Source organism: Pristiophorus japonicus, chromosome 10 (assembly GCF_044704955.1).
Source record: "Pristiophorus japonicus isolate sPriJap1 chromosome 10, sPriJap1.hap1, whole genome shotgun sequence".
NCBI classification, from domain to species: Eukaryota; Metazoa; Chordata; class Chondrichthyes; family Pristiophoridae; genus Pristiophorus; species Pristiophorus japonicus.
In genome coordinates, this window is record NC_091986.1 from 6,508,285 (window position 1) to 6,652,463 (window position 144,179).

Consider the following 144,179-nt stretch of genomic DNA (forward strand, 5'->3'; position numbering starts at 1 on the left):
TTTTCCCCGAACTAATCTTTGTTTGTTTGTAAGTACTTGACCTTATTTTTAATACTAAACTTTGAATAAGTGAAAGCACACCACTATGATACAGGAGACTCTTTGTGGGGGTATTGTAGGGACCCCACAGACACCAGAAGCCTTGCTTCAGCAGTCCCCAGGTGCACTCAGCTATCACTTTGTTGCTCCCATGGCATTGATTACACCTGTATTGCTCAGGCATGGTGTGGTTGCAAGAGGTTAAGCCTTGTCCCCTCGCAGCTCTTCTGCCACTTTCCTAGAAGCGTTAAATATTGGAGAGATGGTTGATTGTCACAGGATAAAAGTAGCAAGACTGATACCTGGGTACGTTGTACAAACCTGCATGATCCTTTCTATGCTCGGAGACTAGCTGGACATTAATGGAGCAGTGACTCTTCCTGTTCACAACTGATGCTAGGCTTGTGCTCTCATACCCCGAGGGCAACATGTGCGCAGTCAATGATGCCCTGTACACGAAGGGAGCCGGCCACTGCTGCAAAGCCTTGCGCTCACTCTCGTTAACTGTTGAGGTCATCATCATAGTTGGTCCCTCGAAATCGAGGAAGACTTGCTTCCACTCTAAAAGTGAGTTCTCAGGTGACTGAACAGTCCAATACTGGAATTACAGTCTCTGTCACAGGTAGGAGAGACAGTGGTTGGAGGAAAGGGTGGGTGGGGAGTCTGGTTTGCCGCACGCTCCTTCCGCTGCCTGCGCTTTTTCCTGCATGCTCTCGGCAATGTGACTCGAGGTGCTCAGCGCCCTCCCGGATGCTCTTCCTCAACTTAGGGTGGTCTTTGGCCAGGGATTCCCAGGTGTCGGTGGGGATGTTGCACTTTATCAGGGAGGCTTTGAGGGTGTCCTTGAAACGTTTCCTCTGCCCACCTGGGGCTCGCTTGCCGTGTAGGCATTCCAATGGCTCACAGGTCCACTGTTGGTGAGTATCCCTTATTATATTGCTTCAGTGGCCCCTGAGAGACCAATCCCTCTAAGTTTTACTGGCTGGCTGGTCTTCCGTGGTTTTTCCATAAAAATGGCATCGGGGTTCTAATTGCATCATAGAGCCCTGATCTACATGTAATCATGAGGTCCCACTTCCCTCAGCCAGGTGCCTCGGGCAACTAAAAAACAGTGCAAATGGGGACGGAATTATAATTCCTCAACAGCGATCGTAACTGCCCGGGCACCTTGTTTCCCTCAGACGGGCTGTGTTAAAATCCCCTCTTTGTATCTCTCCCCGTACTTCTCTCTATGGCTCTAGAGAGCACCAAACGCAGCAACAAACTGCCTGAAAACAGACCACATCTTCATCATCGTCATCATCATCATGATCATCATCATCATCATCAAAGGCAGTCTCTTGGAATCGAGGAAGACTTGCTTCCACTTTAAAAGTGAGTTCTCAGGTGACTGTACAGTCCAATATGGGAATTACAGTCTCTGTCACAGGTGGGACAGACAGTGGTTGAAGGAAAGGGTGGGTGGGGAGTCTGGTTTGTCGCACGCTCCTTCCGCTGCCTGTGCTTGTTTACTGCATGCTCGCGGCGACGAGACTCGAGGTGCTCAGCACCCTCCCGGATGCACCACCTATTAGCAGAGTGTGGCTGGCCCTTTGCAATGGGCAGAGAAAGGTTTTTCTGGAGGGATCAGGAATGCAGCGCTGCCAGTGATGTTGAATGACCTTAAGACAGGCCAAGCAGCTGGAACAAATATTGAGGCAGAAAGTGGCCTGTGAACGAGCTGAAGAGCACAAAAATATATATAACAGTGACACATGGCCCATTTCTGGTCCAGGAAAAAACAGGAACGGAATTTAGAAGGTTCCTGAGGGGGCATGTTAAGGCAAACCTGCAAATGAAAAAAACATCACATTCCAAATTAGGTGAGTAATGGTGAGATAAATCCTGGTTACAGGCTCAGAACAAACTGAAAGAAAAAACTAAACCAGCAAATGCAAAAAAAAACACTGATAACAGGAGAAAGCTTCCCGTTACCAAGATGATATTGAAACTGGCACAAACAGTTCCAATTTGGTTCAAAGGCCACCCACTGATTAGATATACAAGTGAAGCTGCTGCATATTATTACGTTGTCTGACAAAGCAGTACACTTAAAAATCCCGATCACAGCACCATCTACAAGTGTGGTTGGTACTGCAGCCAAATACCTTACAATGGAGTTTTCCACAGACGGAGCTTGACATAGAAACATCCACTGTATTTCAAACTGAAATGTTTGGGTATAATAGTTACATCGGGCACTGTTTATATCTATTATTGAAGCTCCTTTGAGTGGCATGCAAGCACTGGTTGCAATGTTGTGGCAGTATTGTTCTTTGGCAATTAGGGAGTGAAGCGAATAAATGGCACAAGTACAGAAGCAAAATACTGCGGATGTTGGAATCTGGAGTAAAAACAGAAAATGCTGGAAATCTCAGCGGGTCAGGCAGCATCTGTGGAGAGAGGAAGCAGAGTTAACATTTCGGATCCGTTTGTCAGAACTGGAGAGTTTTCAAAAAGAACAGATTCTTAACCAGCACTGAAAGGGGGAGGGGAAGAGAGAACAAAAGGGAAGGTCTGTGATAGGGTGGAAGACAGGAGAGATTAGAGAGACAGAAGGAATGATGGGCCGAATTCAAATGGTAATAGCAGGAGTTGGGAAAACAATAGTCGAGATAGGGTGTGAATGGTGGGATAATGACCAGTTGCCATTGGAGACAAAGAAAGAAACAGCTCTGAGGGGGGCGGGGGGGAGGGAAAGGGAGCCAAAGATGGGCAGAGGTTACGCTTTGACATTTTTGAACGATGTTGAGTCCAGAAGGCTGTAACGTGCCGAAACGAAAGCTGAGATGCTGTTCCTCCAGCTTGAGTTGAGCTTCGTTGGAACAGTGTAGGGACGAAGGATGGAGAGGTCAGAGTGGGAGTGGAGCGAGGAATTAGTGACAGGCGACCGGAACCTCAGGGTCATACTTGCGGAGGTGTTCCGCAAAGCGGTCACCCAATCTGTGTTTGGACTCCCAAGACCTAGACCAAGACCTAGCTCTGTCAAGCCCCGTGTGGTGGCTGGTATGCAACAGACACCCCACGTTAAAAATATCCACGCACAGGCATCTTCCAACCTGCAACAAGTAGTTCGGGACCTGAAATATTAGGTCCTTTATTGAAATACCAAAGATGATGATGGTCTCCCCAATGTAAAGGAGACCACATCGTGAGCAGTGAATACAATATACTAAATTCCGTGGTTTTTCCATAAAAATGGCATCGGGGTCCTAGTTGCTTCATCGAGTCCTCATCTACATGTATTCATGAGGCCCCGCCTCTCTCAGCCAGGTCCCTCGGGCAACTAAAAAACGGTGCAAATGGGGACGGAACTATAATTCCTCAACAGCGATCGTAACTGCGCGCGCACCTTGTTTCCATCAGGCAGGCTGTGTTAAAATCCCCTCTTTGTATCTCTCCCCGTACTTCTCTCTCTGGCCCGAGAGAGCATCAAACGCAGCAACAAACTGCATGAAAACAGACCACATCATCATCATCATCATCATCAAAGGCAGTCTCTTGGATTCGAGGAAGACTTGCTTCTACTCTAAAAGTGAGTTCTCAGGTAACTGAACAGTCCAATACAGGAATTACAGTCTCTGTCACAGGTGGGACAGACAGTGGTTGAGGGAAAAGGTGGGTGGGGAGTCTGGTTTGCCGCACGCTCCTTCCGCTGCCTGCGCTTGTTTTCTGCATGCTCGCGGCGACGAGACTCGAGGTGCTCAGCACCCTCCCGGATGCACCACCTATTAGCAGAGTGTGGCTGGCCCTTTGCAATGGGCAGAGAAAGGTTTTTCTGGAGGGATCAGGAATGCAGCGCTGCCAGTGATGTTGAATGGCCTAAAGACAGGCCAAGCAGCTGGAACAAATATTGAGGCAGAAAGTGGCCTGCGAACGAGCTGAAGAGCACAAAAATATATATAACAGTGACACATGGCCCATTTCTGGTCCAGGAAAAAACAGGAACGGAATTTAGAAGGTTCCTGAGGGGGCATGTTAAGGCAAACCTGCAAATGAAAAAAACATCACACTCCAAATTAGGTGAGTAATGGTGAGATAAATCCTGGTTACAGGCTCAGAGACAGGCTGAAGAGCAGGGAGAACATGTCAAACCAATCAATTGATTTTAAAAAACTGAAAGAAAAAACTAAACCAGCAAATACAAAAAAACCCACAGATAACAGGAGAAAGCTTCCCGTTACCAAGATGATATTGAAACTGGCACAAACAGTTCCGATTTGGTTCAAAGGCCACCCACTGATTAGATATACAAGTGAAGGCTGCCGCATATTATTACTTTGTCTTACAAAGTAGTACACTTAATTAATTGAAAATCCCGATCACAGCACCATCTACAAGTGTGGTTGGTACTGCAGCCAAATACCTTACAATGGAGTTTTCCACAGATGGAGCTTGACATAGAAACATCCACTTATTTCAAACTGAAATATTTGGGTATAATAGTTACATCGGGCACTGTTTACATCTATTATTGAAGCTCCTTTGAGTGGCTTGCAAGCACCGGTTGCAATGTTGTGGCAGTATTGTTCTTTGGCAATTAGGGAGTGAAGCGAATAAATGGCACAAGTGCAAAAGCAAAATACTGCGGATATTGGAATCTGGAGTAAAAACAGAAAATGCTGGAAATCTCAGCGGGTCAGGCAGCAAATGTGGAGAGAGGAAGCAGAGTTAACATTTTGGGTCCGTTTGTCAGAACTGGAAAGTTTTCGAAAAGAACAGATTCTTAACCAGCACTGAAAGGGGGAGGGGAAGAGAGAACAAAAGGGAAGGTCTGTGATAGGGTGGAAGACAGGAGAGATTAGAGAGACAGAAGGAATGATGGGCCGAATTCAAATGGTAATAGCAGGAGTTAGGAAAACAATAGTCGAGATAGGGTGTGAATGGTGGGATAATGACCAGTTACCATTGGAGACAAGGAAAGAAACAGCTCTGAGGGGGGCGGGGGGAGGGAAAGGGAGCCAAAGATGGGCAGAGGTTACGCTCTGACATTTTTGAACTTGATGTTGAGTCCAGAAGGCTGTAACGTGTCTAATCGAAAGATGAGATGCTGTTCCTCGAGCTTGCGTTGAGCTTCGTTGGAACAGTATAGGAGACCGAGGACGGAGAGGTCAGAGTGGGAATGGAGCGAGGAATTAGTGACAGGCGACCGGAACCTCAGGGTCATATTTGCGGACTGAACGGAGGTGTTCTGCAAAGCGGTCACCCAATCTGTGTTTGGTCTCCCAAGACCGAGACCAAGACCGAGCTCTGTCAAGCCCCGTGTGGTGGCTGGTATGCAACAGACACCCCACGTTAAAAATATCCACGCACAGGCATCTTCCAACCTGCAACAAGTAGTTCGGGACCTGGAATATTAGGTCCTTTATTGAAACACGAAAGATGATGATGGTCTCCCCAATGTAGAGGAGACCACATCGTGAGCAGTGAATACAATATACTAAATTCCGTGGTTTTTCCATAAAAATGGCATCGGGGTCCTAATTGCTTCATCGAGTCCTGATCTACATGTATTCATGAGGCCCCGCCTCTCTCAGCCAGGTGCCTCGGCTGACTAAAAAAACGGTGCAAATGGGGATGGAACTATAATTCCTCAACAGCGATCGTAACCGCGTGCGCACCTTGTTTCCCTCAGGCGGGCTGTGTTAAAATCCCCTCTTTGTATCTCTCCCCGTACTGCTCTCTCTGGCTCTAGAGAGCACCAAACGCAGCAACAAATTGCCTGAAAACAGACCACATCTTCATCATCGTCATCATCATCATGATCATCATCAAAGGCAGTCTCTTGGATTCGAGGAAGACTTGCTTCTACTCTAAAAGTGAGTTCTCAGGTGACTGAACAGCCCACTACGGGAATTACAGTCTCTGTCACAGGTGGGACAGACAGTGGTTGAAGGAAAGGGTGGGTGGGGAGTCTGGTTTGCCGCACGCTCCTTCCACTGCCTGCGCTTGGTTTCTGCATGCTCTCGACGATGAGAATCGAGGTGCTCAGCGCCCTCCCAGATGCACCACCTATTAGCAGAGTGTGGCTGGCCCTTTACAATGGGCAGAGAAAGGTTTTTCTGGAGGGATCAGGAATGCAGCGCTGCCAGTGATGTTGAATGGCCTAAAGACAGGCCAAGCAGCTGGAACAAATATTGAGGCAGAAAGTGGCCTGCGAACGAGCTGAAGTGCCCAAAAATATATATAACAGTGACACATGGCCCATTTCTGGTCCAGGAAAAAACAGGAACGGAATTTAGAAGGTTCCTGAGGGGGCATGTTAAGGCAAACCTGCAAATGAAAAAAACATCACATTCCAAATTAGGTGAGTAATGGTGAGATAAATCCTGGTTACAGGCTCAGAGACAGGCTGAAGAGCAGGGAGAACATGTCAAACCAATCAATTGATTTTAAAAAACTGAAAGAAAAAACTAAACCAGCAAATGCAAAAAACCCCACAGATAACAGGAGAAAGCTTCCCGTTACCAAGATGATATTGAAACTGGCACAAACAGTTCCGATTTGGTTCAAAGGCCACCCACTGATTAGATATACAAGTGAAGGCTGCCGCATATTATTACTTTGTCTTACAAAGTAGTACACTTAATTAATTGAAAATCCCGATCACAGCACCATCTACAAGTGTGGTTGGTACTGCAGCCAAATACCTTACAATGGAGTTTTCCACAGATGGAGCTTGATATAGAAACATCCACTTATTTCAAACTGAAATGTTTGGGTATAATAGTTACATCGGGCACTGTTTACATCTATTATTGAAGCTCCTTTGAGTGGCTTGCAAGCACTGGTTGCAATGTTGTGGCAGTATTGTTCTTTGGCAATTAGGGAGTGAAGCGAATAAATGGCACAAGTGACAGTTTCCTGTCAATAAGAGCGATATAGAATCATAGGGTTAGACTTTCCACTCAGATCGCTATCGCCCAACAAATGGGCCATGTTCCTGCTTTCGTGACTTTTTATTTTTCAGGATCGCTGGAAGATCGCCCATTTTTTTGATCGCTATTTTCGGCTTTTTATTTTGGGCGATAGTCTTAGCGATGTGAAATGGGCCTTAGCGACGTGGAATAGGCCTTAGCGACGTGGAATAGGCCTTAGCGACGTGGAATAGGCCTTACACATTTGGAATGGGCCTTAGCGACGTGGAATGAGCCTTAGCGACGTGGAATAGGCCTTAGCGACGTGGAATGGGCCTTAGCGATGTGGAATGGGCCTTAGCGACATGAAATGGGCCTTAGCGATGTGGAAGGCTGGCATCACTAGCAACGGCCTTTCTGCGCATGCAGGGTTTTTTTTTTGCAAATAAATTTTTCCGCCATTCGGGTGGTCAGGGGTCATCTGCACAAAAGGCAAAAGGAGGGAGAGAGAGATCGAGAAAGCTGTTGAATTTTGGTGTGAGGAGTTTGTCTGATAACTTTAAGATGTCCCTGCAAGAATCCGAAGAGAATAGGCAGGATGTGGAAGGGAGAAAGAGGGCAAAATGCTTCTCCGATGAGGCCAATGAGGCCCTCGTTAATGAGGGGCCAACTAACCTGGGATGGGCTTGGGAAACCTCCGCCCCGGCCATATCGCAAAATTTGGGGCACAGAAATTTACAGCACGGAAGGAGGCCATTTCGGCCCATCATGTCCGCGCCGGCCAACCAAGAGCTATCCAGCCTAATCCCACTTTCCAGCTCTCGGTCCGTAGCCCTGTAGGTTACGGCACTTCAAGTGCACATCCAAATACTTTTATATGTGGTGAGGGTTTCTGCCTCTACCGCCCTTTCAGGCAGTGAGTTCCAGACCCCCACCCTCTGGGTGAAGAAATTTCTCCTCAAATCCCCTCTAAACCTTCCCCAATTACTTTAAATTTATACCCACTGGTTGTTGACCCCTCTGCTAAGGGAAACAGGTCCTTCCTGTCATACGTGGAGGAACATATGAAAGGTAGAATAGTAATGTCAGATTTTTTGTGTTAATGCAGGACAAGAAAATGTAGGTGGTATACATTATAACCAGCCAATATATTCATATAGGCAGAAATAATACCCTGGGAGTTCCAGGGTCCCCAATGGAGAGGTATATGTGCAACAGAGCAAGTCTTGTGCCGGTTGCGTGTGCAGGAGGCTGGCCATGGCATAAATCTGGGGGACCTCTCATTTCAATAGAGCTAGAGGGACAACGGTGTATTTCAGGGGAGCTTGGAAAATTATAGAAAGGATAAAAGCAAGGGCATAACTTCTTTATTTAAAGCTCTCCAAGCAGTTCAATAGCAATACACTGCGGATGCTGGAAATCTGAAACAAAAACAGACAATGCCAGGAACACTCAGCGGGTCAGGCTGCATCTGTTGAGAGAGAAAGAGAGTTAACGTTTCAGCTGGATGACCCTTCGTCTGGAACTCCTGTCTTAAAAAGCTTAAATGGCTCTTGGAAGAATGACGAAAATAGTTGGTGCTTAAGAGGGGAATAGATTATCTAACTGCATTTAAGCTGATGTGGAATCACTGCTAGCCCAAAGTAGAGAAAAAAGGGGAGAAATAGTTGGCATAGCAGGGAAGAACTATCACCTGCAGCAGCATTGGTTATATAAATGGACGTAGCTGGAGTTGTGAATTGGGATCTCGATAAAACCAAGGAACCCTTGCAGTGTCAGAAGTTTAATGACCTCACCGGGTCAGCAAAGGTAAGAGTGTTTTCAGATGAATAAAAGGGTAGATAAGCAAAGAAATTGGTATTCCCCAGAACAATTGTTAAGCATTGTCTTTAGGGTATCACAAGGTACCATGTTCCTTGTGCCAGAAGCAAAGTTACTTGGCAACGCTCATGTCCAGTGTTTCGCATCCAGTTATTCATGTTAGTAAACCAAAGTCTCACAATATGTCTCCCTTATACATAGAAACATAGAAACATAGAAAATAAGTGCAAGAGTAGGCCATTCGGACCTTCGAGCCTGCACCGCCATTCAATGAGGTCATGGCTGAACACGCAACTTCAGTACTCCATTCCTGCTTTCTCGCTATACCCCTTGAACCCCTAGTAGTAAGGACTACATCTAACTCCTTTTTGAATATATTTAGTGAATTGGCCTCAACTACTTTCTGTGGTAGAGAATTCCACAGGTTCACCACTCTCTGGGTGAAGAAGTTTCTCCTCATCTTCGTCTTAAATGGCTTACTCCTTATCCTTAGACTGTGACCCCTGGTTCTGGACTTCCCCAACATTGGGAACATTCTTCCTGCATCTAATCTGTCTAAACCCGTCAGAATTTTAAACGTTTCTATGAGATCCCCTCTCATTCTTCTGAACTCCAGTGAATACAAGCCCAGTTGATCCAGTCTTTCTTGATATGTCAGTCCCGCCATCCCGGGAATCAGTCTGGTGAACCTTCGCTGCACTCCCTCAATAGCAAGAATGTCCTTCCTCAAGTTAGGAGACCAAAACTGTACACAATACTCCAGGTGTTGCCTCACCAAGGCCCTGTACAACTGTAGTAACACCTCCCTGCCCCTGTACTCAAATCCCCTCGCTATGAAGGCCAACATGCCATTTGCTTTCTTAACCGCCTGCTGTACCTGCATGCCAACCTTCAATGACTGATGTACCATGACACCCAGGTCTCGTTGCATCTCCCCTTTTCCTAATCTGTCACCATTCAGATAATAGTCTGTCTCTCTGTTTTTACCACCAAAGTGGATAACCTCACATTTATCCACATTATACTTCATCTGCCATGCATTTGCCCACTCACCTAACCTATCCAAGTCACTCTGCAGCCTCATAGCATCCTCCTCGCAGCTCACACTGCCACCCAACTTAGTGTCATCCGCAAATTTGCAGATATTACATTTAATCCCCTCGTCTAAATCATTTATGTACAGTGTAAACAGCTGGGGCCCCAGCACAGAACCTTGCGGTACCCCACTAGTCACTGCCTGCCATTCTGAAAAGTACCCATTTACTCCTACTCTTTGCTTCCTGTCTACCAACCAGTTCTCAATCCACTTCAGCACACTACCCCCAATCCCATGTGCTTTAACTTTGCACATTAATCTCTTGTGTGGGATCTTGTCGAAAGCCTTCTGAAAGTCCAAATACACCACATCAACTGGTTCTCCCTTGTCCACTCTACTGGAAACATCCTCAAAAAATTCCAGAAGATTTGTCACGCGGTCTTTCCCTTTCACAAATCCATGCAGACTTGGACCTATCATGTCACCTCTTTCCAAATGCGCTGCTATGATGTCCTTGATAATTGATTCCATCATTTTGCCCACTACCGATGCCAGGCTGACCGGTCTATAATTCCCTGTTTTCTCTCTCCATCCTTTTTTAAAAAATGGGGTTACATTGTGATGTGTGACAAAGTGCGCGGTGTTTGATGTGTGACAATGTGCGCAGTGGGATGTGTGACAATGTGCGCAGTGTGATGTATGACAATGTGTCTGATGTGATGTGTGACAGTGTACGCATCGTGCGATGTGTGACAATGTGCGCGATGTGATGTGCGACAACGTGCGCGGTGTATGATGTGTAACAATGTGCACAATGTGATGTGTGACAGTGTACGCATCGTGTGATGTGTGACATTGCGAGCACCGTGTGATGTGTGACAATGTGCACGGTGTGCAATGTATGACAATGTGCGCGGTGTGTGATGTGTGAGAATGTACACGCGTGTGATGTGTTACAATATACACATGTGTGATATGTTACAATATACACAGATTTGTGAAGTGCTACAATATACATGTATGTGATGTGTTGCAATATACACACATGTGTGGTGTTACAATATACACGCTGTCTAATGTGTCTATACCTACCATTACTATCATCCATTACATGAATCCTGACTAACTGTAACTGACAATCACTTCAGCCCCCGGACATTGCTACAGGAGTTCCTCAGGACAGTGTCCTAGGCCCAACCATCTTCAGCTGCTTCATCAGTGACCTTCCCTCCATCATAAGGTCAAAGTGGGGATGTTCGCTGATGATTGCAGTGTTCAGTTTCTGCACCTCCTGACCCCCCCTCCTGGATGAGTGTAGCTCCAACAACACTCAAGAAGCTCAACACCATCCAGAACAAAGCAGCCCGCTTAATTGGCACCCCATTCACCATATTAAACATTCACTCCCTCCCCTCCACCGGCGCACCGTGGCTGCAGTGTGTACCATCTACAAGATGCACTGCAGCAACTCGCCAAGGCTTCTTCGGCAACACTTCCCAAACCCGTGACCTCTACCACCTAGAAGGACAAGGGCAGCAGGCGCATGGGAACACCATCACCTCCACATTCCCCTCCAAGTCACACACCATCCTGACTTGGAAATATATCGCCATTCCTTCATCATCGCTGGGTCACAATCCTGGAACTCCCTCCCTAACAGCACTGTGGGAGCTCCTTCACCATACAGACTGCAGCAGTTTAAGAAGGTGTCTCACCACGACCTTCTCAAGGGCAATTGAGGACAGCCCCAGGACATCACTGCAGGAGTTCCTTGGGGCAGTGTTCTCGGCTGAATAATCTTCAGCTGCTTCATCAATGACCTTCCCTCAATCATAAGGTCAGAAGACGATCGCTGATGATTGCACAGTGTTCAGTTCCATTCGCAACTCCACAGATAATGAAGCAGTCCGTGCCCGTGATCAACAAGACCTGGACAATATTTCGTCTTGTGCTGATAAGTGGCAAGTAACATTCGTGCCACACAAGTGCCAGGCAAGATTATCTCCAACAAGCGAGAGTCTAACCACCTCCCCTTGATATTCAATGACATTACTATTGTCAAATTTCCCACCATCAACATCCTGGGGTTCACCATTGACCAGAAACTTAACTGGACCAGCCACATAAATACTGTGGCAATGAGAGCAAATCAGAGGCTGAGTATTCTGCAGCAAGTGTCTCACCTTCTGACTCCCCAAAGCCTTTCCACCATCTACAAGGCACAAGTCAGGAGTGTGATGGAATACTCTCCACTTGCCTGGATAAGTGCAGCACCAGCAACACTCAAGAAGCTCGACACCATCCTGGACAAAACAGCCCGGTTGATGGGCATCCCATCCATCACCTTCAACATTCACTCCCTCCACCAGCGGCGCACTGTGGCTGCAGTGTGTACCATCTACAAGATGCACTGCAGCAACTCACCAAGGCTTCTTCAGCATCACCTCCCAAACCCGCGATCTCTACCATCTAGAAGGACAAGGGCAGCAGGCGCATGGGAACACTACCACCTCCACGTTCCCCTCCCAATCACACACCGTCCTGACTTGGAAATATATCTCTGTTCCTTCATCATCGTTGGGTCAAAATTATGGAACTCCCTCCCTAACAGCACTGTGGGAGTTCCTTCACCACACGAATTGCAGCAGTTCAAGAAGGCGGTTCACCACCGCCTTCTCAAGGGCAGTTAGGGATGGGCAATAAATGCCGGCCTTGCTGGCAATGAGTAAAACATTTGATTTTAAACTGCAGGATTTGGAATCAGCAGAGGTTAATGAGAGAGTTAGAACATGATGACATAATCCACCGCACTTAAAAATGTGAGCCACTTTCTGCCAGGGCACATTTATAAAGGCAGTTGTTTATTCGCGACTGGATGTGGCAGGACTGCAGAGCTTTGATCTGATCCGTTGGTTGTGGGATCGCTTAGCCCTGTCTATAGCATGCTGCTCCCGCTGTTTAACATGCATGTAGTCCTGTGTTGCAGCTTCCCCAGGTTGGCACCTCATTTTTGGGTACGCCTGGTGCTGCTCCTGGCATGGTCTACACTCCTCATTGAACCAGGGTTGGTCCCCTGGCTTGATGGTAATGGTAGAGTGAGGGATATGCCGGGCCATGAAGTTACAGATTGTGGTAGAATACAATTCTGCTGCTGCTGATGGCCCACAGTGCCTCATGGAGGCCCAGTTTTGAGCCGCTAGATCTGTTCTGAATCTATCCCATTTAGCACGGTGGTAGTGTCACACAACACGATGGAGGGTGTCCTCAGTGTGAAGATGGGATTTCGTCTCCACAATAACTGTGCGGTGGTCACTGCTACCAATGCTATCATGGACAGAGGCATCTGTGACAGGTAGATGGGTGAGGATGAGGTCAAGTAGATTCTTCCCTCGTGTTGGTTCTCTCACCACCTGCCGCTGGCCCAGTCTGGCATCTATGTCCTTCAGGACTCGGCCAGCTCAGTCAGTAGTGGTGCTACCGAGTCACTCTTGGTGATGGACATTGAAGTCCCCCACCCAGAGTACATTCTGTGCCCTTGCTACCCTCAGTGCTTCTTCCAAGTGGTGTTCAACATGGAGGATACTAATTCATCAGCTGAGGGAGGGCAGTAGGTGGTAATCAGCAGGAGGTTTCCATGGCCATACTTGACCTGAAGCCATGAGACTTCATGGGGTCCGGAGTCAATGTTGAGGACTCCCAGGGCCACTCCCTCCCGACTGTATACCATTGAGCCCCCACCCCTGGTGGGTCTGTCCTGCCGGTGGGACAGGACATACCCAGGGATAGTGATGAAGGCGTCTGGGACTTTGGCTGAAAGTTATGATTCTGTGAGTATGACTATGTCGGGCTGTTGCTTGACTAGTCTGTGGGACAGCTCTCCCAATTTTGGCACAAGTCCCCAGATATTGGTGAGGAGGACTTTGCCTGGTCGACTGGGCTGGGTGTGCCGTTGTGGTGTCTGTAGCCGGTACCAAGGTCGATGCCGGGTGGTCCATTTTTTGTAGCAGTTTGTTACAACTGAGTGTCTCGCTGGGCTATTTCAGAGGGCAGTTAAGAGCCAACAACATTGCTGTGGGTCTGGAGTCACATTTCGGCCAGACCGGGTCAGGACGGCAGATTTCCTTCCCTTCGGGACACTGGCGAACCAGATGGGTTTTTCTGACAATCCGATAGTTTCATGGTCACCATTAATGACACTAGCTTTTCATTCCAGATTGATTTAATTAACTGAATTTAAATTTCCCTGCTGCTGTGATGGGATTTAAACTCTCTGATAATCAGTCCGAGCCTCTGGATTACTAGCCCAGTAACATAACCGCTACGCTACCGTTCCCAGTTGGAGGAATCAAGGAATATGTGGATCGGGCAGGGAAGTGGAGTTGATGTGGAAGATCAGCCATGATCTCATTGAACTGCGGAGCAGGCTCGAGGGGCTGAATGGCCGACTCCTGCTCCTAATTCTTATGTCGTTACATTGTTAACACCAATTTTCAGCATTGAAATAAAGTCTGACCCTCAATTCAGCAATGATTGAATAAAATGGAGGTCTGATGTTTTTGAAAATGTTCGTAGAATCGAATTAAAGTAAAACAGAAGATGAGGTGTTACTAGTGTAGAATAAATCCTGTGATTAAATGCAAGGTTATGTTGATGTTAAGTTAGCAACATGAAGTTTAAAATGATGCTGGTAACTCATTGGATCAATACTTGTTATTGAAAGTTAACCTTTAACTTTTATCATGATGGCAATATACAAATAATTTATTGAGCTGTTTTCTATACCCTTCAGTGCACTTGCCACCTTGCTGCATTATATAATTATAGTTCTTAAACCTTGCAGAATGAAAACGTACTTTAAAACTGCTCGCTTCTCAGCTATTCTGTTGGAATCAACCATTCTCGATTTGCTCTGAATATAAGTCAAATTCAAGCAGGAAAAACTCCAGCTTCACCCCTTCCTCCGCCTCCCTTCACTCTCCGACAGTGACTGTAACACACCTCACTCTCTCTCCCTTTCCCCACACTCACAGTCACCACGATTGCAAGTCTAACTTCTCCACATCTTACACACTGCAAACAACGATTCTACCATGACAGGCACGTTCTCTAAACAAATCATAAGAATGTATTTGCTTCGTGGGTTCTTTGCTCGAGAATTCATAGCAACACATTGCTATTAAGAATTGGTTGATTTATTAGCAAAGGTTTAACAATCACACTACACATTACGAGTTCATCCACCAGGCTCACAACCACCTGCCTCATCGTGAATCCCCTGAACCCAACTGGTTGGGGTTTTATTGAGTCTTGTGAACATCACGTGACTGACTAAGCCACTCCCAACTCAACAGCTCTACAACTATTTTGGCAGAACCTATAAATCAAGTGCCCTCTTGTTAAAGGGGCACTAAAACCAGCAAATTAAACAAATTAAACTTTAAACTTAAAACAAACAAATTAAAATTTGGTTGCCGGGGCTAATGATGCACTCCAGTCTCTCCGGTACCCACCTATCACGGAAGGCCTGGCCTGGCTGATGACCACTTTGGCCATGCCCAGGAGCAGTCCTACGAGGAGGCCTTCCGACCTGCCCGCTCCCCTCCGCACAGGGTGCCCAAACATCAGGAGTGTGGGACTGAAGTGCAACCAGAATTTGAGGAGCTGCCCCTTCAAATAATGGAACAGGGGCTGCAACCCCGCACATTCAACAAAAACATGGACCACGGCCTCCTCCAGAACGTAGAAATTGCAGGCGGCCTGGGAGTCCATGAACCGACTTAAAATTTGACTGCATGAGACTGTTCCATGTAAAACCCTCCAGGCCAAGTCAACAGCTCTACAACTATTTTAGTTGAAACCATCAATCAAGTGCCCCCTTATTAAAGGGAGCACTAAAACCTGACAAATAAACAAATTAACTTTTGACCAACAATTTAAAGGAAACTTAAAATTTGGTTGCCGGGGGTGATGATGCACTCCAGTCCCTCCGGCGCCCACCTCATGCGGAAGGCCGCGAGCGTACCCATGGACACCGCGTGCTCCATCTCCAGGGACACCCTGGCTCGGATGTAAGCGCGGAAGAGAGGCAGGCAGTCGGGCTGAACGACCCCCTCGACCGCCCGCTGCCTGGACCGGCTGATGGCCCCCTTTCACCAGCTCTACAACTCTTTTTGTTGGAATCAAAATTAACCAGTTAAATCAAGTGCCCCCCAATCTGGGGGACACTCCAAACAATTTTCCAGGCCCTTTTTTTTTGTTTTGTTTTTTGAGTTTTTTTTTTGTGGGTTTTTTTGTGTTTCCTTTTTGGGCTCTAAAACATGAATATCTACAAGTACTCCCTATAAAAGGGAAGGGGGACACTAAACCCGGCAATTAACACAAATTAAACATTAAAACATATAAAATCAAATTAAAATTTGGTTGCCGGGCGTGACGATGCACTCCAGTCCCTCCGGTACCCACCTCTCGCGGAAGGCCGCGAGCGTACCGGTGGACACCGCGTGCTCCATCTCCAGGGACACCCTGGCCCGGATGTACGCGCGGAAGAGAGGCAGGCAGTCGGGCTGAATGACCCCCTCAACCGCCCGCTGCCTGGACCGGCTGATGGCCCCCTTTCACCAGCTCTACAAACCTGAGAGCATACTCACAGGTGCATATGTTACAGATGCCACAGCACACTTTCTCGCAGGAGAAGGCTGTGCATAGCTTGAGACAGGAGGCTTCCACCAGACAAGCTCGAGCCCTTCAGCTCAACCTCTCCCCCCCCTCGAAGGAAGCCTGCTGGCCCTCATGGGCAGAGCGAGTGCCAAGGCTGTGACAACTGACCATGCTGGAGGAGACGTGCCGGATTTCTTCACACCTTTTCCCTTCGTACCACTATCGCACCCCACACACTTCGCATGACAAACTGCAACTGCATTCACCGGCCACTTTTACCTCTGGTCTCCCTTCCGAATAAAAGCTAACCCTTTAGTTTCAAGAACTGAAAATGTGGAGACACCTCTGCCACTTCAGGAAGAGGAGGCCAGCCAGCATTCCCGAATGTGCAACCTCGCTTGTTCTGACCCTAGACAGCTCCAGCTCACAGACACACACCAGGGGCGCTTTAATGGCTAGCTAGAGAAGGGGTCTCCATGTGGCGAATCACCAGCCACAGGTGTGCAGGAGCTAGGGCAGGGAATAGGATGCCACAGGGGCCAGCTCACCGGAGGGCGAGATCACATACTAACCCTGCTGCAGACGATTCAGATGCTGACTTCAAGAGACCAGGCTACTGAAGAAGGCTGATGGACAGAAACCAGGAAATGCTAGGTGGACTGGGTAGCCTGCCAGCGAGCTTGTACACAATGGCACAGAGCATGGAGGACCCCATCTCAAACTGGTATCAAGGCTTTGTGCAGAGCATGGAGACTAATCTGTCCAAGATGTACCGAGTCATCACTCCATGAACATGACAGTGGTGCCCACCATGATCTAGCCTCTGTTAACATTGAATATCGCTGCCATTGAAGTTCAGATGGCTCCAATCTGTTTACATACAGAGCCTCAGGACTGATGAGGCGCAGACCCAGAACGGAGGCCATGGCTCCATCGGAGAATTACCAGGGCCATCGGCAGCACTTTCGGAGGCACTTTGGCGGGTGGGGGCGTTGATGAAAATTGGCCCCCATAGTAATTACCAGTTTGTATGATTTGGGCACGTGCCCCGGGTATCTACAATGGAGGCCAATCCAATATGGCGGGCGGCAAACTGCGTGTGTGACGGTGCGTGTGGGCCTCTCGCTATATTGGTGCTTAATCGCCCGTTTTACACCTGTAAAACAAAGCAGTGCCAATGAATTTCTAGGCTTTCACACTTTGATAACTGTTTCTCAACATCAGGAAAAGCCGACCCATCCAAAATAAGCTGACAACTGCAAACCAACCCTGAATATAAGCTTATGATTTGTGAAATGATGTCATTATTCAGGAAGAGCAGAGGCATGGGGTTGTAGCTTTTAGTACTCTCACTATTACTGCACTTATATTGGAGGAAACAAACAGAAGTACATGAAATCCCAAAGAGACATCCAAGTGTTAAAAGCACAAGATTTATTTCTGAGGGTTCTGTGGGAAACTCGTCCCCCCGCCCCCTCTGACAGGATTGGACAGGTTAGATGCAGGAAGAATGTTCCCGATGCTGGGGAAGTCCAGAACCAGGGGTCACAGTCTAAGGATAAGGGGTAAGCCATTTAGGACTGAGATGAGGAGAAACTTCTTCACTCAGAGAGTGGTGAACCTGTGGAATTCCCTGCCGCTGTGAGTTGTTGATGCTAGTTCATTGGATATATTCAAGAGGGAGTTAGATATGGCCCTTACGGCTAAAGGGATCAAGGGGTATGGAGAGAAAGCAGGAAAGGGGTACTGAGGTGAATGATCAGCCATGATCTTACTGAATGATGGTGCAGGCTCGAAGTGCCGAATGGCCTACTCCTGCACCTATTTTCTATGTTTCTATGTTTCTCACCCCATCCTCAACTTTTTAATTGCCATTTTATTGGTTCATTTTCCAACATTATGCGTTCTACAGTGAACACGGGCATTATACTTTTAAACTAAAAATGAAAGAATATTTAGTCAATTTAATTGAAAACTACTCTATAATTACTATTTGGGAATTCATTACTTTTAAAACTTATAGCTACCAGTAGTAACAAATAATCTGTTATTGAAAGAAAAATGTTTCAGTTAATGTTCTTTTTAAAGTAATGCCGATTTGCAAATAGAGATAGTTACTGAACGTAGTCAGCACTGTACAGCTAATTTTGAATTGTACTCAAACTTTCTAAATGCTGGGCCCATTGCCTGCACCAACTGATGCCACACCATGCCCGCGATTTCCATACTGGGTCGGGAGTGAGGAGGGCAACTTTGGGTACCAGTTGGAACCTTGCTCCTGGTTGCAGCCCACTCTGTCCAAGTGATTTTACATGGATGGGGCTTGTTAAACCCGCCCTGTGAGGTTCCCGGCCAATTAAAATGAAGCGGGTCTGATGACATCATTTGATGAAACGTCATCAGTTGGTTTCCTTAAAGGCACCATGCCCACATTCATTTTGACAGTTGTGCTGTCAGTGGTCTACAGCATTGAGCTGCTGCAAACACGGACACTCACGGTACAGAGGGGCACGGCTGCACCCAGGCTCTCCCATCACTCCCTCCAGATGCTTATGGAGGGAGTCACAGCACGCAGAGAGGTTCTCTTCCCTTCCCATGGGCGGAAGAGACCTCCCCAGGAGACCAACGCAGCCTGGTTGCACATTGCACAGGAGGGCACAAGCAGGGATGTGGTCAGGGGGACCAGGCTGCAGTGGCACAAACCTTTCAATTATCTCAGTAGATCATGAAACATTACTGCAAAGCCACACTCAACCTCACCCTGCTGTGTCACTCATCACATACCCATCACTCTGCCTTCCCTACCCTACTCCTGCACATCCTTACTCACACCAACTTACCTTGCACCTCCACCCATCCCTCTCTCTCTATCTACATTATCACTTCCCCATCTCACTAGCCATCCCTCACACTCACCCTCATCCTTGTCCAATCACACCAACTAACAACACACAAGGGTAGGCACTTGGGTGTTATTGCCAATGTTCATGTAAAGTTTCTGTTAATGTGTCGTCACACATTGAAATATTTATGTTCAACACTTTGTGTTCTTGGACAGATTTGTGTGCACCTTTGGAAGTGGCTCAATGAGTTGCAGTGAATGGTGAGACATAACGGTACCACCACAATAGTGATGAGTGTGAAAGGAATGGATTGGACATTGTAGGGATGCTTTATGGAGCTGGTGTGGGGTGGTGCCAACCTGGTGCATCATGTGGCAGTCAGGGTGTACAGTGTCAAGTGAAGTAAATCTGGCCATGGTGAGGTCATCCCTGGCCTCCCGGGCAGCAATGTGGTCGGGTGCTGATGCCCTGTGTCCTGTGCAGCATCAGGTGATTGCGGAGAAGGTTGGTGTTGTTGGTGGTGCTGCTGGTGTGCCTAGTGCTGCTGGTGTTGGGGCTGATCGTGGGATTCTAAGGAGCAATATTTCAAGGGCACCGATGCTGATGGAATAGATGGCAGCTGAAATTGAAATGACAGAAGTAATCCGTCAATGGTGAGAAAGGTTTCTCCAAGGAGGTGAAACTGGATAGTGAGTTTACTTCAAACACTTCAAACCTCCATACAGCTGAAAAGTATATTCCAAATACTGAAGCCTCCAGCTTCTAAGATTGGAAACTGAACAGCTCTGAAATGGTAGCTTTTATGCCACTTTTGCAGTTGTGAACTATTTAAACCAAACCATAGATGTTGAGAACCGGATACACTTACCTGATGTGATTCCTGAGAGACGGGGCCCTGGTAAAATGCTACTTAAATACCTTTAAGTAGCTTCTTAACTATCGCAATTGCCTGACCCGCCGCTGAATGTCGGGTCTGCAAACCGCAGGCAGAGCCGGCCCTTGGGAAATTGACAAGGAGGAGGGTACAGAGCTGACCTCTGCCCCGCTGTTAGTCATGGCCATGTTGATAGCCGGCACTTGTGGAGCCGGTAAGATTCCGGCCTTTAAGTGGGTCTCGAAAAACATTGAATTTGTCGAATAAATTAGTGTTCTCTGATTAATTTTAATCACTCCCTCCCCCTCCCCCCATCAACCATCAGCTCACCAAGGAACTCTTTTAACTCTAACCCTTCGAATTCATGTTAACTTTCAATTCAAGCTGGGGCCTCAGAATTGCAGGTGTTAGCACTGGCGATCAGGCTTGTTTCGGCAAACAAATGGCAGCCACTTGACGTCTGCCTGCTGCCGGTGGCTCCCCCTGTGCCCAACCTTTTCCACTGGGTGACATTGTGCTGCCAATGTCCGTGCTCACTAGGGAGATGTAGATTATGCAGATCGCGACGTCAGTGAGTGTGCAGCACTCACCTGACACCCGACCTGCCAGTTTGGTGGTTTGTTGCTCAACTTACCGGCAATGTGTGAATTATGACCAGCTGACCAAACATTGACGAGCAGGAAGGAGCGGGATTTAGGGGGATCATCAGCAACAACTTCCAGCGGACATCTTTGTTTAATTTCACTGGCTCTGTGTAACTTTCTGCAGCTTTCTAAAACTTATTTCAACTTCCTCAGATCACAGGGAGTGTTGGTGCAGGTGGAGAAGGCCCTCATTCTTATTTAAACGCTGCTGCTCACAGCACTTGTTCACAGTCACGGGGAGCTCTCCTGGCAGTCCCCCTCGCGCTCGAGTATTGTCGGGAGAGCGAGCGGAGGCAGTGAAGGAGAGGAGAAGATGGGCACAGAGGGAGGAGGAGGGGAGGCGAGGAGGTCTCTCAGCAGGAGGCCTTGCACATCTTGGGTCTTCGGTCAGCTTTTATCTTATATGCACTTAAGCAAGGAGCAGTGTATTAGGAGGCTCTGCTTCGCCAAGGAGGTGGCCACAGAACCCTGCCTCCTCCTGCACCCAGACCTGCAGCCTGTGAGCTGGGCGACCACAGCTCTCCCAGTGCCAGTCAAGGTCACCGTGGCTCTTAATTTCTTCGCCAGTGGATCCTTCCAGTCTGCAGCAGGAGACACGGCTAACATCTCAACGTTCGCCATTAATCACTGCATCCATGAGCTCACTGAGGCACTCTACACCAAGGGGAAGGTATTACATCGTCTTCTCTCTGAGCAGAGAGAAGCTGAAGGAGCATGAATGTAACGTTGCCAGGATAGTAGGCTTCCCAATGGTACAGAACTGCATCGGCTGCACCTGTGTGGCTATGCGGGCGTTGCATAACAATCCTGAGATCTTCCATAACTGCAAAGGCTAGCACTCCCTTCGTGTATAGTTGTTGTGCGACACCCCCAGCTCATTCTGATGGTCAATGCCCGCTATCCAGGCCGCAGCCATGATGCCTTCATCCTGCGCCAGTCCGCTGTGCCAGCACTCTTCCAGCCACCACATCAAATCCGACATTGGCTGCTCGGAGACAAGGGCTGTCCACTCTGCACCGGGCTCATGACTCCCCTCCACAACCCCACCACTCCTGCCCAGCACTCAGACGTAAATGGCATTTGCTGTAACCTTCACTCACCTTGACCTGCCACGTGTGGTCACTGAACTTCTTGCAGCACTGGATCAATGTCCGTGGTACGACACTGTTCGCCATGACGTACCCAGCTGTCTCTTGCTACAGCCTTTTCAAATTGTGCGCTGATGCCGTGCTGATAGACTACGACAGCTCACTTTCTCCCCACTGCCACGACCAATGCCTCCAGAGCCGCCTCGGTGAACCTTCCGGCTTGTTCTCTTCACTGCTCCAATCCCAACTCCAACTTCAATGACAATGAGGTGCTGTTGCACCAAAGCACAGCCCCTTTCAGTGATGGAGATAGAGTAGGCCAAACAATACTGGCACTTTGACCACTCCCGATATCGGCCCACCTGTTGAGCGGTCAGCTAATTAGCAGCGGGCTGAGTGCTGAGATCATGTAAATGAGCAGGGAGCATGAATTTTGCATACTGGCTGCACCTCTTTGAACGGGCGTAGACAAATAACGCTGGGTCATGATACCGCCCGTTTTCGGGCCATATCCAATTTCTAGGCCTGGGTATTCTGCAGCAATTGCCTCACCTCCTGATTCCCACCAGGCTCAAGTCACTTGTCTGGATGGGTGCAGCTGTAGCAACACTCATGAATCTCGACAATATCCAGGACAAAGTATCGGCACCCCATCCACCGGCTTAAACACCCACTCCCTCCACCACCGGCGCATCATGGCTCTACTATCTACAGGATGCACTTCTACCACTCTCCAAGGGTTCTTTGGCAGCACCTCCTAAACCCGCGACCTCCATCATCTAGAAGGACAAAGACAGAAGGAGCATGAGAACACCATCACCTCCAAGTTCCCCTCTAAGTTGTTATGTATTTAACCCCTTGTAACCTTGTAACCTGCATCACACCTGTCCACCAGAGGGCCTACCTGTTGGAGTCCCAAGTGATCCCAGCATCCCCTGGGAGTACGGTATATAAACAGTCCTCCCACGAGGTACCTGCACTCTGGAGCTACAATAAAGGAGCTAAGGCCACACTTGCTCATTACACACAGTACTCGGTCTGACCATTTATTATGAGTGTAACAATTGACGACGAGGTAATGAACTGTGACAAAATGCAGAGAACAGTCGGCATCCTGGAGAAGTTCTTGGTGAGAGATGATTGGGAGGCCTTTGTGGAGAGGCTCAACCAATACTTCGTAGCCAACAAGCTGGAAGGGGATGAGAACGCAACTAAATGAAGGGTGATCCTCCTAACTATCTGTGGGGCCAATACCTATGGCCTCATGAAGAATCTCCTGGCCCTGGCTAAACCTACAGAGAAATCCCACAAAGAGCTGTGTACTCTGGTCCGAGGCAGTTAACACCTCATCAATGCCGCTTTAAGCACTATGTGTGCAATGGTTGCAGAACAATGGGACACCTCCAACGAATGTGCAGGTGAGCTGTAAGCCCTGCAAACCACCACGTTGTAGAGGAAGATTGTCCACAGAGGATCAAACGGAATTGGAAACTCACACGGAAGAAGCAGAAGTGTACGGGTTACACACACTCATGACGAAATGCCCACCAATAATGTTGAATGTTGAATTGAACGGTATTCCAGTGTTAATGGAGCTAGACACGGGGGCAAGCCAATCCATAATGAGTAAAACGGCCTTCGACAAGTTGTGGGGGAAGAAAGCACACAGGCCCAAGCTCAGCCCCATTCACATGAAGCTAAGGACTTACACAAAGGAAATAATCCCGGTAATTGGCAGTGCTGAAGTCAAAGTCTCCTATGATGGAGCAGTACATGAACTCCCACTGTGGATTGTGCCACGGGATGGCCCCACGTTATTTGGCAGAAGCTGGCTGGGGAAAATCTGCTGGAACTGGGACGACATCCGAGCGCTTTCGTCCATCGACGACACCGGATGTACCCAGGTTCTAAGCAAGTTCCCATCGTTATTCGAGCCAGGCATTGGAAGTTTCTCGGGGGTGAAAGTGCAGAACCATTTGGTTCCTGGTACGCGACTCATCTATCACAAGGCTCGGACGGTACCGTACATGATGCGTGAAAAAGTGGAAATTGAGCTGGACAGGTTGCAATGTGAAGGCATCATTGCGCTGGTGGAATTCAACAACTGGGCCAGTCCGATTGTTCCGGTACTTAAGGAGGACGGTACGGTTAGAATTTGCGGTGAATATAAAGTAACAATTAACCGTTTTTCGCTGCAGGACCAGTACCCGTTACCGAAGGCAGACGACCTATTCACGACCCTGGCTGGAGGGAAGACGTTCACCAAGCTGGATCTGACCTCGGCCTACATGACGCAGGAGCTGGAGGAGTCTTCGAAAGGCCTCACCTGCATCAACATGCACAAAGGTCTGTTTATCTATAACCGGGGCCCGTTTGGAATTCGGTCGGCTGCGGCAATCTTCCAGCGAAACATGAAAAGACTGCTAAAGTTGGTTCCTTGTACAGTGGTCTTCCAGGACGACATATTGGTTACAGGTCAGGACACCGTGGAGCACTTGCAGAACCTGGAGGAGGTTCTTATTCGGTTGGATCACGTGGGGCTCAGGTTGAAACGCTCGAAGTGTGTTTTCCTGGCACAGGACGTCGAATTCTTCGGAAGGAGAATCGCAGCAAACGGCATCAGACCCACCGACGCCAAGACGGAGGTCATCAAGAATGCACCATGACCACGGAACATGATGGAGCTGCCGTCATTTCTGGGACTCTTAAACTACTTCGGTAATTTCCTACCTGGGTTAAGCACCCTGCTAGAACCCCGACATGCGTTACTGTGCAAGGGAGACGACTGGGTATGGGGGAATTCACAAGAGGCTGCCTTTCAGAAAGCCAGAAATTTACTGTGTTCTAACAAATTGCTTGTCCTGTATAACCCATGTAAATGATTACTGTTGTCATACGGAGTCGGGTGTGTGTTGCAACAGGCTAATGAATCGGGAATATTGCAACCTGTTGCGTATGCATCCAGGAGTTTGTCCAAGGCTGAAAGGGCCTACAGCATGGTTGAAAAAGAGGCTTTGGCATGGGTTTACAGGGTAAAGAAAATGCACCAATATTTGTTTATCCTCAATTTCGAGCTTGAAACAGACTACAAGCCGCTCATATTGTTCATATGCCTCTGACCGCATCCAACGATGGGCGCTGACGCTGTCGGCATACAACTATATAATTCGCCACAGACCGGGCACAGAGAATTGCGCAGATGCTCTCAGTCGGCTACCATTGCCCACCACAGGGGTGGAAATGGCACAGCCAGCAGACTTGCTAATGGTCATGGAGGCATTTGAGAATGAGAAATCCCCCGTTACGGCCCACCAGATCAGGACTTGGACCAGCCAGGATCCTTTACTGACCTTGGTAAAAAACTGTGTTTTCCATGGGAGCTGGTCCAGTGTCCCAGTGGAGATACAGGAAGCGATTAAGCCGTTCCACAGACGCAAAGATGAGCTGTCCCTGCAGGCAGACTGTCTCTTGTGGGGCAATCGTGTGGTATTGCCCAAGAAAGGCAAAGACACATTTATTGGTGAACTACACAGCAACCAACCAGGCATCGTGATGATGAAAGCCATAGCCAGATCCCACGTGTAGTGGCCAGGCATCGACTCAGATTTAGAGTCTTGTGTAGCCAATGCAACGATTGCTCTCAGTTGAGCAATGCACCCAGAGAGGCAGCGCTAAGTTTATGGTCCTGGCCATCCAAACCTTGGTCGAGAATCCATGTGGACTATGCAGGCCCATTCCTAGGCAAAATGTTTTTGGTTGTCGTGGACGCTTACTCAAAGTGGATTGAATGTGCAATAATGTCCAGAAGCATGTCCACAGCCACCATTGAAAGTATAAGAGCTATGTTTGCCACGCACGGCCTGCCCGATGTCCTAGTCAGCAACAATGGGCCATGCTTTACAAGTGCCGAATTCAAAGAGTTCATGACCCGCAACGGGATTAAACACGTCACATCTGCACTGTTCAAGCCTGCATCCAATGGCCAGGCAGAACGGGCAGTACAGACCATCAAGCAAAGCCTGAAACGTGTGTCGGAAGGCTCCCTGCAGACCCGGTTGTCCCGAGTACTGCTCAGCTACAGCACCAGACTCCACTCACTCACAGGGATTCCCCCAGCCGAGCTGCTCATGAAAAGGGCGCATTAAAATAAGGCTCTCTCTGATCCATCCTGATCTCCATGATCACGTGGAGGACAAGCAGCAACAACAAAGCATGTACCATGACCGCGCAAACTTGTCACGCGATATTGAGATCAGTGATCCTGTGTTTGTGCTCAGTCATGGACATGGTCCCAAATAGCTCGCTGGCACGGTCACAGCCAAAGAGGGGAGTAGGGTGTTTCAGGTCAAACTGACCAATGGACAAACGCACAGAAAACACTTGGACCAAATTAACCTGCGGTTCACCAACAGCTACGAACAACCTGAAGAGGACACCATCAATTTTGACATTCCAACGCACACACCAGTGGCAACTGACATCACAGTTGACCACGAAGCCGAAGTCATTATCCCCAGCAACCCGGCAAGGCCGGCTGCCCAACAGCCCAGTGAAGAACTGACCAACCCACCCACACCAGCATTTCTATCACGAGGATCGACAAGGGAGCGCAAAGCCCCAGATCGTCTCACCTTGTAAATAAGTGTACTGTTGACTTCACGGGGGAGTGATGTTACGTATTTAACCCCTTGTAACCTTGTAACCTGCATCACACCTGTCCACCTGAGGGCCGACCTGTTGGAGTCCCAAGGGATCCCAGCATCCCTTGGGAGTAGGGTATATAAACAGGCCACCCACGAGGTACCCGCACTCTAGAACCGTAATAAAGGAGCTAAGGTCACACTTGCTCATGACACATAGCACTCAGTCTCACCATTTATTATGAGTGTAACACTAATCACAAACTATCCTGAACTGGACATATCCATTCCTTTTTTGTTGCTGGGATAATATCTCGGAACTGCTTCCCTAATAAGATTATGGGAGCATCTTCACCACACGGACTGCAGCGGTTCAAGAAGAAGGCCCATCCCACCTTTTCAAGGGTAACTAGGGATGGACAATAAATGCTGACTTTGCCAGCGTTGCCCAGAGTCTGAGATTTTTTTTTTAACTCCCTATCTCCCTTGAATTCATGCTGCCACTGCCCTAGCCCCCGCCAAGTACAAGCTGACACTCTGCTCATCTGCCATTTTCTCAGCATTGCTCTGCAATTCTCACCTCCCCAGTACTTCCCCTTGGCTTCCCTCTATGTCAGGCATCAGCCACTCCTCCCCAGACTGCAACTCTGCTCGTGGGATTCCCTTCTTCCCCCTGCACCAGCAGTGATGTTCTCGAACTTCACTCTCTCCCCCAGCAATTAAGCTTCCTTTTCTATCCCCTCTCCCACAAGTAGCACCCTTGGACATTCTTCGTTCGCTGGTAAAGGAGAAATCCCGGTCGTCTGCTTCCCGCGGGCGATGGGGTAAACATTTTTTAAAAGATAGGCACCTACCCATTCCTGCTGTGCCCACGTGAGTTCCCGGTCCTGAACCCTCCACTGACTGCACATCGCAGCGCGTGCACGTCGGCACATGTGCAGGGCTGGAGCTGCAGTCACATGGCTCTGGGCAGCCAATTCAAGAAAAGTATGTTCTCATTCATAAAAATGGGAATTCTGGTAAGTTGGAATTCCCATTATTATGATTGAGAAACACCGCAAGCATCCAAAATACTAATAAAAAATTGAAAAATAAACCACATATTTTTATTAATTTAAATTAAAGTTATTTATGTATTATTTAAAAAAATATTTTTCCGATTTTTAAAAAAGTTTGATTAATTATGGTTTAAAATAAACTTACTGTAATGGGGAGGGCTTTTAAACAATAAAATGTGTTTTTTAAATTTTATTTTATTATGTCTTTGTGCATTTTAAAACTATTAAACCTGTAAAAGTCGGCTATGCTGGGCAAGATATGGGTAAATCCCACAATCTTGCCCTGGCAAATGTTCTCGCTCCCGAGATAAGGAGGATCTGTCAGGCTCAAGCTCCAGCTGACAGATTGGAAAAGCCGGTTTTCAGCTTATGCTCATTGTGCACTGAAAACCAGCTTTAGCGATGCCTTCCCGGGTCCATACACACTCCGCACATTCTCCGTACACTCTCCGTACACTCTCCGTACACTCTCCGCACACTCTCCATACACACACCGTACACACTCCGTACACACTCCGTACACACTCCGTACACACTCCGCGCACACACCGTACACACTCCATACATTCTCCGTACACACTCCGTACACTCTCCGTACACTCTCCGTACACACTTCGTACACTCTCCGTACACACTCCGCACACACTCCGCACACACTCCGTACACACTCCGTACACACTCCATACATTCTCCGCACACACACCGTACACACTCCATACATTCTCCGTATACACTCCGTACACACTCCGTACACTCTCCGTACACACTCCGTACACTCTCCATATGGACCCGGGGAGGCCGGGATTTGTGGGCCGTTATTCTTTAATTCTCTTCTCAGTGCTACTTTGCGAGTCTTACCAACTTTAGTTGCAGTTTTAATTATGAATGCTATTGCACAGAATAGCGGGTTCTCCTGAAGGTTCTTGTGACGGTTCCTAACCCAGTGTTCATTGGCGTTAGAGATTGCAGCTTCAATGCAAGGTAGGACTCCCAGAGTAGCACTGTAGAAGTAGAGAAGTAGAGTGATGTTTTTTTCTGCAACATGGACTCAACGGCAATGCCCAAAAAACAAACCCGACTGTATTATCTAGTAAAAAATAAAATTAGCTTGTATCTTCCAGTGCTTGAATAACGGTGACAGCAAGACAGGTTAACCACTGAAACTGTGAAGAAGTTATTTTGAATCTGTCAACCTATGAGAAAAATACTTTTAGCTATCGAGTTATCTCAGTAATTTTTACTCAGGTGCTGCTGTATAATTTTGGAAAGTATTAGAATGTCAGCATTCTCGATCAGGCCAACATCCCCAGCATTGAAGCACTGACCACATTTGATCAGCTCCATTGGGCGGGCCACGTTGTCCGCATGCCCGACACAAGACTCCCAAAGCTCGGAACTCCTACACGGCAAGCGAGCCCCAGGTGGGCAGAGGAAATATTTCAAGGACACCCTCAAAGACTCCTTGATAAAGTGCAACATGGATGAATTAACTGCGCAGGCAGCTATTAACGAATATGATATAATTGGGATTACGGAGATATGGCTCCGGGGTGACCAAGGCTGGGAACTCAACATCCAGGGGTATTCAACATTCAGGAAGGATAGACAGAAAGGAAAAGGAGGTGGAGTAGTGTTGCTGGTTAAAGAGGAAATTAACGCAATAGTAAGAAAGGACATTAGCTTGGATGATGTGGAATCTGTATGAGTTGTGCACAGACCACCAAACAGCAGTAGTGAGGTTGGGGACAGCATCAAACAAGAAATTAGGGATGCATGCAATAAAGGTACAGCAGTTATCATGGGCGACTTTAATCTACATATAGATTGGGCTCACCAAGCTGGTAGCAATGCGGTGGAGGACGATTTCCTGGAGTGTGTTAGAAATGGCTTTCTAGACCATTATGTAGAGGAACCAACTAGAGAGCTGGCCATCCTAGACTGGGTGTTGTGTAATGAGAGAGGACTAATTAGCAATCTTGTTGTGCGAGGCCCCCTGGGGAAGAGTGACTATAATATGGTAGAATTTTTTATTAAGATGGAGAGTGACAGTGTTAATTCAGAGACGAGGGTCCTGAACTTAAGGAAAGGTAACTTCGTGATTTGGCTAGGATAGATAGGCAAATGATACTTAAAGGGTTGACAATGGATAGGCAGACATTTATAGATTACATGGATGAACTTCAACAATTGTACATCCCTGTCTGGAGTAAAAATAAAACAGGGAAGGTGGCTCAACCGTGGCTAACAAGGGAAATGAGGGATAATGTTAAATCCAAGGAAGAGGCATATAAATTGGCCAGAAAAAGCAGCAAACCTGAGGACTGAGAGAAATTTAGAATTCAACAGCGGAGGACAAAGGGTTTAATTAGGAGAGGGAAAATAGAGTATGAGAGGAAGCTGGCAGAGAACATAAAAACTGACTGCAAAAGCTTCTATAGATATGTGAAGAAAAAAAGATTGGTGAAGACCAACGTAGGTCCTTTGCAGTCAGAATAAGGTGAATTTATAATGGGGAACAAAGAAATGGCAGACCAATTGAATAAATACTTTGGATCTGTCTTCACTAAGGAAGACACAAATAACCTTCCGGAAATACTAGGGGTTCAAGTGTCTAGCGAAAAGGAGGAACAGAAGGAAATTGTGTTGGGGAAATTGATGGGATTGAGGTCTGATAAATCCCGAGGGCCTCATAGTTTACATCCCAAAGTACTTAAGGAAGTGGCCCTAGAAATAGTGAATGCATTGGTGATCATTTTCCAACATTCTATTGACTCTGGATCAGTTCCTATGGACTGCAGGGTAGCTAATGTAACCCCACTTCTTAAAAGAGGGAGAGAGAAAACAGGGAATTATAGACTGGTTAGCCTGACATTGTTGGTGGGGAAAATGTTGGAATCAATTATTAAGGATGTAATAGCAGCGCATTTGGAAAGCAGTAACAGGATCGGTCCAAGTCAGCATGGATTTATGAAAGGGAAATCATGCTTGACAAACCATCTAAAGTTTTTTGAGGATGTAACTAGTAGAGTGGACAAGGGAGAACCAAAGGATGTGGTGCATCTGGACTTTCAAAAGGCTTTTGACAAGATACCACACAAGAGATTGGTGTGCAAAATTAAAGCACATGGTATAGGGGGTAATGTATTGATGTGGATAGAAAACTGGTTGGCAGACAGGAAGCAGAGAGTCGGAATAAACGGGTCCTTTTCAGAATGGCAGGCAGTGACTAGTGGAGTGTCGCAGGGTTCAGTGCTGGGACCCCAGCTATTTACAATATACATCAATGAATATACATCAAGGAATTGAATGTAATATCTCCAAGTTTGCAGATGACACTAAGCTGGGTGGCGGTGTGAGCTGTGAGGAGCATGCTTAGCGGCTGCAGGGTGACTTGGACAGGTTAGGTGAGTGGGCAAATGCATGGCAGATGCAGTATAATGTGAATAAATGTGAGGTTATCCACTTTGGTGGCAAAACCAGGAAGATAGAATATTATCTGAATGGTGACAGATTAGGAAAAGGGGAGGTGCAACGAGGCCTGGGTGTCATGGTACATCAATCATTGAAGGTTGGCATGCAGGTACAGCAGGTGGTGAAGAAGGCAAATGGCATGTTGGCCTTCATAGCTGGAGGATTTGAGTATAGGAGCAGGGAGGCCTTACTGCAGTTGTACAGAGCCTTGGTGAGGCCACACCTTGAATATTGTGTTCAGTTTTGGTCTCCTAATCTGAGGAAGGATGTTCTTGCTATTGAGGAAGTACAGCGAAGGTTCACCAGACTGATTCCCGGGATGACAGGACTGACATATGAGGAGAGACTGGATCAACTGGGCTTGTATCCACTGGAGTTTAGAAGAATGAGAGGGGATCTCATAGAAACATATAAAATTCTGACAGGATTAGACAGGTTAGAAGCAGGAAGAATGTTCCCGTTGCTAGGGAGTTCCAGAACCAGGGGTCACAGTCTAAGAATAAGGGGTAAGCTATTTAGAACCGAGATGAGGAGAAACTTCTTCACTCAGAGAGTGGTTAACCTGTGGAATTCCCTACCGCAAAGAGTTGTGGAGGCCAGTTCGTTAGATATATTCAAAAGGGAGGTAGATATGGCCCTTACGGCCAAAGGGATCAAGGGGTATGAAGAGAAAGCAGGAAAGGGGTACTGAGGGAATGATCAGCCATGATCTTATTGAATGGCGATGCAGGCTCGAAGGTCCGAATGGCCTACTCCTGCACCTATTTTCTATGTTTCTATGTTTCTATCCTCACCGACACCTGCGGGTCCCTGGCCAAAGACCGCCCTAAGTGGAGGAAGAGAATCCGGGAGGGCGCTGAGCACCTCGAGTCTCACCGTCGAGGGCATGCAGAAAACAAGCGCAGGCAGCGGAAGGAGCGTGCGGCAAACCAGACTCCCCACCCACCCTTTCCTTCAACCACTGTCTGTCCCACCAGTGACAGAGACTGTAATTCCCGTATTGGACTGTTCAGTCACCTGAGAACTCACTTTTAGAGTGGAAGCAAGTCTTCCTCGATTCCGAGCGACTGCCTATGATGATGATGAATTACACACTCTCGCATTGCATGGATGTGAAGTTATTGTAATACCTTTGTAGCACATGCAAGATTAATTTGCTTTAGGTGAAAGTTGTTATTCTACATTAAAATCTGAATCCCCAGCAGGAATGCTAGTGGAGAAAACTATTTGCAAAATTGCCCCTTATTGAAGAGATTTCAAAAATGTTTTTATGCAGTCTTAATCGAATCCCCTGTGGAGAGAAATAAACTGCAGAAAGTAACTGTGAATTTGGCACTGTTTCGATAATCACATTCCAAGACAATTGGGCTCAATTTTCCCCAAAGCTGTTTGGCCCAAGTATAACCAAAAAAAATCTTCCCAGTTTCCCTGTTCCATTTCTTCATTCTGGCGCCGCCGAGCCTGTCCTTTAGTTTTAGGGGTGGAGCCTTGATCTGCGCCAAAAAGATCGGGTTGCCACAGTAACCAGGGACACACTGCGAGCTAAGGCTGGAAAGTGACACATACAGCCAGCTCACAGCAACCTGCACAAGCACATTACACATTGCAGCAACTTACCTCCATTAAATTACTAAAGTCCCCCCCCACCCACCCACCCTGATGCCGGTGTGGTACCCGCACCTATCCCTGGCCGAATGGACTCCCGGTCCCGGTCCCCGCACCTATGCCAGGCCGAATGGCCTCCTCCCTCCTAGTCCCCACACCTATCAACACTCGAAAGGATTCCCTCACCCCTCCACTCTACCCCCGTACCCACCACCCCCCCTTCTCTCCCCCTCTCTCTTACCTCTCCTGCTTCTGCTGTCCGGGCTTCTGCTGCACTTACCTGCGCCGATTTCCTTACCTGCGCCGATTTCCTTCCCTGTGCCGATTTCCTTACCTGCGCCGATTTCCTTACCTGCGCCGATTTCCTTACCTGCGCCGATTTCCTTACCTGCGCCGATTTCCTTACCTGCGCCGATTTCCTTACCTGCGCCGATTTCCTTACCTGCCCCGATTTCCTTACCTGCCCCGATTTCCTTAACTCACTAGAAGGTTTTTTACAGAGGCCACATACACCGGCCTAAGCAGAACTGAAGTAACTCTCAGCTGGCCAAACTTGCCTAAATGGCCAGAATTGGCGCGGGTGGCAGGTTACACCCCCTTTGACTGAAAGAAAAACTAACCTAAAATATCGTAACTAACTGAGTTTCGCTGGTGCAAATTGATCGGGGAAACTTGTTTTTTTTAAACTTAGGCCAAAAAAAGCGGCCTACCCCCAAAAAATGCCGCAAATCACTGGGGAAAGTTGAGCCCTATGACAGCAGAGCATGCTACAAAATAAAAATGCCATACCGGCAATGTCCTTCAAAGGTTGAAGTTCCAAGTATGTACACGGCTTTGGGTAAAGTTTGGCTTTCTGTATGATCCATCCCTAGTTAACCTTGAAGTACTTGGGGCTGGCAGTGAGTGCATCATTGGAATTGCTTCATCACTCTGCCGTGGTTCTCTGTGTCAACAACAAACACAAGAAACAGAAAAGATTTCAGGTCGCTTTGAACCTGTATTACGGGCTGCATTTTCAGCTTTGCGGTTTTCGCGGTGAGAACGGAGGCGGGGCGGGAGATTTACCGCCCGATTAATGCTTGCGTTTTGTGGAGCAACTATCATCATTTGGGCTTCGCAGCACAAAGGGAGGAATTGTACAACAAAACAGGATCTTCGCCAACCTCAGTGTGGGCTGGGAGAGCTCCGAGGGAGGCCTTGGGAGGAGGAAAACAAATATTCACGAAATCTTTCAAAAAACATTGCCCACACCCTTACCACACAAATCGTTGCAAAAATATAACAAAATAAAAACTTTAACGTACCTTTTATGCCGTTTATCCACCTCACCACCCCGGCAGGACTGGACCGCTGTGTTTTCCCTGACGCTCATCACAAGGGCGTGTTTCAGGGCGTACGGGTCGGGTGATTGCTGAAACTTCTGCCGGTGTTGCAATGCGAGCCGTTGCACACCGGGCACAGCTCTCCCGGCGGTGCTTCTAAGTGCCGCCACAAAACCCGGCCCGAGGATCGCGCCCGGACGTAAAACAGCTGACCGCCCCATTTTTCATAAGAACATAAGAAATAGGAGCAGGATTAGGCCATGTGGCCCCTATACAGTATAAATGCACACAAGATCCATAATAGAGAGAAGGTCACTCTGTGACCAGTAACCTTTATTAGCCAGCACTGAAGTGATGAAGGTGGGTGGAGCTTCCCCTTTTATACCTGAAAGTCCAGGTTAGGAGTGTCTCCCACAAGTTCACCACCTAGTGGTCAGTGTTCTCACGGTGTACAACTTAGGTCAGTTTATACATGGATTACAATGACAGTTGAATACATGACATCACCTCCCCTGCAAAGTCTTGTTGGGATCACAGGTTAAGTCCCTCTGGTGGTTTACGTTCCCTTGTACAGTGCCTGAGTTGGAGCTCCGGTTGTTGGGCGCTGGCCTGAGTGTCTCCTGTTTGCGGTGCCTCAGGCCTGTCTGGACTGCCCACAGTGACTGGGCTCTCCTCCACTTGGTTCCGGTGTTTGGTCACCTGTGGTGGAGTGAACTCTACATCGTGTTCTTCCTCTGCTTCTTCTATGGAGTTGCTAAACCTCCTTTTAGATTGATCCACATGTTTGCGGCAGATTTGTCAATTGGTAAGTTTAACTACCAAAACCCTATTCTCCTCTTTGGCAATCACAGTGCCTGCAAGCATTTGGGCCCTGCAGCGTAGTTGAGGACAAAGACAGGATCATTGACATCAATATATCGCGCCCTCGCATTCCCGTCATGGTAGTCACATTGTGGCCGGCGCCTGCTCTCAACAATTTCTTTCATGGTGGGGTGTATAAGGGATAGAAACATAGAAACATAGAAAATAGGTGCAGGAGTAGGCCATTCAGCCCTTCGAGCCTGCACCGCCATTCAATAAGATCATGGCTGATCATTCCTTCAGTACCCCTTTCCTGCTTTCTCTCCATAGCCCTTGATCCCCTTAACCGTAAGAGCCATATCTAACTCTTGAATATATTCAGTGAACTGGCATCAACAACTCTCTGCGGCAGGGAATTCCACAGGTTAACAACTCTTTGAGTGAAGAAGTTTCTCCTCATCTCAGTCCTAAATGGCCTACCTCTTATCCTAAGACTATGTCCCCTGGTTCTGGACTTCCCCAATATTGGGAACATTCTTCCCGCATCTAACATGTCCAGTCCCGTCAGAATCTTATATGTTTCCATGAGATCCCCTCTCATCCTTCTAAACTCCAGTGAATAAAGGCCCAGTTGATCCAGTCTCTCCTCATATGACAGCCCAGCCATCCCTGGAATCAGTCTGGTGAACCTTCGCTGCACTCCCTCAACAGCAAGAACGTCCTTCCTCAGACTAGGAGACCAAAACTGAACACAATATTCCAGGTAAAGCCTCACTAAGGCCCTGTACAACTGCATTAAGACCTCCCTGCTTCTATATTCAAATCCCCTAGCTATGAAGGCCAACATACAATTTGCCTTCTTCACCGCTTGCTGTACCTGCGTGCCCACTTTCAGTGACTGATGAACCATGACATCCAGGTCTCGTTGCACCTCCCCTTTTCCTAGTCTGCCGCCATTCAGATAATATTCTGCCTTCGTGTTTTTGCCCCAAAAATGCATAACCTCATATTTATCCACATTATACTGCATCTGCCATGCATTTGCCCACTCACCTAACCTGTCCAAGTCACCCTGCAGCCTCTTAGCATCCTCCTCACAGCTCACACCGCCACCCAGTTTAGTGTCATCTGCAAACTTGGAGATATTACACTCTATTCCTTCATCCAAAGCGTTAATGTATATTGTAAAGATCTGAGGTCCTAGCACTGAGCCCTGCGGCACTCCACTCGTAACTGGCTGCCATTCTGAAAAGGACCGGTTTATCCCGACTCTCTGCTTCTTGTCTGCCAACCAGTTCCCTATCCATGTCAGTATATTACCCCCAATACCATGTGCTTTGATTTTGCATATCAATCTTTTGTGCGGGACCTTGTCAAAAACCTTTTGAAAGTCCAAGACACCATATCCAGTGGTTCTCCCTTGTCCACTCTGCTAGTTACATCCTCAAAAAATTCCAGAAGATTCATCAAGCATGATTTCCCTTTCATAAATCTATGCTGACTTGGTCCGATCCTGTCAATGCTTTCAAAATGCGCTGCTATTTCATCCTTAATGATTGATTCCAACATTTTCCCCACAACTGATGTAAAGCTAACCGGTCTATAATTACCTGCTTTCTCTCTCCCTCCTTTTTTAAAAAGTGGTGTGGCATTAGCTACCCTCCAGTCCATAGGAGCTGATCCAGAGTCGATAGACTGTTGGAAAATGATCACCAATGCATCCACTATTTCTAGGGCCACTTCCTTGAGTACTCTGGGATGCAGACTATCAGGACCCAGGGATTTATCGGCCTTCAATCCCATCAATTTCCCTAACACAATTTCCCGCCTAATAAGGATATCCTTCAGTTCCTCCTTCTTACTAGACTCACTGTCCCCTAGTACCTTCAGAAGGTTATTTGTATCTTCCTTCGTGAAGACAGAACTGAAGTATTGGTACAATTGGTCTGCCATTTCTTTGTTCCTCATTATAATTTCACCTGAATCCAACTGCAAGGGACCTACATTTGTCTTTACTAATCTTTTTCTCTTCACATATTTATAAAAGTTTTTGCAGTCAGTTTTTATATTCCCTGCAAGCTTCCTCTCGTACTCTATTTTCCCCCTCTTAATTAAACCCTTAGTCCTCCTCTGTTGAATTCTAAATTTCTCCCAGTCTTCAATTTTTTTGCTTTTTCTAGCCAATTTATATGCCTCTTGCTTGGCTTTAACACTATCCTTAATTTCCCTTGTTAGCCATGGTTGAGCCACTTTCCTAGTTTTATTTTTACTCCAGACAGGGATGTACATTTGCTGAAGTTCATCCATGTGATCTTTAAATGTTTGCCATTGCTTATCCACCGTCAACCCTTTGAGTATCCTTTGCCAGTCTATTCTAGCCAATTCACGCCTCATACTGTCAAAGTTACCTTTCCTTAAGTTCAGGACCCTAGTTTCCGAATTAACTTTGTCACTCTCCATCTTAATCAGGAATTCTACCATATTATGGTCACTTTTCCCCAAGGGTCCTCGCACAACAAGATTGCTAATTTGTCCCTTCTCATTACACATTACCCAGTCTAGGATTGCCAGCTCCCTGGTTGGTTCCTCAACATATTGGTCTAGAAAACCATCCCTAATACTCCTCCTCCACCGCATTGCTACCCGTTAGGTTAGCCCAATCAACGTGTAGATTAAAGTCGCCCATGGTTACTGCTGTACCTTTATTGCACACCTCCCTTATTTCTTGTTTGATGCTGTCCCCAAACTCACCACTACTATTTGGTGGTCTATTCACAACTCCCACTAACGTTTTCTGCCCTTTGGAATTCCGCAGCTCCACCCATACCGATTCCACATCATCCAGCATAATGTCCTTCCTTACAATTGCATTGATTTCATCTTTAACCAGCAACGCCACCCCGCCTCCTTTTCCTTTCTGTCTATCCTTCCTAAATGCTGAATGGCCCTTGATGTTGAGTTCCCAGCCTTGGTCCCCCTGGAGCCATGTTTCCGTGATGCCAATCACATCGTATGTGTTAACTGCTATCTGCGCAGTTAATTCATCCCCCTTATTCCGAATACTCCTCGCACTGAGGCACAGAGCCTTCAGGCTTGTTTTTTGAACACACTTTACCCCTTTAGAATTTTGCTGTAATGTGGCCCTTTTTGTTTTTTGCCTTGAGTTTCTCTGCCCTCCACTTTTACTATTCTCCTTTCTATATTTTACTTCTGACTCCATTTTATTTCCCTCTGTCTCCCTGCATAGGTTCCCATCCCCCTGCCATATTAGTTTAACTCCTCCCCAACAGCACTAGCAAACACTCCCCCTAGGACATTGGTTCCGGTCCTGCCCAGGTGCAGACAGTCCGGTTTATACTGGTCGCTACTCCCCCAGAACCGGTTCCAATGTCCCAGGAATTTGAATCCCTCCCTTCTGCACCACTCCTCAAGCCACGTATTCAGCTGATCTATCCTGCGATTCCTACTCTGACTAGCATGTGGCACTGGTAGCAATCCTGAGATTACTACTTTTGAACTCCCTAAATTTGCCTTGTAGGACCTCATCCCATTTTTTACCTATGTCATTGGTACCTATATGCACCACAACAACTGGCTGTTCACCCTCCCTTTTCAGAATGTCCTGCACCCACTCCGATACATCCTTGACCCTTGCACCAGGCAGGCAACATACCATCCTGGAGTCTTGGTTGCGACCGCAGAAACGCCTATCTATTCCCCTTACAATTGAATCCCCTATCACTATTGCTCTCCCACTCTTTTTCCTGCCCTGCTGTGCAGCAGAGCCATCCACGGTGCCATGAACTTGGCTGCTGCTGCTCTCCCCTGATGAGTCATCCCCCTCAACAGTACCCAAAGCGGTGTATCTGTTTTGCAGTGGGATGACCGCAGGGGACCCCTGCACTACCTTCCTTGCACTGCTCTTCCTGTTGGTCACCTATTCCCTATCTGGCTGTATACCTTTTACCTGCAGTGTGACCAACTCGCTAAACGTGCTATTCACATCATTCTCAGCATCGTGGATGCTCCAGAGTTCATCCACTTGCAGCTCCAGTGCCGCAATGCGGTCCGTCAGGATCTGGAGGCAGATACACTTCCCGCACATGTAGTTGTCAGGGACACTGGAAGCGTCCCTGAGTTCCCACATAGTACAGGAGGAGCATAACACATGTCCGAGCTCTCCTGCCATGACTTAACCCTTAGATACACTTAAATTCGCAACAACAATGTTAAAAGTTTACTTACTGATATAGAAAAGAAAAAGAAAAACTACTTACCAATCACCGCCAATCACTTACCCCCTTGGCAGTGACATCACCTTTTGTTTTCTTTCTACTTCTTTTTTGCCTTCTCCCTGTAGCTGCACAAGCTGGGCCTCCCCACGTACCTCCTCGATGCTGGGCCCCGGACTCCCTGCTGTGCCTTTTATAGGCCTCTCGCCAAAGTCCCGACTTCCTCTCCACGCAACTCCTCGACAATAACCTGGTTTTGAGCGTCCTTTTCATTAGCAGTTCTGCAGGTGGAACCCCTGTGAGCGAATGTGATCGGGACCTATTGGCATGATAAGTGGCTTTGTAGGGAACCCCCTTGGATTCTGAGCATCCCCTGTTTGATTATCTGCACTGCTCCTTCCGCCTGGCCGTTTAACGCCGGTTTGAACGATGCCGTTCTGACATGGTTGATACCATTTCCTGCCATGAAGTCCTGGAACTCAATGCTTGCAAAGCACGGGCCATTGTCGCTGACCAAGACGTCCGGTAGACCATGGGCGGCGAACATTGCCCATAGACTTTCTACCGTGGCAGAGGATGTGCTTGAATTGGGAATGTCACACTCGATCCATTTGGAGTAGGCGTCTACTACAACCAAAAACATTTTTCCCATGAAAGGACCTGCTTAGTCCACATGGATGCTTAACCAAGGCTTGGTGGGCCAGGACCAGGGGTTAAGGGGGGCTTCCCTGGGTGCATTGCCCAGCTGGGCACATGTGTTACACCTGCGAACACAAAGTTACAGGTCTGCATCTATCCCTGGCCACCAAACGTGTGACCTGGCAATTGCCTTCATCATGACAATGTCCGGGTGCTCATTGTGGAGTTCTCGGATGAACGCCTCTCTGCCCATCTGGGGCATGACTACTCGTTTCCCCATAGTAGGCAATCGGCTTGAATTGAGAGTTCATCCTTGCGCCTGTGAAATGGTTTAAATTCCTCAGGGCATGCCCCGTATGTGGCTGCCCAGTCCCCATTCAGGACACATTTCTTGACTAAAGACAGTACCGGGTCTCTATTTGTCCAGACTTTAATATTACGGGCTGTCACGGGGGAGCTTTCGCTTTCGAAAGCTTCAACAGCCATGATCATCTCAGCACCATGCTCGGTAGCCCCCTCAGTGATGGCTAGTGGGAGCCTGCTGAGTGCATCGGCGCAGTTTTCAGTGCCCGGTCTGTGCCAAATTGTATAGTCATAGGCAGCTAACGTGAGTGCCCACTTCTGTATACGGGCCGACGCATTTGCATTTATGGCCTTGTTGTCAGCCAAAAGGGATGTTAGGGGTTTGTGATCTGCCTCCAGCTCAAATTTCCTGCCAAACAGGTACTGGTGCATTTTTTTTACCGCATATACACATGTAAGCGCTTCATTTTCTACCATCCCGTAGCTCCTTTTTGCCTGGGACAGACTTCTGGAGGCATAAGCTACCGGCTGTAACTGACCCTTGGCATTGACATGCTGCAACACACACCCGACCCCATAGGACGATGCATCGCACGTTAAAACAAGTTTCTTACATGGGTCATATAGCGTTAACAGATTGTTGGAACATAACAAATTGCATGCTCTATCAAAAGCCCTTTCCCGGCTATCCCCCCAGACCCACTCGCGACCTTTGCGTAGGAGCACGTGTAGCGGCTCTAGCAGCGTGCTCAATTTGGGAAGAAAGTTACCAAAATAGTTCAGGAGTCCCAGGAACGAACGCAGCTCTGTCGTGTTACGGGGTCTGGGTGCTCTCTGGATCGCTTCCGTTTTGGACGCAGTCGGTCTGATCCCATCTGCTGCTACCCTCATCCCCAGGAATTCTACCTCTGGAGCTAGGAAGTCGCACTTCGCCTTTTTCAGTCGCAGCTCTACCTGGTCCAGTCTGCGTAGCATCTCTTCCAGGTTGTGGAGGTGTTCTTCAGTATCGCAACCCATGATGAGGAGGTCGTCTTGAAAAACCACCGTCCTTAGAATCAACTTGAGGAGACTTTCCATGTTTCGTTGAAAGTTCGCGGCGGCCGAGCGAATCCCGAACGGACATCTGTTGTACTCAAACAACCCCTTGTGTGTCGTGATGGTGGTCAGCTTCTTCGACTCACTCACCAGCTCCTGGGTCATGTAAGCTGAGGTCAGGTCCAATTTTGAAAAACGTTTGCCACCGGATAGCGTCACAAAGAGGTCCTCCGCTCTCGGTAGTGGGTACTGGTCTTGGAGTGACACCCGATTGATGGTGGCCTTGTAATCACCACATATCCTGACCGACCCATCCGCCTTGAGCACCTGCACGATCAGGCTCGCCCAGTCACTGAATTCAACTGGCGAGATGATGCCTTCCCTCAGCAGACAGTCCAATTCGCCTTCTATCTTTTCCCACATCACGTACGACACCGCTCTGGCCTTGTGGTGTACTGGCCTGGCGTCCGGGTTTATGTGAATCACTACCTTGGCCCCCATGAAAGTGCCAATGCCGGGTTGAAATAATGAGTCAAATTTGTCCAGGACCTGTGAGCATGATATTCGCTCCATTGACATCGCCCCATTTCCAGTTCATGACAGCAAGCAAACTCCTCCCCAGCAGTGCGGGACCGTCCCCCGGGACAATCCAGAGTGGCAACCTGTTCTCCGAATTTTTGTGGGTCACGACTACCGTGGCGCTGCCTAGCACCGAAACAATCTCCTTTGTATATGTCCGTAGCTGTGCGTCAATCGGCGATAATTTTGGCCGCCTGGCCTTGGACACCCACAACTTTTTGAACTGTTTGATACTCATCAGGGACTGGCTGGCCCCCGTATCTAGCTCCATTGATACTGGGATGCCATTGAGGAGCACTTTCATCATTATTGGTAGCGTCCTGGTGTATGAACTGTATATGTGCTCCACATGAACTCGCTGAACTTCAGCTTCCAGCGATTTCCCCCAGTATTCATTTGACCTCGTAGGGCTTACATCGGGTCCGTCCTCCTCGTACATCAAGCTGGTTGCAGGCTTCCTGCACATATGCGCCAAGTGACCGCTGATGTTGCAATTTCTGCAGGTATAATGCTGATACCTGCAAGTTCTGGCTGTGTATTTGCCTCCACACCTCCAACATGAGCCGTTGTCGGAAACAAAAGGTCCATTACCAGTCGATCGTTTCTGACTGTCTCTGTAACTGTGCTTAAATGCACCATTGACAGGTGTTGATGGTCCCATTACTTGCCGCATTGTCCCTTGTGATGGCATGAATCGCCGTTCAGCTAGCCATTGTCTCTGTTGAATTCCCCCTTTGGGTTCGACTACATGCTCGGGCATATCCGATTACCCCTGTCTGTCTGGAGAACTGTGTGACGCGTTAACAATGTTGACTCCCTGTACATTTACTGCATTTAAACCAAGATTTTTGTCAAACATCATTCTGGTCTCTTCCTCCTCTGAGATAAATGTCTGGGCCATCAAAGCCACCGTTTCCAGGGTCACGTCTTTGGTCTCAATCAGTTTCCTGAAAACCCCAGTGTGTCCGATGCCCTCAATAAAAAGGTCTCGCAGCATCTCTGCTCTGCATGCATCTGGGAACTTATATTGGCTCGCCAGTTGCCAGAGGTCTGCCACGAAGTCTGGAACGCTTTGCCCTTCTCACCACCGGTGTGTATAAAACCGGTGTCTCACCATGTGCATGCTGCTCGCCGGTTTAAGGTGTTCCCCGATCAACTTACTGAGCTCTTCAAAAGTCTTGTCCACCGGCTTCTCTGGTGCTAGAAGGTCCTTCATCAGGGAGTACATCCTGGGATCCACAAACTGTCAGGAGATGAGCCCTGCGTTTGTCGGCCGAATCCTGTCCCAGCCATTCCTTAGTGACAAAACTTTGCTGTAGTCTCTCAATAAAATCATCCCAATCATCACCAACACAGTACCTCTCGTCTGTGCTGGTAGTGGCCATGCTCGCGTGGTTTAAATCCCAGTTTCTCGTCGCCAATGATATGTCCTTACTATACAGTACAAATACACACAAGGCCCATACTAGAGAGAAGGTCACTCTGTGACCAGTAACCTTTATTAGCCAGCACTGAAGTGGAGAAGATGGGTGGAGCTTCCCCTTTTATACCTGAAAGTCCAGGTTAGAAGTGTCTCCCACAAGTTCACAACCTAGTGGCCAGTGTTCTCACAGTGTACAACTTAGGTCAGTTTATACATGAATTACAATGACAGTTGAATACATGACAGATACGAACAGGGCTGATCTGATCATGGACTCAGGTCCACATCCCCGCCCATTCCCCATAACCCCTTATTCCCTTATCGGTTAAGAAACTGTCTATCTCTGTCTCAAATTTTTGCCGCAGAGGGTCAAAGCACGGTGAAAACCGGGTTGCAAACAACCCAAAAAGCCAGCCCTGCGGTAATATTTATGCAAGTCAGTAACCTACAGCGCACTTTGAATTCAAGGGCCATCATAAATTGTGATAATTTTGAAATGCTGATAAGAAATAACACTAATAGGTCTCCTGTGGTGTGCTTCATGGTAAGGTTGAGCGTACACTGTTTCATAACAGGAGGTGTTAGAGGGAATTGTGACACAAGAAGTGTGATGAAATCATGTGATAGTGGTACCATTTTTACGATGTTAACCTCGTGATGTAGTATCTGTAAATAAAGCTATCGACATAAGTGGAGAGGATGGGAAGTGAGGTTGAAGTATTTCCCAGTTTATGGCCAGCAAAGATACAGCAGGTCACTCCAGACATTCCTCACCAACACAGACTAAACGATGGCACAATTGAGGAACAGTGGAGGACTTTTAAGGAGCTCTTTCATAGTGCTCAACAAAAATATATTCCAGTGAAAAAGAAGGGCGGTAAGAGAAGGGATAACCAGCCGTGGATAACCAAGGAAATAAAGGAGAGTATCAAATTAAAAATCAATGCATATAAGGTGGCCAAGGTTAGTGGGAAACTAGAAGATTGAGAAAATTTTAAACGACAGCAAAGAATGAATAAGAAAGCAATAAAGAAAGGAAAGATAGATTACGAAAGTAAACTTGCGCAAAACATAAAAACAGATAGTAAAAGCTTTTACCGATATATACAACGGAAGAGAGTGACGAAAGTAAATGTTGGTCCCTTAGAAGATGAGAAGAGGGATTTAATAATGGGAAATGTGGAAATGGCTGAGACCTTAAACAATTATTTTGCTTCGGTCTTCACAGTGGAAGACACAAAAACCATGCCAAAAATTGCTGATCACGGGAATGTGGGAAAGGAGGACCTTGTGACAATCACTATCACCAGGGAGGTAGTGCTGGACAGGCGAATGGGACTCAAGGTAGACAAGTCCCCTGGTCCTGATGAAATGCATCCCAGGGTATTAAAAGAGATGGCGGAAGTTATAGCAGATGCAATCGTTATAATCTACCAAAATTCTCTGGACTCTGGGGAGGGACCGACGGATTGGAAAGCAGCTAATGTAACGTTTAAAAAAGGGGGCAGACAAAAGGCAGGTAACTATAGGCCAGTTAGTTTAACATCTGTAATGGGGAAAATACTTGAAGCTATCATTAAGGAAGAAATAGCGGGACATCTAGATAGGAATAGTGCAATCAAGCAGACGCAACATGGATTCATGAAGGGGAAATCATGTTTAACTAATTTACTGGAATTCTTTGAGGATATAACGAGCATGGTGGATAGAGGTGTACCGATGGATGTGGTGTATTTAGATTTCCAAAAGGCATTCAATAAGGTGCCACACAAAAGGTTACTGCAGAAGATAAAGGTACGCGGAGTCAGAGGAAATGTATTTGCATGGATCGAGAATTGGCTGGCTAACAGAAAGCAGAGAGTCGGGATAAATGGGTCCTTTTCGGGTTGGAAATCGGTAGTTAGTGGTGTGCCACAGGGATCAGTGCTGGGACCACAACTGTTTACAATATACATAGATGACCTGGAAGAAGGGACAGAGTGTAGTGTAACAAAATTTGCAGATGACACAAAGATTAGTGGGAAAGCGGGTTGTGTCGAGGACACAGAGAGGCTACAAAGAGATTTAGATAGGTTAAGTGAATGGGCTAAGGTTTGGCAGATGGAATACAATATCGGAAAATGTGAGATCATCCACCTTGAAAAAAAAACAGTAAAATGGAATATCATTTGAATGGGGAGAAATTACAACATGCTGCGGTGCAGAGGGACCTGGGGGTCCTTGTGCATGAAACTCTTTTTGGAGTTCACCTGCAAAAACATAAAACATGTATCCGTGCCACCCGACCTGGATGACACACACAAGACATTTACAAGGCCCCTTTTTTTATTTATTTTTTTGTGGTTTTTTTTGGGGCACTAAAATCAAATTTTTCCTTTTTCCAGTGCCCCCTATAAAAGGAGAGGGGGACACTAAAAGCACCGGCAATTAAAACAAATTAAACTTTAAAACGTAAAATCAAATTAAAATTTGGTTGCCGGGCGTGATGATGCACTCCAGTCCCTCCGGTGCCCACCTCTCGCGGAAGGCCGCGAGCGTACCGGTGGACACCGCGTGCTCCATCTCCAAGGACACCCTGGATCGGATGTAAGAGCGGAAGAGAGGCAGGCAGTCAGGTTGAACGACCCCCTCGACCGCCCGCTGCCTGGACCGGCTGATGGCACCCTTGGCCGTGCCCAGGAGCAGTCCTACGAGGAGGCCCTCGGACCTACCCGCTCCCCTCCGCACAGGGTGCCCAAAGATCAGGAGAGTGGGACTGAAGTGCAGCCAGAATTTCAGGAGCAGCCCCTTCAAATAGTGGAACAGGGGCTGCAACCTCGTGCATTCAATAAAAACATGGAACACGGACTCCTCCAGACCGCAGAAATTGCAGGCGGCCTGGGAGTCCGTGAACCGGCTTAAAAATTTGTTGCACGGCACTGCTCCGTGCACCACCCTCCAGGCCAAGTCCCCGATGAATAGTGGGAGGACCCCTGCGTAGAGTGCCCTCCATCGGGGACCCCCGCCTCCTCCGGACGGCAAGATGGTACGCCATGGCGTGTCCGGACGGCCGGCGAGGATGGCAAAGTTGAGGGTGTGCAGGAGCAGCCCGTACAGGAAACCCCTCCGCGCGGAACTGAAAGGCACGGAGGGGATTTCCCCGAGGCGGCTCAAGTTGTGAGGCGCCGGCCCCCGAGGGAGGTTCCGGGGTTTGGCGCCGATGAGGAATTCCGTCCGGACGGGGGTCAGTTCGGACGGGATCTCCCCACGTGCTTGAGCCTCCTCGATACACCTAACGGAGTCAGGGCCCAGAGCTGTTTTTAGCGACTCGATGGCATCGGCCGCGCGGCGGACGTTGGCAGAATTTAGGCGCCGCGCCAGCGTGACTGGCGCCATCCAGCCCGCTCCTCCGCCATCGAGCAGGTCCCTGACCCTGGTCACCTCACCAGCCACAGCCCTCTCTTCCGACCGCCACATGAAGCCTCGGCCGTGGAGGTACGGATTCCCGAGCAGCGGTTCCTGCAGGACGGCCGCCACTCCAGCCGGCGGAGAGCTGCGCTTGGTGGAGACTTTGTTCCAGACCCTGATGAGTTCCCTGTAAAAGACAGGCAGCTCCCGGAGGGCGGTCCTGGCACCCCCCAAGTTCACAAACAGGAGCTGCGTGTCATAATTGAGGTCGAGCTGCTGGCGGAAGAAATACCTCGCCAGAGCACACCACCTAGGAGGGGGCTCGACGTAAAGGTATCTCTGCAGGGTCTGAAGACGGAAAGTCGCGAGCTGGGCGCTGACGCACACCAACGACTGACCGCCCTCCTCAAGCGGGAGACTCAAGACCGCGACAGAGACCCAGTGCTTCCTGTTGTTCCAGAAGAAGTCCACCAGCTTCTTCTGTATCTTGGCGACAAACGCAGGGGGAGGGGTCAAAGTGACCAGCCGGTACCACAGCATTGCGGCCACCAGCTGGTTTATGACTAGCGCTCGACCCCTGTAGGACAGCACTCGGAGCAGTCCTGTCCAGCGCCCTAGGCGAGCGGCGACCTTGGCCTCCAGCTCCTGCCAGTTCGCCGGCCAGGCTTCCTCGTCGGGGCTAAGGTAGACTCCCAGATAGAGGAGATGGGTCGTGCTCCAGGCAAAAGGCCTGAGCTCCTCCGGCAGGGAGTCCACCCGCCACTGACCCACCAGGAGTCCGGAACATTTCTCCCAGTTGATCCTGGCGGAGGACGCGGCCGAGTAAATCTCCTGGCACTCACGCATCCTCCGCAGGTCAGCGGGATCCTCTACCGCGAGGAGCACGTCATCGGCGTAAGCCGAGAGGACGACCTCCACGCCCGGCCCTTGCAGAGCCAGTCCCGTCAACCTCGTCCGCAAGAGGCGCAGGAAAGGCTCCACGCAAACGGCGTATAACTGGCCGGACATGGGGCATCCCTGGCGCACCCCTCTCCTAAAGCGAAGGGGCGCCGTCAAGGACCCGTTAACCTTAATCAGACACTCCGCGGCGGCGTACAAAAGTCGGATCCGGGCGACGAAATGCGTCCCGAACCCGAAAGCGCGCAGAGTTCCGAGCAGATAGTCGTGATCCACCCTGTCGAACGCCTTCTCTTGGTCGAGGGATAGGAAGGCGACCGACAGACCAGCCTCCTGGGAGCAATGGATGAGGTCCCGGACCAGATGGATGTTGTCGTGGATTGTCCGGCCCGGGACCGTGTATGACTGGTCGGGGTGGATCATGTGGTCCAGCACGGCACCAAGGCGAGCAGACATCGCCCTGGCGAAGATTTTGTAGTCCGTGCTGAGGAGGGAGACCGGGCGCCAGTTCTTAAGGAGGCGGAGATCGCCCTTCTTAGGCAGCAGGACGATGACTGCCCTGCGCCAAGAGAGGGGCATCTCCCCGGTCGCCAGACTTTCCCCCAGGACCCGCGCGTAGTCGCTCCCCAGGACGTCCCAGAACGCCCTGTGGAACTCCACGGTCAGCCCGTCCAGCCCCGGGGATTTTCCCCTCGAGAGCCGGGCGAGGGCACCGGTCAGCTCCGCCAGGCTTAGCGGAGCTTCCAGATTTTCGGCGCCCTCCGGGCCGACCTTCGGCAGGTCCTCCCACAAAACTCTACGCGCTTCCTCGCTGGACGGATCCGGAGAGAACAGAGCCCCGTAATATTCACGGACCCTGTTGTTGACGCCCTCCGGATCCGAGACGAGAGAGCCGTCGTCGGCCAGCAGCGTCAAGAGCTGCTTACGGACACTCTGCCTTTTTTCCAGCGAGTAGAAGAAGGGGGAGCCGCGGTCCAGATCCCGCAGGAACCGGATCCGCGACCTCACGAACGCGCCTCGGGACCCGACGAGCTGCAGGTCCTTCAGCGCGGCCTTCTTCGCTTCGTACACCGTCCGCAGGGCCGGGTCCTGGACGACTTGACCGAGACGGGCTTCCAGGTCGAGCACCTCTTTTTCTAGGCGCCCGACTCTGGCCGCCCGCCTCTTGGTCGACCCCCTCGCGTACTCTTGACAGAAGACGCGGACGTGAGCCTTGCCCACGTCCCACCATAGCCTCAAGGAGGGGAAGCCCCCCTGCTTCCTTCTCCAGTCGGACCAGAATCGACGGAACGAGTCCTGGAACCGCACGTCCTCCAGCAGCCGGTTGTTAAAGTGCCAGTACGCGGACCCCGTCCTCGCGCGGAGCGAAGCGAGCTCCGCCCACACCAGGTGGTGGTCCGAACACGGCACCGGCCGCATGGAGGCCGCCGGGACGCAGGAAACGTACGCCCGAGACACGTAAAGGCGGTCGACTCTAGACCATCCAACTCCAGGCCTCACCCAAGTAAAGGCGCTGGAGTCGGGGTGGAGATTTCGCCAGACGTCCACCAAGTCGAAGGACCCGACCAGGTCCCTCAACTTCTCCATCGCCGTCATGCACTGCGGGGCACCGGAGCGGTCCCTCGCCTCGAGGGTGCAGTTAAAATCCCCCCCGAGGACAATGCAGTCGCCGACGTCGACGGAGCCAAGAAGAGCGGACACCTCTTCAAAGAAGCGCGTTTGCTGCGGGCCGGGATGAGGGGCGTACACGTTCACGAGATGGAGCGGCACGTCCCCCAGGCGAACCGTTACGTGCAGCAAGCGGCCTGGCACGGGCTCCTCGACCCCCAAGATCTCCGGCTGAAAATGCGGGCCCAGCAAGATGGCCACCCCACTTGAAATGGCGGTGAGGTGGCTCATGCGGACCTCTCCTTGCCATTCCAGGAGCCACGTGGCTTCGTCTCCCGGAACGGTGTGGGTTTCTTGCAGGAAGCACACCGCATATTTCCCCTCCCGCAGGAGCGAAAAATTGTCAAATCTACGGCGTGCCCCTCTGCCGCCGTTGATGTTGAGGCTGGCTATGGTTATCTTCATGGCAAAAGCATAGTGCAACCTCTACCTTAACCTATTGTGGGGGAGGGAGCGGAGTCTTTTGTTGAACTCCGCTCCCTCCGCAGCCCAGCGAGGAGACCCTCGAGCTCGCGCAGCTCAAGGTGCTGCTCCTTTGTCAAGGGCCCGCCCGCGGCCAAGGTTTTAACGGCGGCGCGGACGGACCCCTTGATCAGCTCCGGCTCGGACCATTTTTCCAGGGCCAGTCGGGCTTGGTCGCGGCGACCCCGGCTCTGGGCCAAAAAGTCCCGGAGTTCCTTTGCAGGAACGAGGAGGGCCTCAGCGGCGGCCGCGAGCAGATCCACCGCCTCCCTGGCGGTGGTCTCTAGGTCTTCACCCGCGTCCCCCACCGAGTCCCCGTCCTCCTCCGGGAGGTGGCCGCCAGCAGCCGGCCCATCGACCGCACAAGGTACGGCAAATGAACCGGCCGCTCCAACCGGCCCTGGCACTGCCCCGATCCCACCCCCAGGATCGTCGGCAGAGGAGTCCCCACTGGGCTCTTTTAAAAATGGTGCTGGGTCGGGAAATGACCGCGGAAGGGGTTCCCCCTCCGCCCCAGGAACCGGAGAACAAGGAGAGACCCGGCCATAGGAAATCCCCAGGCCCTCCAAGTGCTCCAGCTCCAAAGTAAGGGGCGAGGGTGGGTGTTCCTCCCCCTCCCCGCTGCCACCCCCCGGCCCAGCATCTACAGTATCATTAAAATCAATTGTTTCATTCTCTGCCGGGTCGAGCAAATCCCGGGGGAAGTTGGGTAATAGCTGGGCGGGCTCAGGTTCGGCCTTTTCGGCCTCGCCCGCCTCAGTCCCCGGGACGCCCGGCCCGGCGGCTACGCATTCCTCCGCGGTCCCCACGCCCCCCACGACGGGCAGATCTTCCACTCCATCCCCGGGAGGCAGAGGCTGGGCAGCCTCAACTGTCTCACCCTCCCCGGGGAAAGACTCCTCGCGCCTGCAGCGCAATTTGGGGGCGCTGGTGGGGGACGCGGGACACGCGGCGGGCACCGCCTCCTCCGCGGAGGGATGTTGTTCCCCCTCCGCCTCATTGGGGCGGTGCCTCTTTTTGTTCCTGGGGGCGCGCGGAGTCAGGGAGACCTCCATGTCTGCCGAGGCCTCCCGCTCCGCCCCCCCCCTTTTCCTTTTCTTGCCCGCGCCTGGGCCCCTCTGTGGTGTTATTCAAGGGCCCGGGCACGGGCTCGGGGCACCCCGCGCTCGCCGGTGACGGGGTTGGGCTGAGCGCGGTGGTCAGACTTTCCGGCGCACCGAGGGGACCCGCCTCTAGATGTTTCTCCTTCTTCCGCGCCTTCTTTCCGCTCGGACGCTCTCCCTCCCCCCCGCCGGAGGCCCTGAAAACAAAGGCCTCCGACGATGCCCGCGCACCCATTGCTCCCGGCACGCGGACGCAACTAGGGGGAGGGGTGGCGGCAGCGCCAGCCTTGGCCGCCTTCGGTGGTTTGGCGGCCTTGGAGGCGGGGCAGTTCTTACGAACATGCCCCACCTCCCTGCAGGCATGGCACCGCACGCCGTCCGACGTCCAGAAGACGCGGTAGGCAGTCCCCTCGTGCACCACATTAAAGTGCCCTTCTGTCACGTCCTCCCGCGCCAGCCGGACAAAGAGCTGGCGGCGGAAGGAGAACACGTGGCGCAGGCTGTTCTCCCTGAGGCCGAGCGGTATGGGGTTGATCCCTGACCTTACCTCCCCCAGTTGTTGTAGGTGAGGGAGGAGGAGCTCAGCGGGAACAAAGGGCGGGACGTTCGACACGATGACCCTCTGCGCGGTGGCCTCGAGAGGATCCACCGGCAGGAACGTCCCGCCCACCGTGAGCCCCTTTTCGAGGGCCAGGGACACCGCCCGCTCCGACCCCAGGAAGAAAACAGCCTTCCCAGACATCTTGGAGGCTGCGACAATGGCCGAGGGGCCGACTACCCCAGCCATCGCCCGCACGCACTCCTCAATGCTCATTGTGGGGTGAGTGTAGCTCTTGACCCCGTGTTTTCTAGTAATTAATCTAAATGGTGGCAGGGCAGCGGGTGGCGCAGGAGGTGCTGTGGAAGCGGTTGCCACCTGCGCATACGTCCTTGCTGGCCCTGCCACCGGCGTGGATGGGGTCGCCATCACGGGGTCCCTTTAAGGGCTACACCCACCCCAAAGTCACAGGCCTTAATGGTCTTTAATGGCCTCTTATGTTAACTGAGCAGAGGAGCCCTTAACGAGGCACCTCTCCCCTCGTTGACAATTGGGGAGAGGCCTTGCTCCCTCTGCTCAGTTGTCTTAATTGGTTTTGGTTTTTTTTTTGTAAATTTGGAAGGAAAGGGCTCTCAGAGAGAGAGGGGAGAAACAGAGTAACAGAGAAAAGAGAGAGGGGGGTGGGAAGGGGGGGGGGCTGCGAGGGCAGGTCTCTCCTCGCAGCTGTGGGTGGGTGCACTCCCCAGATGGCAAAACACAAAAGTCTTTGGGGTGGTCTTCAGGTGGGGGGAGAAGATGTCTTCACCTGGGGTAGCTGGAGCCACCAGGCACTCCTAACGATCTTTAATTGGGTGATTGAGAAAAACAACAATCTTCAGCCTGGTAGCTCCAGCTATCCCAGGCTAGGCAAATGTGGGGGGGGGTGGGGGGGTTCCAATTGTGGGGGGGGCCTAGTTGTAAGCACAGCCCCCACGCACACTACCACACACACACACACCCCCCGCGATGTTCCGGCCCTCAGTGGTCTTCTTTCCTCCCCCCACCGATACAACAAAGTCTGTTTGGGGAAATGCACCCACACCCACCTGTAGAATTGTTGGGTCTCCCTCCTTCCACACTGGATGTTGTTTGTCTTTTCCCCCTCTCTCCAACTCCTTGCAGAATGATGAAGTTGTTGCAAAGTTTTCTGTTCTCCTCCTCTCCCTCTGGGTAAAGTTGGTGGTGAAACCCCTTCCTTCCTTCTGTTCCTGGGCTGGTCTCAGGGCTCTCCAGGCAGGAGCTCAAGTTGCTAGCTGCTCTCAGCACTGCTCACAGCTCCTACTGAGCAGGACACGCCTCCACTGCTGCACAATTGGTCCTTGTGCTTGAAACTCTTTTAGGAGTCTACCTGCAAAACATAAACAATATTAAACTGTGCCACCCGACCTGGGTGACACAGCAGACATTTTCAAGCCCCTTTTTTTTTTTTGGTTTTTGGTTTTTTTTTTTTGGGGCGCTAAAATCAAATTTTTCCAGTGCCCCCTATAAAAGGAGAGGGGGACACTAAAAACACCGGCAATTAAAACAAATTAAACTTTAAAACGTAAAATCAAATTAAAATTTGGTTGCCGGGCGTGATGATGCACTCCAGTCCCTCCGGTGCCCACCTCTCGCGGAAGGCCGCGAGCGTACCGGTGGACACCGCGTGCTCCATCTCCAAGGACACCCTGGACCGGATGTAAGAGCGGAAGAGAGGCAGGCAGTCAGGTTGAACGACCCCCTCGACCGCCCGCTGCCTGGACCGGCTGATGGCACCCTTGGCCGTGCCCAGGAGCAGTCCTACGAGGAGGCCTTCGGACCTACCCGCTCCCCTCCGCACAGGGTGCCCAAAGATCAGGAGAGTGGGACTGAAGTGCAGCCAGAATTTCAGGAGCAGCCCCTTCAAATAATAAAACAGGGGCTGCAACCTTGTGCACTCCATAAAAACATGGAACACGGACTCCTCCAGACCGCAGAAATTGCAGGCGGCCTGGGAGTCCGTGAACCGGCTTAAAAATTTGTTGCACGGCACTGCTCCGTGCACCACCCTCCAGGCCAAGTCCCCGATGAATAGTGGGAGGACCCCTGCGTAGAGTGCCCTCCATCGGGGACCCCCGCCTCCTCCGGACGGCAAGATGGTACGCCATGGCGTGTCCGGACGGCCGGCGAGGATGGCAAAGTTGAGGGTGTGCAGGAGCAGCCCGTACAGGAAACCCCTCCGCGCGGAACTGAAAGGCACGGAGGGGATTTCCCCGAGGCGGCTCAAGTTGTGAGGCGCCGGCCCCCGAGGGAGGTTCCGGGGTTTGGCGCCGATGAGGAATTCCGTCCGGACGGGGGTCAGTTCGGACGGGATCTCCCCACGTGCCTGAGCCTCCTCGATACACCTAACGGAGTCAGGGCCCAGAGCTGTTTTTAGCGACTCGATGGCATCGGCCGCGCGGCGGACGTTGGCAGAATTTAGGCGCCGCGCCAGCGTGACTGGCGCCATCCAGCCCGCTCCTCCGCCATCGAGCAGGTCCCTGACCCTGGTCACCTCACCAGCCACAGCCCTCTCTTCCGACCGCCACATGAAGCCTCGGCCGTGGAGGTACGGATTCCCGAGCAGCGGCTCCTGCAGGACGGCCGCCACTCCAGCCGGCGGAGAGCTGCGCTTGGTGGAGACTTTGTTCCAGACCCTGATGAGTTCCCTGTAAAAGACAGGCAGCTCCCGGAGGGCGGTCCTGGCACCCCCCAAGTTCACAAACAGGAGCTGCGTGTCATAATTGAGGTCGAGCTGCTGGCGGAAGAAATACCTCGCCAGAGCACACCACCTAGGAGGGGGCTCGACGTAAAGGTATCTCTGCAGGGTCTGAAGACGGAAAGTCGCGAGCTGGGCGCTGACGCACACCAACGACTGACCGCCCTCCTCAAGCGGGAGACTCAAGACCGCGACAGAGACCCAGTGCTTCCTGTTGTTCCAGAAGAAGTCCACCAGCTTCTTCTGTATCTTGGCGACAAACGCAGGGGGAGGGGTCAAAGTGACCAGCCGGTACCACAGCATTGCGGCCACCAGCTGGTTTATGACTAGCGCTCGACCCCTGTAGGACAGCACTCGGAGCAGTCCTGTCCAGCGCCCTAGGCGAGCGGCGACCTTGGCCTCCAGCTCCTGCCAGTTCGCCGGCCAGGCTTCCTCGTCGGGGCTAAGGTAGACTCCCAGATAGAGGAGATGGGTCGTGCTCCAGGCAAAAGGCCTGAGCTCCTCCGGCAGGGAGTCCACCCGCCACTGACCCACCAGGAGTCCGGAACATTTCTCCCAGTTGATCCTGGCGGAGGACGCGGCCGAGTAAATCTCCTGGCACTCACGCATCCTCCGCAGGTCAGCGGGATCCTCTACCGCGAGGAGCACGTCATCGGCGTAAGCCGAGAGGACGACCTCCACGCCCGGCCCTTGCAGAGCCAGTCCCGTCAACCTCGTCCGCAAGAGGCGCAGGAAAGGCTCCACGCAAACGGCGTATAACTGGCCGGACATGGGGCATCCCTGGCGCACCCCTCTCCTAAAGCGAAGGGGCGCCGTCAAGGACCCGTTAACCTTAATCAGACACTCCGCGGCGGCGTACAAAAGTCGGATCCGGGCGACGAAATGCGTCCCGAACCCGAAAGCGCGCAGAGTTCCGAGCAGATAGTCGTGATCCACCCTGTCGAACGCCTTCTCTTGGTCGAGGGATAGGAAGGCGACCGACAGACCAGCCTCCTGGGAACAATGGATGAGGTCCCGGACCAGATGGATGTTGTCGTGGATTGTCCGGCCCGGGACCGTGTATGACTGGTCGGGGTGGATCATGTGGTCCAGCACGGCACCAAGGCGAGCAGACATCGCCCTGGCGAAGATTTTGTAGTCCGTGCTGAGGAGGGAGACCGGGCGCCAGTTCTTAAGGAGGCGGAGATCGCCCTTCTTAGGCAGCAGGACGATGACTGCCCTGCGCCAAGAGAGGGGCATCTCCCCGGTCGCCAGACTTTCCCCCAGGACCCCCGCGTAGTCGCTCCCCAGGACGTCCCAGAACGCCCTGTGGAACTCCACGGTCAGCCCGTCCAGCCCCGGGGATTTTCCCCTCGAGAGCCGGGCGAGGGCACCGGTCAGCTCCGCCAGGCTTAGCGGAGCTTCCAGATTTTCGGCGCCCTCCGGGCCGACCTTCGGCAGGTCCTCCCACAAAACTCTACGCGCTTCCTCGCTGGACGGATCCGGAGAGAACAGAGCCCCGTAATATTCACGGACCCTGTTGTTGACGCCCTCCGGATCCGAGACGAGAGAGCCGTCGTCGGCCAGCAGCGTCAAGAGCTGCTTACGGACACTCTGCCTTTTTTCCAGCGAGTAGAAGAAGGGGGAGCCGCGGTCCAGATCCCGCAGGAACCGGATCCGCGACCTCACGAACGCGCCTCGGGACCCGACGAGCTGCAGGTCCTTCAGCGCGGCCTTCTTCGCTTCGTACACCGTCCGCAGGGCCGGGTCCTGGACGACTTGACCGAGACGGGCTTCCAGGTCGAGCACCTCTTTTTCTAGGCGCCCGACTCTGGCCGCCCGCCTCTTGGTCGACCCCCTCGCGTACTCTTGACAGAAGACGCGGACGTGAGCCTTGCCCACGTCCCACCATAGCCTCAAGGAGGGGAAGCCCCCCTGCTTCCTTCTCCAGTCGGACCAGAATCGACGGAACGAGTCCTGGAACCGCACGTCCTCCAGCAGCCGGTTGTTAAAGTGCCAGTACGCGGACCCCGTCCTCGCGCGGAGCGAAGCGAGCTCCGCCCACACCAGGTGGTGGTCCGAGCACGGCACCGGCCGCATGGAGGCCGCCGGGACGCAGGAAACGTACGCCCGAGACACGTAAAGGCGGTCGACTCTAGACCATCCAACTCCAGGCCTCACCCAAGTAAAGGCGCTGGAGTCGGGGTGGAGATTTCGCCAGACGTCCACCAAGTCGAAGGACCCGACCAGGTCCCTCAACTTCTCCATCGCCGTCATGCACTGCGGGGCACCGGAGCGGTCCCTCGCCTCGAGGGTGCAGTTAAAATCCCCCCCGAGGACAATGCAGTCGCCGACGTCAACGGAGCCAAGAAGAGCGGACACCTCTTCAAAGAAGCGCGTCTGCTGCGGGCCGGGATGAGGGGCGTACACGTTCACGAGATGGAGCGGCACGTCCCCCAGGCGAACCGTTACGTGCAGCAAGCGGCCTGGCACGGGCTCCTCGACCCCCAAGATCTCCGGCTGAAAATGCGGGCCCAGCAAGATGGCCACCCCACTAGAAATGGCGGTGAGGTGGCTCATGCGGACCTCTCCTTGCCATTCCAGGAGCCACGTGGCTTCGTCTCCCGGAACGGTGTGGGTTTCTTGCAGGAAGCACACCGCATATTTCCCCTCCCGCAGGAGCGAAAAATTGTCAAATCTACGGCGTGCCCCTCTGCCGCCGTTGATGTTGAGGCTGGCTATGGTTATCTTCATGGCAAAAGCATAGTGCAACCTCTACCTTAACCTATTGTGGGGGAGGGAGCGGAGTCTTTTGTTGAACTCCGCTCCCTCCGCAGCCCAGCGAGGAGTCCCTCGAGCTCGCGCAGCTCAAGGTGCTGCTCCTTTGTCAAGGGCCCGCCCGCGGCCAAGGTTTTAACGGCGGCGCGGACGGACCCCTTGATCAGCTCCGGCTCGGACCATTTTTCCAGGGCCAGTCGGGCTTGGTCGCGGCGACCCCGGCTCTGGGCCAAAAAGTCCCGGAGTTCCTTTGCAGGAACGAGGAGGGCCTCAGCGGCGGCCGCGAGCAGATCCACCGCCTCCCTGGCGGTGGTCTCTAGGTCTTCACCCGCGTCCCCCACCGAGTCCCCGTCCTCCTCCGGGAGGTGGCCGCCAGCAGCCGGCCCATCGACCGCACAAGGTACGGCAAATGAACCGGCCGCTCCAACCGGCCCTGGCACTGCCCCGATCCCACCCCCAGGATCGTCGGCAGAGGAGTCCCCACTGGGCTCTTTTAAAAATGGTGCTGGGTCGGGAAATGACCGCGGAAGGGGTTCCCCCTCCGCCCCAGGAACCGGAGAACAAGGAGAGACCCGGCCATAGGAAATCCCCAGGCCCTCCAAGTGCTCCAGCTCCAAAGTAAGGGGCGAGGGTGGGTGTTCCTCCCCCTCCCCGCTGCCACCCCCCGGCCCAGCATCTACAGTATCATTAAAATCAATTGTTTCATTCTCTGCCGGGTCGAGCAAATCCCGGGGGAAGTTGGGTAATAGCTGGGCGGGCTCAGGTTCGGCCTTTTCGGCCTCGCCCGCCTCAGTCCCCGGGACGCCCGGCCCGGCGGCTACGCATTCCTCCGCGGTCCCCACGCCCCCCACGACAGGCAGATCTTCCACTCCATCCCCGGGAGGCAGAGGCTGGGCAGCCTCAACTGTCTCACCCTCCCCGGGGAAAGACTCCTCGCGCCTGCAGCGCAATTTGGGGGCGCTGGTGGGGGACGCGGGACACGCGGCGGGCACCGCCTCCTCCGCGGAGGGATGTTGTTCCCCCTCCGCCTCATTGGGGCGGTGCCTCTTTTTGTTCCTGGGGGCGCGCGGAGTCAGGGAGACCTCCATGTCTGCCGAGGCCTCCCGCTCCGCCCCCCCCTTTTCCTTTTCTTGCCCGCGCCTGGGCCCCTCTGTGGTGGTATTCAAGGGCCCGGGCACGGGCTCGGGGCACCCCGCGCTCGCCGGTGACTGGGTTGGGCTGAGCGCGGTGGTCAGACTTTCCGGCGCACCGAGGGGACCCGCCTCTAGATGTTTCTCCTTCTTCCGCGCCTTCTTTCCGCTCGGACGCTCTCCCTCCCCCCCGCCGGAGGCCCTGAAAACAAAGGCCTCCGACGATGCCCGCGCACCCATTGCTCCCGGCACGCGGACGCAACTAGGGGGAGGGGTGGCGGCAGCGCCAGCCTTGGCCGCCTTCGGTGGTTTGGCGGCCTTGGAGGCGGGGCAGTTCTTACGAACATGCCCCACCTCCCTGCAGGCATGGCACCGCACGCCGTCCGACGTCCAGAAGACGCGGTAGGCAGTCCCCTCGTGCACCACATTAAAGTGCCCTTCTGTCACGTCCTCCCGCGCCAGCCGGACAAAGAGCTGGCGGCGGAAGGAGAACACGTGGCGCAGGCTGTTCTCCCTGAGGCCGAGCGGTATGGGGTTGATCCCTGACCTTACCTCCCCCAGTTGTTGTAGGTGAGGGAGGAGGAGCTCAGCGGGAACAAAGGGCGGGACGTTCGACACGATGACCCTCTGCGCGGTGGCCTCGAGAGGATCCACCGGCAGGAACGTCCCGCCCACCGTGAGCCCCTTTTCGAGGGCCAGGGACACCGCCCGCTCCGACCCCAGGAAGAAAACAGCCTTCCCAGACATCTTGGAGGCTGCGACAATGGCCGAGGGGCCGACTACCCCAGCCATCGCCCGCACGCACTCCTCAATGCTCATTGTGGGGTGAGTGTAGCTCTTGACCCCGTGTTTTCTAGTAATTAATCTAAATGGTGGCAGGGCAGCGGGTGGCGCAGGAGGTGCTGTGGAAGCGGTTGCCACCTGCGCATACGTCCTTGCTGGCCCTGCCACCGGCGTGGATGGGGTCGCCATCACGGGGTCCCTTTAAGGGCTACACCCACCCCAAAGTCACAGGCCTTAATGGTCTTTAATGGCCTCTTATGTTAACTGAGCAGAGGAGCCCTTAACGAGGCACCTCTCCCCTCGTTGACAATTGGGGAGAGGCCTTGCTCCCTCTGCTCAGTTGTCTTAATTGGTTTTGGTTTTTTTTTTGTAAATTTGGAAGGAAAGGGCTCTCAGAGAGAGAGGGGAGAAACAGAGTAACAGAGAAAAGAGAGAGGGGGGTGGGAAGGGGGGGGGGCTGCGAGGGCAGGTCTCTCCTCGCAGCTGTGGGTGGGTGCACTCCCCAGATGGCAAAACACAAAAGTCTTTGGGGTGGTCTTCAGGTGGGGGGAGAAGATGTCTTCACCTGGGGTAGCTGGAGCCACCAGGCACTCCTAACGATCTTTAATTGGGTGATTGAGAAAAACAACAATCTTCAGCCTGGTAGCTCCAGCTATCCCAGGCTAGGCAAATGTGGGGGGGGGTGGGGGGGTTCCAATTGTGGGGGGGGCCTAGTTGTAAGCACAGCCCCCACGCACACTACCACACACACACACACCCCCCGCGATGTTCCGGCCCTCAGTGGTCTTCTTTCCTCCCCCCACCGATACAACAAAGTCTGTTTGGGGAAATGCACCCACACCCACCTGTAGAATTGTTGGGTCTCCCTCCTTCCACACTGGATGTTGTTTGTCTTTTCCCCCTCTCTCCAACTCCTTGCAGAATGATGAAGTTGTTGCAAAGTTTTCTGTTCTCCTCCTCTCCCTCTGGGTAAAGTTGGTGGTGAAACCCCTTCCTTCCTTCTGTTCCTGGGCTGGTCTCAGGGCTCTCCAGGCAGGAGCTCAAGTTGCTAGCTGCTCTCAGCACTGCTCACAGCTCCTACTGAGCAGGACACGCCTCCACTGCTGCACAATTGGTCCTTGTGCTTGAAACTCTTTTAGAGTCTACCTGTGAAAACATAAAACAATAACGGTGCCACCCAACCTGGGTGACACTCCAGACATTTACAAGGCCCTTTTTTTCCCCCCCTTTTTTTTTGTTTTTTTTTGTGTTTTTCTTTTTTTGGTTTTTTTTTTTTGGGCACTAAAATCACAATTTTCCCCAGTGCCCCCTATAAAAGGGAAGGGGGACACTAAAATCACCGGCAATTAAAACAAATTAAACTTAAAAAACGTAAAATCAAATTAAAATTTGGTTGCCGGGCGTGATGATGCACTCCAGTCCCTCCGGTGCCCACCTCTCGCGGAAGGCCGCGAGCGTACCGGTGGACACCGCGTGCTCCATCTCCAAGGACACCCTGGACCGGATGTAAGAGCGGAAGAGAGGCAGGCAGTCAGGTTGAACGACCCCCTCGACCGCCCGCTGCCTGGACCGGCTGATGGCACCCTTGGCCGTGCCCAGGAGCAGTCCTACGAGGAGGCCCTCGGACCTACCCGCTCCCCTCCGCTCAGGGTGCCCAAAGATCAGGAGTGTGGGACTGAAGTGCAGCCAGAATTTCAGGAGCAGCCCCTTCAAATAATGGAACAGGGGCTGCAACCTCGTACACTCAATAAAAACATGGAACACGGACTCCTCCAGACCGCAGAAATTGCAGGCGGCCTGGGAGTCCGTGAACCGGCTTAAAAATTTATTGCACGGCACTGCTCCGTGCACCACCCTCCAGGCCAAGTCCCCGATGAATAGTGGGAGGACCCCTGCGTAGAGTGCCCTCCATCGGGGACCCCCGCCTCCTCCGGACGGCAAGATGGTACGCCATGGCGTGTCCGGACGGCCGGCGAGGATGGCAAAGTTGAGGGTGTGCAGGAGCAGCCCGTACAGGAAACCCCTCCGCGCGGAACTGAAAGGCACGGAGGGGATTTCCCCGAGGCGGCTCAAGTTGTGAGGCGCCGGCCCCCGAGGGAGGTTCCGGGGTTTGGCGCCGATGAGGAATTCCGTCCGGACGGGGGTCAGTTCGGACGGGATCTCCCCACGTGCTTGAGCCTCCTCGATACACCTAACGGAGTCAGGGCCCAGAGCTGTTTTTAGCGACTCGATGGCATCGGCCGCGTGGCGGACGTTGGCAGAATTTAGGCGCCGCGCCAGCGTGACTGGCGCCATCCAGCCCGCTCCTCCGCCATCGAGCAGGTCCCTGACCCTGGTCACCTCACCAGCCACAGCCCTCTCTTCCGACCGCCACATAAAGCCTCGGCCGTGGAGGTACGGATTCCCGAGCAGCGGTTCCTGCAGGACGGCCGCCACTCCAGCCGGCGGAGAGCTGCGCTTGGTGGAGACTTTGTTCCAGACCCTGATGAGTTCCCTGTAAAAGACAGGCAGCTCCCGGAGGGCGGTCCTGGCACCCCCCAAGTTCACAAACAGGAGCTGCGTGTCATAATTGAGGTCGAGCTGCTGGCGGAAGAAATACCTCGCCAGAGCACACCACCTAGGAGGGGGCTCGACGTAAAGGTATCTCTGCAGGGTCTGAAGACGGAAAGTCGCGAGCTGGGCGCTGACGCACACCAACGACTGACCGCCCTCCTCAAGCGGGAGACTCAAGACCGCGACAGAGACCCAGTGCTTCCTGTTGTTCCAGAAGAAGTCCACCAGCTTCTTCTGTATCTTGGCGACAAACGCAGGGGGAGGGGTCAAAGTGACCAGCCGGTACCACAGCATTGCGGCCACCAGCTGGTTTATGACTAGCGCTCGACCCCTGTAGGACAGCACTCGGAGCAGTCCTGTCCAGCGCCCTAGGCGAGCGGCGACCTTGGCCTCCAGCTCCTGCCAGTTCGCCGGCCAGGCTTCCTCGTCGGGGCTAAGGTAGACTCCCAGATAGAGGAGATGGGTCGTGCTCCAGGCAAAAGGCCTGAGCTCCTCCGGCAGGGAGTCCACCCGCCACTGACCCACCAGGAGTCCGGAACATTTCTCCCAGTTGATCCTGGCGGAGGACGCGGCCGAGTAAATCTCCTGGCACTCACGCATCCTCCGCAGGTCAGCGGGATCCTCTACCGCGAGGAGCACGTCATCGGCGTAAGCCGAGAGGACGACCTCCACGCCCGGCCCTTGCAGAGCCAGTCCCGTCAACCTCGTCCGCAAGAGGCGCAGGAAAGGCTCCACGCAAACGGCGTATAACTGGCCGGACATGGGGCATCCCTGGCGCACCCCTCTCCTAAAGCGAAGGGGCGCCGTCAAGGACCCGTTAACCTTAATCAGACACTCCGCGGCGGCGTACAAAAGTCGGATCCGGGCGACGAAATGCGTCCCGAACCCGAAAGCGCGCAGAGTTCCGAGCAGATAGTCGTGATCCACCCTGTCGAACGCCTTCTCTTGGTCGAGGGATAGGAAGGCGACCGACAGACCAGCCTCCTGGGAGCAATGGATGAGGTCCCGGACCAGATGGATGTTGTCGTGGATTGTCCGGCCCGGGACCGTGTATGACTGGTCGGGGTGGATCATGTGGTCCAGCACGGCACCAAGGCGAGCAGACATCGCCCTGGCGAAGATTTTGTAGTCCGTGCTGAGGAGGGAGACCGGGCGCCAGTTCTTAAGGAGGCGGAGATCGCCCTTCTTAGGCAGCAGGACGATGACTGCCCTGCGCCAAGAGAGGGGCATCTCCCCGGTCGCCAGACTTTCCCCCAGGACCCGCGCGTAGTCGCCCCCCAGGACGTCCCAGAACGCCCTGTGGAACTCCACGGTCAGCCCGTCCAGCCCCGGGGATTTTCCCCTCGAGAGCCGGGCGAGGGCACCGGTCAGCTCCGCCAGGCTTAGCGGAGCTTCCAGATTTTCGGCGCCCTCCGGGCTGACCTTCGGCAGGTCCTCCCACAAAACTCTACGCGCTTCCTCGCTGGACGGATCCGGAGAGAACAGAGCCCCGTAATATTCACGGACCCTGTTGTTGACGCCCTCCGGATCCGAGACGAGAGAGCCGTCGTCGGCCAGCAGCGTCAAGAGCTGCTTACGGACACTCTGCCTTTTTTCCAGCGAGTAGAAGAAGGGGGAGCCGCGGTCCAGATCCCGCAGGAACCGGATCCGCGACCTCACGAACGCGCCTCGGGACCCGACGAGCTGCAGGTCCTTCAGCGCGGCCTTCTTCGCTTCGTACACCGTCCGCAGGGCCGGGTCCTGGACGACTTGACCGAGACGGGCTTCCAGGTCGAGCACCTCTTTTTCTAGGCGCCCGACTCTGGCCGCCCGCCTCTTGGTCGACCCCCTCGCGTACTCTTGACAGAAGACGCGGACGTGAGCCTTGCCCACGTCCCACCATAGCCTCAAGGAGGGGAAGCCCCCCTGCTTCCTTCTCCAGTCGGACCAGAATCGACGGAACGAGTCCTGGAACCGCACGTCCTCCAGCAGCCGGTTGTTAAAGTGCCAGTACGCGGACCCCGTCCCCGCGCGGAGCGAAGCGAGCTCCGCCCACACCAGGTGGTGGTCCGAACACGGCACCGGCCGCATGGAGGCCGCCGGGACGCAGGAAACGTACGCCCGAGACACGTAAAGGCGGTCGACTCTAGACCATCCAACTCCAGGCCTCACCCAAGTAAAGGCGCTGGAGTCGGGGTGGAGATTTCGCCAGACGTCCACCAAGTCGAAGGACCCGACCAGGTCCCTCAACTTCTCCATCGCCGTCATGCACTGCGGGGCACCGGAGCGGTCCCTCGCCTCGAGGGTGCAGTTAAAATCCCCCCCGAGGACAATGCAGTCGCCGACGTCGACGGAGCCAAGAAGAGCGGACACCTCTTCAAAGAAGCGCGTTTGCTGCGGGCCGGGATGAGGGGCGTACACGTTCACGAGATGGAGCGGCACGTCCCCCAGGCGAACCGTTACGTGCAGCAAGCGGCCTGGCACGGGCTCCTCGACCCTCAAGATCTCCGGCTGAAAATGCGGGCCCAGCAAGATGGCCACCCCACTAGAAATGGCGGTGAGGTGGCTCATGCGGACCTCTCCTTGCCATTCCAGGAGCCACGTGGCTTCGTCTCCCGGAACGGTGTGGGTTTCTTGCAGGAAGCACACCGCATATTTCCCCTCCCGCAGGAGCGAAAAATTGTCAAATCTACGGCGTGCCCCTCTGCCGCCGTTGATGTTGAGGCTGGCTATGGTTATCTTCATGGCAAAAGCATAGTGCAACCTCTACCTTAACCTATTGTGGGGGAGGGAGCGGAGTCTTTTGTTGAACTCCGCTCCCTCCGCAGCCCAGCGAGGAGTCCCTCGAGCTCGCGCAGCTCAAGGTGCTGCTCCTTTGTCAAGGGCCCGCCCGCGGCCAAGGTTTTAACGGCGGCGCGGACGGACCCCTTGATCAGCTCCGGCTCGGACCATTTTTCCAGGGCCAGTCGGGCTTGGTCGCGGCGACCCCGGCTCTGGGCCAAAAAGTCCCGGAGTTCCTTTGCAGGAACGAGGAGGGCCTCAGCGGCGGCCGCGAGTAGATCCACCGCCTCACTGGCGGTGGTCTCTAGGTCTTCACCCGCGTCCCCCACCGAGTCCCCGTCCTCCTCCGGGAGGTGGCCGCCAGCAGCCGGCCCATCGACCGCACAAGGTACGGCAAATGAACCGGCCGCTCCAACCGGCCCTGGCACTGCCCCGATCCCACCCCCAGGATCGTCGGCAGAGGAGTCCCCACTGGGCTCTTTTAAAAATGGTGCTGGGTCGGGAAATGACAGCGGAAGGGGTTCCCCCTCCGCCCCAGGAACCGGAGAACAAGGAGAGACCCGGCCATAGGAAATCCCCAGGCCCTCCAAGTGCTCCAGCTCCAAAGTAAGGGGCGAGGGTGGGTGTTCCTCCCCCTCCCCGCTGCCACCCCCCGGCCCAGCATCTACAGTGTCATAATTATTTGTTTCATTCTCTGCCGGGTCGAGCAAATCCCGGGGGAAGTTGGGTAATAGCTGGGCGGGCTCAGGTTCGGCCTTTTCGGCCTCGCCCGCCTCAGTCCCCGGGACGCCCGGCCCGGCGGCTACGCATTCCTCCGCGGTCCCCACGCCCCCCACGACAGGCAGATCTTCCACTCCATCCCCGGGAGGCAGAGGCTGGGCAGCCTCAACTGTCTCACCCTCCCCGGGGAAAGACTCCTCGCGCCTGCAGCGCAATTTGGGGGCGCTGGTGGGGGACGCGGGACACGCGGCGGGCACCGACTCCTCCGCGGAGGGATGTTGTTCCCCCTCCGCCTCATTGGGGCGGTGCCTCTTTTTGTTCCTGGGGGCGCGCGGAGTCAGGGAGACCTCCATGTCTGCCGAGGCCTCCCGCTCCGCCCCCCCCTTTTCCTTTTCTTGCCCGCGCCTGGGCCCCTCTGTGGTGGTATTCAAGGGCCCGGGCACGGGCTCGGGGCACCCCGCGCTCGCCGGTGACTGGGTTGGGCTGAGCGCGGTGGTCAGACTTTCCGGCGCACCGAGGGGACCCGCCTCGAGATGTTTCGCCTTCTTCCGCGCCTTCTTTCCGGTCGAACGCTCTCCCTCCCCCCTGCCGGAGGCCCTGAAAACAAAGGCCTCCGACGATGCCCGCGCACCCATGGCTCCCGGCACGCGGACGCAACTAGGGGGAGGGGTGGCGGCGGTGCCAGCCTTGGCCGCCTTCGGTGGTTTGGCGGCCTTGGAGGCGGGGCAGTTCTTACGAACATGCCCCACCTCCCTACAGGCATGGCACCGCACGCCGTCCGACGTCCAGAAGACGCGGTAGGCAGTCCCCTCGTGCACCACATTAAAATGACCTTCCGTCGTCTCCTCCCGCGCCAGCCGGACAAAGAGCTGGCGGCGGAAGGAGAACACGTGGCGCAGGCTGTTCTCCCTGAGGCCGAGCGGTATGGGGTTGATCCCTGACCTTACCTCCCCCAGTTGTCGTAGGTGAGGGAGGAGGAGCTCAGCGGAAACAAAGGGCGGGACGTTTGAAACGATGACCCTCTGCGCGGTGGCCTCGAGAGGGTCCACCGGCAGGAACGTCCCGCCCACCGTGAGCCCCTTTTCAAGGGCCAGGGACACCGCCCGCTCCGACCCCAGGAAGAACACGGCCTTCCCAGACATCTTGGAGGCTGCGACAATGGCCGAGGGGCCGACTACCCCAGCCATCGCCCGCACGCACTCCTCAATGCTCATTGTGGGGTGAGTGTAGCTCTTGACCCCGTGTTTCCTGGTTATAAGTCTGAACGGTGGCAGGGCAGCGGGTGGCGCAGGAGGTGCCGTGGATGTGGACACCGCCTGCGCATACGTCCTTGCTGGCCCTGCCACCGGCGTGGATGGGGTCGCCATCACGGGGTCCCTTTAAGGGCTACACCCACCCCAAAGTCACAGGCCTTAATGGTCTTTAATGGCCTCTTATGTTAACTGAGCAGAGGAGCCCTTAACGAGGCACCTCTCCCCTCGTTGACAATTGGGGAGAGGCCTTGCTCCCTCTGCTCAGTTGTCTTAATTGGGTTTTTTTTATTAATTTGGAAGGAAAGGGTTCTCAGAGAGAGAGGGGAGAAACAGAGGGTAACGGAGAAAGAGAGAGGGGGGTGGGAAGGGGGGGGGGCTGCGAGGGCAGGTCTCCCCTCGCAGCTGTGGGTGGGTGCACTCCCCAGATGGCAAAACACAAAAGTCTTTGGGGTGGTCTTCAGGTGGGGGGAGAAGATGTCTTCACCTGGGGTAGCTGGAGCCACCAGGCACTCCTAACGATCCTCAATAGGGTGATTAATGACTCTTCAGCCTGGTAGCTCCAGCTATCCCAGGCTAGGCAAATGTGGGGGGGGTGGGGGGGGTTCCAATTGTGGGGGGGGGCCCAGTTGTAAGCACAGCCCCCACGCACACTACCACACACACACACACACCCCCCGCGATGTTCCGGCCCTCAGTGGTCTTCTTTCCTCCCCCCACCGATACAACAAAGTCTGTTTGGGGAAATGCACCCACACCCACCTGTAGAGATGTTGAGTCTCCCTCCTTCCACACTGGATGTTGTTTGTCTTTTCCCCCTCTCTCCAACTCCTTGCAGAATGATGAAGTTGTTGCAAAGTTTTCTGTTCTCCTCCTCTCCCTCTGGGTAAAGTTGGTGGTGAAACCCCTTCCTTCCTTCTGTTCCTGGGCTGGTCTCAGGGCTCTCCAGGCAGGAGCTCAAGTTGCTAGCTGCTCTCAGCACTGCTCACAGCTCCTACTGAGCAGGACACGCCTCCACTGCTGCACAATTGGTCCTTGTGCTTGAAAAAAAAAATTCTTTTAGAGTCTACCTGTGAAAACATAAAACAATAACGGTGCCACCCAACCTGGGTGACACTCCAGACATTTACAAGGCCCTTTTTTTCCCCCCCTTTTTTTGTTTTTTTTTGTGTTTTTCTTTTTTTGGTTTTTTTTTTGGGCACTAAAATCACAATTTTTCCCCAGTGCCCCCTATAAAAGGGAAGGGGACACTAAAAGCACCGGCAATTAAAACAAATTAACTTTAAAACGTAAAATCAAATTAAAATTTGGTTGCCGGGCGTGATGATGCACTCCAGTCCCTCCGGTGCCCACCTCTCGCGGAAGGCCGCGAGCGTACCGGTGGACACCGCGTGCTCCATCTCCAAGGACACCCTGGACCGGATGTAAGAGCGGAAGAGAGGCAGGCAGTCAGGTTGAACGACCCCCTCGACCGCCCGCTGCCTGGACCGGCTGATGGCACCCTTGGCCGTGCCCAGGAGCAGTCCTACGAGGAGGCCTTCGGACCTACCCGCTCCCCTCCGCACAGGGTGCCCAAAGATCAGGAGGGTGGGACTGAAGTGCAGCCAGAATTTCAGGAGCAGCCCCTTCAAATAATGGAACAGGGGCTGCAACCTCGTGCACTCAATAAAAACATGGAACACGGACTCCTCCAGACCGCAGAAATTGCAGGCGGCCTGGGAGTCCGTGAACCGGCTTAAAAATTTGTTGCACGGCACTGCTCCGTGCACCACCCTCCAGGCCAAGTCCCCGATGAATAGTGGGAGGACCCCTGCGTAGAGTGCCCTCCATCGGGGACCCCCGCCTCCTCCGGACGGCAAGATGGTACGCCATGGCGTGTCCGGACGGCCGGCGAGGATGGCAAAGTTGAGGGTGTGCAGGAGCAGCCCGTACAGGAAACCCCTCCGCGCGGAACTGAAAGGCACGGAGGGGATTTCCCCGAGGCGGCTCAAGTTGTGAGGCGCCGGCCCCCGAGGGAGGTTCCGGGGTTTGGCGCCGATGAGGAATTCCGTCCGGACGGGGGTCAGTTCGGACGGGATCTCCCCACGTGCTTGAGCCTCCTCGATACACCTAACGGAGTCAGGGCCCAGAGCTGTTTTTAGCGACTCGATGGCATCGGCCGCGCGGCGGACGTTGGCAGAATTTAGGCGCCGCGCCAGCGTGACTGGCGCCATCCAGCCCGCTCCTCCGCCATCGAGCAGATCCCTGACCCTGGTCACCTCACCAGCCACAGCCCTCTCTTCCGACCGCCACATGAAGCCTCGGCCGTGGAGGTACGGATTCCCGAGCAGCGGTTCCTGCAGGACGGCCGCCACTCCAGCCGGCGGAGAGCTGCGCTTGGTGGAGACTTTGTTCCAGACCCTGATGAGTTCCCTGTAAAAGACAGGCAGCTCCCGGAGGGCGGTCCTGGCACCCCCCAAGTTCACAAACAGGAGCTGCGTGTCATAATTGAGGTCGAGCTGCTGGCGGAAGAAATACCTCGCCAGAGCACACCACCTAGGAGGGGGCTCGACGTAAAGGTATCTCTGCAGGGTCTGAAGACGGAAAGTCGCGAGCTGGGCGCTGACGCACACCAACGACTGACCGCCCTCCTCAAGCGGGAGACTCAAGACCGCGACAGAGACCCAGTGCTTCCTGTTGTTCCAGAAGAAGTCCACCAGCTTCTTCTGTATCTTGGCGACAAACGCAGGGGGAGGGGTCAAAGTGACCAGCCGGTACCACAGCATTGCGGCCACCAGCTGGTTTATGACTAGCGCTCGACCCCTGTAGGACAGCACTCGGAGCAGTCCTGTCCAGCGCCCTAGGCGAGCGGCGACCTTGGCCTCCAGCTCCTGCCAGTTCGCCGGCCAGGCTTCCTCGTCGGGGCTAAGGTAGACTCCCAGATAGAGGAGATGGGTCGTGCTCCAGGCAAAAGGCCTGAGCTCCTCCGGCAGGGAGTCCACCCGCCACTGACCCACCAGGAGTCCGGAACATTTCTCCCAGTTGATCCTGGCGGAGGACGCGGCCGAGTAAATCTCCTGGCACTCACGCATCCTCCGCAGGTCAGCGGGATCCTCTACCGCGAGGAGCACGTCATCGGCGTAAGCCGAGAGGACGACCTCCACGCCCGGCCCTTGCAGAGCCAGTCCCGTCAACCTCGTCCGCAAGAGGCGCAGGAAAGGCTCCACGCAAACGGCGTATAACTGGCCGGACATGGGGCATCCCTGGCGCACCCCTCTCCTAAAGCGAAGGGGCGCCGTCAAGGACCCGTTAACCTTAATCAGACACTCCGCGGCGGCGTACAAAAGTCGGATCCGGGCGACGAAATGCGTCCCGAACCCGAAAGCGCGCAGAGTTCCGAGCAGATAGTCGTGATCCACCCTGTCGAACGCCTTCTCTTGGTCGAGGGATAGGAAGGCGACCGACAGACCAGCCTCCTGGGAACAATGGATGAGGTCCCGGACCAGATGGATGTTGTCGTGGATTGTCCGGCCCGGGACCGTGTATGACTGGTCGGGGTGGATCATGTGGTCCAGCACGGCACCAAGGCGAGCAGACATCGCCCTGGCGAAGATTTTGTAGTCCGTGCTGAGGAGGGAGACAGGGCGCCAGTTCTTAAGGAGGCGGAGATCGCCCTTCTTAGGCAGCAGGACGATGACTGCCCTGCGCCAAGAGAGGGGCATCTCCCCGGTCGCCAGACTTTCCCCCAGGACCCGCGCGTAGTCGCTCCCCAGGACGTCCCAGAACGCCCTGTGGAACTCCACGGTCAGCCCGTCCAGCCCCGGGGATTTTCCCCTCGAGAGCCGGGCGAGGGCACCGGTCAGCTCCGCCAGGCTTAGCGGAGCTTCCAGATTTTCGGCGCCCTCCGGGCCGACCTTCGGCAGGTCCTCCCACAAAACTCTACGCGCTTCCTCGCTGGACGGATCCGGAGAGAACAGAGCCCCGTAATATTCACGGACCCTGTTGTTGACGCCCTCCGGATCCGAGACGAGAGAGCCGTCGTCGGCCAGCAGCGTCAAGAGCTGCTTACGGACACTCTGCCTTTTTTCCAGCGAGTAGAAGAAGGGGGAGCCGCGGTCCAGATCCCGCAGGAACCGGATCCGCGACCTCACGAACGCGCCTCGGGACCCGACGAGCTGCAGGTCCTTCAGCGCGGCCTTCTTCGCTTCGTACACCGTCCGCAGGGCCGGGTCCTGGACGACTTGACCGAGACGGGCTTCCAGGTCGAGCACCTCTTTTTCTAGGCGCCCGACTCTGGCCGCCCGCCTCTTGGTCGACCCCCTCGCGTACTCTTGACAGAAGACGCGGACGTGAGCCTTGCCCACGTCCCACCATAGCCTCAAGGAGGGGAAGCCCCCCTGCTTCCTTCTCCAGTCGGACCAGAATCGACGGAACGAGTCCTGGAACCGCACGTCCTCCAGCAGCCGGTTGTTAAAGTGCCAGTACGCGGACCCCGTCCTCGCGCGGAGCGAAGCGAGCTCCGCCCACACCAGGTGGTGGTCCGAACACGGCACCGGCCGCATGGAGGCCGCCGGGACGCAGGAAACGTACGCCCGAGACACGTAAAGGCGGTCGACTCTAGACCATCCAACTCCAGGCCTCACCCAAGTAAAGGCGCTGGAGTCGGGGTGGAGATTTCGCCAGACGTCCACCAAGTCGAAGGACCCGACCAGGTCCCTCAACTTCTCCATCGCCGTCATGCACTGCGGGGCACCGGAGCGGTCCCTCGCCTCGAGGGTGCAGTTAAAATCCCCCCCGAGGACAATGCAGTCGCCGACGTCGACGGAGCCAAGAAGAGCGGACACCTCTTCAAAGAAGCGCGTCTGCTGCGGGCCGGGATGAGGGGCGTACACGTTCACGAGATGGAGCGGCACGTCCCCCAGGCGAACCGTTACGTGCAGCAAGCGGCCTGGCACGGGCTCCTCGACCCCCAAGATCTCCGGCTGAAAATGCGGGCCCAGCAAGATGGCCACCCCACTAGAAATGGCGGTGAGGTGGCTCATGCGGACCTCTCCTTGCCATTCCAGGAGCCACGTGGCTTCGTCTCCCGGAACGGTGTGGGTTTCTTGCAGGAAGCACACCGCATATTTCCCCTCCTGCAGGAGCGAAAAATTGTCAAATCTACGGCGTGCCCCTCTGCCGCCGTTGATGTTGAGGCTGGCTATGGTTATCTTCATGGCAAAAGCATAGTGCAACCTCTACCTTAACCTATTGTGGGGGAGGGAGCGGAGTCTTTTGTTGAACTCCGCTCCCTCCGCAGCCCAGCGAGGAGTCCCTCGAGCTCGCGCAGCTCAAGGTGCTGCTCCTTTGTCAAGGGCCCGCCCGCGGCCAAGGTTTTAACGGCGGCGCGGACGGACCCCTTGATCAGCTCCGGCTCGGACCATTTATCCAGGGCCAGTCGGGCTTGGTCGCGGCGACCCCGGCTCTGGGCCAAAAAGTCCCGGAGTTCCTTTGCAGGAACGAGGAGGGCCTCAGCGGCGGCCGCGAGCAGATCCACCGCCTCACTGGCGGTGGTCTCTAGGTCTTCACCCGCGTCCCCCACCGAGTCCCCGTCCTCCTCCGGGAGGTGGCCGCCAGCAGCCGGCCCATCGACCGCACAAGGTACGGCAAATGAACCGGCCGCTCCAACCGGCCCTGGCACTGCCCCGATCCCACCCCCAGGATCGTCGGCAGAGGAGTCCCCACTGGGCTCTTTTAAAAATGGTGCCGGGTCGGGAAATGACAGCGGAAGGGGTTCCCCCTCCGCCCCAGGAACCGGAGAACAAGGAGAGACCCGGCCATAGGAAATCCCCAGGCCCTCCAAGTGCTCCAGCTCCAAAGTAAGGGGCGAGGGTGGGTGTTCCTCCCCCTCCCCGCTGCCACCCCCCGGCCCAGCATCTACAGTGTCATAATTATTTGTTTCATTCTCTGCCGGGTCGAGCAAATCCCGGGGGAAGTTGGGTAATAGCTGGGCGGGCTCAGGTTCGGCCTTTTCGGCCTCGCCCGCCTCAGTCCCCGGGACGCCCGGCCCGGCGGCTACGCATTCCTCCGCGGTCCCCACGCCCCCCACGACAGGCAGATCTTCCACTCCATCCCCGGGAGGCAGAGGCTGGGCAGCCTCAACTGTCTCACCCTCCCCGGGGAAAGACTCCTCGCGCCTGCAGCGCAATTTGGGGGCGCTGGTGGGGGACGCGGGACACGCGGCGGGCACCGACTCCTCCGCGGAGGGATGTTGTTCCCCCTCCGCCTCATTGGGGCGGTGCCTCTTTTTGTTCCTGGGGGCGCGCGGAGTCAGGGAGACCTCCATGTCTGCTGAGGCCTCCCGCTCCGCCCCCCCCTTTTCCTTTTCTTGCCCGCGCCTGGGCCCCTCTGTGGTGGTATTCAAGGGCCCGGGCACGGGCTCGGGGCACCCCGCGCTCGCCGGTGACTGGGTTGGGCTGAGCGCGGTGGTCAGACTTTCCGGCGCACCGAGGGGACCCGCCTCGAGATGTTTCGCCTTCTTCCGCGCCTTCTTTCCGGTCGAACGCTCTCCCTCCCCCCCGCCGGAGGCCCTGAAAACAAAGGCCTCCGACGATGCCCGCGCACCCATGGCTCCCGGCACGCGGACGCAACTAGGGGGAGGGGTGGCGGCGGTGCCAGCCTTGGCCGCCTTCGGTGGTTTGGCGGCCTTGGAGGCGGGGCAGTTCTTACGAACATGCCCCACCTCCCTACAGGCATGGCACCGCACGCCGTCCGACGTCCAGAAGACGCGGTAGGCAGTCCCCTCGTGCACCACATTAAAATGACCTTCCGTCGTCTCCTCCCGCGCCAGCCGGACAAAGAGCTGGCGGCGGAAGGAGAACACGTGGCGCAGGCTGTTCTCCCTGAGGCCGAGCGGTATGGGGTTGATCCCTGACCTTACCTCCCCCAGTTGTCGTAGGTGAGGGAGGAGGAGCTCAGCGGAAACAAAGGGCGGGACGTTTGAAACGATGACCCTCTGCGCGGTGGCCTCGAGAGGGTCCACCGGCAGGAACGTCCCGCCCACCGTGAGCCCCTTTTCAAGGGCCAGGGACACCGCCCGCTCCGACCCCAGGAAGAACACGGCCTTCCCAGACATCTTGGAGGCTGCGACAATGGCCGAGGGGCCGACTACCCCAGCCATCGCCCGCACGCACTCCTCAATGCTCATTGTGGGGTGAGTGTAGCTCTTGACCCCGTGTTTCCTGGTTATAAGTCTGAACGGTGGCAGGGCAGCGGGTGGCGCAGGAGGTGCCGTGGATGTGGACACCGCCTGCGCATACGTCCTTGCTGGCCCTGCCACCGGCGTGGATGGGGTCGCCATCACGGGGTCCCTTTAAGGGCTACACCCACCCCAAAGTCACAGGCCTTAATGGTCTTTAATGGCCTCTTATGTTAACTGAGCAGAGGAGCCCTTAACGAGGCACCTCTCCCCTCGTTGACAATTGGGGAGAGGCCTTGCTCCCTCTGCTCAGTTGTCTTAATTGGGTTTTTTTTATTAATTTGGAAGGAAAGGGTTCTCAGAGAGAGAGGGGAGAAACAGAGGGTAACGGAGAAAGAGAGAGGGGGGTGGGAAGGGGGGGGGGCTGCGAGGGCAGGTCTCCCCTCGCAGCTGTGGGTGGGTGCACTCCCCAGATGGCAAAACACAAAAGTCTTTGGGGTGGTCTTCAGGTGGGGGGAGAAGATGTCTTCACCTGGGGTAGCTGGAGCCACCAGGCACTCCTAACGATCCTCAATAGGGTGATTAATGACTCTTCAGCCTGGTAGCTCCAGCTATCCCAGGCTAGGCAAATGTGGGGGGGGTGGGGGGGGTTCCAATTGTGGGGGGGGGCCCAGTTGTAAGCACAGCCCCCACGCACACTACCACACACACACACACACCCCCCGCGATGTTCCGGCCCTCAGTGGTCTTCTTTCCTCCCCCCACCGATACAACAAAGTCTGTTTGGGGAAATGCACCCACACCCACCTGTAGAGATGTTGAGTCTCCCTCCTTCCACACTGGATGTTGTTTGTCTTTTCCCCCTCTCTCCAACTCCTTGCAGAATGATGAAGTTGTTGCAAAGTTTTCTGTTCTCCTCCTCTCCCTCTGGGTAAAGTTGGTGGTGAAACCCCTTCCTTCCTTCTGTTCCTGGGCTGGTCTCAGGGCTCTCCAGGCAGGAGCTCAAGTTGCTAGCTGCTCTCAGCACTGCTCACAGCTCCTACTGAGCAGGACACGCCTCCACTGCTGCACAATTGGTCCTTGTGCTTGAAACTCTTTTGAGTTTACCTGCGAAAACATAAAACATTAAACGGTGCCACCCGACCTGGGTGACACTCCAGACATTTACAAGGCCCTTTTTTTTTTTCCCCCCTTTTTTTTTTTGTGTTTTTCTTTTTTTGGTTTTTTTTTTTTGGGCACTAAATTCACAATTTTCCCCAGTGCCCCCTATAAAAGGGAAGGGGACACTAAAAACACCGGCAATTAAAACAAATTAAACTTTAAAACGTAAAATCAAATTAAAATTTGGTTGCCGGGCGTGATGATGCACTCCAGTCCCTCCGGTGCCCACCTCTCGTGGAAGGCCGCGAGCGTACCGGTGGACACCGCGTGCTCCATCTCCAAGGACACCCTGGACCGGATGTAAGAGCGGAAGAGAGGCAGGCAGTCAGGTTGAACGACCCCCTCGACCGCCCGCTGCCTGGACCGGCTGATGGCACCCTTGGCCGTGCCCAGGAGCAGTCCTACGAGGAGGCCTTCGGACCTACCCGCTCCCCTCCGCACAGGGTGCCCAAAGATCAGGAGAGTGGGACTGAAGTGCAGCCAGAATTTCAGGAGCAGCCCCTTCAAATAATAAAACAGGGGCTGCAACCTCGTGCATTCCATAAAAACATGGAACACGGACTCCTCCAGACCGCAGAAATTGCAGGCGGCCTGGGAGTCCGTGAACCGGCTTAAAAATTTGTTGCACGGCACTGCTCCGTGCACCACCCTCCAGGCCAAGTCCCCGATGAATAGTGGGAGGACCCCTGCGTAGAGGGCCCTCCATCGGGGACCCCCGCCTCCTCCGGACGGCAAGATGGTACGCCATGGCGTGTCCGGACGGCCGGCGAGGATGGCAAAGTTGAGGGTGTGCAGGAGCAGCCCGTACAGGAAACCCCTCCGCGCGGAACTGAAAGGCACGGAGGGGATTTCCCCGAGGCGGCTCAAGTTGTGAGGCGCCGGCCCCCGAGGGAGGTTCCGGGGTTTGGCGCCGATGAGGAATTCCGTCCGGACGGGGGTCAGTTCGGACGGGATCTCCCCACGTGCTTGAGCCTCCTCGATACACCTAACGGAGTCAGGGCCCAGAGCTGTTTTTAGCGACTCGATGGCATCGGCCGCGCGGCGGACGTTGGCAGAATTTAGGCGCCGCGCCAGCGTGACTGGCGCCATCCAGCCCGCTCCTCCGCCATCGAGCAGGTCCCTGACCCTGGTCACCTCACCAGCCACAGCCCTCTCTTCCGACCGCCACATGAAGCCTCGGCCGTGGAGGTACGGATTCCCGAGCAGCGGTTCCTGCAGGACGGCCGCCACTCCAGCCGGCGGAGAGCTGCGCTTGGTGGAGACTTTGTTCCAGACCCTGATGAGTTCCCTGTAAAAGACAGGCAGCTCCCGGAGGGCGGTCCTGGCACCCCCCAAGTTCACAAACAGGAGCTGCGTGTCATAATTGAGGTCGAGCTGCTGGCGGAAGAAATACCTCGCCAGAGCACACCACCTAGGAGGGGGCTCGACGTAAAGGTATCTCTGCAGGGTCTGAAGACGGAAAGTCGCGAGCTGGGCGCTGACGCACACCAACGACTGACCGCCCTCCTCAAGCGGGAGACTCAAGACCGCGACAGAGACCCAGTGCTTCCTGTTGTTCCAGAAGAAGTCCACCAGCTTCTTCTGTATCTTGGCGACAAACGCAGGGGGAGGGGTCAAAGTGACCAGCCGGTACCACAGCATTGCGGCCACCAGCTGGTTTATGACTAGCGCTCGACCCCTGTAGGACAGCACTCGGAGCAGTCCTGTCCAGCGCCCTAGGCGAGCGGCGACCTTGGCCTCCAGCTCCTGCCAGTTCGCCGGCCAGGCTTCCTCGTCGGGGCTAAGGTAGACTCCCAGATAGAGGAGATGGGTCGTGCTCCAGGCAAAAGGCCTGAGCTCCTCCGGCAGGGAGTCCACCCGCCACTGACCCACCAGGAGTCCGGAACATTTCTCCCAGTTGATCCTGGCGGAGGACGCGGCCGAGTAAATCTCCTGGCACTCACGCATCCTCCGCAGGTCAGCGGGATCCTCTACCGCGAGGAGCACGTCATCGGCGTAAGCCGAGAGGACGACCTCCACGCCCGGCCCTTGCAGAGCCAGTCCCGTCAACCTCGTCCGCAAGAGGCGCAGGAAAGGCTCCACGCAAACGGCGTATAACTGGCCGGACATGGGGCATCCCTGGCGCACCCCTCTCCTAAAGCGAAGGGGCGCCGTCAAGGACCCGTTAACCTTAATCAGACACTCCGCGGCGGCGTACAAAAGTCGGATCCGGGCGACGAAATGCGTCCCGAACCCGAAAGCGCGCAGAGTTCCGAGCAGATAGTCGTGATCCACCCTGTCGAACGCCTTCTCTTGGTCGAGGGATAGGAAGGCGACCGACAGACCAGCCTCCTGGGAGCAATGGATGAGGTCCCGGACCAGATGGATGTTGTCGTGGATCGTCCGGCCCGGGACCGTGTATGACTGGTCGGGGTGGATCATGTGGTCCAGCACGGCACCAAGGCGAGCAGACATCGCCCTGGCGAAGATTTTGTAGTCCGTGCTGAGGAGGGAGACCGGGCGCCAGTTCTTAAGGAGGCGGAGATCGCCCTTCTTAGGCAGCAGGACGATGACTGCCCTGCGCCAAGAGAGGGGCATCTCCCCGGTCGCCAGACTTTCCCCCAGGACCCGCGCGTAGTCGCTCCCCAGGACGTCCCAGAACGCCCTGTGGAACTCCACGGTCAGCCCGTCCAGCCCCGGGGATTTTCCCCTCGAGAGCCGGGCGAGGGCACCGGTCAGCTCCGCCAGGCTTAGCGGAGCTTCCAGATTTTCGGCGCCCTCCGGGCCGACCTTCGGCAGGTCCTCCCACAAAACTCTACGCGCTTCCTCGCTGGACGGATCCGGAGAGAACAGAGCCCCGTAATATTCACGGACCCTGTTGTTGACGCCCTCCGGATCCGAGACGAGAGAGCCGTCGTCGGCCAGCAGCGTCAAGAGCTGCTTACGGACACTCTGCCTTTTTTCCAGCGAGTAGAAGAAGGGGGAGCCGCGGTCCAGATCCCGCAGGAACCGGATCCGCGACCTCACGAACGCGCCTCGGGACCCGACGAGCTGCAGGTCCTTCAGCGCGGCCTTCTTCGCTTCGTACACCGTCCGCAGGGCCGGGTCCTGGACGACTTGACCGAGACGGGCTTCCAGGTCGAGCACCTCTTTTTCTAGGCGCCCGACTCTGGCCGCCCGCCTCTTGGTCGACCCCCTCGCGTACTCTTGACAGAAGACGCGGACGTGAGCCTTGCCCACGTCCCACCATAGCCTCAAGGAGGGGAAGCCCCCCTGCTTCCTTCTCCAGTCGGACCAGAATCGACGGAACGAGTCCTGGAACCGCACGTCCTCCAGCAGCCGGTTGTTAAAGTGCCAGTACGCGGACCCCGTCCTCGCGCGGAGCGAAGCGAGCTCCGCCCACACCAGGTGGTGGTCCGAACACGGCACCGGCCGCATGGAGGCCGCCGGGACGCAGGAAACGTACGCCCGAGACACGTAAAGGCGGTCGACTCTAGACCATCCAACTCCAGGCCTCACCCAAGTAAAGGCGCTGGAGTCGGGGTGGAGATTTCGCCAGACGTCCACCAAGTCGAAGGACCCGACCAGGTCCCTCAACTTCTCCATCGCCGTCATGCACTGCGGGGCACCGGAGCGGTCCCTCGCCTCGAGGGTGCAGTTAAAATCCCCCCCGAGGACAATGCAGTCGCCGACGTCGACGGAGCCAAGAAGAGCGGACACCTCTTCAAAGAAGCGCGTTTGCTGCGGGCCGGGATGAGGGGCGTACACGTTCACGAGATGGAGCGGCACGTCCCCCAGGCGAACCGTTACGTGCAGCAAGCGGCCTGGCACGGGCTCCTCGACCCCCAAGATCTCCGGCTGAAAATGCGGGCCCAGCAAGATGGCCACCCCACTAGAAATGGCGGTGAGGTGGCTCATGCGGACCTCTCCTTGCCATTCCAGGAGCCACGTGGCTTCGTCTCCCGGAACGGTGTGGGTTTCTTGCAGGAAGCACACCGCATATTTCCCCTCCCGCAGGAGCGAAAAATTGTCAAATCTACGGCGTGCCCCTCTGCCGCCGTTGATGTTGAGGCTGGCTATGGTTATCTTCATGGCAAAAGCATAGTGCAACCTCTACCTTAACCTATTGTGGGGGAGGGAGCGGAGTCTTTTGTTGAACTCCGCTCCCTCCGCAGCCCAGCGAGGAGTCCCTCGAGCTCGCGCAGCTCAAGGTGCTGCTCCTTTGTCAAGGGCCCGCCCGCGGCCAAGGTTTTAACGGCGGCGCGGACGGACCCCTTGATCAGCTCCGGCTCGGACCATTTTTCCAGGGCCAGTCGGGCTTGGTCGCGGCGACCCCGGCTCTGGGCCAAAAAGTCCCGGAGTTCCTTTGCAGGAACGAGGAGGGCCTCAGCGGCGGCCGCGAGCAGATCCACCGCCTCCCTGGCGGTGGTCTCTAGGTCTTCACCCGCGTCCCCCACCGAGTCCCCGTCCTCCTCCGGGAGGTGGCCGCCAGCAGCCGGCCCATCGACCGCACAAGGTACGGCAAATGAACCGGCCGCTCCAACCGGCCCTGGCACTGCCCCGATCCCACCCCCAGGATCGTCGGCAGAGGAGTCCCCACTGGGCTCTTTTAAAAATGGTGCCGGGTCGGGAAATGACAGCGGAAGGGGTTCCCCCTCCGCCCCAGGAACCGGAGAACAAGGAGAGACCCGGCCATAGGAAATCCCCAGGCCCTCCAAGTGCTCCAGCTCCAAAGTAAGGGGCGAGGGTGGGTGTTCCTCCCCCTCCCCGCTGCCACCCCCCGGCCCAGCATCTACAGTATCATTAAAATCAATTGTTTCATTCTCTGCCGGGTCGAGCAAATCCCGGGGGAAGTTGGGTAATAGCTGGGCGGGCTCAGGTTCGGCCTTTTCGGCCCCGCCCGCCTCGGTCCCCGGGACGCTCGACCCGGCGGCTACGCATTCTTCCACTGGCCCCACGCCCCCCACGACAGGCAGATCTTCCACGCCCTCCCCAGGAGGCAGCGGCTGGGCAGCCTCGACTGCCTCACCCTCCCCGGGGAAAGACTCCTCGCGCCTGCAGCGCAATTTGGGGGCGCTGGTGGGGGACGCGGGACACGCGGCGGGCACCGCCTCCTCCGCGGAGGGATGTTGTTCCCCCTCCGCCTCATTGGGGCGGTGCCTCTTTTTGTTCCTGGGGGCGCGCGGAGTCAGGGAGACCTCCATGTCTGCCGAGGCCTCCCGCTCCGCCCCCCCCTTTTCCTTTTCTTGCCCGCGCCTGGGCCCCTCTGTGGTGTTATTCAAGGGCCCGGGCACGGGCTCGGGGCACCCCGCGCTCGCCGGTGACTGGGTTGGGCTGAGCGCGGTGGTCAGACTTTCCGGCGCACCGAGGGGACCCGCCTCTAGATGTTTTTCCTTCTTCCGCGCCTTCTTTCCGCTCGGACGCTCTCCCTCCCCCCCGCCGGAGGCCCTGAAAACAAAGGCCTCCGACGATGCCCGCGCACCCATGGCTCCCGGCACGCGGACGCAACTAGGGGGAGGGGTGGCGGCGGCGCCAGCTATGGCCGCCTTCGGTGGTTTGGCGGCCTTGGAGGCGGGGCAGTTCTTGCGAACGTGCCCCACCTCCCTGCAGGCATGGCACCGCACGCCGTCCGACGTCCAGAAGACGCGGTAGGCAGTCCCCTCGTGCACCACATTAAAGTGCCCTTCTGTCAGGTCCTCCCGCGCCAGCCGGACAAAGAGCTGGCGGCGGAAGGAGAACACGTGGCGCAGGCTGTTCTCCCTGAGGCCGAGCGGTATGGGGTTGATCCCCGACCTTACCTCCCCCAGTTGGTGTAGGTGAGGGAGGAGGAGCTCAGCGGAAACAAAGGGCGGGACGTTTGACACGATGACCCTCTGCGCGGTGGCCTCGAGAGGGTCCACCGGCAGGAACGTCCCGCCCACCGTGAGCCCCTTTTCAAGGGCCAGGGACACCGCCCGCTCCGACCCCAGGAAGAACACGGCCTTCCCAGACATCTTGGAGGCTGCGACAATGGCCGAGGGGCCGACTACCCCAGCCATCGCCCGCACGCACTCCTCGATGGTCATTGTGGGGTGAGTGTAGCTCTTGACCCCGTGTTTTTTCGTAATTAACCTAAATGGTGGCAGGGCAGCGGGTGGCGCAGGAGGTGCCGTGGATGTGGACACCGCCTGCGCATACGACCTTGCTGGCCCTGCCACCGGCGTGGATGGGGTCGCCATCACGGGGTCCCTTTAAGGGCTACACCCACCCCAAAGTCACAGGCCTTAATGGTCTTTATTAGGCCTCTTGTAGATTGACTGAGCAGAGGAGCCCTTAATGAGGTACCTCTCCCCTAGTTGGCAATTGGGGAGGGGCCTTGCTCCCTCTGCTCAGTTGTCTTAAATGTTTTTTTTAAAATTAAATTTGGAAGAAAGAGGCTCTCAGAGAGAGAGGGGAGAAACAGAGTAACAGAGAAGGAGAGAGGGGGGGGGGTGGGAAGGGGGGGACTGCGAGGGTAGGTCTCCCCTCGCAGCTGTGGGTGGGTGCACTCCCCAGATGGCAAAAACACAAAAGTCCTTGGGGTGGTCTTCAGGTGGGGGGAGAAGATGTCTTCACCTGGGGTAGCTGGAGCCACCAGGCACTCCTAACGATCTTTAATTGGGTGATTAATGAAAATCTTCAGCCTGGTAGCTCCAGCTATCCCAGGCTAGGCAATTGGGGGTGGGGGGGGTTCCAATTGTGGGGGGGGCCCAGTTGTAAGCACGGCCCCCACGCACACTACCACACACACACACACACACCCCCCGCGATGTTCCGGCCCTCAGTGGTCTTCTTTCCTCCCCCCACCGATACAACAAAGTCTGTTTGGGGAAATGCACCCACACCCACCTGTAGAGTAGTTGAGTCTCCCTCCTTCCACACTGGATGGTTGTTGTGGTTTTTCCCCCTCTCTCCAACTCCCTGCAGAAATGGTAAAGTTGTTGAAATGTTTTCTGCTTTCTCCTCCTCTCCCTCTGGGTAAAAGTTGGTGGTGAAACCCCTTCCTTCCTTCTGTTCCTGGGCTGGTCTCAGGGCTCTCCAGGCAGGAGCTCAAGTTGCTAGCTGCTCTCAGCACTGCTCACAGCTCCTACTGAGCAGGACACGCCTCCACTGCTGCACAATTGGTCCTTGTGCTTGAATGACAGAAGGATAGTTTGCAGGTGAAGCAGGCAATCAGGAAGGCGAATAGAATGTTGGCCTTCATTGCGAGAGGGATGGAGTACAAAAGCAGGGAGGTCCTGCTGCAACTGTATAGGGTATTGGTGAGGCCTCACCTGGAGTACTGCGTGCAGTTTTGGTCACCTTACTTAAGGAAGGATATACTAGCTTTGGAGGCGGCACAGAGACGATTCACGAGGCTGATTCCGGAGATGAGGGGGTTACCTTATGATGATAGATTGAGTAGACTGGGTCTTTACTCCTTGGAGTTCAGAAGGATGAGGGGTGATCTTTTAGAAACATTTAAAATCATGAAAGGGATAGACGAGATAGAGGCAGAGAGGTTGTTTCCACTGGTCGGGGAGACTAGAACTAGGGGGCACAGCCTCAAAATACGGGGGAGCCAATTTAAAACCGAGTTGAGAAGGAATTTCTTCTCCCAGAGGGTTGCGAATCTGTGGAATTCTCTGCCCAAGGAAGCAGTTGAGGCTAGCTCATTGAATGTATTCAAGTCATAGAGATTTTTAACCAATACGGGGAGCAGACGGGTAAGTGGAGCTGAGTCCACGGCCAGATCAGCCATGATCTTGTTGAATGGCGGAGCAGGCTCGAGGGGCTAGATGGCCTACTCCTGTTCCTAATTCTTATGTTCTTATGTTCTTATGTTCTAATGTAAGTGGGAACACAGCATGGAGGCCCCGACCTGCATGAGAACACCAGCGGTCGGTCGGGGCCATAAAAGGAGTGGCATGGAGCCCTCCGTGAGCTACGTGGAGGTATACTACTCCAGGGAGCAGCCGAATTGGTGCAAGAGGGCGACGGCAGTGAAGAGTGACGTCATCAAGGTCCAGGTCGGTGATTGAAGCATGGGTAGGTACAGCAGGAGCGGCGAGATCGAAACGAAGGAGCGGTGAGAGACTGTAGAGGGATGTGATCAGGGCCCAGGTGAGTCATGAGTTCGTGGCCAAGGGCCCAGAGGCAGTATGAGCCAGCCCACACTGCGATATGTGTGTGCACTAGGTCCGTGCAGCAGAGCAGGTCTCCAGTCGTCTTAGGTAATCCTTGCCACTGGACCAAGACCTAGCTCTGTCAAGCCCGTGTGGTGGCTGGTGTGCAACGGCCACCCCACGTTAAAAAAAAGCATCTTCCACCCTTGAGGATGTAGTTTGGATCCTTCATTGAAACAGCTGTGAACTCGTCCTTTTTTGGCGTGGAAGTAAGACATCCTCGACACGAGGGACCGCCCATGACTGATGAAGTGAGAACATCTAGATTTCCAGGCTGAGATCACGACCTGGACCCACTGAAGAGAAAAATGTTCCAAACAAACATTTTATAGTGCAGCCCTTTTTAAAAGTGAGCCAGAGGATTCAACTACAGGTTAAACGTCCCTTATCCAGAACTCTCAGGACCTGGCCTGTTCTGGATAATGGATTTTTCCGGACAAGTGGTGGTCGTGTTAAATTGGATGGTACAGGTACTGAGCAAGGGGATATTGAGGCTTGGGGCTGGGAGTGTGGCAGAGAGATCATTGTGGGGGGGGACGGTGTGGGGTGTCTATGGATCGCGGGGTCAGGCCAGCGATTGTGGGAGTCGGCAGTGAGGAAGGACTTGAATTTGTTCATGTCGGAGTTCTGCGCTTGCGCCATATGGTGGCCGGGAATAGTTCCGGATGAGGGATGGTTCTGGATAAGGGAGTTCTGGATAATGGAGGTTCAACCTGTATTTGTTCTTTCCAGGGGAGGGCCCAGCATTAAATGCATATTAATGGAGTGGATTCTTTGTGAATCATGAAGTCTGCACTATTGAGGGCAGCATTGCATAGGGCAACATGTGCATAATCTGTAACATCCTGGACAGCAATATGAACAAAGCCCAGGGCTCTCTCTTACTGTTTCTGGATATCCATGATAAAAGTGTTGAAGCAAGTGTCAAGGATGTCTCGGAGCGGCTGCAGGACATTTTGGAGGGGGAGGGTGAACAGCCAGTTGTCATGGTGCATACAGGTACCAACGATATAGGTAAAAAACGGGATGAGGTCCTACAAGACAAATTTAGGGAGCTAGGAGTTAAATTAAAACATAGGACCTCAAAGGTAGTAATCTCAGGATTGCTATCAGTGCCACGTGCTAGTCAAAGTAGGAATAGCAAGATAGCTCAAAAAAATACGTGGCTTGAAAAGTGGTGCAGAAGGGAGGGATTCAAATTCCTGGGACATTGGAACTGATTCTGGGGGAGGTGGGACCAGTACAAACCGGACAGTCTGCACCTGGGCAGGACCAGAACTAATGACCAAGGGGGAGTGTTTGCTAGTGCTGTTGGGGAGGGGTTAAACTAATATGGCAGGGTGATGGGAACCTATGCAGGGAGACAGAGGGAAATAAAATTGGGCAGAAGCAAAAGATAGAAAGAAGAACATTAAAAGTGGAGGGCAGAGAAACCCAAGCAACCCAGGCAAAAAGAAAAAAGGGCCACATTACAGCAAAGTTCTAAAGGGGCAAAGTGTGTTAAAAAGACAAGCATGAAGGCTCTGTGCCTCAATGCGAGGAGTATTCATAAAAAGGTAGATGAATATGATATAATTGGCATCACGGAGACATGGCTCCAGGGTGACCAAGGCTGGAAACTCAACATCCAAGGGTATTCAACATTCAGGAAGGATAGACAGAAAGGAAAAGGAGGCGGGGTAGCGTTGCTGGTTAAAGAAGAAATTCACGCTATAGTAAGGAAGGTCATTTTCTTGGATGATGTGGAATCGGTATGGGTGGAGCTACGGAATACCAAAGGGCAGAAAACGTTAGTGGGAGTTGTGTACAGACCACCAAACATGAGTAGTGAGGGTGGGGACAGCATCAAACAAGAAATAAGGGATGTGTACAATATAGGTACAGCAGTTATCATGGCCGACTTTAATCTACATATAGATTGGGTTAACCAAAATGGTAGCGATGCGGAGAAGGAGCATTTCCGAGAGTGTATTAGGGATGGTTTTCTACACCAATATGTCGAGGAAACAACTAGAGGGCTGGCCATCCTAGAATGCGTGATGTGTAATGAAAAAGGACTAATTAGCAATCTTGTTGTGTGAGGCCCCTTGGGGAAGAGTGACCATAATATGGTAGAATTCCTTTATAAAATGGAGAGTGACTGTTAATTCAGAGACGAGGGTCCTGAACTTAAGGAAAGGTAACTTCGATGGTATGAGATGTGAATTGGCTAGGATAGACTGGCGAATGATACTTAAAAGGTTGACAGTGGATAGGCAATGGCAAACATTTAAAGATCACATGGATGAACTTCAACAATTGTACATTCCTGTCTGGAGTAAAAATAAAACAGGGAAGGTAGCTCAACCGTGGCTAACAAGGGAAATTAAGGATAATGTTAAATCCAAGGAAGAGGCATATAAATTGGCCAGAAAAAGCAACAAACCTGAGGACTGGGAGAAATTTAGAATTCAGCAGAGGAGGACAAAGGGTTTAATTAGGAGAGGGAAAATAGAGTATGAGAGGAAGCTTGCTGGGAATATAAAAACTGACTGCAAAAGCTTCTATAGATATGTGAAGAGAAACATAGGTCCCTTGCAGTCAGATTCAGGTGAATTTATAATGGGGAACAAAGAAATGGCAGACCAGTTGAACAAATACTTTGGTTCTGTCTGCACGAAGAAAGACACAAATAATCTTCCGGAAATACTAGGGGAGCGAGGGTCTAGCAAGAAGGAGGAACTGAAGGATATCCTTATTTGGCGGGAAATTGTGTTCGGGAAATCGATGGGATTGAAGGCCGATAAATCCCCGGGGATCTGATAGTCTGCATCCCAGAGTACTTAAGGTAGTGGCCTTAGAAATAGTGGATGCATTGGTGATCATTTTCTAACAGTCTATCGACTCTAGATCAGTTCCTATGGACTGGATGGTAGCTAATGTAACACCACTTTTTAAGAAAGGAGTGAGATAGAAAACGGGTAATTATAGACTGGTTAGCCTGACATCAGTAGTGGGGAAAATGTTGGAATCAATCATTAAAGATGAAATAGCAGCGCATTTGGAAAGCAGTGACAGGATCGGTCCAAGTCAGCATGGATTTATGATAGGGAAATCAATCTTGACAAATCTTCTAGAATTCTTTGAGGATAACTGGTAGAGTGGATAAGGGAGACCAATGGATGTGATGTATTTGGACTTTCAAAAGGCTTTTGACAATGTCCCACACAAGAGATTGATGTGGAAAATTAAAACACATGGTATTGGGTGTAATGTATTGATGTGGATAGAGAAATGGTTGGCAGACAGGAACCGGAGAGTCGGGATAAACAGGTCCTTTTCAGAATGGCAGGCAGTGACTAGTGGGGTGCCACAGGACTCAGTGCTGGGACTCCAGCTATTTACAATATACATTAATGATTTAGATGAAGGAATTGAGTGTAATATCTCCAAGTTTGCAGATGACACTAAGCTGGGTGGCAGTGTGAGCTGTGAGGAGGACGCTAAGAGGCTGCAGGGTGACTTGGACAGGTTAGGTGATTGGTAAACGCATGGCAGATGCAGTATAATGTGGATAAATGTCAGGTTATCCACTTTGGGAACAAGAACACGAAGGCAGAATATTATCTGAATGGCAGCAGATTAGGAAAAAGAGAGGTGCAATGAGACCTGGGTGTCATGGTACATCAGCAGGTACAGCAGGCAGTGAAGAAGGCAAATGGTATGTTGGCATTCATAGCTAGGGCAATTGAGTATAGGAGCAGGGAAGTCTTACTGCAGTTGTGCAGGGCCTTGGTGAGGCCTCACCTGGAATATTGTGTTCAGTTCTGGTCTCCTAATCTGAGGAAAGACATTCTTGCTATTGAGGGAGTGCAGCGAAGGTTCACCAGACTGATTCCAGGAATGACAGGACTGACACATGAGGAGAGACTGGATCGACTGGGCCTGTATTCACTGGAGTTTAGAAGGATGAGAGGGGATCTCATAGAAACATATAAAATTCTGATAGGAGTGGACAGGTTAGATGCAGGAAGAATGTTCCCGATGTTGGGGAAGTCCAGAACCAGGGGACATAGCCTAAGGATAAGGGGTAAGCCATTTAGGACTGAGATGAGGAGAAACTTCTTCACTCAGAGAGTTGTAAAGAGTGGAATTCCCTGCCACAGAGAGTTGTTGATGCCAGTTCATTGGATATATTCAAGAGGGAGTTAGATATGGTTCTTACGGCTGAAGGGATCAAGGGGTATGGAAAGAAAGCAGGAAAGTGGTACTGAGGTGAAAGATCAGCCATGATCTTATTGAATGGCTCGAAGGGCCGAATGTCCTACTCCTGCACCTATTTTCTATGTTTCTATGTTTCTAATCAGAATTGCAAATCAGCTGCTGGGGCCGTTAAATGTGTACTGTGTGAATCTATCTCGTAACGTCTTGCAATGCCCAAGGTTTGTGTGCATGATCAAAAACTGACATTGTAGAGGTGTAAATAACCCTAAATCGGTCTGCCATCCTAATGACATCGCTTTGGCCTCATTTTAATATATAAATATAGTTTCCACTTCCTGGCCCAGACCCAACTTGGAAACCTAGTTTGGGGCATAATGGGTAGAAATTCGGTGGAGTTGATGTTGTGCCTATAACAGGCACCAAAATCGACTCCCTGAAGTATGACACTTGAAGTGCTACATCTTGAAGTATTACAGCAAACTCAAAGAATGTTTGTAGATAAAGTATAGATGGATAGATACTGTCAAATCTACCAGCAAATAGTATCATTGACATAAACATTGATATGATTTTAAGAAAACTAAAAGAAACTGTAGCCGTTCTCTTCAAGGTAATTATCCATAATTACATATTCACTATTCTCCTAATTCTGCATAGAAAAAAATGGGCTAGAACCTTTTTTTGCATGCTTAACACCGAATTAACACCCATTTTACCGCTGAAATGACGTATAACGCCCATATATCGCCCATTTAATCACAAATTGGATACTGACGCTGATTTTTAGGAAACTTATAGCCGAGCATTACTTTCCCCATGTGCTTAACGCCAGGAAAAAATATTACCACCTGCCCAATTTTTGGGGGTAGAATCATCAGAATGGGCGAAATCAACGGCCATAATATCGCCCAGCGTTACTTCACGCACGGAATTAACGCCGAGATTCAATAATACCGCCCGCCCATTTTTTTTTGTCATGGAGCAAATTTATTGAAACTAATGCCCAGCAGATCGCCGAGCGTCAATTTCACCACCTTGCACACATATCGTCCACAATATCGCTCACCCAAAACACCGCCCACAAAAAGTGGAACTGTTTTGAATGAATGGCAGCAGTGTGACTGGCATTTTCAAAATCCCACTCTTACATGAGGTGCTGATATCTGAACGATTTGCCTGAAAGAGCGTTGATGCGAGTGACAATGCTGACAGAGCGCTGTGTATGCAGCTCAGACATCAATGGTGCCCATCACCTTGGTGCCAGTTAAAGTTTACGTTGTTTGATGTTAAGTTGTATTTAACCCTTTCATGTTGAGGAATCACCAATGTGTAACAGTCCAGTTCTCTGAACTCTGAACAAATATTTTGTATCAGTCTTTACGGTAGAGGACACTAATAATATTCCAACAGTGGATAATCAAGGGGCTATAGGGGGGGAGGAACTTAACACAATCACAATCACTAAGGATGTGGTACTCAATAAGATAATGGGACTAAAGGCAGATAAATCCCTGGACCTGATGGCTTGCATCCTTGGATCTTAAGAGAAGTTGTGGCAGGGATAGTGGATGCATTGGTTATAATTTACCAAAATTCTCTGGTTTCTGGAGAGGTCCAAGCATATTGGAAAACTGCAAATGTAACGACCCTATTTAAAAAAGGAGGCAGACATAAAGCAGGAAACTAAAGACCAGTTAGCCTAACAATGGTGGTTGGGAAGATGTTGGAGACCATTATTAAAGAAGCAATAACAGGACATATGAAAAAGCAAAATTCGGTCAGGCAGAGTCAGCATGGATTTACGAAGGGGAAGTCATGTTTGACAAATTTGCTGGAGTTCTTTGAGGATGTAACAAACAGGGTGGATAAAGGGGAACCAGTGGATGTGGTGTATTTGGATTTCCAGAAGGCATTTGACAAGGTGCCACATAAAAGGTTACTGCACAAGATCAAAGTTCACGGGGTTGGGGTAATATATTAGCATGGATAGAGAATTGGCTAACTAACAGAAAACAGAGAGTCGGGGTAAATGGTCCATTCTCGGGCTGGCAATCAGTAACCAGTGGGGTGCTGCAGGGATCAGTGCTGGGACACCAACTATTTACAATCTATATTAACGACTTGGAGGAAGGAACTGAATGTAACGTAGCCAAGTTTCGCCGACGATACAAAGATGGGAGGAAAAGCAGTGTATGAGGAGGACACAAAAAGTCTGCAAAAGGACATAGACAGGTTAAGTGAGTGGGCAAAAATTTGGCAGATGGAGTATAATGTTGGAAAGTGTGAGGTCATGCTCTATCGCAGAAAAAAATCAAAGAGCAAGTTATTATTTAAATGGAGAAAGATTGCAAAGTGCTGCAGTACAGCGGGACCTGGGGGTGCTTGTGCATGAAACACAAAAGGATAGTATGCAGGTACAGCAAGTGATCAGGAAGGCCAATGGTATCTTGGCCTTTATTGCAAAGGGGATGGAGTATAAAAGCAGGGAAGTCTTGCTGCAGTTGTGCAGGGTATTGGTGAGGCCACACCTGGAATACTGCGTGCAGTTTTGGTTTCAATATTTACGAAAGGATATATTTGCTTTGGAGGCAGTTCAGAGAAGGTTCACTCGGTTGATTCCGGGGATGAGGGGGTTGACCTATGAGGAAAGGTTGAGTAGGTTGGGCCTCTATTCATTGGCATTCAGAAAAATAAGAGGTGATCTTATCGAAACATATAAGATTATGAGGGGGCTTGACAAGGTGGATGTCGAGAGTATGTTTCCACTGATGGGAGAGGCTAGAATTAGGGGGCATAATTTTAGAATAAGGGACTGCCCATTTAAAACTGAGATGAGGAAAAATTTCTTATCTCAGAGGGTTGTGAATCTGTGGAATTTGCTGCCTCAGAGAGCTGTGGAAGCTGGGACATTGAATAAATTTAAGGCAGAAATCAACAGTTGCTTAAACAATAAGGGAATAAGGGATTATGGAGAGCGGGCAGGGAAGTGGACCTTAAACTAAGATCAGATCAGCCATGATCATATTGAATGGAGGAGCAGGCTCGAGGGGCCGTATGGCCTTCTCCTGCTCCTATTTCTTATATTCTTACGTTTATCTGAGACGATGCGCAACAAGGTTATGTAAAATAACAAAAATTTTATACCAACATTCGTCTGAAATCATAAGTATCGCAGGCAATATCACCCAAACCCCGCCCACACCCCACTTTTTCCACCATTGACATAAATCACATGTTCAACATGTCCAGCTACACAGAATACAAAGGCAAAGCAGGAGCGTGGTCCCCAGCCCCCATACATTACAACAAATTACATACACCCAGATGGAGATATAACACAGCCATCACCTGCAGACGTGCACCTCACTTTCCTTCCTCCCTCCCCTTCTTCTCCCCACCTCTCCCCCTTCCCCTCCTCACTCCATGGCGCCTGGCCGAGGAGCTCCTCAGGAGGTGCCTCATTGGGGGGAATGAAGGCAGGTGTGGTCGTTGGACAGGTATGGAAGAGGGGTTGCCGAGGGAGTAATATTCTCTGATACCGAAGCAGGATCTTGGTCCTTGCTCTTATCTGTCGTTCGCAGTGGTGGTGCAGAACCTAGGGGTGGAGTGCCGTGCACTGGGACCACTGGGAGGCCTGTGCCAGCAGTGTTCCTGGCTATCGCCTCCAGGGCCTCCGCCATCCGCGGAATGTACTCAGTCATGGTGGCCCGCTGTCGGGATATGCTTCGATGAGCTGGTCACCAATGTCTACAGTCCTCCTGGACAACTGTACCAACTCTCCGCTCTCATGTGGCACTCGTGCACCAGATTGCTGCATCCACGAGGCCTCCGCGGGGTCGGCGCCGTCCTGGGGACAAATGGGGTGCCCTGTGGCGAGGTGCTTGGGGCCGGTACCTCCAGAGTGGAGGTGGGAATGACCAGAGGACCACTAGATGGCCTTGGGGTGGAATGGCTTCTGGAGCGTGGCGATGCAGGTTCCTCAAAGTCCACGCACTCATCCGTGGAGAACAGACCCAGCGGATTGACGGGGGAGAATCGGAGCTCCTCAGCACCAGATGTAGTTGGATCATCCGCCGACTCCTGTCCCGCGCCCCCACCTTCTGGCCTTGGTGGTCTTGCCTGTGGCTGTGCTGCTGGCTCAGATGCAAAACACAAATGAGGTTATTAGAGGAGAAGTGGGTGCTAGGGTGACAAGATGAGTCCAGCGCTACACACAGGATATGCACGACAAAAGCACCACTGCTCTCAAAATCATCGCAGACATCACATTTCATGACCATCAACATATTTGCATTCCAATGATTTTCTTTAGACCATCATTATTTCTAGGACAATTTTAGAAATCATCGATCATATATGATTGTTCGGATATGAGTGTGTGTGGCATATACTGACTTTACATCATGCAATGGTGTAAGCTTTACTCACGTGGCATCACTTCAGGTTCTGCAGAGGCTTCCGTGGCTGTCCGGGTGTGCTTCCCCATGAGTGCGAGCACTCGCTCCTCCCTGTCAGTGATGTCGCTGGGGACTGGTGGCCCCCCTCCCGTTCGCCTCTGCATGGATCTCATCGTCGATAGCTTCTTCTGTAAAAGGTAACAGGACGACATGGCATGAGATCATTGCGTGATATCATTGCTAGGTACTGTCACAGAGACTGATACAACACATAACCAATAGATGTAACCATGATTATTATAATAATTATCATTCTTTACCTAAGATGTACACTGTGACCGCAGGCTTTGAGTAAAACATTCCCGGTAAAAGTGCAAGACCTCACATCTGATGATAGTCACTCATGACTGTTACAAATCACATTATATAAATACATAAGTACATGTAAATCAATGTAATACTTACGCTTGAGGACCTCACAAGGTCGTTTCATCGTTTGCGGCATTGGTTGCCCTCACACACCTCATTGGTCGCTGACGAGACCACCTCTACTATCTCGGTCCATATCTTCTGGTATGCCTTTGGGGTGGGCTTGCCACGCCCTCTCTGTGTCAAATCACCCCAGCGTAACTCAACTTCCTGCAGGAGGGAGGCATTTGCCTCATCCGAGAACCTACTGGCTCCTTTGCGCCTTCCAATGTGCTCCTCTCCTACCTCACTGCTCTCTCCAGCATCAGTCTCCACAGTGTGCTGTGATGCCTCCTCCTCTCCCTCCATTATAGGCCAAATTGGGTCAAATATGTGGCTGTAACAGCTAATTTTTGTTTGCCTACTTGCTGTGAAGCTCTAAAGTCTCCCTCCTTCCTCCCAAAGCAGCCACACCACACCCAGACATGCCTTCAGTCCCTCTGAGCTCCCTCTCACTGTGTCTCCTCTTCCGTGCATGTCATGGTGACCCTTGACCTCCTGAATTGTGGGAATCGGGTGTTGCCATGCCGTTGCTAAGGACAGCCACACCTTACGGCTGAAGGTCTAAAAAATTTAACGCTACCACCCATTTTATATTGCTCGCGGTAACGCCAATTTTCAAAAGTGAACACTAGGTGCTTTGAGAATGGGCAAGAAGCCGGTGATCTGAAAACCCTTTTATACTGCCCACGCCAGAAATATCACCCATTGTTGGGCGATAACCACAAAAGTGGAGGTTCTAGCCCATAAACATGTTGCAAGTCCTTCCTTACCAAGCCCATTGTTACTACTTGGAACTAAACAAATGTTACTTTCCTCAGATTATTTCAAATAGACTTGTCCTATGAACAATTCATGAACTGTCACACGGAACTGTGATGTTAGCAATAATGCAATGACATAATGTTGAGAAAAGGAACAGTACCTGTATAGTAATTGATTTTGGGGTTGAGGCTGAGTTTCATTTGAACTTTACTTTTGAAAGATAATTTTCTGTACACGCAGAAAAATGAGCAGAACTTGCAAAAAATAAATGACAACCATACAACTGGAATCACTATTTCATTTTCAGCCTTGTAGGGGGTGGTCCCAGGGGTCAGGTTCACTTCTGACCTTCTGAGTGGTTCGAATTGCTTCCACTCCCTGGGTTCGAGACTTTGGATTTATTTGGGGATATGACAAAGTGCAAGAGACAACTGGTTTTGGTGCAAGGAACTTCGATTTTATTACAGACAAGAAAGTACAATGTCAAAACTGGTAATCACTAGAATAAAGAACACTTTATCACATGTTCAAAAGGGGTTACAGAAAATGATACACCTCCCATCTCCCAATGCATAACTCTGACTAGATTGAACTCCAGGGCAAACAGGGATAATGGTCACCAACCCTTTTATTGTCAGTTAGCGGTGGTTCGCGGTTTCGGGGTTCGCTGGACTCTGTAGGTTCTTCTTGCCGTACCCCGAACGTCGTGGAAGACTTCTTACTGTGTAGTCTTCAGTTGGGTGGTGTCTGCTGATGCAGTAGGGCGCGTATTGGATTTATGGGGTGAGTACCCACTTCCTTCTGTCAGCAGTCGGTTTTAAAGTTCTTTTCAGTAATGTTTCACCTGTTGGTAGATTGTAGAGTGGAAACTTCCGAAACTTCAGTTTCTCCTTGAGGAATTTTGTTCTTAGAATTTGTCGATCGCGGTGGTTCGATGTTACCACATTGGCTTTGGGCAGTTGCTGTCGCGATGGCGATGTCCGAAGTTACTGGGAACTGCTTTTCTCTGCCTTGAAGGTGTTATTCCTTCTTCTTCGGTAGCAGAGCAGTGTGGCCCAGGAGTGTCGTCGAGTCTGAAGATGCCAATGTTCAGAAGAGCTGTGTCGAAGGCTGTGTAGCCAGCTCTCTGGAAGGCTCCTTCAGGCTGTTGCATCTAACCCGTAAAACAGGGTCCCAGTTATACTTTGGGAGTCATTCTAATCTGCGCACCAAATCAGCCCCGATTCTTTGTCTTAATTTTGGTGGACTTGATATTTCTTTGTCATATTTTGATGGCTCGTTAATGTGTCTCAGATGTGTCGCTCTGTCGAATTTGTTTCTCGATCGGGAAAATTAGTTTTGGTATTTGTGTTTGTCTGCCAAGGCCTGAATTTTCCATGCTGGCTGGATGGGCCATTAACATTATGTATGCGCTGGCTGGGTTTCCTGCTTGGAGCTATGGCTGGCTATCTCTGGGTCGATTGTTGCCATGTTAATGTCTCCCGGGGAGAAGGGTTTTTGAGTTTACACAATTCTCCAGACAATTTGTTTAGCTTCAAAACCCCAGACAGTTTCAATGCCCAAAGACTGTCTTCTATAGAGGCTAGTTGTCCCTCAGTTTTGCAGTCCTTTTTCCACACGGACCCAATATGCCTTTTAAAATCCCAAACTTGGTTAAAACTCGTAGTTTCTTCCACATGCATCTTAGGATCCCAAACTTTCTGGCTGATAGTCCCAAATCAAATTTCCTTTCCAATGAGTCCAAACACTGGCGGGGGGTTCCACGAATTTTGTAATCTTACACCCTGAATCCAGCTCTTTTACCTGGAGAGGAAGCCGTCACTCCACCCTCACCCTGTCAGCCCTCGGATTCTGAGGAACAGGTTCAGGCCATTCAGCCCCTCAAGCCTGCTCCACCATTCAATTAGATCATGGCTGACCAGTATCATAACTCCAGCTACTTGCTTTGGCTCTGTAGCCCTTGATACCATGCCAAACAGAAATCTAGCAATCTCAGGTTAAAATATTTGTTTGAATAGTCTCAACAGATTTTGGGGGAAGAGATTTTCAGATTTACATAACCCTTTGTGTGAGGAAGTGTGCCCTGATCTCACTCGTGAAGCTATAATGTAAAGGATATGCATTCTTGTTCTGGACACCCCTACCAGAGGAAATCATTTTTTTTATTCACTCCTGGGGTGGGGGCATTGCTGGCAAGGTCGGCGTTTATTGCCCATCCCTTACTGCCCATGAGAAGGTGGTGGTGAGCTGCCTTCTTGAACCGCTGCAGTCCGTGTGGTGAAGGTACTCCCACAGTCCTCTTGGAGAGGGAGTTCCAGGATTTTGACTCACCAACGATGAAGAAACAGCAATATATATCTACCCTGTCAATTCCTTTAAGCATAGAATCATAGAAATTTACAGCACTGAAGGAGGCCATTTTGGCCCATCGTGTTGCGCTGGCCGACAAAGAGCTATCCAGCCTAATCCCACTTTCCTGCTCTTGGTCCGTAGCCCTGTAGGTTATGGCACTTCAAGTGCACATCCAAGTACTTTTTAAATGTGGTGAGGGTTTCTGCCTCTACCACCCTTTCAGGCAATGAGTTCCAGACCCCTACCACCCTCTGGGTGAAAAACATTCTCCTCAAATCCCCTCTAAACCTCCTATCAATTACTTTAAATCTATGCCCCTTGGTTATTGACCCCTCTGCCAAGGGAAATAGGTCCTTCCTATCCAGGCACTTCATAATTTTATACACCTCAATTAGGTTTCCCCTCACCGACCTCTAATCCAAAGAGAACAACCCCAGACTATCAAATCTTTCCTCATAGCTAAAATTCTCCAGTCCAGGCAACATCCTTGTAAATCTCCTTTGTACCCTCTCTAGTGCAATCACATCTTTCCTGTAATGTGGTGACCAGAACTGTATGCAACATCTTAATCTTCTTAAGCACCTCAATTAGATCACTCCTTAATCTTCTTTACTGAAGGAAATACAAGTTTATGTAAGGTGACATCATAATTTAACCCTTTTAGCCCAGCTTTCATTCTGGTGAATTTGTGGTGTGCCCCTTCCAAAGCCAACACATCATTCCTGAGGTGTATTGACCAGAACTGAACACAGTTACTCTAATTGGGGTCTAACCAGAGCTTTAGAAACATAGAAACATAGAAACTAGATGCAGCAGTAGGCCATTCGGCCCATCGAGCCTGCACCACCATTCAATAAGATTATGGCTGATCATTCCCTCAGTACCCCTTTCCTGCTTTCTCTCCATACCCCTTGATCCCTTTGGCCGTCAGGGCCATATCTAACTCCCTTTTGAATATATCTAACGAACTGGCCTTAACAACTTTCTGTGGTAGAGAATTCCACAGGTTCACAATTCTCTGAGTGAAGAAGTTTCTCCTCATCTCAGTCCTAAATGGCTTACCCCTTATCCTTAGACTGTGACCCCTAGTTCTGGACTTCACCAACATTGGGAACATTCTTCCTGCATCTAACCCAAAATTGGTGAAGGCCTCCACCCGCCCAAGTGCCGCCGATGGCCGCCGAGGACCCTGATGGTACTCTGGGCCGGGTTTTCATCCTGAAGGTCCTTCAAAGGTCGGCGGGTGGCAAATGAGGGACTTACATCGCCAATCTGGGCGGCAGCGGACGGGAGGTCACATTCTCAGCGGCAAGGGCTCTTGCCGCTCAAGTGCCACCAAAGATGGAATCGGGCCCACGGAGGGTCGAAGACCAGCAAAGAAAAATCAGGAAAATAAAACCCCATGGGAAGACTTCAGGGGACGCCATTGAGGTAAGTCGCTGTGGAAAAAAAAATTGTTTACCAACCTTTTTTTCAGGATCTTCATACTCACTGTCGCGAGCAGACCAGCCTCCTCACAGCGGTCCATCCCGTTCTGGCGCCGACTCCCGCCCGCACCAATCTGGCATCTCGAAAGTGGCACTGGACAGATCTTCAGCAGGAATGTGGGCGGCAGTGGGCGGCAGTCGGTGGTAAGTTCATCAATTCCGGGCCCTATAACTTTATATAACTGTGACATAATTTCCATCACTTGAAATCCAGCCCCCTTGAGATAGCCTTCTTAATTATTTTTTGCATCTGCCCACTGACTTACAGTAATTTCTAGCCAGAGAAGTGTTCCTTGGGAACACCACTAGCCACATCCTGCCAATGTGAGTTCAAATGCCATTATCTCTAATCTCGGAGTCCTACCTCCAAATCAATTCCCTCCCCATTTCAATAGGTTGCCTCCAATTCCACGTATTATAATTTTAGTTAAGTCTTTTATGTGGAATCTTATCGAATGCCTTCTGGAAGTCCATATAAATAACATCTAGAGACACTCCCTTATCTACCCCGTTAGTTACCTACTCAAAATAGTCTACTAGGTTTATTAGAAATGATTTATCCTTTACAAAGCCATGCTGGTTCCCTCTGATCAATTCATGTTTGACAGATTTGAATAACTTCCCCACAACAGATATCAGACTAATAGGCCTATAATTTTTGAGTTTATCTCTCCTATCCTTACATAATGGAGTCACATTGACAATTTTCTAATCTTAGGGAACAATTCCTGAATCGGGAGAGTTTTGGAAGACGTGACTAGAGCATCTGCCATTTCCTCACCTACTTCTTTTAATACCCTGGGGTGAAAGCCATCTGTTCCTGGAGATTTGTCTATCATTGTCTCACTAAATTCTCCATTAGCATGTTTTTACTTATATTACATCTAGTTATTTCCTCTCTTTGATTTATTTTTATTTTTCCTCATATCGCTGGTATTGTGCTCTCATTGGTGAAGACTGATACAAAATAAATATTTAATATGTCTGTCATTTCCAGATTTTCAATTACAATATTACCTGCTGTCTTTAAAGGATCCCCATTACTCTTAGCCACCCTCTTTCTCTTAATATACTTGTAAAAACATTTAATGTATTTGCTTCATGGGTTCTTTGCTTAAGAATTCATCGCAACACATTGCTATTAAGTTGGTTCATTAGCCATAGGTTTAAAAATCACACTACACATTCATCATCACCATCATAGGCAGTCCCTTGAAATCGAGGAAGACTTGCTTCCACTCTAAAAGTGAGTTCTCAGGTGACTGAACAGTCCAATACGGGAATTACAGTCTCTGTCACAGATGGGGCAGACAGTGGTTGAAGGAAAGGGTGGGTGGGGAGTCTGGTTTGCCGCACGCTCCTTCTGCTGCCTGCGCTTGCTTTCTGCATGCTCTCGGCGACGAGACTCGAGGTGCTCAGCGCCCTCCTGGATGCTCTTCCTCCACTTAGGGCGGTCTTTGTCCAGGGACTCCCAGGTGTCGGTGGGGATGTTGTGCTTTATCAAGGAGGCTTTGAGGGTGTCCTTGCAACGTTTTCTCTGCCCACCTGGAGCTCGCTTGCCGTGTAGGAGTTCTGAGTAGAGCGCTTGCTGTGGGAGTCTCGTGTCGGGCATGCGGACTCGATCAGCTACGTTGAGCGGGCCACTACACATTACCAGTTCATCCACCAGGCTCACAACCACCTGCCTCATCGTGGATCCCCTGAACCCAACTGGCTGGGGTTTTATTGAGTCTTGCGAACATTATGTGACTGGCTAAGCCACTCACAACTCAACAGCTCTACAAACCTGTGAGCATCCTCACAGGAGCATACATTACAGTGTTTTACTTGATATCTCTCGCAAGGTTTTTTTTCTTATTTTCCCTTATTGCAGCTACTATTACTTTCTCTGCATTCCTTTGCTGTTCTTGATAATTTTCTCAGTCTGCAGTATCTTTATGGTTTTTTGCCATTCTTTTAGTTTTACACTGTCTATCACTTTCCTTTATGACTGTGTAGTTTAATTACACAAAAAGAGATCTTGCTCTTTAGGGTTATGTACAGATCTCGTTATTCCACCAAATACCTCTTTAAACACCTCCCACTGTTTACCTGCAGTATTAATCATTAATAGTTCTGGCCAGTCTCCTGTGGTCAATTTCTGTCTCAAACCTCCAAAGTCCTCCTTACCTAATTAAAAACCTTAGGGGGCGAAATTTACCCTTTTTATAGCCCCATTAGCGCCTCAGGGGGGGCTCAAATGGGGCGCACTGATGTTTTCACCCGGGGAAGGCGGGGGGGAGCGTACCGCCTCCGGGGAAATTGCCCTGGCCCTTTGGGAGGCGCTGTTCTGGCTGTGTTTCATGTGCCAGGGCCGCCGCGCAGTCGGCGATGACGTAAGCGCCGTGCGTGCCGACCTCTCTACCCCCCGCCAGCCTTTTAGCACCGCACAGGGGGAAATTGTCCCGCGGACTGCCAGGATGGCGCTGGCGGATGGCAACGCCTGCTTCCCGGGTCCCGATGCTGGCAGGCACCCGCTCCCGGGGCACAGTTTTAACGGCAGCGCCCCCGGCCGCCATCTTTGTTGGTCGGCCGACTGTTGGGTCGACCATGGTAACCCTGGCGTGGACCGTACCACCATCATGCAGCCCGGCACTCTGTCTTGGTTGCCTAGCCGCTGGCCCGGTCTCGCGCCCAAGCAGTTCTGCCCAGCAACAAAATTGAAAAAAACAATATAAAACACAGGGTCACAATGAGTTTTAGATCACAAGAAGCAGTCAAAGGATTTGTTGATTAAAAAAAATGATCTCCCAAAAAGAGTAACTGATCACTCGCGAGTTTCAAGCTGCACTCTCCAGACAAGGATCTAAGTCATCTTTATCTGGAAAACTGTTGTGTCTTAATGTCAAAACAATTAGTTGGTCAGTTGAAAACCATTCTCAAGTGTTTCAGTCTCAGGTGATTCTTATTTTAGATACAAAAAGGATTTTAAAACCCAGCAGTGCCATCACAGCCCGATCTACTAGCTTGGGTGGGTGGTCTTGCTGCCTCTGCTTCTAAATTGCAGGTGGTCAGATCCGATCAGGACAGGAGTGAGAGAAAAACCCCCTCTCCATTTTAACAGCGCCCCTGGTTTCCACCTGCCGGTGGAAGTTGAAATCGGAGCCATTGTTTATATAACAGCTCGAACTGCACTAGATGGAGTTCAGTCCACTATCTATAACAACCCAAATTGCCAGGGGACTAAATTCAATAGCCCCCGAAAACAGGCATGGGTATCGTGATGGGAAATTAACCCCTGCCCTTTTGAGTCTGATGCAAACTTCGCACTGCCTGCTAATTTAAATGATTGCAGTGCTGAGGCAGCACTAAATACACTGTTCAGTGAATCAGTGCCTCAGCAGGGGGCCCAAATTCGTGCAAGGATAGCCAGGACAGCAGCACTTAAAGATAGCCTGCATTACATACAGCCAGACTGAACCTCTTAAAGGGGAGGTGCATTTCTGTCTGGAGCCGTGCTTGAAGTGGCTGAGGAAAGTGCGTCCGAGCTGGATGAACAGTGAATTATGGTGCAACAGGGCAGAAAGTGTGATCTGAGGTTCTCAGGTGCAGGACACCTTGCTGGAGAAGGTGGACAAGAGGAGAGAGGTCCTCTATCCATTTGGGGACCAGGAGGCCTGCCAGACAAATGTTGCAAAGGCAGTGGGAGCAGGTATCCGTGGCGGTCAATGATGGAAGTCAAGCATCGAGGACACGGATGCAGTGCGGCAAAAAGTTCAGCGACCTCACGCAAGTGGTGAAGGTCAATGAATTCATCTTACAATGCCATATCCCACCAACCACAGCACGAGCCTCACAAACTGTTCAATGCACCACAGCCCCGTCACTCACCTACCTACAATTTCTATCAAACAGAATTCATACCTCACGTTCATAGTTTCACTTCACCATCACACACTAAGCAGTTTTGCCCACCTCACACCCACATCTCACAGCTCGCACATGCTGTCAGCTATTCAACAATGACAGGCACACCACTCAAACACTTCCAGGCCCAGAGCTCCTCGAGGTCATCCTCCAAGGCCATCTGCAGTCTCCTCCACTGAAAGTCAGCAGCCTTCCAGCAGCCTTGCTGCAGCCACTGGGGTAGCACTGCGTAGGAGTACCAGGACAGGCAAAGGCAGACAGAAGACAGGCACTACAGAAATGCACAAGGGTGATTAGTTTACGTTTGTATGCAATATGGCGTGATTTCATTTATAAATTTGGTTTGGCGTGTTTATTTTGTGTTGGCTTTCATTTTTGCTTTGTGGCCGAGGGGACGCTGGGATGGTCAGTGACAGAGGGAATGCAAGGTGTGGGATTGCTGGTGAATGTGGAATTGGGGTTGCGTTTATTGGTATCACTGCCAGATGAGTCGGTCACAGACAACCCGGCCAGAAAGGGGATTTCTGGGTTGTCTCCTTCCTTCCTCCTCCTGCTGTTGTCGAATGGCTAGTGGCAAGGGACTCATGATGGCGAGGTTGTGCAGCACACAGCAGACCACCACGAATTTCGACACTCACTCTGCCAAGTACAGCAGGACACCTCTATACTCGTTCCAGGCAGCGGAAGCATTGCGTCAGATGCCAATGACATGCACGATGATGGTGTGTGCGACAGCATGGCTTTCGCGGTATGAATGCTGCCCGCGTGTGCAAGGATTGCGCACCGGATATCATGAGCCATGTTGTTAATGGAAAGCTCTTGTCTCCCAGAAGCCACCTTCTGGCTTGTTCATGGTGGCTCATTTATCGATGGGACAGAATGATGGCATCATGATTACTGCCAGGACACTTGGGCATTGACCTGCGTGATTCACTGAGTATGGCCGCACACCAGCTGGCATTGAGGGAGTTGAATCCCCTTTGGTTTTGGTACATCTCAGAGTTGACGTGCACCGCCCTCTATACGATGTGCATGCAGTCAGTGGCACCTGCACCCTGGGGAAGCCTGCAATCCCCCCGAAACCACGTGCTCGCTCCTCCGCCCTCTGCTCTCTGCCCAAGGGGAATGAAATGTAGTCAGCTCTCTTGGATTACAGAGTCTCAGTTACCTCCCTTATGCAGCAGTGCACGGAAATCTGGGAGATGTTGCAAATATCTCCTGCTCCAGCCTGGAAGGATCCCAACGCATAAAAGTTCAAGGCCACAGTGACCTTCACAGCCTCTGGCAATGCGGTCCCTGTCCTGCTCTGAGGTTGAAGCTGTGGCTGCAGCAGGTGGCAGATTTCAGTGAGGATGTGCGTGGTGAAGCACAGACTGTTCCTTGCTGAGGGTCAGGTCGGAGTGTTGTTCCCTGAGCACCTGGGGCAGACATGGCCTCCTGCTGAGAGTCCTTCTCTTCCTCCTCCTTCCTCTGTCAGCAGCTTGTCCTGCTCTGTGTCATCTCTACTAATTCTCCCCGTCATGCTGCAGGCTAAAGGGGAATGCCTAATATTAACCCAAGTCTGTGATCAGAATCGTGGAAGTCAGGACAAAGAACGTCAGCACTCATCACACCACTCCATGTAGACTTTAGCAACTTTAAAGAACGATACAAAGCAACAAGCACTTCTACAAACTCGGCAACAGACAGCAGAATCAATCAGCGACTAACGTGTAAGCAGTTTATGAACCATTTAAATAACACTCGTGGGGGGGTCCTTCCTGCTGCTAAATGTTTGTTCCACCATGCATGTATAAGACAGGGCACGAGCTGGAGTGCAGAGCTCCAAAAGGGCAGCACTGACGTCAAATCAGCATTACACACTGATTGGCGTCACGTTCTAACTACTCTGTATACTCCCAGTACACTCCCTCACTCCCAGCACACACCCTCACTCCCTCACTCCCAGCACACTCCCTCACTCCCAGCACGCTCCCAGCACATTCCCTCACTCCCAGCACACTCCCAGCACAATCCCTGCACACTCCCTCGCTCCCTGCACACTCCCTCACTCCCTGCACACTCCCTCACTCCATCACTCCCCACACAGTTATCTCTTATTATCTAATACATTCCATCGGACAGCTGTAAGTGATAAGGGTAGAAATTGGACCTTGCTCTAATACGGACACAACAAGTCCTAATTGCAGGGACCAATATCCTGTGCCCCACGGACACCTGAAAAATGTCCAACTCTAAAGTTTCGGGGTGAGAAATCTGGTGCTTGTGCGCCTCTCGTCAGCAGGGGTTTTCCGGCAGCACTGCGGTGTTGCGCCCTGACCTCCTGCGCCTGGAGATTGTGACTCCATCGCCCGTTCACGCATCGCCCTGGACCTGAAATTGACTTCCGCCCCCTGCAGCAGCGCGGGTGAAAACGGCAACAGTTGCCGGAGTCGGGGATCGGGCAGCCGGTCGTTACTGGGGCGATGGTTAAAGGCGAGGTGGCCAAGGTAAGTAAAAAATAAACTTACCTTTTGGTTGCAGTTTTATTCGCGGTTTCCTGCCCACGATCAATCAGCCCGGTACTCTGCTCGAGGTAAGTTCGTTCTTTCCTAACAATACTGAGCTGTAAGATTCATAATTAAAACCTAAATTAATGTACCCAGGTGATAATATGGCAAATACAGATAACAATAGTAAAAAACACAAAATTAATTCCTCCATCATCTATGTCCTTTTGTTTTGAATCCTTCAGTTGATGTATTATGGATTTTATCCCATTGTCCAAATAAATTGGGACAGATATTTGTTAAATATCTAAACTGTTTCAGTCAGTACAGATAGTGTAGTGTAATAAAACAAATTATTCAATAAAGGAATAACATCAATTTTCATCACATCGATTAGCATCCAAAAACACATCATCATTATGAGGAGAGATTGTGTAGAATGGGCCTATACTCTCTGGAGTTTAGAAGAATGAGAGGTGATCTCATTGAAACATACAGGATTCTGAGGGGGATTGACAGGGTAGGTGCTGAGAGGTTGTTTCCCCGGGCTGGAGAGTCTAGGACCAGGGGACACAGTCTCAGGATAAGGGGAAGGCCATTTAGGACTGATATGAGGAGGAATTTCTTCACTCAGAGGGTGGTGAATCTTTGGAATTCCCTGCCCCAGAGGGCTGTGGATAGAAACATAGAAACATAGAAAATAGGTGCAGGAGCAGGCCATTCAGCCCTTCTAGCCTGCACCGCCATTCAATGAGTTCATGGCTGAACATGAAACTTCAGTACCCGCTTCCTGCTTTCTCTCCATAACCCTTGATCCCCCGAGTAGTAAGGACTTCATCTAACTCCCTTTTGAATATATTTAGTGAATTGGCCTCAACTACTTTCTGTGGTAGAGAATTCCACAGGTTCACCACTCTCTGGGTGAAGAAGTTTCTCCTTATCTCGGTCCTAAATGGCTTACCCCTTATCCTTAGACTGTGACCCCAGGTTCTGGACTACCCCAACATTGGGAACATTCTTCCTGCATCCAACCTGTCCAAACCCGTCAGAATTTTAAACGTTTCTATGAGGTCCCCTCTCACTCTTCTGAACTCCAGTGAATACAAGCCCAGTTGATCCAGTCTTTCTTGATAGGTCAGTCCCACCATCCCGGGAATCAGTCCGGTGAATCTTCGCTGCACTCCCTCAATAGCAAGAATGTCCTTCCTCAAGTTAGGAGACCAAAACTGTACACAATACTCCAGGTGTGGCCTCACCAAGGCCCTGTACAACTGTAGCAACACCTCCCTGCCCCTGTACTCAAATCCCCTCGCTATGAAGGCCAACATGCCATTTGCTTTCTTAACCGCCGGCTGTACCTGCATGCCAACCTTCAATGACTGATGTACCATTACACCCAGGTCTCGTTGTACCTTCCCTTTTCCTAATCTGTCACCATTCAGATAATAGTCTGTCTCTCTGTTTTTACAACCAAAGTGGATAACCTCACATTTATCCACATTATACTTCATCTGCCACGCATTTGCCCACTCACCTAACCTATCCAAGTCACTCTGCAGCCTCATAGCATCCTCCTCACAGCTCACACTGCCACCCAACTTAGTGTCATCCGCAAATTTGGAGATACTACATTTAATCCCCTCGTCTAAATCATTAATGTACAATGTAAACAGCTGGGGCCCCAGCACTGAACCTTGCGGTACCCCACTAGTCACTGCCTGCCATTCTGAAAAGTACCCATTTACTCCTACTCTTTGCTTCCTGTCTGACAACCAGTTCTCAATCCACGTCAGCACACTACCCCCAATCCCATGTGCTTTAACTTTGCACATTAATCTCCTGTGTGGGACATTGTCGAAAGCCTTCTGAAAGTCCAAATATACCACATCAACTGGTTCTCCTTTGTCCACTTTACTGGAAACATCCTCAAAAAATTCCCGAAGATTTGTCAAGCATGATCTCCCTTTCACAAATCCATGCTGACTTGGACCTATCATGTCACCATTTTCCAAATGCGCTGCTATGACATCCTTAATAATTGATTCCATCAATTTACCCACTAATGAGGTCAGGCTGACCGGTCTATAATTCCCTGCTTTCTCTCTCACTCCTTTTTTAAAAAGTGGGGTTACATTGGCTACCCTCCACTCCATAGGAACTGATCCAGAGTCAATGGAATGTTGGAAAATGACTGTCAATGCATCCGCTATTTCCAAGGCCACCTCCTTAAGTACTCTGGGATGCAGTCCATCAGGCCCTGGGGATTTATCGGCCTTCAATCCCATCAATTTCCCCAACACAATTTCCAGAATAATAAAGATTTCCCTCAGTTCCTCCTCCTTACTAGACCCTCTGACCCCTTTTATATCCGGAAGGTTGTTTGTGTCCTCCTTAGTGAATACTGAACCAAAGTACTTGTTCAATTGGTCTGCCATTTCTTTGTTCCCCGTTATGACTTCCCCTGTTTCTGACTGCAGAGGACCTACGTTTGTCTTTACTAACCTTTTTCTCTTTACACACCTATAGAAACTTTTGCAATCCGCCTTAATGTTCCCTGCAAGCTTCTTCTCGTACTCCATTTTCCCTGCCCTAATCAAACCCTTTGTCCTCCTCTGCTGAGTTCTAAATTTCTCCCAGTCCCCAGGTTCGCTGCTATTTCTGGCCAATTTGTATGCCACTTCCTTGGCTTTAATACTATCCCTGATTTCCCTAGATAGCCACGGTTGAGCCACCTTCCCTTTTTTATTTTTACGCCAGACAGGAATGTACAATTGTTGTAATTCATCCATGCGGTCTCTAAATGTCTGCCATTGCCCATCCACAGTCAACCCCTTAAGTATCATTCGCCAATCTATCTTAGCCAATTCACGCCTCATACCTTCAAAGTTACCCTTCTTTAAGTTCTGGACCATGGTCTCTGAATTAACTGTTTCATTCTCCATCCTAATGCAGAATTCCACCATATTATGGTCACTCTTCCCCAAGGGGCCTCGCACAATGAGATTGTTAATTAATCCTCTCTCATTACACAACACCCAGTCTAAGATGGCCTCCCCCCTAGTTGGTTCCTCGACATATTGGTCTAGAAAACCATCCCTTATGCACTCCAGGAAATCCTCCTCCAACGTATTGCTTCCAGTTTGGCTAGCCCAATCTATGTGCATATTAAAGTCACCCATTATAACTGCTGCACCTTTATTGCATGCACTCCTAATTTCATGTTTGATGCCCTCCCCAACATCACTACTACTGTCTGGAGGTCTGTACACAACTCCCACTAACGTTTTTTGCCCTTTAGTGTTCTGCAGCTCTACCCCTATAGATTCCACATCATCCAAGCTAATGTCTTTCCTAACTATTGCATTAATCTCCTCTTCAACCAGCAATGCTACCCCACCTCCTTTTCCTTTTATTCTATCCTTCCTGAATGTTGAATACCCCTGGATGTTGAGTTCCCAGCCCTGATCATCCTGGAGCCACGTCTCCGTAATCCCAATCACATCATATTTGTTAACATCTATTTGCACAGTTAATTCATCCACCTTATTGCGGATACTCCTTGCATTAAGACACAAAACCTTCAGGCTTGCTTTTTTAACACCCTTTGTCCTTTTAGAATTTTGCTGTACAGTGGCCCTTTTTGTTCTTTGCCTTGGGTTTCTCTGCCCTCCACTTTTCCTCATCTCCTTTCTGTCTTTTGCTTTTGTCTCATTTTTGTCTCCCTCTGTCTCCCTGCATTGGTTCCCATCCCCCTGCAATATTAGTTTAACTCCTCCCCAACAGCACTAGCAAACACTCCCCCTAGGACATTGGTTCCGGTCCTGCCCAGGTGCAGAATGTCCGGTTTGTACTGGTCCCACCTCCCCCAGAAACGGTTCCAATGCCCCAGGAATTTGAATCCCTCCCTGCTGAGTCTCTGAGGATATTCAAGGCTGAGATTGATAGATTTTCGCACTCTGGGGGAATCAAGGGATATGGAGATCGGGCTGGAAAGTGGAGTTGAGGTCGATGATCAGCCGTGATCTTATTGAATGGCGGAGCAGGCTCGAGGGGCCATATGGCCTGCTTCTGCTCCTATTTTTTATATTCTTAAGCTCTGTTTTCTGGGCAAACCTTTGGATGAAATTGGATCTTAATTCACCATAGGCCTTTCTACCAAGTAGTGATAATGTCCAAGTACTTCAAAACAGGTGGTCCTGTAAGGCATAATCAAATTAAAAACTCCCAGTTGACTGGTCGGTGGTAAAACCTTTTGATTTCCACAATCCAAGATCGAAGCAACTGAATCATTTAATTCCAGCAAACGAAAGCAATTGTTTACCCTCCTTAATCCCTATGCACTCTTTGTGCTTCAGAATTCTGTCATGTGGCTTTAAGAATGGCTTTGTGATAAAAGTTAAGAGTGATACTAGAAATAATAATCAATTAAAAAAAATGACGATAATTAATGGGAATAAAATTGGAAATATATTTAAAAGAATGATTGACTTTTTCTCCTAGATTATAGTTATATAGATTTTAGTTATAGTTATATAGTTAGATAGATTTTGGGCGTCGAGGGGAATCGAGGGATTATGGAGATCGGGCGGGAAAGTGGAGTTGAGGTCAAAGATCAGCCGTGATCTTATTGAATGGCGGAGCAGGCTCGAGGGGCCGTATGGCCTACTCCTGCTCCTATTTCTTTTATTCTTAAGCTCTGTTTTCTGGGCAACACTTTAGATGAAATTGGATCTTAATTCACCATAGGCATGTCTACCAAGTAATGGCATATGATAATGTCCAAGTACTTCAAAACAGATGGTCCTATAAAGCATGAACAGCAATAATCATGGGTGATTTTAAACTCCATATTGATTGGACAAATCAAATTTGTCAGGGTAGCCTTGAGGAGGAGTTCATAGAGTGCGTAAGGGACGGGTTCCTTGAGCAGTATGTAACGGAACCAACCAGGGGGCAGTCTATCTTAGATCTGATCCTGTTTAATGAGACAGGATTAATAAACAATCCCCTCGGAATGAGTGATCATAGCATGATTGAATTTCAAATTCAGATGGAAGGTGAGAAAGTTGGATCTCTAACCAGTGTACTAAGCTTAAATAAAGGAGACTATGAAGGTATGAGGGCAGAGTTGGGTAATGTGGACTGGGGAAATAGATTAAAGTGTAGGTCGGTTGATGAACAGTGGTGTACATTTAAGGAGATAATTCACAACTCTCAAGAAAAATATATTCCAGTGAGGAGGAAAGGATGTAAGAGAAAAGATAGCCATCCGTGACAAACTAAAGAAATAAAGGACAGTATCCAATTAAAAACAAGGGCATACAAAGTGGCCAAAACTAGTGGAGGACAGAAGACTGGGAAGCTTTTAAAAGCCAGCAAAGAACGACTAAAAAAATGATTAAGAAAGGGAAGAGAGACTATGTAAGTAAACTCACGCAAAATATAAAAACAGATAGCAAGAGTTTCTATCGGTATATAAAAAGGAAAAGAGTGGCTAAAGTAAATGTTGGATGTTTAGAGGACGAGACCAGGGAATTAGTAAGGGGGAACATGGAGATGGCAGAAACTCTGAACAAATATTTGGGCTCAAGTTTCGGACTCTCGCTAGAATGGGCACACCGGAGAGGCCCGCCTAATTTGTGGAACAGAAATTGCTCCGAATACTTACCTCGCGATTCTCCGATATCTGTCGGCCCGTTTCCAGCTCGGCGCGGCACAGCAGGAGCTGCTGGGGGCGGAGCTATAGCGCTGTGCCAAAAACAGTGCCGGCAGCTGTGCGCGTGCGCAGTCGCTCCTGGCCATCCCAATGCGTCCTGTCTCCGGGCGATGACCCTATCCCTGGCCGAAGGGATGTCGCCCCTATCCCGGGCTGAGTGGCCTGACTGCCCTTATCTCTTCTGCGGCGGGGCCCGCCCGCCCGGCATCTCATCAGGGATGGGACCCACCCGAGCAGCTCTTCAGCAGGATGTTGGAAAGCTCCTGGTGCTGCAGTGGGTGAGTCGAAACGTTTTATTTATTGATTGATTTTTAAAATGTTTTATTTCTTTTTTCTTTTTTTCTTTTTTCTTTTGATTGATTTATTTATTGGTTGATTTATTGATTTATTTATCTTATTATTGATGATGGCTCTTTATTGGTAAAAGTGAAGTGTTTAATGCTGTGTAAATTCCCCTAACTTCCCTCTTACTTTCCTCCCCCCATCTCTGGCTACCTGCGCCTAATTCCTAAAATGTCTGAGCGTACAAAAATCTATACTTACTCCATTCTCAGTTAGTTTGGAGTAAGTTTTCGCTGCCTAAACTTGCAAAACAGGCGTAAGTGGCCGGACACGCCCCCTTTTGAAAAAAAAACTTCAAAAACGATACTATTCTAACTAACTAGAATTGGAGAAAACTAAATGGCGAGAATTGCAAATTCTAAGATATTCCATACTAAATAGTTGCTCCAAAAAAGTAGGAGCAACTCAGGCCGAAGTTTGAGCCCTTTGTATCAGTCTTTATGGTAGAGGACACTAACAATATTCCAACAGTGGATAATGTAGGGCTATAGTGGGGAAGGAACTTAACACAATCACAATCACTAAGGAGGTGGTACTCAGTAAGATAATGGGACTAAAGGCAGATAAATCCCCTGGACCTGATGGCTTGCATCCCAGGGTCTTAAGAAAAGTAGCAGCAGGGATTGTAGATGCATTGATTGTAATTTACCAAAATTCCCTGGATTCTGGGGAGGTCCCAGTAGATTGGAAAACTGCAAATGTAAGCCCCTATTTAAAAAGAAGGCAGACAAAAAGCAGGAAACTACAGACCAGTTCGCCTAACATCTGTGGTTGGGAAAATGTTGGAGTCCATTATTAAAGAAGCAGTAGCAGGACATTTGGAAAAGCAAAATTCGGTCAGGCAGAGTCAGCATGGATTTATGAAGGGAAAGTCATGTTTGACAAGTTTGCTGAAATTCTTTGAGGATGTAGCAAACAGGGTGAATAAAGGGGAACCAGTGGATGTGGTGTATTTGGACTTCCAGAAGGCATTTGACAAGGTGCCACATAAAAGGTTTCTGCACATGATAAAAGTTCACGTGATTGGGGGTAATATATTAGCATGGATAGAGGATTGGATAACTAACAGAAAACAGAGTGTCGGGATAAATGGTTCATCCTCGGGATGGCAATCAGTAACCAATGGGGTGCAGCAGGGATCAGTGTTGGGACCACAACTATTTACAATCTATATTAACGACTTGGAAGAAAGGACTGAGTGTAACGTAGCCAAGTTTGCTGATGATACAAAGATGGGAGGGAAAGCAATGAGTGAGGAGAAAGAAAGAAAGAAAGAAAGAAAGAAAGACTTGCATTTATATAGCGCCTTTCACGACCACCGGACGTCTCAAAGTGCTTTACAGCCAATGAAGTACTTTTGGAGTGTAGTCACTGTTGTAATGTAGGAAACGCGGCAGCCAATTTGCTCACAGCAAACTCCCACACACAGCAATATGATAATGACCAGATAATCTGTTTTTTGTTATGTTGATTGAGGGATAAATATTGGCCACAACACCGGGGATAACTCCTCTGCTCTTCATCGGAATAGTGCCATGAGATCTTTTACGCCCATCTGAGAGAGCAGATGGGGCCTCGATTTCATATCTCATCCAAAAGACGGCACCTCTGACAGTGCTCCCTCAGCCCTGCACTGGGAGTGTCAGCAAAGATCTTTGTGCTCAAGTCCCTGGAGTTGGACCTGAACCCACAACCTTCTGACTTAGGGGCGTGAGTGCTATCCAGAGGAAGGTCCCAGCACAGGTCCCATCACCAGCTTTTCTGTTGCCCCGTGGAAAATAAGGAGGAAGCCACTTCCTGGCTCATGCCTCCAGCATTACTGGGCTTGGATTTTGCCGGCACAGGCTCTGGAGTGCCCACTCATGTTAGCACCATAAATATGAGGGCAGCTAATAGCGTTTTCATCCTACACAACCTATAAATTTCAACCTATGCATTGCTGACTAGTTAAAATCAAAAGATAATGGAAATTGCTGACATTTCAGGGATGGAGAATTTATGGCAGGTTTATAGCAGCAAATGTTGATATATATATATATTAAATTATATAGTAATATATGCCAACTGCAGTTAATGTTTAAGTATCAATGACTATGTTCAAGCAATTGAAAAATGCTGAGTGCAAAAACTGCCAGAGAGATTGATGTTAATGCGTCATTGTTACTGCAGCTTGAATACTTCAGCACTCTCACAATTCTAGTGTTGAGTCCTTACAAGATAAAGATTAATTCTGATCGATTGACTGTCTAAACTGAATAAAGAATTTAACTAAGAAGACGATTACCAAGAAGATGTAACGAATGACAATTATTTTATTGAATTACTAAAGGTCTGTACTATATTTAATATGTAAGCCATGTTTTATGCCATGGATTGACTCAATTGACTCCCTCAAAGCCACCCTGATAAAGTGCAACATCCCCATCGACACCTGGGAGTCCCTGTCCAAAGACCACTCTAAGTGGAGGAAATGCATCCGGGAGGGCGCTGAGCACCTTGAGTCTCGTCGCCGAGAGCATGCCGAAATCAAGCGAGTGGGTGGGGTTGCTGACCCATCCACCTCCATGGCACGAACCTGGTATTGCAGTACTTCCAGGAATGGTGCTTGGGCTCTAGTCCTTTTAGCCAAGAGCATTAGCGCAGGGTGATCCTTGATGTGTGCAAGGTGACCTCTGGCGTTTGTGATCTGACAAAGAATTGGAAAGATTGGCTACGAAAAAAGTAAAAAAAAACAATGCAGAAACCAAGCGCAGGCAGCGGAAGGAGCGTGCGGCAAACCAGATTCCCCACCCACCCTTTCCTCCAACCACTGTCTGTCCCACCTGTGACAGAGACTGTAATTCCCGTATTGGACTGTTCAGCCACTTAAGGACTCATTTTAGAAGCAAGGACTGCCGATGATGATTATGATGACCGTTGGCACTCCTGAGAATGTGCTCAATACATTTTATATTTGTCATGCATGATGTTAACATGGAGTGTCAGCATGGATTTATAAAGGGGTAGTCATGTTTGGCAAATTTGCTAGAATTCTTTGAGGATGTAACAAACAGGGTGGTTAAAGGTGAACCAGTGGATGTGGTGTATTTGGACTTCCAGAAAGCATTTGACAAGGTGCCACATAAAAGGTTACTGCACAAGATAAAAGTTCACGGGGTTGGGGGTAATGTATTAGCATGGATAGAGGATTGACTAACTAACAGAGAACAGAGAGTCGGGATAAATGGTTTATTCTCGGGTTGGCAACCAGTAACTAGTGGGCTGCCACAGGGATCAGTGCTGGGACCCCAACTATTTACAATCTATATTAACGACTTGGATGAAGGGACTGAGTGTAACGTAACCAAGTTTGCCGATGATACAAAGATGGAAGGAAAAGCAATGTGTGAGGAGATCACAAAAAAGTCTGCAAAAGGACATAGACAGGCTAAGTGAGTAGGGTAAAATTTGGCAGATGGAGTATAATTTTGGAAAGTGTGAGGTCATGCACTTTGGCAGAAAAAATCAAAGAGTTCGTTATTATTTAGAAAGATTGCAAAGTGCCGCAGTACAGCGGGACCTGGGGGTACTTGTGCATGAAACACAAAAGGATAACATGCAGGTACAGCAAGTGATCAGGAAGGCCAGTAGTATCTTGGCCTTTATTGCAAAGGGAATAGAGAATAAAGGAGGGAAATCTTGCTACAAATATATAAGGCCACACCTGGAATACTGCGTGCAGTGTTGGTTTCCATATTTCGAAAGGATATACTTGCTTTGGAGGCAGTTCAGAGAAGGTTCACTCGGTTGATTCCGGGGATGAGGGGGTTGACTTATGAGGAAACGTTGAGTAGGTTGGGCCTCTACTCATTGGCTTTCAGAAAAATGAGAGGTGATCTTATCGAAACGTATAAGATTATGAGGGGGCTTGACAAGGTGGATGCAGAGAGGATGTTTCCACTGATGGGGGGACTAGAACTAGGGGACATGATCTTAGAATAAGGGGCCGCCCATTTAAAACTGAGATGAGGAGAAATTCCTTCTCTCAGAGGGTTGTAAATCTATGGAATTCTCTGCCTCAGAGAGCTGTGGAAGCTGGGACATTGAATAAATTTAAGACAGAAATAGACAGTTTCTTAAACGATAAGGGAATAAGGGGTTATGGAGAGCGGGCAGGGAAGTGGACCTGAGTCCATGATTGGATCAGCCATGATCTTATTAAATGGCGGAGCAGGCTCGAGGGGCCATATGGCCGACTCCTGCTCCTATTTCTTATGCTCTTATAATTCTCCTTTAAAAGATTACTTTGCCATGAATTAGAAGTTAATGTAACAGGAATTTCATGCTGTTTGACGCCAACACTCTCAAGGTACAGCCGAAACCCTTCCCATTGCCATTCAGACGGAATACTAGGTATGGCTGAGTAATTCATTGCGACAAAGAAACAGGTTTACTCAGGTCAGCAGGTGCAATGACTAAATCACATATTGTGAAACATCTAAAAAGACATGTTCCACCACACACAGCCAAGGGCAGCTGTTACATTTTTGGGGGCTTTATTCAAGATATTTTTCTTCGCTCCATTGTTTCAGATCAGTCCTGTAGTTGAACGCTTATTCCCTACAAACTGGAGTGTGCCAGACTCAGAGGGGGATCGACAGGGTAGATGCTGAGAGGTTGTTTTTCCTGGCTGGAGTGTGTAGAACGAAGGGCATAGTCTCAGGATAAGAGGTCGGCCATTTAAGACTGAGATGAGGAGGAATTTCTTCACTCAGAGGGTGGTGAATCTTTGGAATTCTCTGCCCCTGAGGGCTGTGGAGGCTGAGTCTCTGAATATATTCAAGGCTGAGATAGAGAGATTTTTGGAGTCTAGAGGCAATCAAGGGATATGGAGATCGGGCGGGAAAGTGGAGTTGAGGTCAATGATCAGCCATGATCTTATTGAATGACGGAGCAGGCTCGAGGGGCCATAGGGTCTACTCCTGCTCCTATTTCTTATGTTCTTTTGTTCTTATGTTCTGTGGCTCTGCCAGTAAAGTTATGGCAGACGAGCAGGAGAAACTCCCTGGAAATTCACCCCCATAGAGCATAAACAGCAACTCAGTAATCAGCAGTGCCAGGCTGTTTGAGGCAGTCTGCCCCTGATCTGGTTAGTTCAATTCTATTCACTCAAAGACACATTATAATTCAGAGGATTACACTGACTCACCAACACATGATAGAATGAATTTGCTGGATTGAATTCGCTGAGCCGTACATAAGTAAATTAGTGTGCTCAATTCCTTTGAGTTTGAGTTTAACATAATTAAATTAATTCACTGGATTCCATTCAGTCAGCCACAAATGACAAAATGAATTTGTTTGATTGTACTGAGGTAGCCACACATAATTGAATAAATTAACGCGACTCTATTTACCGCACCAGAAATGTATTAAACATTAAGGAGCATAGTAACAGACTGCACAAGGACATAAACAAACCAGTGAAATGTGCATGCATATAGCAGATAAAATTTAAACAGAGAAGTCTGAAGTGATACAATTTGGTAGGAACAATGAGGAGAACAAAAGACTTGCATTTATATAGCACCTGTCATGACCACCAAACATCTCAAAGCGCTTTACAGCCAATGAAGTACTTTTGGAATGTAGTCGCTGTTGTAATGTGGGAAATGCAGCAGCCAATTTGCACACAGCAAGCTCCCACAAACAACAATGTGATAATGGCCAGATAAACTGTTTTTTGTTATGTTGATTGAGGGAGAGTTATTGGCCAGGACACCAGGGATAACTCCCCTCCTCTTCTTTGAAATAGTGCCATGGGATCTTTTACATCCACCTGAGAGAGCAGAGAGGGCTTCAGTTTAACGTCTCATCCGAAAGACGGCACCTCCAACAGTGCAGCACTCCCTCAGCACTGCACTGGGATTGTCAGCCTAGATTTATGTGCTCAAGTCTCTGGAGTGGGAATTGAACCCACAACCTTCTGACTCAAAGGCGAGAGTGCTGCCCATTGAGCCACAGCTGACACACAATATAAATGAAATTATACCATTTTAAATGGGGGGCAGGAACAGGGAGACCTGGGGGAGTGTGTACACAAATCTTTGCACATCCAGGACAAGTTGAGAAAGTTCTTGAAAAAGCTTATGGGATTCTTGGCTTTTTCAATAGAGGCAAAAGCAAGAAAGAAATGCTAAACCTTTATAAAACACTGGTTAGCCCTCATCTGGTGTGTCGTGTTCAATTCTAGGCACTGCACTTTAGGAAGTTATTTCAAGGCCTTAGAGAGGGTGGAGAAGAGATTTGCTAGAATGGTACCATGGATTGAAGCACTGACCACACTCGACCAGCTCCGTTGGGCAGGCCACATTGTCCACATGCCCAACACAAGACTCCCAAAGCAAGCACTCTACTCGGAACTCCTACACGGCAAGCGTGCCCCAGGTGGGCAGAGGAATCGTTACAAAGACACCCTCAAAGCCTCCCTGATAAAGTGCAACATCCCCACCAGCACCTGGGAGTCCCTGGCCATAGACCGCCCTAAGTGGAGGAAGAGCATCCGGGAGGACACTGAGCACCTTGAGTCTCGTCGGCGAGAGCATGCAGAAAGCAAGTATAGGCAGCGGAAGGAGCGTGCGGCAAGCCAGACTCCCCACCCACCCTTTCCTTCAACCACTGTCTGTCCCACCTGTGACAGGGACTGTGATTCCCGTATTGGACTGTTCAGTCACCTGAGAACTCATTTTTGGAGTGGAAGCAAGTCTTCCTCGATTCCGAGGGACTGCCGATGATGATGACCAGGGATGAGGGACCTCAGTTACATGGAGAGATTGGAGAAGCTGGGGTTGTTCTCCTTAAAGTGAGGAAGGATAGGAGGAGATTTGATGGAGGTGTTCAAAACCATGAACAGTTTCGATAGAGTAAGTCATGAAAAGTTGTTTGAAGTGACAGAAATGTCAGTTACCAGAGAACAGAGTTTGAAGGTGATTGGCAAAAGAAGCAGAGCCGACACGAGGCATGTTTTATTCGGACAGCGAGTTGTTATGATCGGGAACGCGCTGCCTGAAAGGGTGGTGGAAGCGGAATCAATAGTAACTCTCAAAAGACAATTGGATAAATACTTGCAAGGAAAAAATGAGCAAGAGCAGGGGAGTGGGGCTAAATTAACAGCTCCACCGAAGAGTTGGCACTGACACGATGGGCCCAATGGTCTCCTTCTGTGCTGTATAATTCATTGTCTGCTTCCATGATTCTATGAAATGAATTAACTAGATCTCATTCAGTCAGATACAAATTATGAAAATAAATGGCTGCATTACATTTACTCAGGCACATATTATTTAAATAATTTGTTCCGTGACATCCGACTTAATTTCTCCTGATGTGTCTCCGTGTCAAACTCTGTTTTATCATGCTCCTGTGAAGTGCCTTGGAATGTTTTACTATATTAAAGGTGCTACATAAATACAAGTTGTTGTTGTTGTTGTCGAATTGTCCAAATTCAGACTATTTCAAACTTGAAGTCTGATGCTGTGCTGAAAACTACATGGGGCTCAGTCCACACGTACTTGTGGAAGACACTAAAACTGTCAGCAGTGGTGCTTATCTCATAACATTAGAGCTACCTAGTTGGGAAATTTATAACAGACAAATCCACAGTCGAGTACTTTATTCCAGAAAACATTTAGAGGTGCCACCGGAAGAACAGTTGGAGTCTGATTGCGTACATCAGAGATTGAAAGTTGGCAGGTGTGGCGAAAGTTCCCTGTTTGCCTCTTTTATGGTCCGAATATACTCGTTCAATGGTCTCATCCAGGTTCCTATTACCTGTCCATTAGACAGTGTAAAACCGCCCATAGTTTGATATTAAATCGCAGTTTTGCTGAATTACCACATGACTGACAGGAGCGCAATATGAAATTGGTGAGTGGAGAAAGTGTACTGACATCTGTCTCATGCTTAAGAATGCTTGATGCTTGATACTTGTGGAGAAAAAAGTGTTTCCTTAAACATCATTGTTGTGTTCCACTTTGCAGAATTCCTTCCTCCTCACTTTTCCTACCACTCTCCCAAAAGGTTACGTTCACTATTAGTATTCGGTTGATGGTGTCTTTGGTGTGGAATCTGCATTTATCTTTGTGATAACATTAATAAGGACTTTACAGCAAGTCTGCAAAGTCCAAGGCATCTCTTAAGAACTCTTGCTTGGTGCTGCACTTGCCTGATACTCAAGTTTGTTAAATTCAAATTGTGTGAGCTGGCTTATCTGAGGGAGTCTAACACCAGTGTGACTGTCCGTGAGTCACACCAGGAGTCGACTCCAGAATTATACTGTCAATTGCACCTTGGTGAACAGTGCAGCTTTCTGTACATCAATATGATAGTGGCAGAATAACGGTACCCTAAATCACTGATATTTCACAGAAAAATGTGGGATTTCAATAAAAAGAACACATTTCCATATACTGTAAAAAGTTGACTGAGCCTCTGCACAAATGAATGAATCCAAATTTGTTTCCGTCAGCCTCTTATACTTTTATCTGTTTTCCATCCAGATCATGTATAGATGTTCATAATGGTCTGCCTGGGTTTTATTGTGCACAATAGCTACTGGTTTTCTCTTCAGGAACAAACTCAAAAGGGTGGAAAAAATGTCCGTAGTGCAGGGATCCCTTTGCCAGTTGGAAGCTGATCACAAATCCAGAGAGGAATATTAACAGATTGGCAGGAAGTCAAGGCGCTGATTGACAGATGAACATATTGTAGGGTCACCTTCTGCCAGCAATTGGTCAAATGGACAGCCCAGCCTATGGATGGGAAGGAACACGAGCAGCAGGAGCCATAGACTATATGAAAAATTTGCTGGAGTTCTTTGAGGATATGACGAGCAGGGTGGATAAAGGGGGAACAAGTGAATGTGGTGTATTTGGATTTCCAGAAGGCATTCGATAAGGTGCCACATAAAAGGTTACTGCACAAGATAAAAGCGTGGATATCATCATCATTGGCAATCACTCAGGGTCGAAGAAGACTTGCTTCCACTCTAAAAATGAGTTCTCAGGTGATTGAACAGTCCAATACGGGAATTATAGTCTCTGTCACAGGTAGGAGAGACAGTGGTTGAAGGAAAGGGTGGGTGGGGAGTCTGGGTTGCCGCATGCTCTTTCCGCTGCCTGCGCTTGTTTTCTGCTTGTTCTCGGCGACGAGACTCGAGGTGTTCAGCGCTCTCCCGGATGTTCTTCCTCCACTTAGGGCGGTCTTTGGTCAGGGATTCCCAGGTGTCGGTGGGGATGTTGCACTTTGTCAAGGTGGCTTTGAGGGTCTCCTTGAAACATTTCCTCTCCCCACCTGGGGCTCACTTGCCGTGTAGGAGTTCCGCGTTGAGCGCATGCTTTGGGAGTCTTGTGTTGGGCTTGCAGACGACGTGGCCCGCCCAACGGAGCTGATCAAGTATGGTCAGTGCTTCAATGCTGGGGATGTTGGCCTGAGCAAGAACACTGACGTTGGTGCATCTGTCCTGGCAATGGATTTGCAGGTTCTTGCGGAGACAGTGCTGGTGGTACTTCTCCAGAGCTTTGAGATGTCTGCTGTACGTAGTCCATGTCTCTGAGCCATATAGGAGGGTGGGCATCACTACTGTCCTGTAGACCATGAGCTTGGTGCCGGGTTTGAGGTCCTGGTCTTCAAACACTCTCTTCCTCAGGCGACCGATAGCAAGGATAGGTTGGGGTAATATATTAGCATGGATAGAGGATTGGCTAACTGACAGAAAATAGACAATCGGGATAAGTGGGTCATGTTCCGGTTGGAAAACAGTAACTAGTGGGGTGCCGCAGGGTTCAGTGCTGGGGCCGCAACTATTTACAGTCTATATTAATGACATGGAAGAAGGGACCGAGTGTCATGTAGCCAAGTTTGCTGATGATGCAAGTTGTGAGGAGGACACAAACAATCTGCAAAGGGACATAGACAGGCTAAGTGAGTGGGAAAACATTTGGCAGATGAAGTATAATGTGGGAAAGTGTGAGGTTATCCACTTTGGCAGAAAAAATAAAAAAGCAAATTATTATTTAAATGGAGAGAGATTACAAAATGCAGTACAGTGGAACCTGGGGGTCCTTGTGCATGAAACACAAAATGTTAGTATGCAGCTACAGCAAGTAATCAGGAAGGCAAATGGGATGTTGGCCTTTATTGCAAAGGGGATAGAGTATAAAAGCAGAGAAGTCCTGCTACAACTGTACAGGGTTTTGGTGAGGCCACACCTGGAGTACTGCATTTTAGTCTCCTTATTTAAGGAGGGATATACTTGCATTGGAGGCAGTTCAGAGAAGGTTCACTAGGTTGATTCCTCAGATGAGGGGGTTGACTTATGAAGAAAGGTTGAGTAGGTTGGGCCTACATTCACTGGAGTTTAGAAGAATGAGAGATGATCTTATTGAAACATGTAAGATACTGAGGGGGTCGACAAGTTAGATGCATAGAGGATGTTTCCCTTCATGGGGGAATCTAGAACTAGGGGGCATAGTTATTTCAGAGTTTTTAAAATGGAGATGAGGAGTGTAAGGGGTGGTGTGTGGGGTCAGGTTCATCTCTGACCTTCTGAGCAGTTCAAATCGCTCCCACTCCCTAGGTTCTAGACTCTGGATTTATTTGGGGGATGTGATAAAGTGCAAGAGACAACTGGTTTGGTGCAAAAGAACTTTGATTTTATGAAAGGCAACAAAATACAATGTCAAACTTATAATCACTCAAGTAAGAACAGTACATCACACATTGATAGGGCTTACAGTGAATAATACACCTACCACATCCCAATGCCTAACTCTGACTAGGTTAAACTCCAGGGCAAACAGGGACTATGCTCACCGATCCTTTACTGGTAGTTGGCGGTGGTTCGCGATTTCGGGGTTCGCTGGATTCTGTAGGTTCTGCTTGCCGTACCCCAAACGTCATAGAAGACTTCTTACTGTGCAATCTTCAGTTGGGTGGTGTCCGCTGATGCGTTAGGGCGCGTTTTGGACTTATGGGGTAAGTACCCACTTTCTTTCGTTAGAAATAGGTTTCAAAGTTTCTTTAGGTACTGTTTTCACCTGTTGGTAGTCAGGCCTAGGTTGTAGAGTGGAAACTTTCGATTCTTCGGTTTCTTCCTTACGGAGTTTTGTTTTGAAGTTAGTCGATCGCGGTGTTTTTGGTGGTACCACATTGACTGTGGTCGGTTGCTGCCGCGATGGTGATGTTCTTCCTTCCTTTCTGATTACAGGACGTCGGAGCTGGAGAAGTTCGTTAAAACTGCTGCGGTGATCTTTGTTCCTCCTTGATGCTCTATGATGCTATGCTGCTGTGTACATACCTTCTGCTAAGCATGGCATAAGCATAAGCATGTCCTTTGTTAAAGCAGGGCCCAGTTATACGGTTTGAGCAGTTCTAATCTTCGCGCCAAATCAGCCCAGATTTTTTGTGTAATTTTTGGTGGGCTTGATATGTCTTTGTCATATTTTGGCGGGCCCATTAAATGTTAACCTGTTTCAGGTGTGTCGATTTTCTAAATCTGTTTCTTGATGGAAGTATTAGCTTTGTATTTGTAGTGTCTGTCCGTGCTTGGATTTTCCATGTGGGCTGGATGTGCCATTGTTATTATGTAGGCGCTGGAATGGTTTTCCAGATCAGGATGATGGTTAGCTATTTCTGGGTTAATTGTTGCTATGTTAATGTCTCCTGGGGAGAAGGGCTTTTGAGTATCCACAATTCTCCAGACAATTTGCTTTAGTTTCAATATCCCATTCAGCTTCAATACTCAAACTAGCTTCTTTGAAGGATAGTTCCTTTAGTTCTGAGACCCAATCTGCTTTGTAAAATCCCAAATTCGATTAAAGTTTGTAGTTTCTTCCATGTGCACTTTAGGATATCAAACTTTTTGGTAGACAGTTCCAAATTAAATTTTCTTTCCAATGAGTCCAAACACTGGGTGGGGTTCTCCCACGAATTTTGCAACCCTTCAGTAGAAATTTCTTCTCTCAGAGAGTTGTAAATCTGTGGAAGCTGGGTCATTGAATATATTTAAGGCGGAGATAGACAGATTTTTGAACGATAAGGGAGTAAAGGGTTATGGGGAGCGGGCAGGGAAGTGGAGCTGAGTCCATGATCAGATCAGCCATGATCTTATTAAATGGCAGAGCAGGCTTGAGGGGCCGAATGGCCGACTCATGCTCCTATTTCTTATGCTCCAATGTATTGAATAGATGGTCTCCGGCACCGAGAGGGGAGCATCAGATTGGGAGGGGTGAGGGCAGGCTGGAGATTGGGTGGGGTGGGGGAGAGAGGTTGGTGATTGGGTGGGCTGGGGGTAGGCTGGTAATTGGGTGGGCTGGGGGGGGGGGGGAGGCTGGTGATTGGGTGGGCTGGGGGAGGCTGGTGATTGGGTGGGCTGGAGGAGGGGAGTGAATTTCGGATCTGGGGGAGGCTGAAGAATTTCCTGGGATTTGGGCACCTCCTCCTGGCCCATAAGGAGTGCTCCACTTACCTTGGAGGAGCCAGCTGCTCCCACCACAGATCAGCTGCGATACTCCCACTGCTGGGGCTTCCCCCTCACTCACTATTAGATTTAAGTTGCTCTGCCGGTTATGTCATCAGGCAATTACTTTGATATGCTAATTCAATCCCCACCTCCCTTTTGCAGGAGTCTCAAACATGGCCTGATTTCCAGAAACTACATGGCACCTACATAAGACTATTGAGAAAAGCTTTAGATGTGATCTGGAAAGGCCACGTCCCCAATAAGATACTGCATGGAGTCTCAGACAAAATAACAACAGCAATAAAGAATACAAGGCTGAAACTTGCTAGCTATTCTCTCAGAGCAAAAGAGTTTCTGAACTATTATTCACCGAACCAAAACGTGGAAACAAAAAGAGAGGTTGGCTTAAAATTAAGTGCAATACTCAATTTGCATAGGATGCAGATTTTCCCACAGGGGAATTAACATCATGCATGACAATTAAAAAAGTATTAAGCACATTCACAGGAGTTCCAACGGTCATCATCATCATCATCATAGGCAGTCCCTCGGAATCGAGGAAGACTTGCTTCCACTCTAAAAGTGAGTTCTCATGTGACTGTACAGTCCAATACTGGAATTACAGTCTCTGTCACAGGTGGGACAGACAGTGGTTGAAGGAAAGGGTGGGTGGGGAGCCTGGTTTGCCGCACGCTCCTTCCGCTTGTTTTCTGCATGCTCTCGGCGACGAGACTCAAGGTGCTCAGTGCCCTCCCGGATGTTCTTCCTCCACTTAGGGCGATCTTTGGCCAGGGATTCCCAGGTGTCGGTGGGGATGTTGCACTTTATCAGGGTGGCTTTGAGGGAGTCAATTGAGTCAGTCCATAGCATAAAACATGGCTTACATATTAAATATAGTACAGACCTTTAGTAATTCAATAAAATAATTGTCATTCGTTACATCTTATTGGTAATCGTCTTCTTAGGTTAAGTTCTTTATTCAATTTAGACAGTCAATGGATCAGAATTAATCTTTATCTTGTAAGGACTCAACACTAGAATTGTGAGAGTGCTGAAGTATTCAAGCTGCAGTAACAATGACGCATTAACATCAATCTCTCTGGCAGTTTTTGCACTCAGCATTTTTCAATTGCTTGAACATAGTCATTGATACTTAAACATTAACTGCAGTTGGCATATATTACTATATAATTTAATATATATATATATCAACATTTGCTGCTATAAACCTGCCATAAATTCTCCATCCCTGAAATGTCAGCAATTTCCATTATCTTTTGATTTTAACTAGTCAGCAATGCATAGGTTGAGATTTATAGGTTGTATAGGATGAAAACGCTATTAGCTGCCCTCATATTTATGGTGCTAACATGAGTGGGCATTCCAGAGCCTGTGCCGGCAAAATCCAAGCCTAGAAATGCTGGAGGCATGAGCCAGGAAGTGGATTCCTCCTTATTTTCCACGGGGCAACAGAAAAGCTGGTGATGGGACCTGTGCTGGGACCTTCCTCTGGGTAGCACTCACGTCCCTGAGTCAGAAGGTTGTGGGTTCAGGTCCAACTCCAGGGACTTGAGCACAAAGATCTTTGCTGACACTCCCAGTGCAGGGCTGAGGGAGCACTGCACTGTCAGAGGTGCCGTTTTTTGGATGAGATGTGAAACCGAGGCCCCGTCTGCTCTCTCAGGTGGGCGTAAAAGATCCCATGGCACTATTCCGTTGAAGAGCAGGGGAGTTATCCCCGGTGTTGTGGCCAATATTTATCCCTCAATCAACGTAACAAAAACAGATTATCTGGTCAATATCATATTGCTGTGTGTGGGAGCTTGCTGTGAGCAAGTTGGCTGCCGCGTTTGCTACATTACAACAGTGACTACACTCCAAAAGTACTTCATTGGCTGTAAAGCGCTTTGAGACGTTCGGTGGTCGTGAAAGGCGTTATATAAATCCAGTTTTTCTTTCCGTCTTTCTTTCATTCTTTCTTTCTTTCCTTCCTTCCGGAGGATCTATGAGGCCAGAGGCATTCTGGATGGAGAGCAGAAGCCAAATGGATGTAAGACCAGTGCAGCTCAGGCCAATTGTTCCAGAAATAGTTTTTACAAATTTCTAAAATGGACGGAGGAAGCCAGAATTCTCTGCTTACTGGGTGGGGTGGTGAAGGAGGAGGGAACCGGGCTCTATGATTTGGGCTGGCCAGCTGCCTGCTAAGTTTACAGGCTCTTCACACCACCAAAATTTTACTCCTGTAGGAATACCGTCTCTAACCTCGCCAACCGTTGGTGACACCAGCAGCAGAGTTCTGTGGCAGGCATGATTGAAGTGTAACTGTTGGATCGATTGGCTGAGAATTAGTGTCTGCATTGTTTCTCTGGGGGTTCCACCAGTTTTCCGACTGAAATTATGGTGGGAGATTGGGAGAACCCTTGTAGAGCTTCAAGGCCACAGTATTATATTGATAGTTTAAGAATGTAGGAATTTAGGAAGAGGACTTGGCCATTCAGCATCTCGGGCCTGCTCTGTCATTCAGTTAGATCATGGCTAATATGCCAACCGAACAAAGATCTATCTCAGTTTTGAAAGCACCAACTTTCCTCGCATCCATAGCGTTTTACACGTTGGTGTTCAGAAAAACGAGAGGTGATCTTATTGAAAGTTATAAGATAATGAGGGGGCTCGACAAGGTGGATGCAGAGAGGATATTTCCACTCATAGGGGAGACGAAAACTAGGGGACATAGTCTCAGAATAAGGGGCCGCCCATTTAAAACTGAAATGAGGAGGAATTTCTTCTCTCAGAAGGTTGTAAATCTGTGGAATTTTCTGCCCCAGAGAGCTGTGGAGACTGGGACATTGAATATATTTAAGGCGGAGATGGACATATTTTTGAGCGGTTAGGGAGTGAAGGGTTGTGGGGAGCGGGCGGGGAAGTGGAGCTGAGTCCATGATCAGATCAGCCAAGATCTGATTGAATGGCGGAGCAGGCTCGAGGGGCCAAATGGCCTACTCCTGCTCCTATTTCTTACATTCTTATGTTCTTATGTTTAGGCAGAGAGTACCAAATTTCTATCATCCTTTGTGTGAACAAAGTGCTTCTTGATTTCGCTCGTGAATGAATGCCTTCACTCTAATTTTAAGAGTATGTCCCCTTGTAGTTGATTACCCCACCAGAGAAAAATCGTTTCTTCATATTTACACTTTGAACACCTCGATCAGATCACTCGTCAGTCTTTTATACTCGTGGGAATACAAGCCAAGTTTAAGCAACCTGCCCTCATGATTGAAGCTGGTATCATTCTCGTGAATCTGAGCTGCACCCCCACCAAAGCCAATATATCGTTTCCTGAGGTTTGGTGCCCAGAATGGAGCACAGTGCTCCGGATAGGCCTGACCTCGGCTTTATACAACAAACGCATAACTTCCACCCATTTGTTTCCCAGCCCTCGAGCGGTAAAAGCCAGCATTCCATTAGCCTTTTTAATTGTTGTTTTTTTTAACCTGTCTACTAGCTTTTAATTATTTGTATACTTGGGCCTTAATATTAAAGCTGAACAATGGAGAGGAGAGAGTCAAGGTGGGGGTTTAAAAACGTAACTATGGGCAACACATCCCCAACACATCGTGCTCACACTGACCAACCTTTGGACGGCGCTGGATAATGGAGCATTACAACAATGACTGCACTTCAAAGAGTACTTCATTGGCTGTAAAACGCTTTGAGACATCTGGTGGTTGTGAAAGGCGCTATATAAATGCAAGTCTTTCTTTCTTCCTTTCATTTTTGTTCAAGTGCTCAATCGCTCTATCACTGGTGAGAGATTCCAGAAGCTTCCCCACAATTGATGTTAAACTGACGGACCTGAGGTTACCTGTTTCTCTCTCCCATCCTTCTTAAATAATGCAGTGATTTTAGCAAATTTCCAATTGGATAGCACAATTCCAGAATCTCAAGTGATTTAAAAGATTATAACTAACGCTTCTGCAATTCCCTTACCTACTTCTGTTAATCATCATCATCATAGGTGGGCCCTTGTATCGAGGAAGACTTGCTTCCACGCCGAAAAGGGATGAGTTCCCAGGTGTTTCACTGAAGGACCTAATATTCCAGGTCCCGAGCTACATGTTGAAGGGTGGAAGATGCCTGTGTGTGGATTTTTTTAACGTGGGGTGGCCGTTGCACACCAGCCACCACACGGGCTTGACAGAGCTAGGTCTTGGTCCAGTGGCAAGGGTTAACCAGGACGACTGGAGACCTGCTCTGCTGCACGGACCCAGTGCACACACATATCGCACTAGTGCTGCCCCTGGGCCCTTGCCTCTTCTGGGCCCCAAACACTTGCCGCTTCTTCGCCCCGACCTCGCCGCTCCTGCTGTACCTGCCCGCACTGCAGCCAGCTGTCGCCCTCCTGCAGCAGCACACACTGCTCCCTACAGTGGTATGCTGCCATACACTGCTCTAATGGCCCCGGCCTGCTGATGGTCTTGCAGGCTTGGACCGCGCCGATTTCCGGGCTGGGCCGCCACACGCTGCTCCTTCAGGTAGAAACCATCAGGTCCTGGAGATTTTTCGAGCCCAAATTTCCCCAAGAGTTGCCCCGTTTTTTTTTTAGGAGTAAGTCGCTTTTTTTGGAGTAACTTAAAAATCACAAATTTCCCCATTTAACTTGCTCCAATGTAATTCAGTTAGTTAGGTTTTTTTTTTAGTTTAGTTTGTTCTCTCCAAAATGAGGCGTAACAAGCCACTTACACCCCTTCTGGCCAAAGAAGCAAATTTGGCCAGCTGAAAGTTACTCCAAACTAACTTAGGCCAGTATATGTGGCCACTTTGTTAGGCACAGAAAAACCTTACCTAAATTTAAGAAATCAGCGCAGGTAGCCAGAGATAGCGGGGGGTGGGAGGAGGGAGAAGGTGAGTTAGAGGATTCCAAAGCTCTAAAGACCTTCACAACATCAGCACAACATTACAACATCTTCAGCACAACAGATGCACAGCATCATCACAAATAAATCAAAGATAAATCAGCTACTGAAAATAGAGCAGTCCTACCTTGCTGACTGCAGAACACACCGGCTAGCCCTCCTGCCAGGGCTAGGGGCGGCAGGCACACATGACTGTAGGGGTGAGGGATTTTTACTTTTTACAGTTGACCCTAAATGTTGCGTGGTCCTAATGGAGGAAGATTCAGTTTTGATGCAAAATATCTTTTATTGTGAATTTTACAATGCACAACAACAGGAAAGAAAGTCTGCACCCATCGCTCACCCACATCTCGGGGAAAGTGCACTTCCTCATAGGGTCGGTGATGGTGGTGGTGTGGGATTGGGGGCCCAGCTTGGGTCTGACCGGTGGCTAGTGCATGGAGTGACGTGGGAGTGGCATTTGAGTCTCCGGCCTTTGTGCCCTTATTGCAGAAACCAGCTCCCTCATGGCATCTGCCATCATCTGCATACCCTCTGAAATGGCCGCCCTGACTTCCCGCCTTAGTGCAGAGATTTCACCCAATAGTGTGGCGACCTCATCACGCACCCCACTGACGGCCGCCACGAGTGATCTTGTGGGGGCATTGGTCTCCTCACCCAATGAAACAACCTGATTAACTTCTGCTGAGGGCGCCTCTCAGGAGAGACTGGTCGGCTTCTCCTTCCCCTCGCCGTGGGTCTGCCAAGTGGCACCCCTCCAGTGCGAGGTGCAGGCTGGGACGGTGGGGGACTGGGTGTCCCAAGATGCATTTCCCGACCACCATTCGGACCAGCGACCCTGGAAGGTGTGAACCCATGGAAGGTTGCCGAGGAGCTAATGGAGGGTTCTGGCTGTGTGATGGCCTGTGATATGTCCTGATCGATATCGCAGTCAGCATTCTCCTGAGCACACATTTCCATGGACCCCTTCTCCCCCCACCCGCCTTGGTCTGGAGGGCACGCATCTGGATCCTCAGGATCTTGAGGAGTATCGTCTTCTTCTGCAAAAGACAACACAACAGTCAAATGGTTAGCAGCACAGGAGGGGGCAGGATGGGTGGCATGAGTAGTCTCACGTGTAGCAGGCCAGTCAGCAGGTTGATTTGAAGGGCAACTATGTATTTTAATGACTCACCCTCACCCTCGCATGTGGGTCCAGCTTGTGCAGAGCTGATTCTTTTTCTGCCGGTGCGAGTCAGCAAGGCAGCAACCCTCTGTTCCAGGCATGAGAGTTGGTGCAGATTTGGTGGTCCTCCTCCTGTTCTAGTTCTCTCCCTTTTGTTGTCGGCCAATTTATTCTGCAAAGATGAAAATATTAATTGTCAGACAAGGTGCGCTTTTGATGGGTGGGACACATACAGATGCTCACATTTTCCACTGCAATTCAATTTAAAGGTGAAGATATTACTTACACTCACTACTTGACCAATGTCCTGCCATTTCTTCTTGCACTGGCTTCCAGATCTTGCGGTGTTGACCCCAGTGGAGAATTCTTCGGAAACGAGGTTCCATCTTTTCCTCATTTCCTTGGGGGAGACCTTTGACGGACCACTCTTGCTGATATCCAGCCCCAGCCATTTCTCCTCAATAACCGTTACTAATTTCTCCACTTCCTCATGGAGGAAATTCTTGGTTCTTCTTGCATGCTCTTGCACCATTCGTCTATTGGACTCAATCGCAGGTAATGTTCAAAGACCACACTTACACCTCTCTTACACCTATCCAGCACTCCTTTCCACTCCCTCAGCCACACAAGAATCAATATTCAGACCTCACCTTTATAAATGCTCCATAACCACTTATTCTGTGGACGCTCTCTCTTTAATTGACCGATTGCCAAGCTTCCTGTTACACTGCACATGCGCGCGGACTGAAGCGCCCATTGCGCATGCGCGCGCACTGAAACAGACATGCCTGCCCCTGCCGGCACTGCACGACACACTGGGCCCAAGCCCCGCCCCCCTGCTGGCCACGCTGAGCAAGTGCGACCGAAGCTCCGCCCTACTCTGCTGCGCTGCGCGACGCCGATGGATCCGGACGATGAGGGAACGACCAAATTCACAGGTAGATTTTTGTCACTTTTTCCCTCCAGGAAGTTGGCGCACCACATCGAGATACAGCGCTCTAAGCAGCTGGGGAAACTTGGGGCCGTCAATTTTAAATCCCATGACTTTCTCCGTTGCCATTTTGTTATTGATAGTGAATCCAATAAGTTCCTCCCATTGATTTATTTTTTAGTTTCTCTTCGCTCACTTGCATTTTATCCTTTTCCTCTACGGATACAAACGACTTGCTTAATAATTTTAATCCTCTGAACTGTTTTCTGAGACCAAACTAGCGAAAAGGTTATTGAATCCTTAGACAGAGTCCTTCCATTGAATGTGGAATGAATGTAATGTGAGAACTCCAGTTCCATGGAGTTCTACCTCACTGTCATGAAATGGAACACACTAAAAAAATAACAGGGCAAATGTGTAGAAAATGTTCCTCTCAAGGGGGACTTAAATAGGCTCAAATTACCTTTTTCAATCGGCAAGTGCAATTGTGAACACCCAGCAACACCTTATTTACAGACTAGAGATCAATGTTAATTATTTCTATCACCTGGGTGGATTAGAAGTAGAAAGTAGCTCATGTCATTTGTTTTGCTAGTTCAAACATGAAGCAAAGGATAATGGAAATTAGTCTCGCATTACACCACATTTAATGCCTGCAGCCATCCCATCTGTCACATATCAAATATTGTGCATTTACTCTACCCACAGGCTCCCAAAACACAGAAGAAAGTAAACCTTCCATTTTAATATTCCAGCTAAAATCCATGTAAAAAGCTATCAGGGATGATTGTCATTTTGATTTTAATGGCAGCAAATTATGGTCTGCATGCTCACAATTTCCTGCGATATGCTCTGCTATTTCAAGGCTGTTGCAGAATCGCTCTTTTACATCCTGATTTTGCAACACTGCTCCAGTCACTGGATGGAAGAGAAGGTCACCATGCCTAAAACCCTACACACCCTCGATGGTCTGACCAATAGTCTGCCAGTTTGTACTTGCAGCAAGATTCTGGGGGTGAAATAGCCAGTCGTGCAAAATGACCCGATGGAGAATTACACAACACTTCAATGCAAAGGAAAATCCGGCTCAGTGTAAAACAAACCACCGCTTCACTGTCGGACTATTTTGCACTGCTGGCATTGACCAATTTCAACCCCACCGTTTTACAGTTTTGTGGCTGTAATATGGAAATAATTTACAAAATGGTGCACGACACAGCTTGTGTGAGTCAGGCACAGTGCAACTAGTTGGCGGGGGGCTAGATTGGATAGGCCCTGAGAATGGGCACGGGGATTGTGATGAGTAATTAACCTGTGCCTACGGGATGTGATGCAGCCAGGACTCCATGTTGGTGCTGCCTGCTCGGTTACATGACTTCTGCATGCAGCCAGCTTGAAACACACTGTTGATTAGCTCCACACATCAGAAGGGGGCCCAACACCGTTACTTGCCAGCACTACTTAAAGCTAGCCTGCACTGCTTAAAGCTAGACTGCACCTCTTAAATTGGGAGGTGCATTGTGACTGGAGAAGTTGCTGGGAGTCCTTTGGGAGCTGAATCTGACCTGGCAAGCATAGAAAAATGGCTGAACATGGGAGAGAGAGGGCACCCAGGTTTTACAATGCTGCACTGGAGGTCTTGGTTGACAGTAGGCTCCCGAGATATGGAAAATGGTCCACGTTGTCCAGGGCTTCATCATGGATCTTGATAATTGTGGAGCCGTACTGTGTGGCGGGGGCAAGTTGGTAGAGAACTTTTGTCTTACGTATGTTTAATGTGAGGCCCATACTCTCGGTGAAGGTGTTGATGATGGTTTGGAGTTCGGCCTCCGAGTGTGCGCAGACGCAAGCGTCATCTGCATACTGTAATTCAATGACAGAGGATGGGACGACCTTGGATCTGGACTGGAGACGACGGAGGTTGAACAATTTCCCATTTGTTCTGTTAATTAGCTCCACTCCAGCGGGGAGCTTATTGAGGGTGAGATGGAGCATTGCAGCAAGGAAGATTGAGAAGAATGTTGGTGCGATAACACAGCCTTGCTTGATCCCGGTCCGCACATGTATTGGGTCTGTGGTGGATCAGTGCAACACCGCCTTTATATTGCCAGTGCAGTCTTCGGTCGTCTGAGGAATAGAGTGTTTGAAGATGGGTATGCACAATGAAATGCTCGGTGCACTGTGAAGCCACCAGAAAGCCTGCGCTCAATGTCAAGGACCATGGAGGAGTCCGGCACCAACTTGGCACAGGGAAGTGGAGAGCTTGTGAACCCAGCCATGATGCAGTGTCTGATGGCCGATTGCTCAGCTACCATTACAGCACAAGCAGCAGCCAACCAAAAGTCTGAGTGCTGCAGTGGAAGCTCAGACTGCTGTCACCATTGGACACCAGTGATCAAAGAGGCTTGCAGGGTGTTACAGCAGTCCAGCAACTTGTCCTCTATGCCGCAGTCTGAAGCTGGGCCTTCTGGGCACGGAGCTGCTCAAGATCGTCCTCCACGAATTTCTTTTGTCTCCTCCACTGAAGGTCATCAGCCTTCCACCAGCCATGCAGCAACCTGAAGAAGACACAAAAAATGGCCCAAAACTGGTGGAGAATGAGGAACTGAAACAAATTAGTATTAGTAAAAAAATAGAACTGGAGAAATTAATGGGACTGAAAGCCGATAAATCCCCTGGACCTGATGACCTACATCCTAGGGTTTTAAAAGAGGTAGCTGTAGAGATAGTGGATGCATTGGTTGTCATCTTCCAAAATTTCATAGATTCTAGAACATTTCCCGCAGATTGGAAGGTAGCTAATGTAACCCCTGCTATTTAAGGAAGAAGGGAGAGAGAAAACGGGGAACTACAGACAGTTAGCCTGACATCAGTAGTAGGGAAAATGCAAGAATCTATTATTGAAGATGTGGTAACAGGGCACTTAGAAAATAATAATCGGATTGAACAGAGTCAACATGGATTTATGAAAGGGCAATCATGTTTGACAAATCTGTTAGAGTTTTTTGAGGTTGTAACTAGCGGGATAGATACGGGGGAACCAGTGGATGTGGTGTATTTGGATTGTCAGAAGGCATTCTATAAGGTGCCACACAAGAGGTTATTAAACAAAATTAGGGCTCATGGAATTGGGGGCAATATACTTGCATGGATTGAGGATTAGTTAACGGACAGAAAACAAGAATAAACGGGTTAATTTTGGGTTGGAAGGCTGTAACCAGTGGGGTACCGCAAAGATCAGTGCTTGGGCCTCAGTCCCAATGATTTGGATGAAGGGACCAAATGTACTGTATACAAGTTTGCTGATGATACAAAGCTAGGTGGGAATGTAAGTTGTGAGGAGGAGGCAAAGAGGCTTCAAGGGGATACAGACAGGCTAAATGAGTGGAAAAGAACATGGCAAATGGAATATAATGAGGAGAAATGTGAAGTTATCCACTTTGTTAGGAAAAATAGAAAAGCAGAGTATTTTTTCAATGGTGAGAGATTGGGAAATGTTGATGTTGAGAAGGACCTTGGTGCCCTTGTACATGATTCACTGAAAGTTAACGTGCAGGTACAGCAAGCAATTAAGAAAGCAAATGGTATGTTGGCATCTTTACAACAGTGACTACACTGCAAATGTATTTCATTGGCTGTAAAGCACTTTGAGACATCTGGTGGGCGTGAAAGGCGCTATAGAAATGCAATTTTTTCTTTCTTTTATTATGAGGATTTTATTACAAGAGTAAAGAAGTCTTACTGCAATTATATAGGACCCTGGTGAGACCACACCTGGAGTATTGTATACAGTTTTGGTCTCCTTTCCTAAAGAAGGATATAATTGCCAGAGAGGGAGTGCAACGAAGATTCACCAGAATGATTCCTGGGATGGGGAGAATGTACTATGAGGAGAGATTGAGTAGACTAGACCGAGGGTCACAGAAGAAGGGGTTGCCTACTTAGGACTGAGATGAGGAGAAATTGCTTCATTCAGAGGGTGGTGAATCTTTGGAATTCTCTACACCAGAGCTGTGAATGCTCAGTCTTTGAGTATATTCAAGGCAGAGATTGATACATTTTTGTATATCAAGGGAATCAAGCAATATGGGGATAGTTCAGGAAAGTGGAGTTGAGGTAGAAGATCCGCGATGATCTCATTGAATGGTGGAGCAGGCTCGAGGGGCCGAATGGTCTACTCCTGCTCATAATCCTTATGTTCTTATGCTCTATTCCAAGAGGAAGACCTACTAGTGCACCCATATCTGGGAACAACTGGTTTGTGCAGAGGTCTTGAAGCCAGCTAAGAGTACTTGCTAAGATTACTCCCTGTCGACCGTTGAAACTTGAAACATCAATGGAACACACCAAAAACTTGCAGAATTGTAACAACAGGAGAAGAAATCAACCAGCTAATCTGTATGTAGTTGATGATCCCTCGAAATATCGCTGATGGTGATCATTCCTGCTGCGTGTTCAGCTGTGCGAGCATTAGAGAGGGCAGCAGCTCGACCAATGAGCTCCAAAATGGCTGCACTGGCTTCAAATCAGCATTGCACACTGATTGACGTCACGATCTGCCTGCCCCGCAGACTTCCAGTGGATGTAAGCTGTCGTACACTAAAGCCTTCATCAAGATGATGTCTGGTGCACTTCGGGGCCAAAATTGCCCCTTTTGTCAAGGCCCGATACCGCCTCGGTAATGGGGAGGTAAGGCTTTACTGACCGGGGGCAGGCGCAGGGTGTGACTCATCTGCAATTGCCCCCAGACTGGCCAACAGGCAGCCTGGCAACCCCTCTTGGGTGGCAGGCCACTGGCTTGACCAAACCCTTGCCTGGTGGCCCGGTGGGTGCCACAGAGGCCTCACTGGGCCTCGAAGCGTCCCTCCCCTTTGTAAGGGGATAAAAAATGGTCACTAAAGTGGGTACTGAAGGTAGTGAATTGATCTGACATATAGTCCAGATTTCAGGGCTTATCAGTATTAGGAGGTTCTGAGGCATGCATTGACCCTTAGCACAGACTGATACAGGATGTAAACATACACTCAGTACTGAATAACACACCCACCAAGGACAGTGGAGAGTCAACTGTCTAGAAACATAGCAAACCCTGGGAAGCAAGGTCAATTCACACGTCATGAGGAACTGAGGCAAAGTTGACACCACTGAACAACACAGTCCTGGAGGGTGACATGTGATGGGAGGTGGACAGGTAGAGGGAACCAATCAGAGCCAGTCTGACAAGGGTCAATATATCAATGTAACTTCACTGATAGCAGTAGGCCAATCGGTGGTTTTGTAGGAGGGTTGCACACCTCGAAAACTGTATAATTTTAATTGTAAAACCTTTGTTCTAGGAAGTGGTCATCGGAACCCTTCCCGAGCATGCTTGAATAAAAACCGGTTAAACCAAGGTTTAGTCTGAGTGATTCCGTGGTCGCTATACGGGCGGGCGGGTGTCGACTCCTTACATCAGGGAACCCACCTTGAGGAAGAGAAGTCTTCTTTTTACCCCACGCCTTTGACTGAAGAGGGAGGGACATTGACCCAAACTCACCGCCACACTGCCTCAAACAGTGCCCCAAAGCAGGGAGGCGGTTTCACAGTTAAAGAGCCCAATTTCCCACCTCATCCCTCCGATGCCTGCCGGACGGTATTAATTCGAATAATTTGAATACCCGGAATGGGCCGGAGGGCAATTTCCCCCCCCCCCCCTTCTTGTCAGAAGTCAGCGTGTGCGTGCCACGAATGCCATTTTGGTTCACCAATGGCACCAAAAAACCGGCACTACCCAAGTGTTTTATTTCTCTTGTTGTGACATAGAAACATAAAAACATAGAAAATTGATGCAGGAGTGGGCCATTCAGCCCTTCGAGCCTGCACCACCATTCAATAAGATCATGGCTGATCATTCACTTCAGTACCCCTTTCCTGCTTTCGCTCCATACCCCTTGATCCCCTTAGCCATAAGAGCCATATCTAACTCCCTCTTGAATAAACCTAATAAACTGGCATCAACAACTCTCTGTGGCAGGTAATTTCACAGGTTAACAACTCTCTAAGTGAAGAAGTTTCTCCTCTTCTCAGTCCTAAATGGCTTACCCCTTATCCTCAGACTGTGTCTCCTGGTTCTGGACTTCCCCAACATTGGGAACATTCTTCCTGCATCTAACCTGTCCAGTCCTGTCAGAATTTTATCTGTTTCTATGAGATCCCCTCTCATTCTTCTAAACTCCAGTGAATACAGGCCCAGTCGATCCAGTCTCTCCTCATATGTCAGTCCAGCCATCCCGGGAATCAGTCTGGTGAACCTTCGCTGCACTTCCTCAATAGCAAGAATGTCCTTCCTCAGATTAGGAGACCAAAACTGAACACAATATTTCAGGTGAGACCATGGAGGAGACATTTTTTCCTTTCGATGTTAATTTGAATTAGAAAGTAGACATGAGTAAATAGGTGAGTTACTCTGTGTCTTATTCTCAGCCTAACATAGGTGTTCGAAAATTATTGAAAAAAATCTATGCTAAAGGGCACTGGAAATCTGAGAATTGATGCAGAACTATGCAGGATGGCTGTAGGTGAAAAGTTAATCCTGAACTCACATTTTAATAGGGATTCATCACACAAAAGCAACATTTAAGTAGCTCTGCAAAAAAAGCTATCAAGGCACTCATGGGACTATCAGAAGAAGATAGAGTGCTTAAACCTAGCGAAACACGCTGGTATGTGATCGCAGCATAAGACCCTGTATGTCAATGCGAAGTACCCTGGCAGTTGCTATGATGCATTTATAATGAGGCATTTCTTCCTTGCGTTACCAACCTCTCCAGTACAGTGGGGAAATATCCACCCCAATTGCGCTTTGCATGTTGGTAACAATCGAATCCAATAGCTGCTGCACTTTTTGGGAGATTTTTCCAATGAGTCTACGCATGGGCTTGAGGCAAGGCAAATCCAGCTAGTTTGTGTGCAAGTCCCAATCAGCTCAGGGGCTCATTTGGAAGAAGTGACTGCAAAATGCAAAACGAATAACTGTTGCCAAACAAAGAAGTCTGGCAGTGAGAGTTTAAATGGCAAGCATGCAAAGTGCTGGTAACCATGCATTATCCAGCAAGGGTGTTACTTAAGTGATAGCTGTGTGCACTATGACCACATTAGCAGCACATGCAACACTGAGGCATTGATAGTGCCAAGAGGTTAACATACAAGTTGATGGCTGGTGTGCAACGGTGCACCACACTTTCAAAAAATCCACGCACAGGCATCGTCCACCCTTCAAAATGCAGTTCAGGACCTGGAATATTAGGTCCTTCATTGAAACACCTGTGAAATCATTGAACTCAACCCTTTTTGGCACGGAAGCAAGTCATCCTCGATTCGAGGGACTGCCTAAGAAGAAGATACAAGTTGGTGCAGGGAAAGACCTCTGTTGGGGCAGGTGACACACTTACCTTGGCAGGCCTGGTCAAGTCATTATATTTTTTCAGGCGCATTAACTGCTTCAGCCACCTCGCTCCATTGTGCTCGCATTGTATATCCTGAGATAGCCCCTTGCAATGTTTGTCAACTATCTTCAAAGAAATCATCCACCTCAGCAGCACTGAAGTTTGACACTCTCTTTTCTGCAAGTCTCCTGCCTGGATTACTTTTCACCTCCTTTTCTCTACGCCTTCTGCTGCCACTTCTCCTTTGATTTGTTGCAGGCCTTAAGGTCATGCAGGAGCATTGGAGTTTCCACGCCCACAGACATATATATTCAAGAGGGAGTTAGATATAGCCCTTACGGCTAAAGGGATCAAAGGGAATGGAGAGAAAGCAGGAAAGGGGTACTGAGGTGAATGATCAATCATGATCTTATTGAATGGTGGTGCAGGCTCGAAGGGCAGAATGGCTTACTCCTGCACCTATTTTCTATGTTTCTATGTTTATATGACACTGGTACACAATCATTGGTGGGTCGCCCGCAAGAGCCTAACAATAATGATATAAAAGGACTCTCCCCGGGAAAGGTGGCAGGAGGTGGGATTCGACTATACTTCCACTGATGGAAGAGCAGTCACCGAGAGCATGCAGAAACCAAGTGCAGGCAGCGGAAAGAGCGTGTGGCAAACCAGTCCCACCCTCCCTTACCCTCAACGACTGTCTGTCCCACCTGTGACAGAGACTGTGGCTCTCGCATTGGACTGTTCAGCCACCTAACGACTCATATTAAAAGTGGAAGCAAGTCTTCCTCGATTCTGAGGGACTGCCTATGATGATGATGAAGATGACATCGGAAATCTAGGCTTGAATGCCAAATGCTATTGTCACATTTCCGTGGCATTTGATTACTGCTTTGTACATTTTGTGCAGTCGGGCTTAATTTATAAATATGTGATTTATGCTTGTACACATCCCCAACACTAACGTGATTAGGTCCTAATTAGTGGCTAGCAGTGTCTCATTTGATAAACAAAGTGCTGTGAATCCGAGTCTGACTCCAGACTGATCTTTTTATTTAGTTTCGAGCTCAGCACTTACCTGCTATCCTCAGCTCCGCATCCTTCATTATAGAAATTAACATTTAATGCTAACATTTATCATAATGTGAAGCAATCTGGGGGAGGCAATTGATTAGTAACCCAGCTGTGTGACAATCCCCCTAGACAAATCTGTCATACATCGTACACGCATCACTCAGTCTTTCCTCCACTGCATTTCCTCCAGATATTTCTAACTCTCAGCAGCACTATTAAGTGTAATAGTACAAACTGATTCCTCAATATATCTGTAGTGGAACACAAATTAACAGTTTAACCTCAATTGTTTTTGCTCAGGCAATTTTATTGCCATCTGAGGGAAGGGTTCAAATTGCAGCTGTACTCTCAAGTACCTTGTTCATTATATATGTGGATAGATAATGATTGCCATTGGGTTATTTGAGGGCAAGTGTCATCACAACCAAGTGGAATTCTCCTCTCATCCAACATTGATTCACTGGGAGTCACTAGCCAGTAATGAGGGATGGGAACTTTGCCTGGTTTTAGTCCTCCCAAGCACACACAGTGTATTGATTACGATACTGAACTAACTGAGAGGTCATGGAATGTAATTCAGTAAACGCGGCACTTTTTGGTGATGACCATGAAAGCTGTCTAAGTACAGGAGCAAGGGTGTCTTACTACAGTTATACAGGGCCTTGGTGAGACCGCACCTGGAGTATTGTGTGCAGTTTTGGTCTCCTTACCTAAGGAAGGATACACTTGCCAAAGAGGGAGAGCAGCGAAGGTTCATCAGATTGATTCCTGGGATGGCAGGCTTGTCGTATGAGGAGAGGTTGGGTTGACTAGGCCTGTATTCATTAGAGTTTAGAAGAATGAGAGGGGATCTTATTGGAATGTATAAAATTCTGACTGGGTTGGATAGACTGGATGTGGGGAGGATGTTTCCTCTGGGCTGGGAAGTCTAGAACAAGGGGTCACAGTCTCTGGATATGGGGTAGGAAATTTAGGACCGAGATGAGGAGACATTTTTTCACTCAGAGGGTGGTGAACCTGTGGAATTCTCGACCACAGACGGCTGTGGAGGCCAAGTCACTGAATACATTTAAGAGGGAGAGAGATAGATTTCCAGAAACAAAAGGCATCAAGGGGTATGGGGAAAAAGCGGAAATATGGTGTTGAGATAGAGGATCAGCCATGATCATATTGAATGGCAGTGCAGACTCGAAGGGCCGAATGGCCTACGACTACTCCTATTTTCTATGTTTCTATGTTTCTCTGGCCAACTGGTTCACTCATGCCCAGAGGGAACCCAATGGTATGGGCACAAAGAACCAAGGGTGGGAAAAACGTAAGAATTGTGCTGCCTGAAACTACTGAAGGACAGTTTGTCAAATCTTTTCTGAGCAGCACGGAGCAAACACATATTTGCAAAGCGTACCCAAGGTGAGATTTCAGACAAAATTCTGGGATAGCCAGAACCTGTGAAATCAGCCATTTCTTGGTTTGACAAGCGATCGGGACAACACAGAGCTGTTTTCTATAGGCGTGCATAAGTTCTGGTGCAGTGTGGGTGGAAACAGTGGGATATCTGTTGACTTGCATTGTTCCATCATTTCATGGATTTGCCGGTTTGGGGGCAGGCACTTCTTCCATTCCCCCCACCCCACCTCCACTCCACTTCTGCTGGAATTTATAGTGCATAATTGGAGGGGCAGAAATCATTGCCCGCCTCACCGTCTTACCCCACTCTCCTGCATTGCAAGAATGACAGCTCTCAATAAAAATGATTGTGGAATTTCTAGACTACAATCTAGATTTTTGACCACAAACTTGAGACCTTAGTATCAGCTGTCTAGTAGGGTGATGTAACCCATTCAAGGAAATATTTAAAGCTCAGCATTATTGTTAAGAAACAGCATTTGTTCATATTCAGTGCGTTTTTGGAAGAAATTTCGTCATGCATTAAATACATACAATCATCCTAAAATAAATCAAGGTTGGTCGTATTTGGGGATGTTTTCCATTGTTGATTAACAGCAACAATAACAGAGAGAGGCGTTAAAGCTGGTAGAAAACAGGGTTATTTCAGTTTCTGCACTAATTCCTGTTTCTCACCTCCCAAAAAAGGGTGCGTGAAATTGGTAACATTTAATAAGTCTGTTATTGCTTAATAAATTTTGTTAATAAACTGTTGATGAGCTTTCATAGAAAGATGCAACAGTTTTCACTGGGAGGAGCTGAAATTGACCAGGTAGAAATGAGCTTACTTGCTGAGCGAGTGTTCAGTCAACAGAGGAGCAGTTTATCTCTTTGGCCGTTGGAAGAATGGCGGCAGGGGACACAGATTCCATTGGAGATGCTTTACTTCCTCACTGGGATTTTAAACAGTCAGCTGTACTGCACTCACGGCGGGGGGAGGGGAGAGTGAAGAACTAAGAACTACAGAGCTGAGGGGCCTTTAAATAGATGTACTTCCCGTGCTGTATATTTCATTGTTCCTCAAGGAAAATCGAAAATCGAAAATTTCAATGCAAACTGCACAGTGAGCAATGTACTTTATAAAAACTTGAATTGCTATTTATTCTCTTTTCAGATATCAGATTTCAAAATGTCCTCGGAAATACTCCTTGGAAAATAAGGGTGGAAATTTTAAGATTTTGACACGCCAGGAGCGGGGGAGCCCGGTAGCACGCGGGACACCTGGAAGTCTGGGTCCACAGTGACACCTGGGAGTCCCTGGCCAAAGACCGCCCTAAGTGGAGGAAGTGCATCCGGGAGGGCGCTGAGCACCTCGAGTCTCATTGCTGAGAGCATGCAGAAAACAAGCGCAGGTAGCGGAAGGAGCGTGCGGCAAACCAGTCCCTCCCTCCCTTACCCTCAACGACTATCTATCCCACCTGTGACAGGGACTGTGGTTCCCATATTGGACTGTTCAGCCACCTAAGGACTCATTTTAAGAGTGGAAGCTAGTCTTCCTCGATTCCGAGGGACTGCCTATGATGATGATGGCTTCTTTCATCACTGGTAGGTTCCCCGCTCGGAGGTAAGCCTGCTTGACAGGTTTGGCTTCCAGTCAGGAGGGACATGCTGGAGAAGAGGCTGCAAGACCAGGTAGGTCCAATCCATGAACCTGGAGTGGTCCGTCCCCAAGGAGGGTCCCTTCCCAAGTGGTTTCCAATCCCTGACCCTCGGTGGGGGAAGGGAACGTCCGATGTCTGTGGTGGGTTTCCAAACCCCACTCCAGGAGGGGTCTAGACCCAGCGGGAGGGGGAGGGGGGTGAGGTTTTTATGGGGTAGGGTCTGATGGTAGGTGTGATAGAGCTCCACCTAGTTGACTACTGTGGTAATGCAACTTCTGCTGTAAATACAATTAAAGTCACATGATGTATTGGAGCTATCTTGTGGACTGTGTTTGCTAGTGATGTCGTAAACATATATCTCATTTGGTGACATCGGATGGGATAATTGGATTCCATAGCTGAAATTTTTGTCGGTGGATTATTCTGCCAACCGACAGAGAGACTTTGAAAGGTTCTTTGTTTTGCAGAACAGCTAAAAATCCAAAGTAAATTACACTTGTCTGAACTATCAGAGTCCAGATGGCCACGCCTATGGGAATAATAGGGTGCCTCAGTGAGTTCCATCGTGACTGAGAGACTTTCAGCGTGTATGTGGTGCAGCTAGAAATGTTTTTCATTGCAAATAGTATCATCAAAGACCCCCATGATGAAAACTGTAACTGGGTGGTGTTAGGAAGGAAACAAGCTATTTCCTTGACCAAAGCAGGCCCTGAGGTGTATGAAACCCTGTTCGCGTCAAGCCAAAGGACACGCCACTGACGGAGATTATAACCAAGTTGGAACAGCACAACAGTCCTGAGACCCTGGAAATTGCTGAAATAATAGTTTGGGAATATAAGATCAGGTAAATGACAAGAGTATCAGTGAGTACACTTAGCTTTAAAGAGGCTATCCATTCACTGTCATTTTGTAAACTTTCAGGACCAAGTATTGCGTGACCGCTTTGTGGGATGAAAAATAAAGCAATCAGAAGAAAATTGTTGACAACCCCAACTTGACTTTTGATTTAGCTTGTCAGACAGCTATGTTGGTGAATATGGTCGACCAATACTCCCGAGAATTTTGTGTCATTTCCAGTCATCAGACAACTGAGGTGAATCGCCTGTAGGTTAGAAGTAAAAGGCAGTTGGGCCTCAGCAACTGGCCAAGGTAACAGAAAATTGAGATCATGCTATCAGTGTCTGGGAGAACACATTGATCAAAGTTGTCCATATGTGAAGGCAGAGTATTTCTTCTGCAAGTAAACTGGGCACCTTGCGAAGGTATGCCGACTGAAGAATAAACAGACATTCAATGCTAGAAGCAGAAATCGCCAGAGACAACATATCATTGAAGAGAAGCAACAAGACGAGGAGATACACGTCATCAGGAGCACGAGGGTACCAAACAATAATTCGCGAAGTATCATCATCGAAGTAGATGTTGCAGAAACCAGGATACCCATGGAAATTGACACTGGTCATTCCGTGAGCTTTGTACCGGAATTGCTATATCTCGACAAGTTGAGTGACTTTCCACTGGCGAAGTCAATGATAGAGCTGCGAGGCTAATCAGGAGAGCAAATCCCTGTGGTAGGACGTATCACCGTACCGGTGAAATACAAGGATCAGTTTCAAAATTTGCCTCTCTTAGTGGTGGCAGGAGACAAGCCTGCCTTTATAGGTGGGCTGCCCTGGCCTGTGTGAGAACATCACCACAGGTCGGGGCTGTAAATAGAGCTGGAGCGCCAGGCCCTGGAACATCATGGCGGAGGTGCGGCAAATGAGGGCACAGGGCCCAGAAGAGCCGAGGGCCCAGGGGCAGCACAGACCAGCCCACACTGCGATATGTGTGCGCACTAGTTCTGTGCAGCAGAGCTGGTCTCCAATCGTCCTGGTTAATCCTTGCCACTGGATAAAGGCCTAGCTCTGTCAAGCTCGTGTGGTAGCTGATGTGCACCGGTCACCACATATTAAAAAACATTCATGCACAGGCATCTTCCATCCCGTCAACTGGAGTTCAGGACTGGAACATCGGGTCCTTCATTGAAACACCTTTGAACTCTCATGGAAGCAAGTCATTCTCGTTTGAGGGACCGCCTATGATGATGATGATTAATAGGTAGAAGTTGGTTGGGATCACTGAAGCTGCATTAGAATGAGATTTTTTGTGTTGAATTGAGATTTGCATCAAAAGACAACGTCATCATGCAATATGCAAAGGTGTTTGCGAAACAGGCAGTCCGATCCAAGGCGTCAAGGCAAGTGTCAGGGTACAGAAGGACCCAAGATCAGTTTACTACAAGCCATGTCCCATACCATATGCACTCAAGAAGAAAATTGAGCAAGTACTCAAGAGAATTGAGACTGAAAATATTATCTCAAAGTAATTGGGCTACACCCATTGTTGTACCTAAGCCAGATGGTAAGGTAGGGTTGTGTAGTGATTATAAAGTAACAGTAAACCAGGTTCAAGAGGATAATCTACCTAATACATTGCCAAATGTAGAAGATTTGTTCACAACACTGACAGTTGGCCACATTTTCTCAACGTTAGATCTGACAAATGCCTACTTACAACTTGAGCTAAATGAGGAGTCCAAATGATGCTTTACTATAACTACTCATTTAGGCCTATATAAATTTAATAGGCTACCATTTAGAGTGTCTTCCGCCCTGACATATTTCAAGGGGTGATGAACCAGATTTTGCAAGGTATTGAAGGGGTAGTATGCTATTTAGATGACATATTCATTTCAGCACCAAACAGGCAAATTCATAATAACATATTGAATGAAGTGCTCAAACGGCTAGAGAAGCACAGAGTACTAGTGACTGCTCACAAGTGTGAGTTATTTCAAAACTTAGTGGAATACTTAGGGCACAGAGTAGACAAAAATGGTTTACATCCAACCATGGGAAACCTGGATGCAATTAGAAATGCACCTACTCCCAAGAATGTCACTAAACTGCGATCATTTTTGGGTCTTTTGAATAATTATGGGAAGTTCCTACCAAATTTGGCTAAGTATTACATCCACTGAATGAACGATTGAAAAAACAGGCTCATTGGAAGTGTTCAGAAGAAAGCAACACAGCATTCAAGGAGTGTAAAAGCGAACTGATAGAGAGCACCATGTTAGTGCACTATGATGTATCTGAAGAGATCAAGCTAGCATGTGACGCCTCTCTGTGACATAATAATGCTCCACCTTTTAATACGATCATGACTGATCTGATCTTGGGCTCAGTTCCACTTTCCTGCCTGCTCCCCATAACCCTTCACTCCCTTATCAATCAGAAATCTGTCTATATCCACCTTAAATATATTCAATGACCCAGCCTCCACAGCTCTCTGGGGCAGAGAATTCCACGGATTTACAACCCTCTGAGAAGAAATTCCTCCTCATCTCAGTTCTAAATGGGCGACCCTTATTTGTAAACTATGCCCACAAGTTCTGGATTCCCCCCACGAGGGGAAACATCCTCTCTGCATCTACCTTGTCGAGTCCCCTCAATATCCTTAAGTTTCAATAAGATCACCTCTCAGTCTTCTGAATTCCAATGAGTATAGGCCCAACCTACTCCTCCGTTCTTCATAAGTCAACCCCCTCATCTCCGGAATCAACCTAGTGAACCTTCTCTGAACAGCTTCCAATGCAAGTATATCCTTCCTTAAATACAGAGACCAAAACTGTACACAGTACTCCAGGTGTGGCCTCACCAATACCCTGTACAGTTGTAGCAGGATTTCCCTGCTTTTATACTCTATCCCCCATGCAGTAAAGGCCAACATTCCATTTGTCGTCTTGATTACTTGCTGTACCTGCATACTAACTTTTTGTGTTTAAGGTGGCGATAGAGAGATTTCTGATGGATAAGGGAGTGAAGGATTATGGGGAGCAGGCTGGGGAGTTGGGGCAGTGATCTCTCATGTACTACATAGTGGGGAGGAGAGACCAATTGCTTTTGCTTCACACAGTCTCAGTGCCAGTGAGCGTAATTATGCGCAAATCGAAAGGAAAGTTTTGGCATTGATTTTTGGGGTTAAGAAGTGTCACAAATACTTGTGTGGTCATAAGTTTACTATCATTACTAACCATAAGCCCCTGACAGCAATCCTACATCCAAAGTCCCCAGTTCCAATATTAGCTGCAGCCCGAATGCAGAGATGGGCTTTGATTTTGTCAGCATATACATATGATATTGAGGACAGACAATCAGCTGATCACAGTAATGCTGATGCAATGTCTCAATGTCACAAGTTACACCCGATAGGGAAGAAATTTTCTATTTTTCATACATTGATGAACTGCCAGTCACAGCTGAAGAGATTGGTAGAGCAAGCAAACGTGACGCAGTTATGTCAAAGGTGTATGATTACATAGCAAATGTCTGGCCAAACCAGGTATTGGAGAAAGATATTCAACCATACTTCGTTCATAGGAATGAATTATCAGTGGATAAAGATTGTATCATGTGGGAAGCAAGAATGGTTATCCCAAATAAGTTCAGATCCATATTATTAGGAGATCTTCATGACCAGCACCTGGGAATGTGCTTGACCAAGAGTTACTTATGGTGGCCAAGTCTAGCTAAACATAGAAACATAGAAAATAGGTGCAAGAGTAGGCCATTTGGCAGTTACTTATGGTGGCCAGGTCTAGCTAAATATAGAAACATAGAAAATAGGTGCAGGATTAGGCCATTTGGCCCTTCGAGCCTGCACCACCATTCAGTAAGATCATGGCTAATCATTCACCTCAGTACCCCTTTCC